Source organism: Solanum dulcamara, chromosome 3 (genome assembly GCF_947179165.1).
Source record: "Solanum dulcamara chromosome 3, daSolDulc1.2, whole genome shotgun sequence".
Taxonomy (NCBI): Eukaryota; Viridiplantae; Streptophyta; class Magnoliopsida; order Solanales; family Solanaceae; genus Solanum; species Solanum dulcamara.
Window position 1 is genome coordinate 82,405,139 of NC_077239.1, and position 143,550 is coordinate 82,548,688.

At 37.8% G+C, this 143,550-nt stretch overlaps 8 protein-coding genes and 1 pseudogene across 16 annotated transcripts; 8 read left to right on the forward strand and 1 right to left on the reverse strand.

The window, feature by feature from the left end:
- Positions 1-4,299: 4,299 nt before the first annotated feature.
- Positions 4,300-15,137, forward strand: LOC129883404 (CMP-sialic acid transporter 3). Of its 2 annotated transcripts, XM_055958079.1 has the most exons (17): positions 4,301-4,643; positions 4,883-4,956; positions 5,516-5,723; positions 6,056-6,172; positions 6,260-6,316; positions 8,415-8,492; positions 9,398-9,442; positions 10,449-10,508; positions 10,645-10,767; positions 10,898-10,975; positions 11,581-11,650; positions 12,383-12,490; positions 12,659-12,792; positions 12,871-12,950; positions 13,866-13,914; positions 14,006-14,072; positions 14,769-15,137. In XM_055958079.1, exons 3-16 carry the CDS (start codon positions 5,556-5,558, stop codon positions 14,054-14,056), a joined length of 1,218 nt encoding a protein of 405 aa, XP_055814054.1. In that variant the 5' UTR covers positions 4,301-4,643; positions 4,883-4,956; positions 5,516-5,555; the 3' UTR covers positions 14,057-14,072; positions 14,769-15,137. The 2 variants fall into 2 exon arrangements, with proteins under 2 accessions (XP_055814055.1, XP_055814054.1); XM_055958080.1 differs by lacking the exon at positions 4,883-4,956 and having other exon boundaries at positions 4,300-4,643.
- Positions 15,138-15,452: 315 nt separating this feature from the next.
- Positions 15,453-25,723, forward strand: LOC129883403 (uncharacterized). Of its 2 annotated transcripts, XM_055958076.1 has the most exons (7): positions 15,456-16,376; positions 16,599-16,654; positions 19,810-19,919; positions 20,012-20,171; positions 23,190-23,282; positions 23,612-23,743; positions 25,470-25,723. In XM_055958076.1, the coding sequence occupies exons 1-7, from the start codon at positions 15,605-15,607 to the stop codon at positions 25,485-25,487; spliced, it is 1,341 nt and encodes a 446-aa protein (XP_055814051.1). In that variant the 5' UTR covers positions 15,456-15,604; the 3' UTR covers positions 25,488-25,723. The 2 variants fall into 2 exon arrangements, with proteins under 2 accessions (XP_055814053.1, XP_055814051.1); XM_055958078.1 differs by lacking the exon at positions 23,190-23,282 and having other exon boundaries at positions 15,453-16,376.
- Positions 25,724-26,010: 287 nt separating this feature from the next.
- LOC129883405 (chitinase-like protein 1) lies at positions 26,011-27,765 on the reverse strand. Its single transcript, XM_055958081.1, has 4 exons — positions 27,661-27,765; positions 27,147-27,562; positions 26,910-27,069; positions 26,011-26,767 (listed from the first exon to the last, which is right to left on the reverse strand). The coding sequence occupies exons 2-4, from the start codon at positions 27,550-27,552 to the stop codon at positions 26,353-26,355; spliced, it is 981 nt and encodes a 326-aa protein (XP_055814056.1). The 5' UTR covers positions 27,553-27,562; positions 27,661-27,765; the 3' UTR covers positions 26,011-26,352.
- Positions 27,766-31,366: 3,601 nt separating this feature from the next.
- Positions 31,367-44,602, forward strand: LOC129883406 (plant UBX domain-containing protein 11). Of its 2 annotated transcripts, none has more exons than XM_055958082.1 (10): positions 31,367-31,474; positions 33,800-33,899; positions 35,050-35,102; positions 35,201-35,282; positions 37,544-37,609; positions 37,727-37,794; positions 40,385-40,591; positions 40,668-41,163; positions 42,825-43,085; positions 44,046-44,602. In XM_055958082.1, the coding sequence occupies exons 2-10, from the start codon at positions 33,800-33,802 to the stop codon at positions 44,270-44,272; spliced, it is 1,560 nt and encodes a 519-aa protein (XP_055814057.1). In that variant the 5' UTR covers positions 31,367-31,474; the 3' UTR covers positions 44,273-44,602. The 2 variants fall into 2 exon arrangements, with proteins under 2 accessions (XP_055814057.1, XP_055814058.1); XM_055958083.1 differs by lacking the exon at positions 31,367-31,474 and adding an exon at positions 33,562-33,658.
- Positions 44,603-46,195: 1,593 nt separating this feature from the next.
- Positions 46,196-55,431, forward strand: LOC129883407 (uncharacterized). Of its 2 annotated transcripts, XM_055958084.1 has the most exons (5): positions 46,198-47,112; positions 49,526-49,588; positions 50,081-50,327; positions 54,360-54,537; positions 54,790-55,431. In XM_055958084.1, the coding sequence occupies exons 1-5, from the start codon at positions 46,389-46,391 to the stop codon at positions 55,300-55,302; spliced, it is 1,725 nt and encodes a 574-aa protein (XP_055814059.1). In that variant the 5' UTR covers positions 46,198-46,388; the 3' UTR covers positions 55,303-55,431. The 2 variants fall into 2 exon arrangements, with proteins under 2 accessions (XP_055814060.1, XP_055814059.1); XM_055958085.1 differs by lacking the exon at positions 49,526-49,588 and having other exon boundaries at positions 46,196-47,112.
- Positions 55,432-57,749: 2,318 nt separating this feature from the next.
- LOC129883409 (PTI1-like tyrosine-protein kinase 1) lies at positions 57,750-69,505 on the forward strand. 3 transcript variants are annotated; one of them, XM_055958087.1, is made up of 8 exons: positions 57,750-57,909; positions 58,745-58,919; positions 62,481-62,734; positions 62,829-62,955; positions 63,055-63,328; positions 68,546-68,678; positions 68,807-68,890; positions 69,094-69,505. In XM_055958087.1, the coding sequence occupies exons 2-8, from the start codon at positions 58,826-58,828 to the stop codon at positions 69,211-69,213; spliced, it is 1,086 nt and encodes a 361-aa protein (XP_055814062.1). In that variant the 5' UTR covers positions 57,750-57,909; positions 58,745-58,825; the 3' UTR covers positions 69,214-69,505. The 3 variants fall into 3 exon arrangements, with proteins under 3 accessions (XP_055814062.1, XP_055814061.1, XP_055814063.1); XM_055958086.1 differs by lacking the exon at positions 57,750-57,909 and adding an exon at positions 58,013-58,133; XM_055958088.1 differs by lacking the exon at positions 57,750-57,909 and having other exon boundaries at positions 58,780-58,919; positions 62,442-62,734.
- Positions 69,506-79,086: 9,581 nt separating this feature from the next.
- On the forward strand, positions 79,087-83,234 carry LOC129883411 (uncharacterized). The gene is made up of 5 exons (XM_055958090.1): positions 79,087-79,232; positions 79,338-79,486; positions 79,565-79,613; positions 80,165-80,307; positions 83,012-83,234. Exons 1-5 carry the CDS (start codon positions 79,184-79,186, stop codon positions 83,096-83,098), a joined length of 477 nt encoding a protein of 158 aa, XP_055814065.1. The 5' UTR covers positions 79,087-79,183; the 3' UTR covers positions 83,099-83,234.
- A 202-nt stretch (positions 83,235-83,436) lies between these two features.
- LOC129883410 (inositol 3-kinase-like) lies at positions 83,437-91,543 on the forward strand (annotated as a pseudogene). The gene is made up of 8 exons (XR_008765916.1): positions 83,437-84,784; positions 86,447-86,604; positions 86,718-86,817; positions 86,969-87,080; positions 87,172-87,311; positions 87,427-87,612; positions 91,088-91,181; positions 91,501-91,543. The product of XR_008765916.1 is annotated as an inositol 3-kinase-like (transcript).
- Positions 91,544-91,924: 381 nt separating this feature from the next.
- Positions 91,925-107,904, forward strand: LOC129883412 (ultraviolet-B receptor UVR8-like). 2 transcript variants are annotated; one of them, XM_055958091.1, is made up of 5 exons: positions 91,925-92,027; positions 102,826-102,892; positions 103,504-103,540; positions 106,733-106,812; positions 107,365-107,904. In XM_055958091.1, the coding sequence occupies exons 1-5, from the start codon at positions 91,996-91,998 to the stop codon at positions 107,482-107,484; spliced, it is 336 nt and encodes a 111-aa protein (XP_055814066.1). In that variant the 5' UTR covers positions 91,925-91,995; the 3' UTR covers positions 107,485-107,904. The 2 variants fall into 2 exon arrangements, with proteins under 2 accessions (XP_055814066.1, XP_055814067.1); XM_055958092.1 differs by lacking the exon at positions 102,826-102,892 and having other exon boundaries at positions 91,939-92,027.
- Positions 107,905-143,550: the final 35,646 nt, after the last annotated feature.

Genomic DNA, 143,550 nt, shown 5'->3' on the forward strand with positions numbered 1-143,550 from the left:
TCGACATCTAAAATTGTAGCATTTTCAGATTAGACCAAATTAAATCAATAACGGATCTTCATCTATCATTGTGAAATTAAGGAATGAACAGTTGCAGCCAGGAAACTCCCTCTTTACGAGCTACTTATTTTATTTGAATCCTCTACTATCAGATGCGCGAATTGCACTGGTTGTTCTGATTGAATTTCAAAGATCTCGCTCGCTGTCAAAGCGCATTTTGTGAAGTGTTCTCCTGCCCCTGTCACCTGAGATAAAGGGTGCGGAATGCCCTCTAATATTTGCATCTTCAAAAAAATAATTAATTTAAATTTTTTGGTCAACGTACATTGTCCAATTATTGAAAAGGAAATATACATATATATTATATTCCATCTGGTTTTTGAAGAATAATGAAGGTAATATTTTTAAAAGAACCTATTATTCATACAACTAACATTAACCTACTAATTGATATCTCAATTAAAAAAAAAGTTTGTCTAGAATTGTCGTTGAATTAATTTTATTTTTCCCGTTCCATCATGACTCCATTCTTTTGTCACATCTATAGAGCATGCTGCTTCAAACAACAAGAAAGGGGAAAGAAAAGAAAGAATATTCACTGTAATAAAATTTCTGAAAATTGAGTGCACCTAATCCATGTGGAAAATATATTAATAATTATGGATTTGAAAACTATACACTAGTACAAAATCACATGCTGTTGTACTTTCTTTCCGCCATTTATAACAACTCATAATACTAGATAGGCTTTAAAAATGACTTAATTCCAAAAGATGATAATCTTAGTCTAAAAAAGTATTTAAGAATTTTAGTTAATAGAGGTGTCTCTTAACACGGAATTGACTAATTTTGTGGGGGTGGAGTGGATTCTTTTTCAATGCCAATAATGATATAGAACGAAATAATAATGTAATTTGCAATATCTGTCAATACTGTTAGTTAAAACAATAGGAGTACTACCTTTTTAAAATGTGAGATCCAGACATGTAAAATAATATAAAATAAGGCATATATATCAAGTACTCTACAAGTTGTTATAGCGGATTATATGTATATGGATATGATTCATATTTCTTATTTTAAATCGTTAATTGTCCAACTCGTTTTTGATTGAGTAAATTGAACGAATTATTCATTTTCTAGCTGTGATGAAACTGATATTGTGCATTGAACATTTGATATGGGTTGAATATTAATGTAGTAATTCATTTCTGGCAAAAAGAAGAAAACAAAAGGGATATATAGTCACGCAAAGCCTATTAATTAGATGATTAATTAATGTGAGAAGATGATAACTAGAATACCAATTGCCAAAAAAGAAAAAGGCAAAGAAAGAGTAAAAGAGATACATATATAGATGGAAGTCCAAATAAAACCAATCGATGAGCTTTCAGTTTTCACCTAACACTCTTCCAACTGGCTTTAATTAACTAATTATTAATCATATATGTATTAGTCAAAGATAAAATAAATGATCTTCCTTTTTTCTTTTCTTACACTTTGATTTTACCTTTTGATTGGACCATAGATGGCCTGGGAAACGTTTTAACGGACGTCAATACTATAATTACTTATAATTATACATTGATGATTAGACTGCTAGCTAATTGATTGTATGAGGCAATTAATTCCATCTCCCATAAGTAACTTTTTGTTGAAAATTGACATGCATGTATGTTTCTGTTTCACCAACCTAAAAAAATATAATTATCAAATGACCTAGAAATTAAGCAGGATCAATGTATCCTACGTACCATGGGGCAAATTAACTAACCTTATAATAATATAATATATTTAACTAGCATCGAGGAATTTTAGTTGATCAGTTGATTGACTTTAATCTTGCTGGTGCAAGTTCGGTTCCCGTGTAATTCCCCCCCCCCCCCCCCAATTTGCAGATTAATACATTAAATGATTGCTAAAGTAGTATAGTCTTAGGCTAAAAAACTGGCCTATCTTTTCTGTTTTTTAGTACCTATCCTAACCTACACTACAATTATTTTCCTCCTCCTCCTTTGTCATCGTTGTTTATTGCCAATTAATTTCAAAGTTTAAGTAAATCAAAGGAGAGTTACATTGCGTCAAATAAAAAATTCTGATTGACAGGAAAAATTAAGGTAAACATAGCAATAATAATAGATTGAAAGAGAGTCAAAATTAATAATCTTTTCTAAGAATAAACATCAAAGTGACAAAAAAGCTAGCTTGTTAACACGAAGACTAAGATCAACAAGATTATAAAATTTGAACAATTTTTTAGAGGTAAATTTCATAGAATAGTGATTGTACTTGGATCAGACCAACACAACTATATGAAAATGAATATTAGACATGATTATTGTCATAGAATGCAAATATTATGATGGACATGCGGTCATAAAGATTATATTCGATGAGATTGAAAATATTAAATCAGATAAAAATTAAGTCACACGAGTAAATGACAAAATAAGAGCCTCTAATAATGTCCTGCATTTTGCGCTCCTAAATCACAAGTCCATGTGTATGTATAACACTATGGTAATTGAATGTGCTGGCTAGTTAACTAAATTTATAATGCATGCGAATTAAGATGTAATTTGTTATTGATAATTAGTTGGTTGATGACTTTTAGGAGACATAAAATGAACTTAATTGGGTATATAGTAGTAAACTTAACTACTTATTTATAAAATATATAAAAAAATGGATCTAAGTCCAAGTTGTATTGGCATGAAATTTAGTAGTAATGAGAAACTACCTGATGAATTAAGCACCCTCTAATTTGATAAATACTCCTCCTAATTTTAGCATAAAATTGACAAGGACCTCCCACCTAATCATGTTTTATATATATATATATATATATATATATAGCTTCTAGAACAAGGGATAACAATAAGTTTTTCAACAAAACAATCAACGTCATTTGATTTAATTTTGTTGCAAGAAAGTCATGTGTTTGCAATATTAAGATTTCGAAGAACAATTCTGTTTGTTGCAAGAAAATCGTGTGATTTAATGTCCGCATATAACTTAAATAATTTATTTTATTAAATAAATAAAAATCTTTTGACACTCGAAATGATTATAAGTTAAGAAGGGTTATATGGTGCATAATAAACTGAGGAGGAGTAAAACATGCATATATACTACTATACGAGTCACTTTCATATCACTTTGAAATGGGGGCATGCAAGATCTTCTTTTGCATATTTCCTCTTCAATCTCCATTATCCTTGTCTACAAAATAATACTAATAAATCCAAAACCTATATCGTTCTCATCAAAACTATTATAGGCTATTTACACGCATATTCAGATGAATTATTAGTGTATCTTAAACTATACTAATATCTAGTTGATCCATCTCAAAACATTTATACTTAAATTATTTTCTTAAATCATGGAAAAACAAAGCCAATAATATCAATAAAGGCACACTATATACTATATATCATCCATGTGGAGAAACCTTATTTCTTTTGGCAATCTTCTATTAAATATGAATTATTTGCCAATTGAGAAGTTTATTTAAAATAATAGAATCTAGTTAGTTTTGCTTTTTTCAACTTAACTGATTGTTTTATTATTCAATCTTTTTGGGGGGATGGGGTGGGCCTGTGAATAGTGCAGAAAGAAAAGGCCTAAAAGAGGGATTGTGGATCTAAGTTCTATCTTTCCTTTTCTCTTTTACCAGTCCATAAAGCCCAATAATGTTTCTCCAGAAAGGGCCCTATAAAAATCTTAATAGAGATGAGAATGAGCTACTCCATCCTCTATGGGCCTTATTTTACTCATTTTGGCCCAATTCCCCTTCCCTTTCCAAACTAGATAATTGAAGGAACTTGGCTTAAGTTTGATCCATTTCTTCAATAGCATATTAATTTGACATTTAAACACATATCAAAATAATAATAATTCACCATTAATTTTTTCTGTCCTTAAGTATGATTTTACATGTTGATAACCACATTGTAATTTGTACAAAGGTACTTTGATTTAAAGATTTGAAAAATAAATATATCTATTTTATTTAAAAAATTTGCTTTGCGTTTTTTGTGTGTACAAACGAGTAGTCTGTTTTTTGTTCCTCTCCTTTCTTTACTAGAGTCATTTCAAAGCAGTCTGTTTTTTTCTTTTTTAATTACATATTCGATTGAAAAATAAGTAATATTATTAATTATTATTTAATTTAAAGGTCCAAAGAATACTTGATGAATTCCTCTAAAAGGCAAGAATGTTTGTTGGGTTGGAGGGAGTTTGAAAATGAATTTCACCCATGTTAATTTGTCATGAAAGAAGAAAAATGGAAGACCTACTTTAGTATGTGACAAGAACTTCACATCTGTTATGTTTTTCTATTGAAGCAAAGTGATAGAGAAACCAAATGAATGCCTTTATTAAAAATATATATAAAATAAAAAAAATAAAAATCCATTGGCCCTTTCCATCTCCCTCCTCTCCCTGCATATTCCCCGCATCTTAAAACAACCAAACAGAACTCAAATCGATTTTCCTAAATCTCCAATTCCAACTTCCACTGTCTACTAGTTAATCGTCTCAGCTCAACTCTCTCCCTCGGTCGGTGACTCGGACTTATCTGGATCTGCCCGGAATATTTTGTCTTCTCGCCAACATATTGATTCCCACTTCTCTCACAGGTCAGTTCTTTTGTTTTGTTTTGTTTTCTCTATGGCAAATGTTAAAATAAGATTGAGATGTAGATCTACTGGATGTTAAATCAAAATGGATTTGTTACATGCTTGATCCGTGTCGAATTCATTACTCTCTGGATGGAATAGTTGTTGCCATGCGAAAAGATTTGAGTTTTATTGGTTGGATAGTGAGATCTGTGCTATCTAAAATTTTGCATTTCGCTGATCTCTGTTTTTAATACTAGGGAGAGGTGAAGTGAGGATTTTATACTGAAGCTGCAGTAAGAATTGAAAAAGAACAAGAGCATTTGTTTGTTCAGTAAGTTACTTATTCAGCACTGCCTTTTATATACTCAATTTGTATGCAAATGTTGTTGTCAATTAGCTTTTCTATTTAGTTGCAGCCATGTTTAGTTATCTTTGTGTATGTCACATGGATTCATGTTTAGGTACCTATCCATTATAGATGTGTGCATACTATTACTGATACATCAAGTTGAGTGAGCATTAAGTACCCCACACCCATTTGACGTCTAGGGAATGAATGAATGATACATGCAATATAGATCTTTGTTATGCAGCAGATGCGGTTTGGGTTGATGGTAGTTACAGATCAAGGTCGAGAAAACGTAGGATCTGGGTGACCTGTGCATGTGATGTCACTTGACGTGTTAAGCTGTTTGAATTGGCTATTACAGTGTGACATTAAATGGTATATGAGATAGTCTTGAAAAGATGCAAATGAGCTATATAATTCTGATGCTTAAATTATATTTGACAAGTCTACCAGAACTTTTTCTTACTTTGTTTATTTGTTTGCCCTCTCATTTTTTTTTGTTCTGATATATGGTTGTAATCACCATGTTTATTGTATTTAGGTGAGTTTTCTTTAGAGCTGAAACACTAAGCAGTTGACTCATGAAAAACGGTATGGCAGAATGTGCTGTCTGTCATTCCAAGCTGGTTTCTCCAACTGTAAAAACTATTTCACGGGCATATGATCGACACAGAAGCAAGATTTCATCAAAGCAACGTGCTCTCAATGTCCTATTGGTTGTAGGAGATTGTATGCTGGTTGGTTTACAGGTAGCGATCCTTTTCGAATGTTCTAACTGGTTATTTGTATTCTTCTCAGTTATTAGAAAAAGAGTTCTTAATTTTTGCATGCAAATGATAATATCATACCTGTAAAGTGTACACTTACTAAGCTTCTTGATTTCTTGTGGATTGTGCTCTTTCCATAACAATCACCATCTGTTTCTGTTCTTGTTAAAATTTTCTGCTTTTCTATTGAATATAGTTAATTGTAGCTGTCACCACATATCTTTTGCCATTTGCTTCCATCAGCAAAGCAGTTATATTTGCTTCTTAAAAATGAGAAAGACATGTCTCACCCAGTATTTTATTTCCCTTTTCAGCCTGTTTTAGTATTTATGTCGAAAGTGGATGGAAAATTCAAGTTTAGTCCCGTAAGTGTCAACTTCTTGACAGAGGCGACAAAAGTCGTCTTTGCAATAATAATGCTTTTAATCCAGGTACACTATTTTTATGTTTTTGGTTTTACTCCTAAGATATTCTTTCCGATAGCTCGATTTATGTTTATTGTTGGATTGTTTCTGCAGGCCAGGCATCAAAAGGTTGGAGAAAAGCCACTTCTTTCAATATCCACATTTGTACAGGTAAAATGTCATTGGTGTGAGTGTTGTAACTGCTCTTAGTTCTCCTGGGTGGGTTAAAACCTAGTTTGTTGCTCATCATGTCCTTGAAATAGCAACATTCTTGCATATGTTCTTTATGTTAGGTTAAAGTTTGTAAGTGATGTAATATATGAGGAGCCAGTATCTCAATCGAGTCCTCTTCTTACATGATTAACTGATATCCATGTATGGCACTAAGGATAAGAAAGATGCCTGGCCTGGATGACTATCTTGGACAAGGGGACAGGGGATTGTTGCTTTTGGGCCCAGAAAGCTTTAAAAAGCTTTTCCAATCATCAATTCATTTTATGAGTAAGAGCCTGCACAGAAGAAAGATATCATGAGTTAAATCCCACCGGAGACAAAATCACTAGGTGATTTCTTCCCATCTGTCCACCAAAGTTGTTACTGGTGAGGTAGACTTTTTACCACACCTCTTATGGTGTTTGTGAAAGCTCCCAGGTGGGGAGCCACACATGCAAGAAGGTAATTAGAGCTTGATGCAAATGGATGGGTGTCAAGAAAGATAGGGTGTTAATGGTTTTTAGGGAACTGCCATCGTGAAGAGCTGCTAATGATATCATGCAGTAAAGAAAAGGTGCAAGATGGACATAACACTTAACTGGGGCATGCTTTATATATGATATTGGATAAAAGAACTAAATGCTTCTCTTCACTGGGTATAGTCTACTGAAAAGAAAATTCAAGAACTCCTACAATGCCTCTTATATATCAGGACGCCTTCATCTATTCAATCCACAGAAAAGTCAATATGTCGCTTTGAGTTCTTCCTTTCTTCATATCAAAATTCCAGGCTCTAAAGTATGAATATTATCTCCATAAGAAGGAAACAAGAATAATCATAAATGGAGAATAATAGCAATCCTGCCCTCTTTTTTTCGGTTTCTGTTTGTAAAGTGCTTCATCAGCATTATTAGATGCTGATGTTTTTGGAATGAATGCAAGTTACCTTATTAAAAGAAAAACATAAGTCGAGAATATGATACACTGAGTTGATCCAAAATGTGGAGAATAAGGATGAAGACATTGAGTTGATCCAGAGACACAGAAATTCTTCTAGTATTGTCAAATAATAGTTTTATTGGGACAAATGCAAAAGACATGCTGAACATTGATATAATTTGAACCGACCTTGGAAATAGAACCTTCTCATATTTCTACATAGTGTCGAGCTGCAAGTTTTGTCGTACTTGAGTTTCATTTGACTGAGCTTGTAAGTTGGACCCTCTTCATATTTCTACGTAGTGTCAAGCTGCCAAGTTTTGTTGTAGATGTGTTTTGTCTTCTCTGTATAGACTATTCAAATTTGCACTTGGCTGGAAAAGGAAAACTTCAACCTTTTTACCTAGCTTTGCTCCTTTTCTTTCAGTTGTCAGTTTGTCTGATGTGAAATGGAAACATCATTTAAGTGACTAATTGATGCATGCAAATAACTGGTTTTCCTCTTTCTTAAGCTTCTATGCGACCTAAGGTCCATAAACAACAAGACCGCGTCAGTGAGGGGTGTGGAGGAAAAAAAGGGGAAAATGTAGGATATTTATTGAAAGAGCTCCAGTTGTTGCCTTTCACAGTTGTATATGTGGTTAGCAACTTGATAAATGCCAGTAAATAGCTCCGGCTTAGTCATAGAAACAATTTATACATACTTTTGACACGTGTTTGGTGTCTAGTTATGGAAATTCTGGCATATCAAAAAAGATTCCAAGAATTTTGATACCTTCTAGATTGTTGTCTGCAGGAGAGCTTCACTTTCTTTGTTGTGCTGTCAGTTCCATTTGAAAATTGACTAATTCTTATCTGCATCCTGGTTAACTTTTTTGGCCTTCCCCATTCTATTAAACCACTAATTCAGCTTCTTAGAAAATTGATGTTGTCAGTCTTTGTATAGATTTCAGTCTCTATGTTGACTACTTGATAGCTGTTGTGTGTGACTGAAATCTTACAGTCTTGACATGCATTCATTAGTTAGTTTCCATGTATTGTTGTGCAAACATGCTACCAAGTCATTCAGCAGGCTTACTATTAATTTATAATTTACATGACCATTTTTTTTCTCCAGGCTGCACGAAACAATGTGCTTCTTGCTGTACCAGCACTACTCTATGCCATAAATAACTATTTAAAGTTCATCATGCAGGTACTATTTGTTGAGCTTTTCTGTGCTTGTCAGTTCTCTGAGTAACAATTCCCATAGTTTTGCTATTTCTTCCAGCGTCGTACATTTTGGCTCTGCATTTTACTTGTACTGTACATAGCTACAAAGTTAGAACGTTGTCTGGTTTCATCCATGGTATTCATAGAAAATTACAGATCTTCCATTAGAAAAGTTCCTCTCAAACATTACCTTTATGTCTCAAATTTTGGGATATATCCAGTACTAGTTTCTAAGGTTACATATTGACTTCTGAGCTAGGTAGTTGGATTAAGAAATCTGAATGCTGCTTCAGTACATAGAGTGATGATTCCATAAAGATTGGTATTTGTTAATCACTAATAACAAACTTCTATCTCTGGCGTCATTGGACTATGCTGGTTTTGCAAGAATGCTTCTGTGCACAATATTTTCTGCTGGCTGTCACTTTGTCCTTAGCACGACTAAGAATTCTAAATAAGGGAGGCTGCTGAATAACCAATCACCATTGTTAGATGCCTACTGAACGAAGGTCTGGCATGTGTAGACATGCCATGTCATGGTTCTGCAGAAGACAAGTGATGTCTTGACTCTTCCCTCTCATGGCTAAGATGTAAATGAAGAACTAAATTCATCTTCCGTATATTGGTTTATGGGTTCTTTTCTATATGTCCCCATTCGCTTTAACAGTTATCGAGACATCTCTAGAAAACTTGATTCATGTTTGTCTTTGAATCTATTGAGTCATGAATACATATTTGATTGACTGTTCTACTACTATTAAGATCTTTTCACTGTCCAATATAATATTTAAGTCACAGTTTGCGAGCTACCAGACTATACACTCTGTGGATTTTCTTTTATCACAGTTCTCCTTTTTCTCACATTTTCGCTCAAATATTTCTGTACAGTTATATTTCAATCCAGCAACAGTGAAGATGCTAAGCAATCTGAAGGTAACTGCTATATTTGACCACTGCTACAATATCATCTAATTATTTTTGCTGATTTTCTACTGAATTCTTCAATTACTTTATTGATTCTGGTTCCTCTTCTTTCTTGTCATCATCTGCTACATTTTGATTTTTCCACATTAGCAAGTCGCTTCTTTGCAAACATGAAGCTATGTATCAAGAATGATTCTGGTATTAATTTTAGTATCAATAGACAGGTGTTCCGTTGTCATCTTTTTATTTCTGTATTAATAATATTAGCATTAGTTGTGGAAGTTCCCATGCTATTTCACCGACTTAGTGTCGAATCCCAATACGTGTACTAGCAATGCATGTGTTAGAGTACAGAAAACTCAAAGCACCATAACAAGAAGGGGTATTCCTTTGTGTAGTTTTTCTGTGAAATTCTCGGGAATCTGCCGAACACCTTTTTTTGCATAGTAATTATGCAAAGCAGATATGAATTCTGTTCCTAACTCTGAGTGGTGTGCAATGTGTGATGCCAAAGAATGTGAAAGATCTATTGATTTGTTGGCAGAATCAGAAAGTCGGGAAACTCAAAAGCAAATCTGGGAAATGATACCTCTTTGCATCTTTTGGACCATTTGGTTGGAAAGGAATAAGAGATGTTTTCAGAGTCGGAAGAATCATTTAGCTAGTGTTAAGAATAGTTGTCTTCATAATCTTTACTTGTGGTGTAGGGAAAGTATGGCAGAAAACTTAGATCAGTACATGGGTTTTATAGAAGCTTTGAGAATGCAACAGTTGTAGCTGTGCTGTAGTTTGTACGCTTTTAGTACCTTCTCGGTACTTTATTGATGAAATTTTTGTTACTTTTCGAAAATTTGATTATTTTTTTTCGATACCTGAGATATACATATCAGTTGATGAGTTTCTCGGTTTCAATATTATACACCAGCAAAAAGAATATCTTTCAGAATACTTTCTTGGATATTATGCTATGGTAGAGCTTTTCTTTAATGTTTGTTTCTTTGTTGTCAAAGTGCAGGTTTTGGTTATTGCAGTGCTGTTGAAATTTATCATGAAACGGCGATTTTCCGTAATTCAGGTTAGTTATTTCAAAGTAGTAAAATAAGCTGGAGGTGCAATGTTGGTTGTAGGGGCAGGAAAGAGCAAAGCATCCTGTGTAACTTCTTGTAGGATGGAAGTTGTATACCTATATAATAGGAGTTATTATGTTACAGTGGGAGGCTCTTGCTTTGTTGCTAATTGGGATAAGCATTAATCAACTTCGATCCCTTCCTGAAGGCACCACTTCTTTGGCTCTTCCAGTTACCACAATTGCATACATCTATACACTGATTTTTGTGAGTAATTTAAACAACCTTCTACTGATTCTATTTTGTTTGTTATTTGAGAAGGCCTTACTAAATGGCTGGACATTATTTGAGATACTTGTTCATTCATCGCTAAAGGAGGGCTTTTTCTTTTACACAGGTAACTGTGCCTTCTATGGCCTCAGTATTCAATGAGTATGCTTTGAAGAGTCAATATGACACTAGCATTTATCTCCAGGTAAACTCACCATGGCTAATTATCATTTTTCTTATTTTCCACTGCCTTCTTCGTGGGACAATTATTACTTTTGAATGGATGTATAATTTTTGTGATCCTATAATTGAGGTACTTATCAGTGCCAGTTTACTGCAATGTTTGATTCTTTGGAGACTTGGCGCAATTAAGAAATGTCCAATTTTTTTTGTCAAGGGTAAATTCTGACTTCGAATGCGTTGTACAAGGAAATAAGGAAGATGCAGCACAGTAATTTAGTTAAGATTCAATATGAACAGGTCTTTCTTATGATAAACATGCAACATTGTAATTTAGTTATAATTCCATGTGAGAATACTTCTTTGGTATGATGAACATATAAAGTTTTTCTTTCAGTTTCACTGTTTGTTCTAGCTTTTTCCTTGCCTTATTTTCTAATCCGACTTGTACTAGGATCTTTATCCTAGAGCAGCATCTGTTGTCCAGTTGTAGGACTTCAGCTGATGCATGTCAGATCTTGTCTCTGTAGCAACAGAAATTATGCTATTTTCTCCATTCATAGAGGGCGGCGTGACTTCTATCAGCACTCTCTTCCTGAACCATCTGACATGTTACAGTTTAATTTGCAGAACTTATTTCTGTATGGATATGGTGCTATATTCAACTTTCTAGCCATTCTTGGGATTGCTGTATTTAAAGGTAATGGATTGATTCTGAGGGTTTTCCTATAAATCACTATTTGGTACATGACAAGGCAAATAATAAGTGTCTAAATAAAACTGCACTTGACTTTCCTTCTCAAAAAAATAAAACTGCACTTGACTTTACTGATTTGACCATTTTGTCAAGAAAATAATATTGTTACTTTACTATCTTAATATCATTTTATTTCTTAGATCCTTGCTTTCATGATTAATCTTCAGACTTCAAGTAAACTGTTACAGTTATAAATACCACATTATTACACCTGCCTGGATTAGAATGTACCGCCTGGAGAAAACCTGCAAAATTGCAAATGATATCACTCCTCCCCTCATAGTGTAAATTGTGTTACTGTAATGTCATAGTGGTTGAAGATCTTATCACTACACCTTATCACAAATCATACGACTAAATCTCTTAATGGTAAAACACAAATGTTTTATAGTTTGGGAAGCAATCAGGTGTATATATATCTGCTCTGATAGGAGTGGAGTGGTCATAGGGAACCCTCATGATGACATATATGTCTATGCTTGTAACCTGTGCAAAAGTTCTGTCCTTGTTTTAAAAAGCTTCTCCATAGAGGTAATTGAAGTGGCAACATATGAGATCATGGATCAAGATGATCCTACTTCAGACTACCAATCAAAAAAATTGTTTTACTTCAGAGAAGGCCTATGTTGGACAATATTCCTCCAGCCTCTAAAATGTTTCTTCTGAATGTTTCAGGTCCTGGTAGCTTGGATATTTTTCAGGGGCATTCGAAGGCAACCATGCTTCTAATTGTTAACAATGCGGCGCAAGGAATTTTGTCGTCCTTTTTTTTCAAATATGCTGGTGAGATTTTTACTCAATTTGCTTCACCTTTTTATGCTCTTCATATCCTCTGTTAATGGGGGTTCTTATATGTTTCTACTCGGTGCTTCTGCGTAACCCATCTCACTTTTAACTAGAATCTTTTTCCTTTACGGTATTCTGCTGTATAACACAATTTGTTTGTACCAGATACGATTCTGAAGAAGTATTCTTCGACCGTCGCAACAATATTTACAGGCATAGCATCTGCTTTGTTGTTTGGTCATACACTGACCGTAAACTTTCTTCTTGGGATTTCTGTTGTTTTCATCTCAATGCATCAGGTATTAAAATTGAGAGAATTGTCCCACTGATATTTCCCGTTTTCTCTTTGGACTGACCATATAACTTTGGTACTTCAGTTCTTTTCACCTCTTTCAATAGTTAAAGATGACCAACAAAACGGGACATTGGAGCTGATTGATGTCCGGGAGAACCATAGGTATTTACTTGTAAAGTGTAAAGTTAAATTATGTCTCAGCCCCAAGTTATCTTTCCTTGTCATCTACTGGTTCTTAGGATACGGCTTTCTGTATTCTATTTTAGTTTCTTATATATGCTGAGAATGTGATAGAAAGCAGGATTCCAATGTCTTGCTCCCGGTGTGTCCATTCATTGAAATTGTTGTCTGCTGAATGAGTAACACGATAATCCAACTATAGCCATCTTTTCTTGTAGTAGATGTAGTTCTGCATGTAATTCAGCTTCAAAAATTTCTCTTTGCCGTGACTTTTATCATGTCATTTAAGTTTATATCGTATCATTGAATTACTCTTGTCTTTATTTTTTGTATTTCGAAGTGTGAAGGTTCAGATGTAACCAGTGTAGAAAATATGTGAATTTATTGCTCCCTGCATAGCTGAAGGGATGCTTCTGTCTCTTTTGTTTCTATTTCTGCAAATATTACCTCCTTGTTGCTTGATATGATGAATGCATGATCTTTTTATTAAATAATATTTAAAAGATAAGTTACAAGTTATTATTGGCATAAGGTCCTTTGCTGTGCAAGATATGTCTCAGCTTTACTTACTAAGACAACAAGCCATACTTAAATTTATATTAGGTGATGATTGGCATTTCCCATACTATGTACAGAAACATTTAATAACTTCTCTTTTCATGCTGGTAAATACTTTGTGAGATCTCAATTGTGCAAGTCTCTTTTATTCCTTGCTATTTTCCAACTAAAACATCAAATCCATTTATTAAAATATGGATCTGAAACAAATGCTAATTTTTTAGGTGTGTACATCACAGAGATGCATGTTCACTCCCTCCATTCCTCCTTTTGACCCCTACCCACCCAAAAGTTTAAAAAGCTGCATCTGTTAATACTTCCCTCTTGTGTTGTTTTCAGCCCTAAAGATTCATCCTTTGTAAATATGGCAGCAGGAGCAAATGAGGAGGTATGGATCTTTTCATCAGAAATTTATAGATACTGAGTGTTTTCTGTATTTCCTACTTAACTTGGATGGATTTCATGTTAATCTTTTCCAGGCAAGTCATAGGGTAGGACCTGATGAAAGACAGCCACTTCTTCCAAGATGAAGCTACTACTTGAACTGTAAGTCTGCTAACGTTTCTATACTTTCTGATCAACTTGGATACACATAAATTAAGACAATGTTCAAACTTTTTATGGTTTATGGATATGTCTCTTTGTTGCACTTATTCATGGAAAACATGTTGGAGGACTAAAAAGAAGACTAAGAGAGTTTGATTGGCACCTTGGTCATCTAATTGGATTGTTTATCATGTCCTGTTTCTCTTTTTATTCTGATATGTATGAAAAGAAGTAATCAACAACAACATACCCAGTATAATCCCATACAATGGGGTCTGGGGAGGTGGAGTGTTGCAAATGAAATGACCTGTTCAAGAAGAATAATAATTTCACCACCAACAGATGCCATTACTATTGCTTTATTTTATATTTATTAAAGAACAGTTTATATAAAGTAGTTTCCAGTCGGAGGTTGAGTACAGTAAGCTATGCTATTTTCAGTTACCAATGTTATGAGATGTAGATATAGACACCAAGAAGCTATGCTAATGTCGTTGTCAGATTCCATCTATATTGAATAATTTACAACTAAAATGCATCTTGTACCACCAGATTGACGTGAGAACTATAGCCTGCATGTCTTAGTATTTGTTGGTCTGTAAAACTCTGTTCCTGGATATGGTGCTTGTTTTATTGTTATTAGACATTTTTTCTTCTGTAAATACAAGTTTGCTTACCCAAAAATTGTTATTGTAGGTCATTTCTAGCTCATTTTGTGGTGAGCATTTACTGGGAGTGTAGAATACGGGTAATGCATTCAGTGTAATATCCAGAACAAATAAAGAAGAAACAGTCTTGTTGTCTCTCGTTTCTTCTCTCCAAAATTTGGTCAATCCCTCTGCTTCACGGGATTGTTTCGCCTGGAGAGAAAGATATGTTGATGGAAGAGTTTTAGGTAGACAACAGAAGTATAGTTGTCATGAAATACAAATACGAGCTACCTATGTTGTATAAGTTACATACCATTTACAGAAAAGACTTGTAGTTACACACGATTTTATTGTAAACAGTTTACAGTTATCAATTCTTTGATATATTCTTGTAATCAATTGAATTTTGATGATAGACCAGTTGGCATAGAATTTGTTGATGTTTATTTACAAGGATGTTTGTTTATACTGCCTGGTTTAAAAGGTGGATGATGGATGACTCAAATGTTGGTAGTTATCCAATTTGTTAGATTATGCTATCTCCAACTCGTGAAAAATCCCTGAATTTGTATATAATGTACTCAATTCACCATTGAACTAACATCATTTTTGTTTTTCTAATTTCTAGCAAATTGTTGAGTGATACGCTACTTGAATGGCCACCCCTAGGGTTCTTTATTTATGCTAGAGAGAATGAAATTTTTGAGTTGCACATAATTGGGAATCTGAAGATGACTACTTTGTAGTTGTTGAAAAGAAATTTCCAACTTATGTTTGTTTAGTTGTTCCTGAAAGCTAACACAGTCAATTTCTTTTTTGTCTCATTCTACAACTGTGTTAAGTAGAGGTTAGCGTTTGCACTTGTCACACAAATGCTATGCTATGAACCTCTCTTCTCCCTATAACATCTCACTCTCACCCTCCATCCGCTTCATTTCTCCAAAACGATGTCGTCACTACCACGTCATTTCTCGGCGAGTCCCTCCCTCCCCTCCCCGTCGACGTCATCTCCGCCGCCGCCGCCGCCTTAAAAAGTTCTCCACCGAAGACACTCCACCGTCCGATCAAAACCTCCACTTCATCCTTACCGTCGATAATTTGCCTGCCAAATCCTTATACTCAATCAAGGACCTTCTCCACTTGAAGCTAGGAGAATTCGTTCACTCAGGCCGAGCCGCCATTGAAGACATGCAAACTCTCATCCGTATAGATAGCGATGCCGGCAGAGTTTCCTTCTCATGCTCAAGGTCCACCGTTAAATTCCTCGCAACTCTAGTAGTTTCCAGTTTCCTAGTTATTTTCACTCTTAGGGCTATTTTTAAGCTAGTGCGGGGGTTACCACTGAACAGCCGAAACAACAACGTTGAATTAGTGTATAAAAGAGACCGTAGTTTGGGTGGAAGAGAAGTACTTGTTGCTAAAAATGAGGCGATTGATAGGAAGAAACCAAATGTGTTGGATAGTGATGACAGAAACAGTAATTGGGATTGGGATAGGGATAGGGATAGTCCAATTAGGTTTTCCAGAAGCCGAAAGAAGAAGAGTCCGGTGGAGCAATTGCCTAAATGGTGGCCTGTTTCGAGTTCTGGTTCGGATCAAGTTGGGGCAGAGAATCAACAAGAGTATCAGAGAATGGCCAATAGATTGATTCGAGGTAATTTTATTTTCCAGGTTATTGTTAGGTATGCAGCTGTTTCTTCCTTCATAGTTGTGCAACTGTTTTTTTTTCATTCATAGTTATGCAACTGTTTTTTCTTGTCTGAATTGTCATATTGTTTAATCCATTGAAGAATGGAAGACATGAACTCCTAGCATCTACGATGATTGTTAGTTATGCAGTTCCTTTTAAATCACAGTTTATAAATTTGCTTTCCAGCCATCTTGGACAATAGAATGACGGGGAAGGACATTTTGGCGGATGATATTATTCAAGTCAGTATGTTAATGCCTTCTCAGTTTTCACAATCTTTATTTATATACTAATGTGAATTGTTTGCTTAGTTGTTTAGTTCTTTGATTTTGTTTGCAGCCCCCTTTATATTTATGAGTTCCTTACACAGACCATAAACTTCTTTTGCTCCAAGTAGCCCCTTGAGCAGGCAGATTTGCAACTTTATACACATAAACAACTGGGATTGTGAGCTCCATTTCAGGAAATTATAACTACCTTTAGATGCATGAAAAAAGTAGTATGGGGGGGGGGGGGTTGTCGTAGATGGATAGTGATTTGTGTGAGTTAGGAATCACAACAGAAGACCTCCACAGAGAGGTAAGGAGGTCGACGAGTTTTTAATCTTCCTCTTTATGTATGAAATTACAGACATATAGTGAATGGACGAGCCCTTTCAACTTTGAAGCAGCTTTGTTTGTACTTCCCTTTGTGTGTGTGGGGGGGGGGGGGGAGATAGGAAAAAGAAAGAGATTAGAATAACTGTAGAGCAGATGGCACTTAACCAAGCTCTTGATGAGCGGTATCCACCTTCACCTTATTCTGCTCTCCTTGGCTTGGGTAAAGATATATTTGAGTGGTTGTTCTGTTTGCGCTTTATTACAGGAAATAGAAACACACAAACAAAACACTTTGGTTTTAGTTTCTTTATAGTAGAATTGGTTTTATTTCATTTCATTGTTTAAACAACAGGTGATAAGTGTTTGTATTTAAAGGGGCAGCCCGGTGCACTTAAGCTCCCGCTATGCGCAGGGTCCGGGGAAGGGCCCGACCACAAGGGTCTATTGTACGCAGCCTTACCTTGCATTTCTGCCAGAGGCTGTTTCCAAGGCTTGAACCCGTGACCTCCTGGTCACATGGCAGCAACTTTACCAGTTGAAAAAAAAAAAGTAGCTTTCAGTATAAATTATAGTTATGGTGCAATTTAGTAAAAAAGCTGCAACAGTCACTTGCTAGCTTTTTGGCCCTGCCTGTCAGTTGAGTCAAAATATCTCTTTTTTGGTGCAGCAAAAGAGAGGTTCATTTTGACTCAACTGACAGGCAGGGCCAAAAAAAGTTTTGGTTGCAATAAGTTCATAGGAATCAACTCCTGCTGTAAGGCTGCAAAGCACCCAAAGAATAAAGGAACTCCATCGACTCCATGTTTGTCTTTTTTTTTTTTTGATAACTAAAAGATTTCATTGATAATGACAAATGCCATTATGGTTACTCCATGGCTGTCATGATGGCAAGAAATAGCAGAAATAGAATGTTGATCTAAAGTGATAGGCATAAGAAAACAACAACTAGGCCTCTGACAAGTTAGGGTCGGCCTATAGGAATCTCATTTCTCCCTTTCCGATGTATTCGGTATGAAGGAAAATGTTCCTCCATACCAAACACACCCTTAAGCTCAACTCACGTCATTTTCATTCCAAACAAAATTAAAAATGAGAAATATATATATATATATATATAATAGTAATACTAATAATATTAGAAGAACTCTAACAAGGCTAGAACTTGTTCTCGACTAGTAGATATCACCTATATGGACATTTTTCTCCATTGTGCACTATCTTTTGCCAAGTCTGATTAATGCCAAGAACTTGTAGGTTTTTCCAGACAGTTTCCCCCCATATGATTTTAGGTCTATCCGTATCGTTTTAACACCTTCACTCACCATGGTTTCACACCTATGGACCTATATATCGGTTGATCGTTGCAGGACATGACCAAACCATCTTTATCGATTTCTCCTCATTTATCCTCAATGCATGCTACTTGCACATTTTGGCCAATGTGGTCATTTTTAATCATATGTAATCTTGCATGACCGCACATCCATCTTAGCATTTGCAACACTCATCTTGGGGATATGTTGGACTTAGCGGCCCAACATTCACTATCATATACCATTATCAATTGTAAGTCTACTAGTTGTTATGTAAAACTTATCTTTCACTTAGGTAGCCATCCTTCTATCACGTAACACTCTTGTAGGACTTTTCTATTTCAACCATTTGATTTTAATTGTATAGTAACATCTTCATTTATCGTTTGATTTTCTTGAAAAAATGAGCCTAGATATCAAAATTGTTTGCAGTGAATGTATTCTGTCTTATTTCTACTTATCGTAAAACCCTTACTCTATAAAGTGGTTCGCCATAGTTCAAGCTTTTGCTTATTAACACAATATCATCAGTAAATAACATGCGCCATCAGACCTCATCTTCTATTGTGTTGGTAGCTCATCCATATCTAGGGTAAACAAGTAGGGACTCAATCTCGATCCCTAGTGTAAACCCATTGTTGTGGGAAACTCCTCTGTATCCTCTACTACTATTCGCACATTAATGATGGCTTCTTCATACATGTCCATACAACGTCCATAAGGATTTTTATTTTTTTGAGAACTGAGATATCCCCAAGGGCTATTAGGATAGTGGATCTAGTGGTCTATGTTGTTCGGACTCTCCAAAACTGTTGTCGCACCCCTCGTCGGATAGTCCAAAAATGCACTACTTTTGGAGTATTTGGAGTATTTGACACACCTGTTGATATTTTTGATGAGTCTGAACAAGGTGGTAGCAGCCAGTGGATGCATTTTTTTTATTCAGAGTACATAGATCTATAAACTGGTGTCTAAGGTTTCAGTTTAGTCTCTGTCAATTGCAAGACTTAACAAGTCAAGATAGTGATCTTGAAACCATGCTACTTTCCATTGTAGTGTGGTAGGGCAAGCCAGGAATGCATGAGGGGGATGGTCTAATTTACCTGTATAATGTTGTCCTTGCCAATTTCCATGTTCTTCCGGCCTTAAATTTCTAGCGGAATTACATGTTACATAGCCTTTTTTTTATCTGGAAGGCAGTGTGATAGGGCAATCCAGAAAAGACATGAGGGGGATGGTTTACCTGTATGAAGTTGTCTCTGTCGATTTCCTTGATCTTTCAAAATTACAATTTTAGTGGAACTATATGTTAAATAGCAATTTTATTTTGCATGGTACCATCTCAGTTCCACTTTTCCTTTTCAAAAATCTGTTACCTCACTGGAGAAAAGGATTAAAGAATTGTTCAACTTCATTATGATATTTTTATTTTCCAAGAACATAAGCTATACTCTAATTTGTGCTAACATACTGGTCCATTTGTAGTTACGACGCATAGGAAGGACATCAAACGTGAAAGTTTCATTTGATACTGAGAATGCACGTGATAACCTGTATCGCGTGGCCGTCGACTTTATTCTTAATTATTGTGAAAGGTAGCTCGTTTAGCTTGATGACTGATTGCTAAATGCCCTGCTTTTGCATCTTTTTACCCTCTTATAGTTTCTTCTTCTTTGCTCTTCTGCAGCACTGCAAGTCAGTCAGCTTTTGTTCTAATTGATGGTGAAGAAGCACAAAAATTCATTGCTGGGCTTGCTGATAATGTTGGACTTGAGAGTACTCGGGCTGCAAGAATGGTGTCTGCAGCTGTTGCTGCACGCACTAGGTCAAGGTTCTTGCAAGCTTGGGTAAGGTTTCTCTACTACATTGAATTAAATTCATTTTTGCACTTGGGCTTCTTGAAGCAGGCTATGATATTAAAAGCCTTAATCCATCCACAAAGAATATTGCATTAATCTACTTCCAATTTGAAGCTATCACTTCTTCTTTAACAATATGGTTGGGAGAATTTGTAAGCTTAGGAGGAACATGGCAGAGCTATCACTTCTTCTTTAACAATATGAAAGATGTGACGCAATTGGATTATTTAGGCCAAGTGCTTCCTTGTTTCAAGGTGGTGTCAGGACTTAAAATTAATTCGAGTGTGAGATTATGCCCGTTGGGGAGGTCGAAGACATTCGGTCGATGCTCAGCAACTGAGTTGCAGGTTTGGGGCTCTCCCTACTACCTACTTGGACCACCTTTAGGTGCTTCTAGCAAGGATCATTGGGTGTGGATCTGGTTCTTCAGGGATTATCAGGGTGGCAGGTGGCAGAAAAGATGCTTGTCCAAAGGCGGGAAGAAAGTGTTTATCAAGAGCACATTATCGAGTATCCTCACTTATTTATTTTCTTTGGTTCATGCTCTATCTTCAGTCACAGAAAGCTGGAAAGGATCCAAAGAATTTTGCTTTGGGACGCGGCAAACGGGGCAAGGAAGTTTCACTTGGTGTGGTGGGAGACTGTCACATCTCCTAAAAAATGGGGAGGGCTTGGTATGAAAGACTTAAAAGGTGTTTAACAAAGCCTTGTGGGGAATTGGTTGTGGAGATTTGTGGTGGAGGTGAATGTTTTTTGGAGAGGGGTAATAGTCGGTCAATATGGAGCTATGGAAGGGAATGGAGATCTAGAGATATGTCTATGCATTTTGGGTGTGGGTTATGGAGGAACATCACGAAGGGATGGGATGATTATAGAGTAAATATCTCGTTCAAGGTTGAAAATGAGAGGAAAGTAAATTTTTGGGTCATGGCCCATAGGTGGTGTGGAAATAATTTATTGAAAGATGATATTTCGAGCCTACACACAATATCTTGCGAAAGAGACTTGGCAATACAATAAATTAGGGGGACATGAGGTGGAGAAACTTTTTGGGACTTGAGATTTAGGGGACTTTCACGATTAGGAGGGAGGTGATTGAGTTTTTAAAGATTGTTGGCTCTACTCCATAAGCGAGTTACAACGGTAGATAATCACGATGCTTTTTGGTAGGGTTTGGGGAAGAATGACATATTCTCTGTCTTTCTAGAAACTTTTGGGTGGGGAAGAGGAAGTGTTTTCCATTGTAACACAATGTAGATACCAAAGGTGCCAGGAAGGTGTGTGTTTTCACTTGGCTAGCTACTAGAGGGGTGATTTTGACGGCGGAAATTCTTAGAAAGCGGAAGGTTGTTTGCGTTACATATGCAAGTGGGCAAGGAAGTGGATCATCTTCTCCCTCATTGTGGTCTTACCATGAGGCTATGGTGGGATATGTTTAAGTGGTTTGGTACTTCTTGGGCTATGCCAGGAACTATGGAAGAGTTGATGTTCAGTTGGAAGAGCGGGAGGAGGAGGAGAAGACACAGGGTTTGGAACATGGTTCCACTCGCATTAATGTGGGTGGTATGGAGAGAGAAATCAGAGAGCCTTTGAGAGGGTAGAGTTGAGCTTTGCTCAATTGAGGAATAGCCTCCAATCCCTTAGTTTCTTTTGGTGCACCCATAAAGTTTCCAATCGTATAGAATATTGGGTGGAGTTTGTAGACAATCATTTCTTTTGTAGATTCTTTACCTTTTGGTATATCCCTTGTATACGGTCAGTTTTTTGGTCATCTTTATGAATGAAAATACGTTTACTTGATAAAAAAAATATCTATTAAAACCGAATTAGTTAGTAAGCCCTCCTAATTAGCAATTTCAGATCTTCTCACACCCTGAAATCTAAGCTATTGGTCTATGTCTTAATTCTTTTCTCCTGATCCACTACTATCTCGTAGGAACTTTCTGACAGAAAATTACTCTAGTCGCATATGCTATCATATGTTAATCATCAGAATCAAAATTCAACAAAAACACATCCTACACCGACTCGTGAAGCATCACAAATACTGTAAAACCTTCTGTACCCGTTAAGATCAGGGTGGGGGTGGTGTGGGAGGGTTTAAAATAATTCTAAACTTTGTCACGTATCTCCTGATGAAGGTTGAATTGGGATCAATTAGGATGAGAATCATGTGAAATCAACTTCTATGATTTGGATTGCACAAATTAAATGGAAGAATGGGTGTATATTGTACAGCCTCTTCAATTTACGTCTTTCTGAAGAAGCTGCTTCCGCAACTCAAACTTCTGAAAAGTCTAATCATAGAAATGAGAGGGAAGACTATTGTGTTATACACTCACTCTCCCCATACTCTTTGCCACTTCTGTGCAGAGGGTAAGCCCCTAACATTATTGAATTAGCAAGTAAAATGGATGGGAGCTAGCAAATAAACAGCTGCTAATCATTGTCATCTTCCTCTTTTACCTTAATAAAGGAAGAACTCATTCATAAAAATAAATCCCTCCAAGATAAAGGGAAGCCTGGAGCACAAAACATGCCGCTTTAGCAGGGTCCAAGGAAGGTCCACACCCAAAGGGGTCTGATATAGACAACCTACCCTAATGCAATTAGTGGCTGCTTCCATGGCTCGAACCTGTGTCAATAGGTCACACGGAGAAAACTTTACCTTTGCTTCAAGATGAGCTAATAAAATAAGAACAGTTCTGAAGCCCCTATAGATTAATATGCAAGAGTAAGGAAACTAAACAACTATTGTAGGTTCTTGTAATTCCAACCAATCTATCAACTGCCTCTGGTAGGCTGAATGAATCAGCCAGTGAACTTATGTATATTTGGCTATGGATTTGGTGATTGAGAGAATTAATATCTTGGAAAAGAAGAAAGCTAGTCTTCCATCTCTGGTTTCCCTCTAAAATAATTAGTTGGCATGATTAAACTAATGGATGGTCAAGAATGCAATATAGTTTGCTTGTACTGATGCTACTAGGATCATTTAATTTCCAGGCCTTGGAAATACAAGGAAAGCATTCTGAAGCTGTGGTGGAACTGTTTAAAATATGTATCATTCACCAGATATTTCCTCCTGAAGAGTTTTCGGTTCGTATTACCTCATTTTGCCTACTTCTGTAAAGTTCATGTGATTTATGCTCTGCTTGTGTATCTCATGGTGTGTATTGTTTTAATTTTTTTAGAAGTGCCTTAGCATTGAGCCATTGATATTTTTTTAAAAAAAAAATCCAGGAAAACTAATTAATAAACTTGTTCTTGATCCCAATTTCTGATGGAGTATAATTTAAACCATCTGAAGAAAACGGAAATCGGCTACCAATCATCCTAGATATGGATTATTTACTCTTTGTAGTAATTTTTCGAGTTGTCTCAGACTATTTCATGCTATTTGTTGCTTTATTGGCATGTCTCTACAGCCTGAGATGGAGATGGTGGCTCGTGGACTGGAGAAACACTTAAAAGTAGACCAAAGGGAGTTCCTGATGAACAGTCTTCTAGATGTGTGTGGTGATGAGACCAGGAGAAGTGTGGCTGAAGCTTTGGGTCTGGTATGCCTAATTTATTACTCCCCTTCCCTATCTAGTAGACCTGGAATTTGTTGTTCATTGTTGTTGTGCTTCTGTTTGAGTGACATTTCCAATTGGAAGTGGCGTCTCCTGTCGATTTCACCTGTTCTTGTGCTTTGCGAGAGATTTTTGCCTGCAACTGTGTAAAATAGATCTTAACAAACAGTGTGGAGAAAACATTGATTCTATCTTCAGTTTTGTACACTGCGCTCTTGTAGGTAACAAGAAAATTCACCTGCTCTGATTTGCGCCTCTTACCAAAACTAATTTTCTACTCTCTTCTGTCCTCTCCTTGAGCAAGAAAATAGGGAAGCTTTTCTTCCCCAGTTGTTTTTGTCTTTTGTTGCACATAACCAATAGTAGTAGGAAAAGAGTTCGATTCTGAATGCGACAGTGTCTTGTGGTGTGGCTGGTGAGCAGTGGTGGAACCACTGTTTAGTTAGGTTAAAATTTTTGTTTTATGTATAAATAATATATGATGACTCCCCTTATCTTTTTACTTGTCTTTTTTTAAATATTTTTACATCGCTCATTAAGATTCCCGACTCCACTACTGCTGGTGGGTATTATTAACTCCGGTCTCCCTTTCAATCATCTACCTTGGTTGATAGAGTTATTAAATCCTAGGATAATCTCCTGGAGGAAGCATTGTAGTTACTGTAATAAGAGATTGATTTATTTAGAAGAATATCCAACTGATCTGTTAATCACTTAGTCTCACGGACTTCCAGAAAATATTTCCTTGGGGCTAAATGAGGATTTTCTGAGATTGCAAATTCAAAGAAAAGACTGAAATGTTTTAGCAAATACTAAGGGGTCGTTTGGTAGAGTGTATAAAAATAATACTAAATAGGATGTATTAGTAATGCTTGCATGTTTGATGTATTAGAAATAACAAGTCTTGCATAATTTTAATTAGAAAATGGTTGTTTACAAAAATATCATTCACACTCTTTTTCTTTGTACACTTTTAAAAAGGCTTTGAGGGTATTTTTGTCATTAGCTAATCTAATGCAAGTGTTAAAATGTCTTGCATTACTAATACCTAGAAATTTATGGTATTAGTAATGCAATCCTTAATACACAATAGTGTATAACTCATGCTTGCATATGCCATGAAATAGTATACCAAACAAGGTACTACTAATACACGGACTTAATGCATGCATTATTTTTGCTAACACACTCTACCAAACGACCCCTAAGAGTTTTTTTGATAAGGGCAAATACTAAGAGTTAAGAAATGGGAAACTATGAAGGGACTGAAGATTTCATTTTGACTCGACTTAGAACTCCAAAGGTCTATGGAACCTTCAAGATTCATACCAGTGACTTGTGACACTCCCGTTTCTATTTATTCTGTTCAAGCTAAACACACACAACAGGAGTTTGTAAAGGTTCCTAAATCCTTCAATTAACACAGATTCCACCTTCACCTCCCCAACCTCTGGGAAGTTACTTTATTCTAATATCCCAACACTAGCAGTGTGGAGAAGTATCTTATTACTATGGATATTAGAGAAGTGTTGGATCTTCTCTTGAGAATTTGTAGAGAGTCTAGGCTACTGATCTTGATTGTGCAATGCTTATTCCCAAGGTTATCTGCTATTGTAATTCCTGTTTCTCCTTTACCTTTTATTTGTTGGTTTTTCACCATGTGCTCTTATCTACTTCTTGTTGATTTGTTTTTACTTGTTCTCTTCTGCAGATATACTTGGAAGGATAACATCGTTCATCAACAAGAAAACAAATACATAGATCATTAAAATTTAATTTTGTACAATTGATGCGTACAGGAATTGATTTTTAAAGATGAATAATGTTTTGTGCTGAATAGGGCATTGGTCTACAACTAGTACTACTGTAGGCAACAACCTTCCAAAATGCTTTGAGTGGATTATTGAATGTATCATGTAAAAGGTAATGTTATCTGCTAGAAGAAAGGTTATTTACTCACTTAAATTTTGCATATGAGCCCCTTGTTCCCCTAGTTTTGTTTGGAGTGGAACTTATATTCCCCTGCTAAGAGAATCTCCTATTTTTGACTCCTTTGTTCTCTTAGTTTCATCAGCATAGATACGAAGTTTACTTTAAAATGGAGGAAAGTTAACATGATTCCTTCTATTCGGATCTTTTGTTTCACTTCTTATTCGCAGAAGTATTTTGATAGTCCTTCCATCAAAAAGTTTTTTTTTTGGGTTAAATAGGAAGGTTGAAAGTGCAGAAAAATAAATAAATAGAACAAGATGAAATGCAACAGAGCAATAGAATTGCAACTTTTAACAGTTTTACAAATTACAGTAACCCGGGGATGAAATGCAACAGAGCAATAGAATTGCAACTTTTAACAGTTTTACAAATTACAATATAGAAGCTTACCAGTACGTATATATATATATAAAATCAAACCATGAACATAAAAAGAAAAAAATGAAGTACAAAAAATTACATGATAGACAACAAGAATAGCAGCATCCTTTTATGATTCCCAATCTGTTCCAGCGTCATACATTTCACAATATCACTTCACTTATTCTATGCTTCTTTCGGGCAAAAGTAGGTAGGCATGCCTTACCAATCTGACATAAGTCTCAAGAAGCAGCAGCAGAGGCAGCGGTTGGGTTAAAAGCTTTTTGCTCCCCGCAGTCAAGTACTTCGTGAGGCCCTGCTTCCTCGCGACCAACACCCATCAAGTCAAGGTAATACTGGTAATGGGAGATGATGTTGTTCATTGCATCAACATCACCTTGGCCACAAACACCATCACCATAGAGAATGTTCATGGTGGTACCAAAACCAGGAAGTCGTTTAGACAAAGTATCATTCTTTGTGGGCTTCCAGTTGCCAACAAAGGCATCATGAGCGGAAGGCTGACCCTTTTTCATTGGGTTCATCCACCTCCAAACTGCAGCCTGGAAAGCCATGGTAGCATTTTGTTCAATGTATTCGGGATGGTCCAACAGATTTAGCTTGAGGGCTTCACCAATAGCTCCATAATTGTAGTTCCTAATTAAAAAAAAACAAATTCTTAGTAGTAGCTGAATGAGATAGTAGCAATCAAAACAGATCGAGTGCCTATGTATGTATGAATCAAGTCTCAAATCAGAAAACCAATAGATATTGAATGAAAGAAGATGTAGTTACCAACCAGTAGATAGGCAAGGCACCACGACCATAATATCGAGCTCCAGGAGTACATGGGTAGGTTAATTTGAAGTATTCATCACAGTAATCTTTGCTGGGACTCATTTCCTTGTTATAGCATAGACCCCAGGCCAATGGTCCGCCAGTGGCGACTCCATAACCACCTGTTAATTGAAACATCATAAGTAGATGGGTAATTTCTAAAAAAAAAAAAAACTAATCAAAATCCAGATCCACTTACAACTCGTTTTGCTACCGACATGTCCAAGGAAAGCAGCGATTTCCTTCATCTGCATTTTCTTACCACCAGTAGTACCAAATCCAATAGGCTGGTAAAGTGCTGCAGCATTGATAAAAGATCCATAATCCCAGAATCCAACAGCATGAGCAATGGGTGAGTTCCTCTTAGTGAAAAGGAGCTCAAATTGGTCAGTGTCGAGATAATCAGTTATTGTCAAATTACAACAAAATTTAGACAATTTGTTACACTCCCAATCCTTCACACACATCTTAGTACCCTTCACCATCTTCACTATAGTCGGTTTCTTCTTGAATGACTCATTCTCATCTCCATTCACACAACCAATTATCGAAATCCCAATTATTACCAACAAACAAAAAATCATCCTCATTTTCAACATCCCCATTCTTCTTCTTCTGCAGCAAAATAGAGGAACAAGATTAGTAGTAAATAAATTGCTCCCACATCTATTTATTTATTTATTTATTTATCTAAAGAGAGAACAACAACTTACTCTTTGAGATGAGAATTGGGTATGAATTTCCTTTGGGTACAAACAATACAAAAGAGTTAGATTAGATGGAGTATCTTTTTCAAGAAAAAGAGACAATAAATGTGAGGTAATACGATATACGGTGGAGATTGTTTCTGATATGGGAATTGACGGTGGAGATTGCTGGGACAGGCTGGATTTGGAATCAAGCAAAGCAATGGAAGGTGAACGCTGACCTACTTGAGCTAATGCCACTCCACCGACACCCTTACCATTTTCATTTTCTATTTTTTCTTTACTTTTGGTGTTTGTGACAGCTAACTACTATTTAGCTCTTCCTATTTTTTTATTTTTATTTATAAATTAGAAACTATCCTACCTATTTATATCATATATTTATTTATATAAAATAATAAATTTTCATATTATATTCGAACTACTTTCATATTTCATTTTTATCTATTCTATTTAATGATATAATGTACACATAATAAATTTGTTACTTTTAGATACATTTATTATTAATTAATGTGATATACAAGTGCAAAATATGTATACTTAACTAGTATAACTTTAACACCTTGTTTGGATGGTTGTTACGTATTGTTTTATAATGTATCGTATCGTATTGTATTGTTTTAATGAATACAATGTTTGGATAAATTGTATCATTCTTTATCGTTACATAATGTCACACATTCATGATTTAAATAATAAAATTACAAGAAAAGTAGGGTATCGGATAGAGTTAGTATGAAAAGATACGGTAAAAGATGAAATACAATTATTAAATAATAAATGAAGACAAAATGAGAATAAAATATTAAGGTAACAACGCGATCAAATCAAATTGGTCATTACATAAAATGGGGTCATTTCGTTATTGTCTAATGATGGATTTAAACGATACGATACAATAGAATTTAAGTAACGATCAAAATAAATATTGTATTTAAAATAACAATACAATACAACTGATAACAACCATCCAAAAAAGTGTAAAAGAATGAAGGTACTTAGAAATATTGAACTTTTTATTATTCATTAAAAGACTATACAATAGATAAAATTGTTATTAGCTATTTTTCTTATATCTAGTAGTTTAAAAAAATAACTAAAGATTAACTTATTAAGAGCATGTTTGGATTGTCTTAAAAGTTAGTCAAACCTACTTATAAGTCATTTTGAGCTTTTGAGAATGTTTGACAAAATTAAAATAACTTAAAATAAGTTTAAATGACTTTTTAAAAGTTGAAAATAAAAAATAGGGCTCTCCCTACTTTTTTATTTTTTGACTTAAAAATCATTTTAATATGACTTTTATTTTTTGACTTAAAAGCTATTTTTTTCAACCAATCCAAACGGGCTCTAAGGCTTTAAAATTAATTCCTTACCTTATACAAATCTTCTTTTATAAAGTTTGGTTCCTTATATTTAATAATTTAAAAATAACTAATATTTAACTTATTAAGACTCTAAAAATTAATTATTTTTGTCGTACAATATTTCTTTATAAAAATTGATATTTTGGAGCAAACAACATATGAGATCATATTTGCTATTTTTCTTATAAGAATTGATACTTTGGGCAAACAACACACGATATCATATTTACTATTTTCCTTCTAAAATTGTTTAATAACTCTTTAGGCATTATGCATATAATTCATTAAGCAATTTATATATATCTTCGAAGATAATTATTATTTTTCAATAGCTTCTTAGGTATGTAGTTTTGTAGGTGATAACTACAATCTATAGAGACATACATGTCTCAATTGCCCCTTAGGTATGTAGTTTCATAGGCGATAACTGTAATCTGTAGAAACATATATATCTCAATAGCCCCTTAGGCAATCTCCACACAGCCCCAAAGACACATGTCAAGTCCATGCAGCTAACTACAATAGCCACGAGGGCAATAATAAACAAGCAAATATCCCGAAGACAAATAATGTGGATTAACGACTTATAAGAATAATTCTTACGCCTTACCTAAATACGATATTGTTAATAATAGAATATAGATTCCAACGATGAATGTGTATATCAATCACACTGCTAACAAAATTAAATAATGCTACAAGTAACTTAACTACAACGAGGCATATCTTCATTAAGTTTTAAGGAAACTTCTTGAAAAAGTTAGGAAATAACCTAAACATACCTTTTCTCATAGAATTTACGCTGTCAATCTACTTCTTCCCATATTCCCACAATACTACATTAAACGGGTACTTAATCAATCAACATGAACAGAAAATACCATGATGATTCAAGAACTATACAGATTTTTTTCATAAAAAAACCGCTCATTAGTGTCTCAATAAACATAAAATTGAAGGAAGGAGAGTCTCACATTGCTTTATAAGCCCCAAATTCTGCTCAGAAACTCTCAGCGAAGCCTAATCACTACTGCCAAAACATCAATGGAGTTATGCTGCCCAAGTCACCGAGATAATTATATCAAAATGATGAGATTGCAACGTAAAATAATTTTCGTTAACCCAAGCTAAGATTATCAACCTATAAGGATGATTTAGGATACTAAGCTCTGATTTTTCTGGGTTTCTCATGAACAAAATATAAAAAAAATGAAGAAGAAGCAACTTTACAAGCTTCCACCGACCTAAAAGACCCACATAGGTCTCGTTGTGCAGTCTTGCAAAAATATGAATATCTCTCTATTTTGAAGTCGTATGAATAAACGATTTAATGCGTTAGAAACTAGACTACCTTTGATTTGATAGATTATAGACCCCTATAATTTTATATATATTGAGAGAAAAAGTTAGAGATATTTGACCCAAATTTCTAAAAATTTATAAAAGTAACTTGCGATAACTTTTAAGGGCTTTTATTTTACAACTTGCTTGAGTTCAAACAGAATCAATCTCTACTTGGATTAAAAAGACAACTTAAATCGGAGGTATAGGTATGTTTCGTGGGCTGATCAAATTCCTTTTCTTCTATGGCAAATTTGGATTAACATGAACAACATTATCTTTAGAAGTAATAGTAACACCCCACAAATCAGTCTAGTCTTTAACAAAGTCCTAGAGTACAAGCTTATGACAAGCAAGAGTATTCTTAACAAGAAAAAAAAACTCATCTATGTGAAATGGGAACCACCATATGGTAACTTTTTAAAGTTTAATATTGATGGTGCATGTACCTCTAATCCAAGTAAAGGAGGAGGGGGGAGGGGGTGTATTGAGAGACAGAAATAAAAAATGGATAACATGCTTCAACATGAATATCTACATGGCTACGAACACATATATGAAAGTATTACCACTATTCCACAGGCTAAAAATTGCAAAACTTAATACATCTAGTCATTGAAACTGATTACAAAGAGCTCATTAACATTCTATCTAACAAATCTTGCTCCTACTAAAATTTGATTGATGATTGTAGCTACGTACTAACTAAGGCAAGAAGAGTATCAATCAAGCATGTTTTCAGGGAAACTAATGAAGTAGTTAATCAATTAGCAAAAAAATAATGCGAATTAGATATTTTTGGAAGCTTGATGATGTACCATTCCCTCTCTTTTATTATTCATGTATTTATGTTGCCTAGACTAATCTCTTTTTATAATGATTCATAAGTATGTTTATTAAATAAATCTTTTAATACCAAAAAAAATAATTATTTTAACATATGATTTGAACTCACCGTGTTTTGAATTTATAAAAGGATAAATAGCTTTTCTTTTTTTTTTCTTTTTTACGGGTATCCAGTAAACAGAGTTTTGATAATTCAATAAACTCGAAATTCCGATTGATTTTGTTTGGACGAAGCGAAAGTCTCTCTCCGGCGCAATCAAGCTGTAAGTTTTCCTTTTTTGTTTCTCTCACCGCTTCCTGGATTATGGATACAGAAACCCTAAATTCCTTTTAGTTTTTCTTTCAGTTATTTTGTAGGAATATTTTCATATTGTGAGGCCAAATGATGGTTATTCAATTTCTCTTAGTTATGTTCTATACTAAGTAGTAGTAAAAGAGAATACTAAAGCATAAGGCAAACGCCACTTGGATGGGACAAAACATTACAATCGAAGTTTATTGGATGTATTGGACTTAGCTTGAGTTTACCCTTTATTTTCAAATGACTTTGTTACTTCTAGTAACTTGATTTAGTGAAAGAAGGTACATCCTTTTCTTTCTTTGTGAAGTGTTATGTGCAGTCGACTTATTGGCCGTTTGGATTGGCTTATAAGCTTTTTTCAGCTTTTTTTTTTTTAGTGTTTGGCTGGCCATAAAATAAACCCCAATAAATAGTTGGGTTTATTTGGAGGAACTTATTTTAAGCAGTTTATAAATTGAAAATATCTTATAAGTCAAAACAAAAAAGTTAGCCTGCACCTGCTTTTTTTTAAAAACTTATAAGTAGTTTTCAACTTATAAGTTGCCAATCCAAACAGGCTATTAATTGTTTTGATTAATCACAAATGCCTTCTTTTCAATTTCATAAGATTTTGGTCAGTTTTTGGCCATGTTATCCAAGTTTTAAGGTCAGTACTATTGTTTTGGGTCCATAGGTAGTCCACTTATACAGTGTTTAACTGATTTATAGATTTCAACTTGTTGTAGAAGTTAAGTTTTGGATCGGCTTAATAATTTTGTCATGATTTCTCAGGAAATAGAAGGAGATTCTTATAAAATATAAATAACCAGTTATTCCTTGATTCAAGAGGGAAAATAATATGATTTAGTCAACTTTTCTTATCCTAAAAGGAATAAGAGGTATGATTTGGTCATTTTTTATTGAGGTGGTCTTTCTTTGTACAAGTAGGAGCATAGGAATCTGGGTGATTACACGCTTCACGTGATATTTTTAGGATTAGGGCTGACCCAAATTACCGCTTATTTCAGACAACCCAACCCAGAGCATTGCTTTTATCCTCAACAGAGAGTGTTTCTCGATAAAAGAAGTCGGCTTTGGAAAAAAAAATCCTTCCTTTGTCAGATGCATGTCTAAGTAGTAAAAAGGACAAGTGCACTATACTGGAATGTAATTTAAACCCAAGATCTCTCTCACATCACCTCCACTGAACTAATAGGACAAGATATTGGCTTAGTATGCAGTGGTGGGAAAACTAGGAGGAAGGAGAGAAGCGTGGGGAGAGGCAAGAAGAGATGAAAAGAAAAAAGTTCTCGGAGAGTTAGATAAGAGGGAGGAACACTTTTTATTGGGTGAGAAGAAATATCTGTGTTCCAGATTAATGGTACAATTTGCCTTTTATGATAGAATATTTCCCAAGGATCATGCCCGTTCATCTATAAGTGAAGCAGAGATTTGAAAGAAAAAGTCCAAGTATAACTTGTCTTTCTATAAATGTCAAAGTGACCCAAATTTGGGATATAGGGAGTTGATTCTTCTCTTTTGGGATTCAATGAAACATTTGAGAGGGAATAAACTTCTAAAACCAACTGAACAATATCAAATCGATACCAAAGGAGAAAAATATCTTGTATGACTCTTGGCTACGTTTCCATACTCAATAGAAGTTCATCAATCGTACTGTTAGGTAGAGTCAAAGGTCAAAATGTGATATTTTAACTCAGAAGTCTTCTTTTGCTCTGATTTTGTTTAAGAGCCCGTTTGGATTGGCTTTTGGCTTATGCCCTGTAAGCCAAAAGTCTAACTTACGACTTTTGACTTATTTTCATTATCCAGAATCAAGAGCTTAAAAGCACTTTTTTATTTTACCCAAACACAATCAAAGTGTTTAAAAGCTATTTTGGCTAAACAACACTTATAATAAGCCAATCCAAACAGGCTCTGAGACTAATCAATGTTGTAGCCAAAACCAGACTGTCAGATTTTTTTTTTTTGGTTTAAATATCTTTGAAGTCAACAATAGAAGGTGAATTGGGTGCAGTCTCTTGCTATTCTTCACTAAGTTAGGATCTCAAAAATTAATATAGTTATGAAGTCATTCATAGATCTATACTTTGTGCACAAGCTTGTGTTTGTTTTGTGTACTTTTGTTTGAACTGTGGATTACTCTGTGAGTATTTCTTTATCTTTGCTTATGTCTTTAGTTTGTATTTTGTTCCTTACTCTCTGTTAGAATCTTTATCTTTGTTCATCACCCTGAAGCTGGATCTATCATCTTAAAGTTGAAGTTTATATTTTCCTCTTATAATAGATGGAGCAAATTTTGTCTTCTCTCGTGTTCAATGGTTCTATTGTAGAAGCCATCACTGAAGCCAAGCAGCAGAAGAAGCTTTTTGTAGTTTTTGTTTCAGGTAAATGGTTTCTAATTCTCTGCAATTTATTTATGCTATAAATTCCATTTATGTTTCCTAAAAAGAACTTGATGTAAGATAGATTTTGGTGATGTTGCACCAAGGTTAATGACATAGAATCACAGTAGGTTCCCAAGTAGCTCGGCTGGACTCAAGGGTAACTGGGGAGTAGTTAGACTCAAGATAAGTGTTCTTGACTAACCTGGGGCAGCATATTCTCTCACTCAACCAAAAAGGGAAGCATTTGATTACAACTTAGTTTGTTCATCTGGAACAATATGTATTGTATATTCCATGTTGGTAGAAGGACAGTAGAAACGCAGATGGGATAGGCTGCTTTAGTTACACCCTTTACAGATACCACTGAAGCCTTTGCTTAATTTTGAAAGAATTTTATTCCGCATGCTAAAAAAAGGGCAGTTCTTAGCACAAAGCATCCCACATTAGTAGGGTTTGGGGAAGGGCCGCACCCCAAATTTTATTCAGTATTCAGCTTTACATAATTCACCTGTTGCTTAAACAATTAATGCAATTAAATACAAATTATTAGAAAAGAACCCATGATGAAATATGAGTCGTAACTTGTTGGAGGTTGTCTATTCCATCAAGCTTAATCCTCTTTGAACAAAATTTCTTACGGTAGGAGAAAATGCTAAACTCATTTTCTGATAATTTACCATTCCATAATTTCCCAAGGAGATTGCATTACCTAGTGACATTTCTGTGATCAAGTAAAAGGTTTCATTGATAATAACAAGGTCAACTTGGCCGTATACAATAGATATACTAAAAAAAGGAGAAACCTACAAAAATATCGTTCTCTCCAAAAGATACCCAATCCTTTATACAAACAGGAACTACACAGGTGCACCAAAAGAAAATAAGTGATCGAGACTACTCTACAATTGAGCAAAGCTCATCATAATAAGAATTTAGTAACTATTTTGTCCTTTCTGTTTTTCTGCTCTATCTTCAGCATATATTTCTGCAAATATTTTTGTATTTCCTACTTTACCCTTTTTCTTTATGCCTTTCTTGGTTCCTTAGGGAGGGGGGTTGGACATACTGAGAGATCACTTTGATGCTTAGGAAATGGATGAGTCTTTAGACTTGTCATTCTAATTGTATTTCTTGCAAATTTGTGTCCTAGGTGGCAATATGGAATCAAACCAATTGGAGACATCAACTTGGCTGGACCCAAGAGTAGGTTTATCCTTATGCTTCCTAGAATCTTACTGGGTTTGATGTTTTCAGCCTTTCGATAGTAAGTTCACTTTCTCATCTTTCTTCTAATTTCTCAGGTTGCTGATTCTATATCAAAGTACTGCATTTTGTTGCACATCCTAGAAGGAAGTACTGATGCAAGAAACTTCTCAGCATTGTGTATCCTTTACCCTGTATCAAGTTTCTTCCCCCCCCCCCTTTCTAAATCCTTGAGATACTCTATTCCTTGTCTAATTTCTTTTGTTTTTCTACACATCCCTCTGTCGGTGCAAGGAGTTCTCTTTTCTCTGTCTATTATTTGCACGTAACCTGAGAGGGTGAGGGATCTTTTTCTTCTAGAATCACCATGGAGCTCACGCTGGATAACATAAACAAGGAATTCTAGGACTTGATTTATGGAGATTTTCTAGCTTGAATTTTGTAAATATAGTTAGTTAAAGAAACTTCGAGCAAAGGTGACCGTTAGATGAGTTGGTACACAAAATTCATCTAAATGGAAGAGAAATAAAACTATCTTTTGGGGCAAGTGTAGAATAATTGTGTAACAATTACAAACAGAGACAGTTGGTGCAAGGGTCTCCCTTCTGTCCAACAGAAGAACATTCATCATCCTGCTGGCGAATTTCCAGGGTAACCGGGTCAACTTCAATACTGACTGGTTTTGTATATCAATCATAGATTTTGATTGGTTACAGGGGCGGAGTACTAGCCAGTTAAGAACTCTCATGTTCAAAAGATAAGAGTTGCGGAAATGAGGATGTTGAGGTGGAAGTGTGGACATAATAGAAGAGATAAGATTAGGAATGAAGATATTCGGGACAAGATGACGGAAGAGAGATTGAGATAGTTCAGGCATGTGAAGAGGAGACGTGTAGATGCCCAGTGAGGAGGTGTGAGCGGTTAGCTTTGGTGGATTTAAGGAGAGGTAGAGGTAGGCGATAGGCCGCAGAAGTGTTTGGGAGATGTGATTAGACAGGTTATTTCGCATCTTTATCTTACCGAGGACATGACCTTAATATTGGGATATGGACGTTGCGGATTAGGGTAGAAGGTTAGTATGTAGTGAGCATTGTCTCGATATCTTGCGGGGTAGGCTTGGTGTTAGTTTGGTAGCATTATTCTTGTAGTTTCTTGTCCTATGATTTCTATTACTACCTGCCGTTTCTCGTGCTTCAGCTGTTGCATTATGTAGCTGTTGTTATTGTTCTTTGTTCTTGGAATGCAGTGTAATGCTTTCCCTATTATTTGCTATGTGTTCTTTACTTTTGTATCTCTTTTTTCATCGCTTGGACACTCTACGTGGTTTGCATACACTCTACTCTTTCCAGACCCCAATTGAGGGGCTACACTAGGTATGTTGTTGTTATTATTTGAAGAATCATATTGAGAGAAAGAAAGAAGAGGAATAGACCAGGATTGGTTTTCGTCTCGATGAAGTGTATTGAGTAGGCAATTGTGTCTTTAGCATTGTGGGGCTTAAATGGTGCATGCCTAGAGATACTAAAGAATTTCTAGAGTGCTGGAACATCAGCGGAGAAACAAGTAGCAGAAATGGTGGTACACTAATCCCTGCTTGTATATGTTGGTTTGTTGGGTGGGAGAGATATGTGAGATGCTTTGAAGACAAAGAAAACTCTAGGAAGAAGATCAAGGAACAGTTTACTTTTTTTTTTTTTTTTGGTGTTAACAGAATTTCATTAGTGAAGCTGAAGAGGTGATCGACTGGATAGGATATCTCTTGGAATAGACAAGACATACTTTTGCTCTTGACCTGTAAATACTTTTGAGCACACCTTCTTAATAATACAATTATCCATTATAGAAAGAGGAACAATTGATGCAAGAACATTGAAAGAGGAAATGATGACTTGTATAGTAAATAATTTTGATAATACTTTCTCCCATATGCTAACTTGGGTGGGCGTTCTGCACGAGGTCTGGTAGATAAAAAATTTCAGGTGCATAAATGTAGAAGTTATTTCCTGTAACTTGGCATAATGTACTTCTCTGTTCACCTTATTTTTGTGTTCATATTCAAATGCATCTTTGTCCAGCGTGGAATGATTTGTAGTTTCCAGGGACTAGTTTATCTTCTTTAATTGAACTTTCAGTATTCGAACTTCGAAGGGACAGACAATGGGAGAAGTAGAAAAAATGTTGAAGCATGGCGAGTTTTCAAAGTGCAAGTACTTCAATATGTATTAGAAATGCTCCTCTCTTAATAAATGTAAAGCCTGCTTTAGTATGAAAACCAAGCTCAGTAGTTACTGTGATTTACAATTGGAATGTTTTCAAAGCCATTCAAAACTTTGTGAATTCTTTCTTGGTTGATGAGTCCTAAAATTGGGAAATCTTGCTGTCAATGTCATGCTGTTGATATGCACTTTTCATGTAAATATACCCTTACATGAGCTACATAGATCCACAGAAGGCTGTTCCTTGTATTACAGCTATTGGATACAATGGTATTCAACTATGGCAACAAGGTATGATCAGCTTAATCTAATGTTTGGTAATAAAAAACATGGTATGATTAGTTGTTTGAGATGTAACTGAGTTGTTGCATCTCTTTCTTGTTTCTCAATTATGTATCTAAATTTCAGGGGGTTTTGTTTCTGCTGATAATCTTGCATCTAGTCTTGAGAAGGCATGGTTAAGTCTTCATGTTCAGGTATTTCTTTTGTCATAGACGTGTTCTCCATGTAATTTTAATTCATTGCTGGAGACATGATTTGATTTTCCTGATTTTGTTCCCAATAGTTGTGACGAATAGTTTTACTAGGAATACTACTAGCTTTATGCTGAGAAAATTGCCGGGATCACTTGTTTTGAGCTGCTCTTTTAGACTTTTTAGACCACTTGACTCTGAATATGATCAATTTCTAGAATTGTGACTTGCATCGGATAACAGCATACCCAATGTAGTCCCACAAGTGAGGTGTGGTAGGGTAAGATGTACGTGGACCTTATCCCTACCTTTGCGAGGTAGAGAGGCTCTTCCCGATAAACCCTTGGCTCAAAAGAGAAGATATTCGAAGCAGGGTTGCGAGAAAATTATGGAAACAAATATCAAGATAGAAAGCAAATGAAGCAATATATACTAGACGACCTTGAAGAATAGAAATTACACGATTACTAAATATTATTACTACTAATAAGGCTGCAAGGAGATGGGGCTAGCTCCCAGCTTCTCCCCTCTAAAGAGCGACAACCCTGGGGCCTGGGCTATCTACTAGAGAAAAAAGCTTCCCTTTAAATGGGATAGGCAAAATTATTTTTGTGTGCCATCCAGAGTGGATTCTATACTCTACTAGCTCTTTGAAAGTTCTTTCACTGCTCTGAATATTCTTTTGTTGTTGCTTCTTTTCATTGTATGTCTAGGGACATTAAAATCTCCATTAAATACTGAGGATTCACCAGATCTCCCCTTCCCCTAACAATAGCCACCTCATCACAGATCGACTCAAAACTGTGGTTTCTTTCTTCATCCTATGATTTACTTATCAATCAAAATCTTTTAGAGTCAACCTACTTGTTTGAGATTTCGAGGATCTTTATTGGAATAGCTGTAAGAGGAGGAAACAATGGTGGGCATGCAGTTAGAGACATTGAGTATTTGAGGAAAATGTGGTGAAGTTGTTTGTAGAATTAAATTTCGGGTGGTCGGAGTTTTAGAGAGAAAGCAGACCTTCTCTCTCTAACCCATCTTATCATACATTACGCATCTCCAAATGTCCAAAAATTTTCAGCGACAATCTAGTTGGACATAGTAATGCGTTGAATCACAAATGAAGTTTTCAGCAACTAGTTGGACAAAGTAATGTGTTGAATACTAATGAGTAATCATGTTCTTATTAACATTGTTTTCTTTTGTAGGCAGAATTATTCCCGCCACATAGATAAATTATTTGTTTCATAATGAAGTAAGGTTGTGGGTTCACATCATCAAGGGAGCAAATTACCATATTAAAAAAAGTTATGTGCACCATATTAAGTAATAATATATAGAATAGGCAGTCTGGCTAGTGGCGACCACAGAATTCAAGAGTCGAGAGTTGATTTATTCTACAACTCTGGTTGTTCTTTGGTCCTTCACTAGGCTTTACCATAGAGAAACATTTTATCTATTTTAGGTGTAATTTTCAATTACCAAAAGCTCTTCACTTCAAGAGCTTCAATTTTGTACAGTTTTTTTCATCCATGACACACTGTATAGCTTTATAACTGTGGCCAAATCAAGTCATTTCCTTGATTCAAAATCTACAAAGCTCTTGTCCATCAATCAAGTATTGCAATTTAACAGAACTGCCGTTAGTGGTAGAATTTTCTTGAAAGATAACTTTCCCTTCTTTGATTACAGCTTTCTGCAATTTAGCTACAAAGATATTTAGAATCATCCTCTAAGTTGCTACTCTTCTCCCTACTAAATTAAAACTATATAAACCCGTTACTCTCTTACCACAATATTCTTGTATCTCTTGTTTATCCTTGTATCCTTTGCTGCTGTAATTGGTTTGACATGTCAGTTCAACCATTGTTGGCAAGATGGATACTCTTGCCTAAGTTTCTCTGTGCCATTTTCCCCACTCTGCCCCTGTAATCTGAAGGATAATGAAGAATGAAAAAGTCCTACATTTGTTGGGGAATGAACTCATGGTTTGCTTATATGGACTTGGGCAATCCTCCCCTCATGAGCTAGTTTTTAGGGTGTGAATTAGGCCCAATATCTAATTTTACGTGGAATCAGAACAGAACCCATCTCACCCAATGTTGGGCCTCCAAATTAAATTTGCCCACACACCAGATATCCAGCCTTGGGCGTAGGTGGGGTGTTAAAGAATGAAAAAGTCCTACATCGGTGGTTAATGAGATTGCAAGTTTCCTTGTAAGGCCTGGGCAATCCTCCCCCTTTGAGCTTGCTTTTGGGGTGTGAGTTAGGCCCAAGACCTAATTTTACAAAGGAAATTACAAGGTTGGATGTCGTTTTGCTAGCCGTTCACTTTTACATCTTATTACTTCATAAACCTTGTTTAGCATAATATATTCAATTTGAGGCTGAAATAATCCATTCAGATTTGGGTTTAAGCTCATGGATTTTCTGGTTTGTATGTTAGGAAGCACTGTATTTCCTTCATACTCGAGGTATACAGTGTTGCGCATTTCATGATTTTGGGTTGCTCCACTTAGTTTATCATGTTGGTCCTTCAATTGTTTCAATCTCACCTTGGTTCTTTGTATCAATTATTTATGGTTAACTGTAGGATACAACAGCTACTTTCTTGACTGCTGCACTTGCTTCAAAGAAAGAGCTTGTATCTGGAGCTTCTTCAGTAACATCTGAAGTAGGGAGTTCTTCAAATGCTCAAGTTTCACCAGCTCAGGAGATGGCACATATACAATCTCCAATGGCTACACCGTCTAAAAATTCTCAGACAGTAGAGGGAGAGGATCGTGGACATGCTGCTACTGTAAATTTCACATACTGACATTCAGACCTCTGTTCATTATTTTCCAGTGTAATAGTTAAATTTAACTACTTTGCAGGAGATAGATTCCTCGGTGATTGACATGGCTTCTCATGGATCAGCAGATGCCTTTGAATCTAGAATTGGTGAATTTAATGAGTCTACCACTGTGATCACAACAGCAGAAAAGCCACTTGATCTTGTAGAGGTAGATTCAACCAACGCTAAAGATGAATGTTCAATGTCAAAAGAGAATCCTGGTTTGTGTGATCAACAGTTGGACCCTTATGATGAAGCTCCTAGAGAGATTGCCAATAAAGCAGGGAAAGGTCCCGAGATAAATATAGTTGAAGATGCAGCTGCTGAGAAAGCTGATTTTTCAGATGATTCGTCAAATACATTTCACGATGTTTATTTAAACATTAGATTGCCTGAAGGTTCAAGTTTACAAGTGAAGTTTCTCGTTATGGATACTTTAAGGATGGTCAAGCACTATGTTGATAAAAACCAAACGAGCAGCATTGGTTATTACGATCTAGCAGTTCCTTATCCTCGCAAGGTTTTTGGTGATGAAGGTAATAGAGTGTTATAGTTAATTTTTTTTTTATCAAGTAAAGTATTTTCATTCATAAATATGACCAAAACGACCATATACAATATACCAAAAGATCAAGTCTTTACAAAATATGATACTTTGCAAATCTACCCAATCCTCTATACAACAAGGAACTTTCTGCTTACATCAAAAGAAAATAAGGGAGTGGAGACTACTACTCAACTGCAAGAAACTCGACCCGACACCTTCAAAAGCTCTCATATTTCTCTCTCCAAACTACCCACAGTAACCAATCGGAACCATGTTCCAGGCCCTTCATCTTCTCTTTCTCCTGCTCTTCCAACTGAGCATCAAATCTTTCACAGTACTTGGCATTACCCAAGGAGTGGGAAACCATCTAAACATAGCCCACCATATTGTCTTTCTTGTTATGATCCTTATCCTTTTTGTCATTGTTTTGGGTGGCAATACATCCTCCATAGCTGCCTCAAGACAAGGGAGTGCAAGTAGGCAACTTGACACTCTGAGTTGCTGGCAGCCTGGTACATCAATGTTCCACTTTTAATATGTGGCAGAGACTTTTTCCTTTGGTTAACATACATTCTTAAGGATTTCTAAATGTTGGTTTAAAGCAGTTAGGAAATGCGTCAGAAGATGTGGGTTTGTCCGAAAAATTTGTTGTTTGGCTACAAATAGTCTCATTTGCCACCTGTAATTGCTTTAGCATGGATCACATATGAGATGATTTTTATCCAATAGTGTGAGTTCAAATTGTTATAGCCAGTCTCAACTAGTCTGGAATGAAGTCTTGATCGAGTTTGAAACATAGAGGAATAATAGATGTTTTAACACTAGGAAGGAAAACATACTATCAATTCTAGAGGTTTGAAAAGTCTATATTTATGGTGTAGGAAGAATATTGTATTGGATATGGAGCCCGTTTGGATTGGCTTTAAGTTGGTCAAAACCAACTTAAAGCCCCTTTTCAGCTTTTGGACGTGTTTGCCTAATGCTAACTTTAAGCCAGAAAGTTCTTAAAGTCAGTCAAAAATGAAAAGTTAGGATTCTTAACTTTTTTTTTTCTAAGTGCTTAAAGTCATTTTCTTTGACCATGGAAATTACTTTTATATCCCTTATATTTTAACTAAATTCCCAAACTACCCTTTTTATTCTTTTAACCCTAAAATTCACATCATTTTCCTCATTTAAGCACTTTTATCCAAACACTCAACTGCTTATTTATAAAAATAACTTTCAGCACTTTAAAGTTCTAAAAGCACTTCATACATAAAAGTTACTTTTTTTAAGCCCATCCAAACGGGCTCATGGACTCTATGTTAGATCTTTTGCATTCCTTCAATATGTAGAAGGAACTTTTCTAGTTTGTACTCTTTCTTGTACCTTCTTGTGGTACTCTTTAATGAAATCTATTACCTTTTTCATCAAAAAAGTATATATCAGTAACAACTAGTTTGAACTGATATATTCCACATGCTTGCTTAGCATCTTCTTTAGAACCTTTGCATGGTTTAGTTTGATTCCAGCATATGATCCATGTACTGCTATCAAACGTATTTTTGCTATTAATGCCATTTACTTCTTATCTCTCATACTTTAGAGAGCAATTAAATTACTATTATACCTAATAAATGTTTTTTTTTCCTTGAAACATGTCAACAGATCTAGATAGAACATTGTCAGATTTGGGTTTACACAATAGGCAAGCACTGATAATCATTCGTCGTAACAAAGTGAATGTTACATCATTACATGGTCAAAACAATCCTGCTGAGAGTAATCATACAGCAATTGGAGGCGATGCAGGATATTTTGCTACGATCAGAAAACTCTTTTCATATGTAAATCCTTTATCTTACTTTGGTGGAAGTTCTAACACATCAAACACTGCTCAGGATTCTCGAGATAGCATATGGCAATATGGTAATTTCCTTTTCTTACTTTGCTTCTTGACCTCTGTGACAGCTTCACTGCTAGAGAATTAGAAATTAAGGATGCGTTCAACAGATTGTATTACTTGCACTTTCAGATCAGCTTTTGTGTTGCTTGAATTTTTTTATAAGTCACTTTACACCATCATTTTTTGCTAATACAACAGCATCAGTTCCAAACATGTGGGGGTTGGCTATATGAATCATTGCTGACTATTTTTCTCCATTTAAATTCATTCAAGGACAAGATTATGCAAAATAAAAATAAAAAGCACTATAAGCTCTTTTCATTTTCTCTAGTATTATTTGAAAACAACTTTTTCCCAATTTTCTGTCTGACTTTTGACTCTGTCAGGTGTAATTGCTTGTCCATGTGCTAATATCATACTTTGCACGAGCTTTTACAGATTAAATAAAATAATGAGTTTATAACTGAGCTTTTCAAGATCCACTATCAGGTGTCTGGAACTGAGTTTTCGCGGGCTCTATTATTATGATGCTATTAAAAATGTTCTATTTATAAATGGATGAGATCAGGGGCAGAACTAGGTAGGAGCAAATCGAACCCGTCATTGAAAAATTATACAGGGTAAATAAGGCGAAAACATTTTTTTTTGGCTATACATGAATTGTTGAATCCCTGTGACATAAGGGAGATTACCCCGTGACCTAAGATTTGAATATGTGACCTAAAGCACTTTTTGGCTATACATGAATTGTTGATTCCCCATGAAGTGGCAAAGAGGTTTAGAAGTGCTTTAGATTGCATGTTCAAATCTTAGTTATATCATTCTAGTTTTTTTTGAACCCCTTGTAAATTTTGGGTTCGTCATTGGATATACGATCTGATTTAATCATGTGTTGACTACCACTCTGTGTCATGTTAATTTGTTTTTGCTTATATCTGGATAATTTGGTATTGTGTTCTCAATTTATTGCCTTTGACATGTAGGTCCAAACCCCACACCTCAAAATAGTCAGACTTTGGTACGTAAGCCATTCCAAACCCCTATAACTTCCACAACTAATAATAGAGGTAGAAAGCCAGCGTCATCTAGCTTTGGGAGCAGCAACATCCACACTTTGAAACATGATGAAGATGAAAATCAGTTTGGTGACAGAAACACATTCTGGAATGGTAATTCTACTCAGTTTGGTGGAGATGACAATAGTAAATAAGATTCCAGTGCACTTTCTTGTATATTGATGTGTCTATAAAAATCACAGTGTGCTACAGTTAGATATATTCTTCCCGTTAATCGTTGCAATATGTTTTGGATTGAAGCCTGTTTCATCTTTACAATGATTGGCTTAGCATAAACTGCGGTTGCAAGTGTCATACTGGAAGGCAAGTTTGGTATTCGTGATGCATTTTATGGTTAGTGAAACTGTTGTAGGAAATCTAGATGATGTTTTGAGCACTAATAATCATTAGCATTCAACTAGTTCTTGTTCTTCTAATAGAACTAAGACGAGAAATTTTGCTTCAAGTTTACCTTGTCCTCCTTATTAGTCCAAAAGGTTGATTTTGCGTGTGCATGTGTATTGGGATGATCTTAATTTTTGGATCCGATAAGAAATGTTTAACAAATAGCCTCAGTCTCCATTCTTCGTTTCTTCAAATTCTATTCATTTTTCTGAAGCGAAAGGATGATTTGTTTGTTATTAGAAGAAAGAGGAAATGTGCACTAGCAAATGATTTTGATGGTCTTAGATTTTCTTTGCTGTCTAGAACACAATCCGATGTTTCTGATTGCGAAAATGATGAATTTTATGCAGCAGAAGAGTTGGAAAAGATATTTGCATATTTTCTTTAACCTACAATCGCCAATAAAAAAGAGAATTTATATTTATATTATTTAGCTAATGTGGAACTTGTGTTTTTTTTTAGCTTATGTTGTAATTCATGAAGGTTATGTCTTGAGTTGCTTCAAGGATTTACCATTGTTTTTGTTGATTAATCCTTGTGTGTGAATGTGGCATGTTTTGGCTATTTGCCAACAAAAGTACAAAACTTTATTTCAATGACTTTGGAACAACTACTTGTGCGCTATGGGAACACTTGCAACTACGCCAATTAACACTAAACACTATAATTTTTGTCTCGTAGGGACAAAACTTAACTCAAGGGCTTTACGATATGGCATTGGGTCTAACTTATGACATAATCTATAATTTCAATCTTACCAGCAAAATTTAGCTCTTGTTGAATTGTCCAACCGATTGGATACTGACCATAATTAATATAAAGTGTCAATATATTACAAGTTTATACATTCATGATTGGTCAAAATAAGCCTTCAAACAAATGATTCGCCCATATTTTTATGGGTTAGATTCAAAATAATTTCAAAATGAATTAAATTTTAATTCATTTTTAAATGATTATCACCTTAACTCAATTTAATCACTAACTTTAACCCGATTTTCTTCTTTGCCAATAATTCTCCTCTTGCTAAAGATGAGATATTTTTTAATTTTTTTTTTATACTTCATAGTTAAGTTAATATGGAGTCACATCCCGAATTGAGAATGTGGTCTAGATTTGAGTATCGAATCAAATAGTGAGTTGAATTTTAATTTGGGATTAGAGTTAGGTATACGATTTTGAATCGAGGTTGAGAGTTGGATTCAGAGTCGGGTCCTAGATTGAGGTCGATAGTTGGCTCTATGATCGAATTTAGATCACATGTCAAGGTTAGAAGTCTAATCTAAATTTATGGTCGGATCTTGCATTAGGGTCGAATCCCAGGTTGGGATCGGGGTTGGGGTTGGGTGATGAGCTTGAAAGAGTGTTTTGAAAAATGTTTCTTACTTAGTTTATATAGGGAAGTTATTTTCCTTAAATTAGAGAAAAATTAATCTATTTAAAAAATATTTTTCAAAACATATAAGTCAATCAAACATGAGAAAATTGAAAAACATTTTACTTCATGCTAAGCATACTCTGTGTGATTATTATAATCTTTTCCTTTTATAAATTACATCAGTGTTGTCTATATTATTTAGATTAAACGATTCAAATTGAGCGAATCATGACCCATTTTAATCTTAAGTAAATTTAGGTAAATTTTAATCCAACCCAATTTTTAGTCCAACCTATTTTAATCTCTCAAATTTCAACTCAATCATCTATTTAATTTAGGCTTGGACCAAAAGTGTTCATTGTTAGCAAACATAAAGGACCAAGAATACAGGGAGCAAAGTTTCTACGCCGCGGATATATTAGCCCTCCAAATGCCATAACCCCAAAACCCCAACTCCAAATTACCGCTTGTGAATGTGAATCATCATCATGGCTAACGGTTTCGATTCTCATGCTGTTTCTTCTTCTGAGTTCTCCAACACCAAAGTTCAAACCGTAAAGATGAAAGATGAGATATGCATCTCTGAAAATTCTAAGAAGCTCAATGTGGGTACCTCTGAAACTCAAGAATTTGAAGTTACAGATTTCGTGACCTCCCAAATTGCTGATGAATCCATCAAGAAAAAAGAAGAAGCCATCAAGGGTAAAAGCTTTAATATGGAAGAGAATTTGGTAGGGTCTAAAGATGATGGGTCTGTGAGGTGTTCACTGAAGATTGAAGTAATTGATGATACAGCAATGATTGATATTTCTCAAGTTGGAAAAAGTTGCTCAATTGATAAAAAGATCAAGGGTTTTGATGGGAAATCAGTAAGAAATAGGAAGAAAAAGACTGCAAATCATCAAGTAGAAAAAGAGAATGGAGAAAAAATGGTTGCAAGAAAAGCAAAAGGTAGGAATATGGAAGAAGCCAAAGAAAAGAATGTGCCCATTTCTGATGGCAGTGAAGAGAAGAGGGTTTATTGTAGAAAGGAGTTGGAAACTTTGAGGTTTGTTAGAATGGAAGAACAGAGGAAAATGTGGGTTGAGGTGTACTGTGGGCTTGGTGATACCGTGCAAAAGGAGTATGATGGCCTCCTTGACTCTAATACTCAAAAGCACATCCGCCTGTCTCGTAGGCACCTTGGAAAAGAAAATACCCCTGTCATTTCTGGTGCGTACTTTCTTCTTCTTGCAGCTTGTGTTATCTGGATTTTCTTTTTCTATGTTGTTGAATAGTGGTGCGGCTAATGCTGCTTGTGTTTTGATACCTGGTGTTTCTTGATAGTGTAATTTACAATATTTCTGAAACAGACAGTAAAGATTACATAGAAATATTATGTTGTGAAATTTAGCTAGTCAATAGTTTTGGAGGTTTGATACTTAAACCTCTCAATCTTTGTGAAATAGTGTTCATTATCTGTCAGCGTGGTGGTGCCTTTTTAAGAGATAGGCATGTTAGGTTATTGCTTTTGGTGCGAAACTCAAGTAGTATCATTTTTTCTCTTTTCATTTTTGATCGGTAAATTAAAAAATTATATAAAAGGAAAGCATCAAAGAGATATAAATATACATATGGTGATCCAGGATTACATGAGAAGAAGACTAGAGAATGCAAAACCCAAATTGTATCAACATACTGTAAGATTATACAATATCATCTTTTGTCCAAGAGAATACAAAAACTTTTTTGGCTACATAAAATATTTTGCTACACTTTGTTGATTTGCTTTTATACAAATTCTGGTCTTTCACTAACTGGACCTGTAGAAAATTGCTTAGAGAAATGCTCTTTGGCCTGTTATGCAGTGAGATCTTTACAGTTTCTAGGTAATACAAAAACAACAACATACCTAGTGAAATCTCATAAGTGGGGTCTGGGGAGGGTAGAGTGTACGCAAACTATATCCCCTACCTGTGGAGGTAAAGAGGCCGTGTTCGGAGGATCCTCAACTCGAGTTCAACGTATCAAAATAGGTATGAAAAAGGGAAAACGACAATGGAGAAACAAAACAACTAATAAAGAAACAATAACAAATACAAAATAATGCGATAACCTAAACACAATCAACAACAAGTGATGGTGGAATTAAAAGCAAGATACTACATGAATATGGCTAAACCCCTCGAAAATCAAGACAACACTCCATACCTACTAACCTTCTACCCTAATACGCAACCTCCCCATCCTCTTATCTAAGGTCATGTTTTTAGTTATCTGGAGCTGCGCCATGTCCTATTTAATCATCTCTCCCCAATACTTTTTTGACCTATCTCTACCTCTCCTCGTACCCACTATATCCAACCTCTCACACCTACTCATTGGGGTATGTGCGCATCTCCTCTTCACATGTCCAAACCAATTCAGTCTTGCTTCCCTCATCTTGTCCACCATAGAGGCCACTTCCACATTATCCCGGATATCCTAATTCCTAATCTTATCTATCCTAGTGTGCCACACATCCATCTCAGCATCCTCATTTTCGCAATTTGTTTTTTTCTAAACATGATAGTTCTTGATTGGCCAACACTCCGCCCATACAACAAAGTCGGTCTAACCCCATACTACAGTTTCTAGGTTTAAAAAAAGAAAAGAAAACCAGCACATCCATGTATGCCATTGTATTTTTGACGGTTCATTGTTTCCCAGTTAGTTGTGTCACTTGTATGAAGAGCACAAGCAATTAACTTAAGTTTTGTTTTGTGAAGGGGAAGGAGTCTTAGAATATTTGAAGGCAAATTTGAAAATGTATAGGTGCATACTTTTGAGTAGCTTTTTGGTGCAATATGGCAATTGTAAATGAAGTTGAAGCCATACTTGATTTCATAAGCAAAGTGCAATTCATGTAAAACCTTGGCTGTATTTTGCACCAGCATTTTCTCAATGCTGGTTTTCATCAACGAAACTTTGCTTATTTATGAAAAATCTATACTTCTGTTTTTATTTTTCACTTTTCCTTTTTCGTGGTTGATGCTTGACTTCTTTATATATATACATACACACATATCCACGCACTTGGTCGCTTATCAGAAACGATATCTCACTTGCTCGGTCTGCTGAACATATAAGCCTGTCTGCAAAGTGAATATTAGATTTAGAAGCCATCCATCTGATTGCCACTTTTTAAAAATTGTAAGTTGCTCCTTAATTAAGGTCATGGTTTTATCTTTTCTTCCATTCCTCGCTTGCACTATTACTTGATATATTTAAGAATGCCAAAGAATAAAATGTAAAATCTCAAATGCCTCTCTTTACATTAATTTCTGTTTAAACTTCGGGTAAAATTTGGATTCAAAGAGCGCTTCACCAACAAGGAAAAAAGGACACAGCTAGTGCCGTGGAGAATTGTGTTCCAACCGCGGATCCCTATCATTAACTTACCCAATTTTCAGGCAAATGCAAGTTTAGATGTAACTTTGGAGATATTGTAGATTATATACTCTTGACATCATGATATGCTACACCGCCTACACCTTTCATGTCAAGTTTTTTACTCTATTTCTTGCCTTCATGCATTTTTTGCTTCTCTACACATTCTGTTGTGGTAGTGTCAATTTGATGGGTTCCTAAATTTCTGTTGGCACAGGTGTTTTGGCAGCAAAAGAACGAGGAAAACATATGAAAGTTTATACTCAAAGAGGCATGACATGTATGAATCTGCAGAACACTTTGTGTTTACCTGGCCATTAGGTCTTTAGTATTGTCCCCAGTTCGAGATAAAGGGTTGAAGGAAAAAGCATTTCTTACCATTGTCCAATACCTCTGCTGTACAGAAAAGTGTTTGGGATTAGCATTGATTTCTTATGTGCTCATATCTTACCACAGTGATGAATCTGATTGTAGATAGCTAGCTCTTGTAAATGGATCACTGTTACAGTGCTAGATAGAGTAATGATGTGTTTACGTGTATCGTTCATGTAAGTAGAATGTAGACACTGGAAAATAGACTGCTGATGTAAATGTATAGTCTACTTGCATTGAAAAGTGACTGAATTGGTGAATTTCATTTACATTTGAATTGAATAAACCTCTCAACATGAAATTTTCTTGAGAATGATATATTAGTTAATTTTGCGGACTTTCTCAGACATCTGTACTAGAAGTAGTTGAGCATATGTGAGTAATCATTTATGCCTTTCAGGTAACGACCATTCAGAGCACTTGGATGATCAAGAAGGGAATATAGACACTAGAAATTCTCCTTCGGCATTTCCTCTCAGTAGGGATGATGGCATCTCTTATGAGGGAGAAAACAATGTTTATGAAGAAAGTGATGATAGCGATGATGATTATAGTAGCATTCAAAGACCCGCCTTTAGAGTTACAGGAGAGCCTGATTTTGATTCTGGTCCTCCTGAAGATGGGCTTGAGTATCTTAGGCGTGTCAGGTACCATTTTTCTATCTGTGTCTAAAAGAGTTGCTCTTAGCTTATGGTCGAATAATATTATGAATGTTGCAAAAATAAAAATGAAGGCTTTATAGTCGATCTAGGATGATAAGTTGTGTCCAAAGACTCTAAACAACACAACAATACCCCGTGTAATCCCACAAGTGGGGTCCAGGGAAGATAGAGCGTAAACAAACCTTACCCCTAGCTTGGGAGGTAGAACCTCAAGCCTCTACCTTCTCATAAAAAATGTAAAGGGATAGCTTGGTATAACATTAAATAACTTGGTAAGCCATCCTATTGAGCATCGCCGTAATATGCTTCGCCTGGTTTAAATCCTTACTCCTTGTCTCTCTCCGTACTTACTTTTTAACCATTTCTTTCTTCCTCCCGTGTTGTTAATTTTTGGTACAAACCATTTAGGGCTTCTTCCAAGCTATTAGTTAGGCCATAAATGACTTCTGTGTTAACTGATACCACTATATATTAGCTCTAGTAACATAAAAAAAAGTTTTTTTGGGTTTGATCTATTTGATAGTCATAGTAAATAAATGAAACAACATTTATTAGTTTGCTTTGGTAATGAAGTAAGTTTTAAAAGAAGAAATAAATTAATGAAAAATGATTTTGAGTTGCATGGGTTGGGTTATGATCTACTATTTAGCTTAAATTTACTCTGAGTTACTCAGACTCGGGTCGACCTTGCCATATAAAGCATCTAGTATGTCGACTACATTCACAGGAATAGGAAAAAGGGACATCATGTAAGTAGGTAGAGCATCTAGAACAATATTAACTAGATTGACCCTCCCACCTAAAGACAAATATTGGCTTCTCCAATTTGCCAACTTCTTTCCAAATTTTCCACCACCCCATTCCAAATATCTTTGGTTCTGCTTTTTGCCCCAAGAGGCATATACCCAAATAAATAAATGGTAACTCTCTTATTTTGCCACCGAGAATATTCACCTGATCTTGGAGATTGATCACTTCATTTACTGGGTACAAGAGGCTTTTTTTCCGGTTAAAGTGCAACCCTGATATGACTTAAAAGAGGATGAAGCCATTTCAGTTTTAGAGAACAAGCCCATAGGAAAACCAAAAAAATTATTTCAATTGTGAACATATCTTCTTCTAGTGACTAGTGAGCTTCCTACATGACTTGGCTCATCTGGTCACACCAACTGTTTGAATGACCGCTTTCTATCCATCTTAATTGCTTACAGGTTAGATACTCTTCAGAGCCTTTACTGCCCAGTTGCCAGTTAGAATTATTTTTGGAAGTAAGCCCATCCTTTTTCAATACTTTTCTGAAATCAATTACACCCTCCCCAGATAGGATCACTTGCATTTGCACTCACATTTTTCTTATTCTTTTTTTTTAGTCAAGTAAATATATTTTCATTATTGACATGAATCCCAAATGTAAGTGGTATACCAAAAAATTTAGAGAACCTACAAAAAGACATGAATCTACAAACGACACCCGGTCTTCTATACAACAAGGAATTATTTCTTCCTATTCTAAATTATATCTATTTGAGATTTTCTAATACGACATTGCATCGTCACTTGAATCCTCTATAGCAACTTGTCGATCGTGAAAGAGAAAAGAAGAAGAAAACTTTTATTGATACTGATGACAAAGGTGAAGCAAATAAAAAATAGAAAGGATTTCCTAATCCCTGGGTAACCAGCTTATCCCACCTGAACTGTGTACAACATCCGGTAGAATGATTACACTTTTTCTCTGCTACCATAAACCACAGCTATGCTTATGTATTTGCCACAGTAGTTGTAATTTTGGGAACAATAATACTGGTAGAGTTGGTCAAGCATCTTCCATCTTCTGTAGATGTTATCACATCCCACTGAAGCTTCATGAAACAACTGGCATAATTACAACAACACTCTCCTACTAACAGTCATACTACAGGTGGAGTTTTTGGTTCTTTCAACCCAATTGTACCATGCTTCACTGTCATAAATGTTCTCCGAAATGTCACTAGACTTGTTGCAGGGTATGGAATAAGTTCTTCTTTCCATCATTGATAGCTTATTTGTAACCAATTATCTTTTAAGTAAATGATTGGAGAAAAACAAAGTAACAGTAATCTGAGAAAACTGTCCTACCTGATTCCACTAACTTTCTGCCAGATTTTAAAAAAAGAAAAAAAAGAAAATGGGCCTCTTGGAATTCTTGAGGGAAGTTGGACATTCTCTCACTAACTTTCTGTTCCACTTTAAGATCCCCTTTTTTCGCATGCTCTTGCAATCTTATGTTAGAGCATAAGTGAAGTCGTCAACGGCCTTCCTATGAACTCCACCTTAATGTTATGTTTGTGTTGCGGCTGAACGCATACGGAAGTATACATAGTTATACGAGTAATATAGGGTTTGAATCCAGATATCGTACCCACATGGATTTGTGATTTAGCTATTTACTAAATTAACTTAATGCTAATTATTTGTTCAAGTGATAAAATCCTGGTCATTATTTTGAATTAGCTAAACTGAAAATAAAAAGAGAATAATCAATGAACAATTAACCAAATGAAGAGCAGATTTTTACGTAATCAATTAGATGAAATCGATATAGGGCTATGGATTCGCTAGTATCATGTTGAGTAATCACTTGAACTGACGCTTATTTTCTATCGAGTTACTAGTTGCAGGTTGATATTACTTATTGAGCATCTTGCCGATAACTCTAAAACTACTCGACTATCCCTAACGCCTATATAGTTTTGGTCATCAGCTAATAGTGAAGTGCATGTATATTTCTTCTGTATCAACTGAGCAAGACTAAAGGGTATATTCATATACACATTAGCGAAATGATTCCCCTTCCCTGTGAGGTTCACGAACAAGCTCTACTTCCTCTTATTACGCTCACAACTTTCTCCTTCCTAGTCCAATTAACAAGCCACAAGCCACAAAGCACGACACTCCGCTCCTGGGTAATTGTCCAGTGAACTAATATTTTACCCATCCTTTTGCTATCTCTTGCCTTTTATTTTCTTTTGGCTTTTGCTTGTGTAATGATTAGACAATCATATGATATCATTTGAATTTCTCCATTTGCACGTGAGCCTTTTCTTCTTTTTCTTGATTCTCGCTTTTTATTCACATTCTGATCCAATTCTCTTTATCTTCACAGTGCTTTATTCCTACACATTAAAAATATAATATTAAGCACAAATAGTATAATCACTTATTCAAAAGACAATTACAAGTACTAAAACGCGAGGCAAATAGTGGCTAAATATATGTATTTTTGGCCTCACATCAGTTTGCTTCAGTTAGGAGCAGGGGAAAGGGGAGTTACTGTGTTTATTCTCTTAGGTGAATATTCTCATTAACTTCCAATTACTTGTTGTGGTTGCAAGAGATGGAAAGGATTTTTTATTTCTGAATAAAAAGGGAAGTAAAGGATTTTTTAATTTTTCCTATGTTTAATTTCTTGGGGTTGAAGAAGCTATAATGTGGAAGCCAATAAATTTTACACTTTAAATTCCATGCCTTCCATTTTCTAACCGTACAAGCAAAATAGACATCAACACTCCTGTGACTGCTCATCTTGCTAGCTCAACCTAAAAAATAATAATTTATGCCCTTGCTTATGGCCAGTTTGGTGCTCTTCTTCAGAGATTTCAGCTCTACCGCCAAATTAGCAATGCATGCTTTCCTCTGCCACAGTAGGAGACTAGGCTACACATCTTTCATGTCCTGCAAAAGGCATAGTACTCTTATTGACACCCTCCAATTTTTTTCGGTCTTAATTTTTTGGTGACCAGTAACATACCTGATGTATCGTACACTTATGTCCATGCATAATGAAGTTCTAATTCGAGTTAGAACTCATGATAGCATTTGTTAGGTAAATTTTAAACACGTCCTGGAACTTGGTGGATGTTTTTTACGACTTAGCTAGACATTGTATTTCAAAATTTCCTCGTTTTCTGTAACCCGTTTGACTGGCCATGACATGAAATTTTCGCTGAAATGATATGGATGCTGAATTTGTCCTAGGTGGGAAGCATTAAGGTTGCCCAAAGTGAAGGTTGCAGCGGTTCAAGGCTGTAAACTAAAGAAAGACCAGACATCTTACATGCCCCAAATTCCTGATATTGCAAGCTGTCTAGAGCACTTGTTGCCCCTCAAGGAGTGGGAGGAAGCATTCCTTGCTGATTTTTCAGAGCTAAGACTGGTATGTTCTGCTTGTTTGCGTTGAAGTGCTTTTAGAATTGGAAATGCAATAGCTTGTGTCATCAAAGTATCCTGTTACGAGCTCTGCTCCTTTCCCCTGAAAATATGATCAGAACTTAAAGTTGCATGATGGATGTGAGTTGGTGTCATTATTGGTTACTCATGACCCGAAATTGATAAGTTTTGGAGTAGGTAGTGCTCCTGACACACTTTACCTATGGTTTTTTTTGAAGGAATTTGTGTTTTGTTTCAGGCTTTGTCACGTTTGGAAGCTAATGTTGGAACTTCTAGCCAGCTGCATTCTGCAACCTCTGTTGATCAACCACACTCTTCAGATCAGCTTCCTGAAAACATTGTTTTGGATAAGTTTGATGGTTTGATGTCTGGAGAAGACGAGTCTTCCCTATCTGATGGTGGTGATGATCCTGCTCTAGAGAATTCCATACGAAAGTCATCTCCTTCCAATGGCCCTACCTTGTCTGTTATTTTACGAATGGATGCTGTAGCTCGAGTTTCAATGTTAAGGAAGCGAATTACAGCTGTGCAAAGCATGAGCGCTCTTACAAGGGATGACTGCTTATGGTTGTTTGCTCTGTGCGCTGCAGTTGATACTCCTGTCGATGCTGATACATGTGCAGCCCTACGGTCATTACTCCGAAAATGTGCAAACTTGAGAGCTGACAAATCCAATCTCGATGATGAAGTTATTATGCTTAATTTGTTGGTCACAATATCTGGCAGATATTTTGGACAGTCCGAACAATGACAATCTTTTTACTTCATCAATGAGCCCTGTTGGGGACTTGAACAAGAAGTACTCTCCAATTTTATTTATTTTATATCACTTTCCAGATTTCTTTGGTCATGGTCTTCCCATGATAATTTATACTCAAAACATAGAGTTTTATGTTGTACTTCATTTTCACACTAGAAGGAATAGGGGGCCGGTCTAGTTATGTAGTATAATGCAGAGATTATTTATGCTATTGATGAAATGCAGTTACTGATGTGCAAATGTAATGTGGTGAATTATAATATGTAATGTAGGGATTGCCTAATTTAAGGTAGTTTTTGCCTTATCCATGTACCGTTTATACACATTCTACCAAGTAGATTATACTGGAATAAGTAATAATGCCGTCTCTTTTTACCTACTTATGCAAGTTTAGCATAGAAAGGAGATTATAATAGTAGTGTAAGATTTTATATTGAAACTAAATTGTTATAAATAATACTATATATTTTATCTAGAACCAAACAATCAGTCAGATAAATGATTATTTATTTCAGTGTAAATTCAAAAATTGTGATCATATGAAAAGATTCATTAAACTTATCTTAGTTAGGCATTTAGTTCATATACAATTAGTCGATATATAACAACTCAATGCCGATTCATGTTTTAATTCGAAAGGGGTTGGTTATGAAGCTTGCCTAAGGCAAATCCCATAAGGAAAAGTTATTTCCATATGAGGACCGTTTAAATATTCAAATATTTTGAGTCACCTTTTGAGAAAGTTCAAAAAGAAAATAAATATTCAAATATTGAGAATTCTTGTTCTTCCAATACTTTTAGAAATGTTTCAAAGTTATTTTTAACTGATGACTTTTTATGCTGAGACATGTATAAATTTGTAAAGCCTAATAAAACAAGTCAACAACTTTTATGTAACGATTTTAATATTTACTCAATTATTTGATATGAAACTACTTATATAAAAGTTTGATATAGTTATGAAAATTCTATGAAATGTCTTTGTGCAAATGAATGAAAGTGTCAAAATTTTATTCCTTCATAATTGCTAGATGTCTATACAAACAAAATCATGATCCAGGAAAGAGGTGCGGCACCTTCTCTTCTCTTGTGTGATTTAAGGGGAATTTCATTTTGATTTTGATTTTTTGGGGATAGAAAGAGTAGAGAATTCAAATTATGTAAAAGAAATAGGGAAAATTACGCGAATTGGCAAACATTACTAATATATTATTTAATATAGTTATAGTTTCAAAAAATTACACTAACTGGCTATAATTTAATGAAATTTGCTATTATACAAATCTGGAAGCGAATATACAAATCTCTAAAGTAAATTTGTATTTTTTTTTTTGGCATTTGTATATTTCGAGGCGCATATACAAATTTGTGGGGGCTATATACAAATCTCTAAAGATTTTTATTTGTATACAAAACAAATTTAGGGCCATATACAAATCTCTAAAACAAATTTATTTTTGTATATACAATCTCTTTTTGAAAGCTTAATATATATAATGCAATAAACAGAAAAACTCAATTTGTATAATGCAGTGAGATATACAAATAAAAATTGACATAACAACTGAAACTATAACTACGGAATGTAATCAAGCAAATTGTAACTAAGGAGCTTAATTATTTTTAAATCTTTGCTATTTTTGAAAGTTCCAAAAAACGAAGGTATAATACAAATGAAATTTGACTCATAAAGCGCAACATATAAATACTACTCTCTTTATTATAAGAGGGAGTTTCAAGTGCTCAAGCATGCAGCAGATCAAGATGCTTGCTTTGAGCACTTTTAAGTGTATTGTTGTAATATTTTGGTGGTTATTTTATTTTAATTAATTTATTTTATTTTTAAATTTTTATATATTTGAAAATTACGTAAAAATATAATAAATCATGATAATTGTTAATTTAAAATATTTTTTAAAAATCATATAAAAAAATTGTATTAGTTCTTGAAATTAATCTATCGGTGTCAAATAAAATGAAACAAAAGAAGTAACATGTATTATTTAATTTGAAAACTATATAAAAAGTATTGTAAATCCCAAGAATTAACATTATTTGATTGACTCTTGAAATTTCTATTTGTACTGCATACATTAGGATAAAGAAAGTAATATATATTATTTGAAAATTACATAAAAATATTATAAATTATAATAATAACTTAAAATATTTAAAAGACATATAAAAAGTTTGATTGATCCTCGAATTAAATAGAGATAGAATTGAGAGACAATTGAAGATTTAAAAAATATAGTGGGATAACAATGTACTTTGAATCAATTTAAAGCGGAAGAAAAACCATTTTTATACTTCTCTTATAAGATAGTATCGAGGACAAAAGGACAAAAAATCTAAATCACTACATTCATTTAGAGATAACCTGTGTAATTTTCTGCAAAAATAAATAAATAATTTATATAGAATGCACTTGTAGGCGTTTCTTTTATTTTAACCAATTCTTTACTCCCTCATTGCTTTGCTTACCTGTTCTTCCCCTTTATTTCCGATTATTATTCGACCAACAAACATAGAATAAATCAAAAACCCACAAACCCCTCGAATCTTGTCATCAGAAACGTAGAGAAGAAAAAGGATCAGGTATATTCAATATATTATATTTAAAGGAAAAACTTTATGAATTTCGGTTGCTTTTATATTATAATAAATAAATATTCTGAATGAGTTATGTTTTTAACCCTTATTCTCATTGCTCTCATTTTTTTGGATCTGAGGTTTTCAAGATTTTTTGTTTTGGTCAATCTTATATTTGTTTATTTATTGGGATGGCTATGGATGACAATTTCCATAGGCAAGGATTAGGGGTAAGAGTTTGAGCGACTTTTTTTTATGGATACGTTCAACTTGAAGCTTTGTTACGAAAAATGATGCTTTTCCGATTTTATTCTTTTTAAAGAGATCTTATTTGGGAGATAATTTTGAATACGAGAGGGCCGGGCATTTGGCAATTTTCTTTTTGTGGGGATTCTATATCTAGTACATTTGCTATCAGTTTCTGTCTCTCTTTCTCTCCTTGTTTCTGCTGAAATGCGGCCATTTTAGGTGCTTCTGTAGGAGGAAATATTATTTGAAATCATTAGCATATATTTCTGCGTCTTCTTTGGCTGAGAAAATATGTTTTCTGGTTCCATTTGTTATTGGCATAAAATGTATATTATTAAGTTCAGTTTAGATGTCTTAGATAAGAATGCTTCATATATATATATATATATATCATTCAACTTCATCGGGTTAGCATTCGATTTCGTCTTTGATTATAATGGGTTTTGGTTTTGGTATGAAGAGTTTCAAAGTAATTTAAAGAGATGGTATGCAGTTTCCCTCTTGGAATCAATTGGTTTATGTGTTAAGGCATGCATGCTATGATTAAATTGTATTAGTAATGAGCTATTCTTATGTTTGACTTACTTCACAGGCACATGCACCTCCTGGTTATTTTGTACGCTTGGAGAACGGAAGGGCTAAAGACGATCTTTATTTGAGTAAAAGAGTAAGGATGAGAAGGTGGTTCTGTTGCACCTGCAAAGTAGAGGAGTCTGATCCATCACATGAAAACGAGCTCCACAAAATCCCTAAGAACAATGCTGATGGTACGTTGATCTTTTCTGTGCTTATGCTACAATAGAAGAAACAGAAGTTTATCTCCATCTCTTGTCTATAATTGGTCTTTTGGCTCATTAGTCCCATTTGATATTGCTAATAGTTGTAATCTTCAGTTAACTATCTACCTTTCGGGGACTGACTAGAGGACAAATTTGTAATACTTTGGAGATTCAATCAGTCCTATGATTATCCCATGTCGTCGTTCTCTGACCAGTGTCTTTAAAAGTACTAAAAGCTCCTATTGACTGAGAGGTGATTTCTGCAGTGGTGATTCCTGCTTGGTGGTCAGCCTCTTTATGCATCCAGTCTTGTGCTATGAGCTCTTTCCGAGCCATGATGTGTTGTAATGGGAGAAGTGGGAGAATAAGTTCTCATTTTTTTAATAAGTAAAGGTATTAATATAAATTCAGTACCAAGCTGGTACCGAGACAAAGTACAACAAAGCTAGATAGGAATCCTTTTAAGCTGGTGTTTCCTTTGGAAGGAAGCGGTTGAGGACGTGGATCATATTCTGCTACATTGCAAATTAGCTCTGAGGTTATGGGGGAATATCTTTGTATGGTTTGGCATTTCTTGGGTAATGCCAAGATTCGGTAAAGGAGTTGATGTACAGTTGGAGGAGCGGAGCTAGAAGAAGAAGGCACAAGGTGTGGAATGTAACTCCTCTTGCCCTAATGTGGGTCATTTGCAAAGAGAGAAATATGAGAGCTTTTCAAGGGATAGAAATGAGCTTACTCAATTGAGAAGTATTCTTCAATCCCTTATTTTCTTTTGGGTGCACCCATGTAGTTCCTGGTTGTATAGATGATTGGGTCTCTTTTGGAGAGAACCATATTTTGTAGGTCTTCTCCTTTTTTGTTATACCTCTTGTATACGGTCAAGTTGGCCTTGTTATTATCATTAAATTCTTTTACTTGATAAAAAAATAATGTTAGACCAATCAAAAATGGGGATGTTATATGTCTACCAATTGAATTCGTAGAGAACATATTGAATGTGGAGGAAAATTCCTTGCATTTTGGTAGTCTGATGAGGATATGAATTGAGCTTAACAAAGTGTTCTCTGTTAAGAGGGTGTTTGGATTGGCTTTTTAAAAATAACTTATAAGCTAAAAACTAAAAGCCATAAGTTGGGATAGACTAACTATGGTTAACAGTGTGCTTGATGCATTACCTGCTTACATGATGTCGTGTTCCCAACACCAGTCAATGTCATAAAGAGGATAGATGCTTTGAGAAGAAACTTCTTATGGCAGGGAAATGAAGATAAAAAGAAGTTCCATTTAGTCAAGTGGGAAGAGGTCATCAAAAACAAGAAAGAGGGGGGACTGGGGATCAGAAACATGAAAAGTCTAAACAAAAGCCTTATGTTAAAATGGTTGTGGAAGTTTATGACAGGAGAGAATATGCTATGGAAAGAGGTGGTCAGGGTAAAATATGAAATGGAGAATAGGTGGATGATAAAGATGGTGACTACACCATATGGATGTGGTATCTGGAGATCAGTAAGAAATCTCTGGCCTTGCTTTTATCTAGAATCAGATTCCAGGTGGGTAATGGCATGAAGGTGTTATTCTGGGAGGACAAATGGATAATCCAAAGACCCATGAAACAATTATTTCCAGACTTGTATGCACTAAACCTCCAACAAAATGCAACAGTGTCTGGAATGTGGACAGGACAGGGGTGGAACTTGCATCTTAGGAGGAACTTAAATGAATTGGGAGATGGGAAATATAGAGGCTTTTCATGACACAATGACACGATTTAGTAATCTGGCTGCTGGGGAAGATAAGGTTGTTTGGAAGATTGGCAGCAAAGGGACCATCAGTGTCAATTCAACTTACAAAGGCCTCAATCATTCAAATGACAGGATGGAGCACTGGCCATGGCAGATGATTTGGAGAACTAAAATCCCATACAAGGTAAATTGCTTCACATGGTTAATAACTAAGGAAGCAGTGCTGACATAAGAAAATATGAGGAAGTGGAAGTTCCAACTATGCTCAAGGTGCTACTTATGTGAGGAACAGGCAGAGACAAGGTAAATTGCTTCACATGGTTACTAGCTAAGGAAGCAGTGCTGACACAAGAAAATATGAGGAAGAGGAAGTTCCAACTATGCTGAAGGTGCTACTTCTATGAGGAACAGGCAGAGACAATCAACCATCTCTTTTTGCATTGCAAATGGGCAAATCAACTATGGAGAATATTCAGCAGTCTTAGGAAGATCACTTGGGTGAAACCAAGAAACATAGCACAACTTCTAAATTGCTGGATCAATGTTGGCAATACTACAGAGTACAGTAAAGGAAGAGAGATGGAAGATTGTCCTAGCTTGCATATGGTGGACAATGTGGAAAGAAAGGAATCAAAGGTGTTTTGAGAGCAAGAAGAACAATTTACAGATTTTTAAGATGAATTGTTTAGCTCTTTATTATTTTTGGTGTAAACAGGTAGTAATAGTACAAGTACAGGCAAAAGACCTTTTTGATGTTTTAGACTATTTGTGACAAAAAGCATAGATAGAGTCTGAGAGGTTGTAATATGTTTTGGAAAGGGGACTACATTGATGTAGTATACCTGTGGATATATAGATGAAAAAGTTACCATTTTCAAAAAAAAGAAGCCAAAAGTTGGGAATACCCAACTTTTGTCTTTTAGCTTATTTTTATACTTTTTTGGTCTAAAAGTAAGTGCTTAAAATATTTTGTCTTCTTTAAACACCACAAAAAATAGAAAAGGAGTTTGAAAGCTAAAAGCACTTGCGATAAGCCAAACCAAATACCCTCTTAGTCCTTTTATGAGAAGCTCTTGGTTAGGGCGGAGGAGATTTTTTGATATGTTTCGGTCTAGATGCCTAAGGTGTCGAGGAAGATGTGTTTCTTCATGTGGTTAGCTACTAGAGGAGTGATTTTGACGGCGTATAATCTTAGAAAATGAATGGTTGTCTGCTTGAGTTGGTGTTTTCTTTGCAAAGAGGTGGGTGAGGACGTGGATCATATTTTGTTACATTGTGATTTAGCCACAAGGTTATGGGGTGATATATTTAGATGGTTTGGCGTTTCTAGGGTAATGCCAAAGTCTGTGAAGGAGTTGATGTTCAACTGGAAGAGTGGAGCTAAAAGAAGAAGGCACCAGGCGTGAAATTTACTCCTCTTGCTCTAATGTGTATCAGTTGGAAGAGAGGAATAAGAGAGCTCTTGAAGGGGTGGAGATGAGCTTTGCTCAATTGAGAAGTCGTCTTTGATCCCTTATTTTCGTGTATAGACGACCGGGTGTCTTTTGGAGAGAACCGAATTTTGTAGGTTTCTCCTTTTTGTTATACCTACTGTATACGACCATGTTGGCCTTGCTATTATCAATGAAATCTGTTGATCAAAAAAGAACAAAATGAAATGAACTTAAATGAAGTAGTGAGTATTCATATAACCCTTCCCTACTTGTTTGCGATTGAAGTGTAGTTGTTGTATACTTGTGTGATGAGTCCTTCTGTTATAATGGGCCAGGTTATAGGTTATAATCGTTTCCCTTGACATGCACATCAGGATATCAGAAAGCGACAAAAGCATCAGTTCCTGCCAAGGCTGAAGTGCAAAAAGCAATACCAACTATAGAGGTCCCTGCATTGTCTTTGGATGAACTGAAAGAGGAAACTGACAATTTTGGATCAAAAGCATTAATTGGTGAAGGATCTTATGGAAGAGTATACTATGCTAATCTAAACAATGGCAAGGCCGTGGCTGTGAAAAAGCTTGATGTTTCATCTGAGCCCGAGACTAATGCTGACTTCCTGAGCCAGGTAACCGTATTCTCTTAATGTAATTTTTCCTTGCTGCTTCCATGTCCTATTATACACAGACCCCACTGATCTTTATTTTCTTTTTCTACTTAAGGTCTCTATGGTTTCAAGATTGAAGCATGAAAATCTGGTGGAGTTGCTTGGTTATTGTGTGGAAGGAAACCTTCGTGTATTAGCGTATGAGTTCGCAACAATGGGTTCCTTGCATGATATTCTGCATGGTATCAGAATATTTCATTTGAGTGAGATAGAAAATTATTAGATTAACGAGAAGGTGAATATATGATATATATGCTTTGTGATTGTATGTACACTTGCAGGCAGAAAAGGAGTACAAGGGGCACAACCTGGACCCACACTTGATTGGATGCAGCGGGTAAAAATTGCTGTTGATGCTGCAAGGGGCCTTGAGTATTTGCATGAGAAGGTCCAGCCTCCAAGAATACACAGGGATATTAGATCAAGCAATGTCCTTCTCTTTGAAGACTACAAAGCAAAAATTGCTGATTTTAATCTGTCAAATCAGTCTCCTGACATGGCTGCTCGTCTTCATTCTACACGAGTTTTGGGAACATTTGGTTATCATGCACCAGAGTAATATTTTGCACCTTACTCTTCTTTGACTAATCTATACTTATCAAAGTGGTCTGTCTTCTTACACGTCAGTACAAATGTAGATTAGTTTCTAATGTTTTTGGTATTTTTCAATAATTCTAATGTCATTGCTTCTTGCAACATGCTACTGATTTTATATTCGTTTTAGGTATCTAGATTAAGTTTCTTTCCATATAGGCATATCCTGGACCAGCAAAATCCAATTTAAATGCGAAAATGGGAAAACAAACTAGTAGAAATGAGTGTGATCTGTAGGAATGGCGAAACACTACGGTAAAGATTATATGTTTTGTATCTTTAGCTAAGCATTTGAAACTGTAGTTCTGTAGGACAAACCATAAGACGTCAGATTGCTTTTGATATACATTTCATTATATATGCGCGCGCGCGCACGCACACACATTATGTGTTAATTATGTGGGAGGTCTTGGCATCATGGTGTATTTGTTAGTAATTATAGATTCAATTTACATCTGCCAAAAGTTTTCATGAATAAGGGTGTCGTGTCTAAGAGTGGTCATGCTACCATCTATATCTCTCATTTAAAATAATTTAGAGACTCATTATGGTGTTGTTCTCCAAGCTGTCTTCTTTCACTCTCAATCTTTGTTCTTGACAATAAATAGAAAACTACTGTATATACTTAGTTATGTAGTGGTATATACTAACATGAGCAAAACACATCCCAATTTCTTGGTATCACCTATATAGATCTTTTTTTTAATTTTTTTTTAGCAAGCCCTAACTTTTGCCAAATCTACATGGATTCCGAGAGACTGTAGGTCTTTTGAGACAACTTCTATACGCCACTACATTTGGAGGTCAATGGGGGACATGAGCAAACCATATGAAGTGACCTTACATTTTATCCTAAATATATGTGCTACTTGCACCTTCTAAATATGATGATTGAAATGGAGAAGAGTTAATGCAATATTATGCGATTGAAGATAACTCTTCTCCATTTCAATCACTTAATTTGAAAGGGCAATTGAGGCACCGATATTCTAGGTTTTGCCAAACTTTTCTAAGACTTTATAGCCCTTAATTTAAGGGTTTCCTTCATCTTCAGATGGTTTAGTGTGTCTTGGACAATGTCGAGATCTATAAATGAGTTGATGTTTAGTTGGAAGAGTGGAACTAGGAGAAGAAAACCGAAAACTTGGAATGTTAGTCCTCTTATTTTAATGTGGGTCATTTGGAAAGAGAGAAATAGGAGAGATTTTGAAGGGGTGGAGATGTACTTTGCTCAATCGAGGAGTAGTTTTCGATCCCTAGTTTTATGGTACAGCTGTGTAGTTTCTGTTTGTATACAGGATTGAGTGACTTTTGGAGAGAGCCATATTTCGAGACTTGCAACTAAGGCTAGCAACGGACCGGACCGGAAGTTACCGGACCGGTTTTATCGGATTCGGAACCGAAATCGGTTTCGTTAATCCGTTCCAATTACCGGAATCGGTCTACTGGAACTGGGTCTACTGGTACATTTCCAAGTTTTCGATCCGGTCCTATATATAACGGGTTGGAACCAGATTGGACCGGTACCGGAACCGGGTAATTACCATTTTTTAAAAAAATAAATAAATAATTAAAATGTTATTTAATTAAATATTAATTATAATTTATAAGTAGTAATTTAGTATAATATTATTACAAAAACTTTGTAACTTTTTATAAAACTTTCAATTTTTAATTTGAAACTTGTAACTTGTAAGAAATGTAATTTAAGTAAAGTTTAAAGTTAAAGTTTAAACAATAAAAAGTAGTAAACAATAGGAACTTTAAATTTAATTTTGTAGTAGTAGATTTTTTCTTGCCGGATATTGGTTGTTTTCCTTTTCCACTATTTTTTTTGAATCCATATTTAAAGTTTAAAATAATTAAAATATAATAAAAACAAGAAATATAAATATAACAAAAAAATATAGTAACTTAATAAATAAACAAATAAAGAGATTAAAGTTGGAACGAATGTACAGAACGTCTGTGTCAAAACAGATGTATAACCAAAAGATGGAATTGAGAGATGCCAATTGAAGCTTGCAAATTACTTCAAAAAAATCTCCGAACTCCAATTAACAAATAACACAAATATAAAATTTATAATCAAGTAATCAACAAGAAAGTTTGAGAACTGAGAGAATTTGTAAGATGTTAATGAAATATTTTGTGAATTTATGAGAAAAATGGAATAAAAGTCGTTGAAAACTTTAAAAAAAGAAGTTACATATTACCGTTAAAACCGGTCCGAAACCAGACTGGAACCGGGTCTACTGGGTAAAAACCCAAGATCCATATCGGTACCCATTCCGGTACCATATAGTACCGGTACTTACCGGGTCAACCGGTACCGATTTAACCGGAGTGTGAACCGGAACTGGAATCTATTCGTACTGGAGAAAACCCGGTCCACTGCCAACCTTACTTGCAACAGAGTTAACGTTAGGTAGGAGGTATGGAGACAAACTTTGGAGCTTAAAGGTTTCCAGTTAAGTAGGACTAAAACAAAATATTTGGAGTGCAATTCAGTGATGCTACGCCTGAGGTAGGCGTTAGAGAGAGTTTTAAGTATCTTGGGTCTTTTATTCAAGGAAATGAGGAGGTTGATGATGATGTCACAGTCACACATACACATCATATTGGTGCGATGTGGCTGAAATGGATACTTGCCTCCAGAATCTTGTGTGATAAAAAGGTACCACCAACACTTAAAGTACGTTTTGCAGAGTGGTGGTTAGACCCACATCGTTGTATGGGGTGGAGTATTGGCCAGTCAATAACTTTTATGTGTAGAATATGCAAGTTGCTGAAATGAGGATGCTAAGATGGATGATGGATACATTAGGGGCGGGCTCAATGTTGCTGGACTCTACTCCTCTCCCCGAGCTTGCTCCGCTCAATGCCCAAGATAAGATTAGGAATAAAGATATTCGGGACAAGGCAGAAGTGACTTTCGTGATGAACAATATAAGAGAAGCGAGGTTGAGATAGTTTGGGCATGTGAAGAGGAGATGTGCAAATACCCCATTGAGGAGGTGTGAAAGATTGGATATCTCCAATTATTTTGAAATAGTACCTATGGACAAACAGGTCATTATGGTTCAGAGAACTTGTTACGTCACCTAAACAAAGAAAAATAGTGTTTAGGTTACACCCTATTTAAGGAAGGTCTAACACAAATTCTTTGTAGTGATTGAACTTCAACTCCCAAAATGATTATTTTTGTTGTCCCCAAGGGTGGATTTAGTAGATTGTGTAATCCACGAGCCCAATAATAGCCCTTGGGGCATCTCCAACCCATAACACCAAATTTACACTAAAATGGTGTCAGCACTATTTTAGTGATTCTCTTTTATTCTTCTCTTTTCAATATTATATTATTATTTTTGAAGTACTATTTTGGTTATTTTAAAGTACGTTGTATTATTTTTCTAATAATTTATTATGTTTACATTTTTTATTTTTGTTAAGGTTAATTGTAGTTATATCTAATTATAAGTTATAGTAGAATTAACATAAATTTTATTTAAAAAAGTTATATATAGGAAATTAATTTATAAAAAGTTACCTTTTAGATCTAAAATTAATACGAAAAAGGGCCTAAAATGCCCTCGAACTATTGAAAATGGTACAAAATGCCTCTTATCCATCTATTTAGCTTAAAATGCCCTTGACATCCACCTTTAGGTCCAAAAATGACCTTTTCTTTAACGAAAAATGGCATTTTAGGCCCAATAGATGGATGAGGGGCATTTTTGTACCATTTTCAATAGTTCGAGAGCATTTTAGGCCCTTTTTCGTAATTAAAATTTTGGTAAATAATTTTTGATTTATAATTAATTTTAAATAATTAAATTATAACCAATAGATCAACACCACGTGTTTAAAAAAATTATTCCAATTATTTAATTAAAATTCTGTTAAATAAATTTTTGATTTATAATTAAATTGTAACCAATAGATGGCCGCCACGTATTTAAAAAAATTATTTAATTAAAATTTTGATTTATAATTAATTTTAAATAATTAAATTGTAACCAATAGATGACGTCAGGTTTTTAAGAATATTATTCAAATTATTTAATTAAAATTCTGTTAAATAAATTTTGATTTATAATTAATTTTAAATAATTAAATTTTAACCAATAGATGGTCGCCACGTGTTTAAAAAAATTATTCAAATTATTTAATTAAAATTTTGTTAAAAGGGCCTAAAATGCCCTCGAACTATTGAAAATAGTACAAAAATGCCCCTCATCCATCTATTGGGCTTAAAATGCCCTTTTCCGTTAAAGAAAAAGTCAGTTTTGGACCTAAAGGTGGATGTCAAGGGCATTTTAGGCCAATAGATGGATGAGGAGCATTTTTGTACCATTTCCAATAGTTCAAGGGCATTTTAGGCCCTTTTTCGAAATTAATATTATAAAAATATTACATAAAAAATAATTAAGTATACAAGAGATTTAATTAAAACATACAATTTATATAATGTTATATTAAAAATTTTGTATAATGAAATAGTATTAAAATATTCAAAAAGTGACACTGTTCACACACTAAAATAGTGCAAAATTTGGTGTTAGGTTGGAGCTCTAAAACACCGAATTTTACACCAAAATAAGATTTGGTGTTGGATTGGAGATGGTCTTAGGCGATAGGATTATGTGAAATTTGTTATGCTCTTACCAAAGTGCTACTAAACTTTGCCCCTAGCTCTTTGATCTAGTGGTAAGAGCACAACACATGATGTGTGCGTTAGATGCATCACCGGTTCGATCAGTGGGCCATTAACCATTGGAGATTTCTCGTTATAAAAAAAAGCTACTAACCTTACTGAGACTTGTGGTGGGATGTTCGGATATGCTTTTTGTGCAAATACACATAAGCATAAAGATATATTTTTCCCTCTTTCTATAGAAATACCATTTGTTAGGTTCTGTTCTATGAATTTGCCTGAATTTTGAAGTTTTTAGGAGGTTTGCTTCATAACAGTAGTTGTCTACTAAGGTACCTAAAGTTTTGGTACAAAGCCTAATGACTGATATGAGATTTTAATTGGTTGTGCATTGTGTCATATCCTATTTTAATCAAGTCTATGTTACATTGTTTCTGCTGTTTATTAATGGCAAAATTCTTCAGACATTTATTGATTTAAGGATCTTTATCTCAACCCAACTCTCTAAAAAATGTTTACAGATATGCAATGACAGGACAATTGACACAAAAGAGTGATGTGTACAGCTTTGGGGTGGTTCTTCTTGAACTTTTGACAGGAAGAAAACCTGTAGATCATACAATGCCTCGTGGACAACAGAGCTTGGTTACTTGGGTGAGCATTGCATTTTGCGTGAAATGACTTGTTTATTTCTTGTGTTTCTTCTCATTTTGTGCCCCTTCCCCTCATTTGTTTTGGTAACAATTATTTTCTATGCTTAATTATGTCATTGTAAAGCGTAGGCTACTCCGAGATTAAGTGAAGATAAGGTTAAGCAATGCATCGATCCAAAGCTGAAAGAAGTTCCTGGAAAAGGAGTTGCTAAGGTTTCTTCCCTTCCCCTGTTTGACATCATTTCTTTTCTTTTCTTTTCTTTATTGGTAAAAGCTTTCCCCCTACCTTCAGTAAATAAAATATTTAACAGCTCCACCCACCCACCCACCAAAAAAAAGAACAAAAAAAAAAGCCCGAAAGATTATACGTCTCAACGAGTCTATTGGTAATTTTGTTTCCTGTTTGCTTAATTCAGTTGGCAGCTGTTGCAGCACTGTGCGTACAATATGAGGCTGAGTTCCGTCCTAATATGAGTATTGTTGTCAAAGCTCTTCAACCACTGTTGAAGGCACCTGCTCCTGTTCCTGAGTCATAGGGGATCTAGTTTCATTTGCTCATTTCATATCAAGTTTAGTTTGATCACGCAAAGATTTCTTCACCTGGATAAAGATCATTTCTTCATTTCTCCCCCTCTTTGTGTCTGGTTGTTCAGTCTATTGCGTGTCATGTTAAAGTTACGGTAAACTGGGTTCGGTTATTCTGGCTGCTTCTTTTCCTTTTGTGGTCTATCCTCGTATCAATTTGTGTATCATAATTTATTTTTATGGTTTGAATGATGAATATGTGGTATGCTATGTCAACGTATAGACTTGGTGTCTGTTTTCATAGATCTTGAAAAAATATAGCGTGTAATAAATCCGTGGCCAAAGTTATGAACGTTTGAAGTTTCGCCATTTTAAAAGCTTGTGCGACTTCTAAATGCTACCACTGTACCGTGGATCGTGTCGAGGCCGCAAATACTGATTCGTCTGGTACCAATAGAGGGTCCCATAGCGGTTTTTGAGAAAAAATCATCGGAAGTCAGTTCATCAAAAATATCGATAAGCTAACACACACGAAAAATGACGAAATCGCTTAATTATGCTTATGCGGCCCCTAAATGCTATGAACGCACTGTGGATCATGCTGATTCCGCACGTACTGATTCCTCGGGTACCTACGGAGGGTCCCATAGCGGTTTCGGAGGAAAATTCATCGGAAGTCAGATCACCAAAAATGTCCATGGGCCAATACACGAAAAAATAGTGAAATCGCCTAATTATGCTTGTGTGGGCGGTTTCTAAATGCTATGAATGTATCGTAAATCATGCCGAGACTGCATGTACCGATCCCCTCAGTACCTACGGAGGGTCCCACAACGATTTCCGAGAAAAATCTAATGAAAGTCAGTTCACCAAAAATATCCAGTAGCTAACACACACAAAAGGCTATGAACGCGCCCTGGATCGTGCTGAATTTGCATGTATTGATCCCTCGAGTACCTACGGAGGGCCCCACAACAATTTCGGAGAAAAATCCACTGGAAGTCAATTTATCAAAAGAGCTGCAAGTAAAATAATACTATGTTGATTGTCTAAAAAACATAATACAGCTGTTGTAAACGTGAATTTTTGGAAAAGGATCCATCACTGCATCTAGGGCTGAACACGAAAAATCGAAAAACCGAACCAAACCGATAACCAAACCAAATCGGAAAAAACCCCCGACATTTATTTGGTTTGATTTGGTTTGGTTTTTAAATTTAAAAACCGACTGTATTTGGTTTGGTTTTGGTTTCAAGTCTAAAAAAACCGAAAAAACCGAACCAAACCGACTTTATATATACATATTTTAAAAATTAAATTTGTATATATATGTGTGTGTATTTTAATTTTTTTATGAAAAAAATACAATTTATATTGAATTTTTATATTCTTGATCTTGGCCATGCTTTTGAATTATACTAGATTGGGTCAAAATATTTTGATGGACTTCTAATGAAATGAGTCCATCTTGCATGGTTGGACCCAAAGTAAAAGTAAACAAAATGTGGACTTCATATCATCATTGCTAAGAATAATTATGCTCCTGAGTTTAGTTTTAGGAGTGACTATTTTTGGCAATACTATTTTAAATAAGTTTAAATTCAAATAGTGACTAGTGTCTACAAGGTGATTTAAAAACCGACAAAAACCGAAAAAACTGATAAAAACCGACAAAAACCGAATAGTAAAAACTGATATAGTTTGGTTTGGTTTGGTTTGACAATTTGAATAACCGACTCAATTGGTTTGGTTATTTTTTAAATAAAAATCGATCCAAACCGAACCGTGAGCACCCCTAACTGCATCCAAAGTCCAACCATTGTGGATGTGTAGAAGACTAGCAACAAATTAATTTATTATTCTTCTATATGATCCACTACGTCTTATACGAATTTATACCAGATTATATTCCAAAAAAAGAACAAAAAAGAATCCATAGACGCTCGAATGATCAATATAGAAACCGTCTCCGTACTGAATCAGCTGTCTTTCAAATATTCCACTCTATCAAGCGACAGATGATTACGATCTAAAAGCATAGTGAAGATTCATACAAATAGATCGAAAAAAATTGCTTAGTCGTAACATGAATAACACGTCAATTAATCAGTTACTTACAAATCAATCCCTAAACTATGCGAAACAGTGATTTCTAATCTTTCAATTTGTACATACGATGAGGATCACAAAAGGAAAACTAAATCATAAAGTGCGTAAAGCCGGAGATTAAGATTATCAACAGGAAATGGTTAACAAAATTGAGTACCTGAGCAAGAGCTAGGGTTCCGATCACGGCCAAACTGTAGAGGATAAAAACAGACGGATGAAATCTCGTCGCCACCATACTTGCTCGTATCTTCGTTGAGAGAATCGTAGTGGAAGTTGTGAGTGAGAGTTGAAGACTGGATTGAATGTTCAGTGTAGACAGTAACATTAATATATCACACATAATATTTAAATCACCTGATGACAGTAACATTATTTCAAGGTACCTAATTCAGGGGAACATCCAAATTCTTTTTAGATTTCATGAGAAGATAAACATGGAAAAATAACATTGTATGAAGATGATACCAAAATGGATTGTTAGCCATATCTGCTATCACTAGAAGAATATTACAATACCGTATGAGCTGGAATTTGGAGACTTAGCCTTTTTGCTTCAAAATCATAAACATATATTGAACTGTCGCTGCTGCCAGCAACAAGTTCTCGCCCATTAGTAGAAAACTTCACAGAGAATATTCCAAATGTATAACTGACATAATATTAATAGAAATAATCAAAGCTGGTTGCTGCTATCAATGTTGGCTCACTGGAGTTTGGCTTAACGAAACGTTGCGAGTAGAGGAGGACGAAACGAGAAGAGGTGGAGACGGCGTCGTGGTCTTGCTTGTCTCCACGGTGAAATTTCGCCGGAGACAGTAGATGAGAGAATGAGAGATTGAGAGAATGGGAGATGAGACAGAGACAGAAGCGAATATAGTGACCTGACTGTCTAAACTCTAATGTCTTGGGCTTGGCCTATTTAACTAAATGGGCTTGGCCTATTTAGTTAAATGGGCTTGACCTATTAAGGTTTATTTCTAGGTTTATAAATTATAATAAAATATAATAAATTCTTAACGGGTTAACTCTTCACTCAGTAACAAAATTGAGTAATTCTTCCTCCGCACTAATAAGCCGTTAATTATAAAATTTAAATTCATTCTCCATCCGCTAATCTGATAATCCAATACCAATAAACCAATAAGCCAATTTTGCGGTTGGATTATCGATAGCGGACGATTTTGAGCAGCCCTAGTTTCTGGTAGACATTCGACTTAAATAAAACATTCCAAATAGTTTGAAGCAAGTTCCCCGTATATAAAGATAAGTAGATTATTTTAAAGCTCAATCCTCATTCATATATAGCATATGGTAAAAACTAGCACCTTTCAATCGCTAATGAAACTAGCCTAACTAATCATATACCTACTTGAACTTTCCAATAGAAAAACATTGATTCATCAAACTATTTTGAAAATTATAGATTCAATTTTTCTATTAGTTCTAGGTTTTAGAATTATAAATAAACAAATCTAATATATTTTGCAGCAAAACATCTCACAGAACGTGTACGAAAGCATCATAAATAGATAGTATATGGTATAATTGAAAATAAATGAATGAGGAAATGGAGCTTAACTTCTTAAATCCAAAGTAGAAAGCTTCACTGAACACAAGCCGCCAGAAGATGGAGACACAAATCGAAATAAGTTTAAGAGTAGGGATTGTGATTGTTTTTACCTAAATACCCTTATATTTTCTCTGATTTTCAAGGATAGCTTTTATTTATGTGTAAAAATTATTTAGACCCCCTAACTTTACTTTAAAATCAAAATCCCCCGTAATTTTGAAAAATAATCATTCTCTCTCCCTTTTTTTAAATTGTCTTTTTGAATGTCTATTCTATTCTTAGATTATCAATTTTTCTCTTCTTTTTTTTCTATATGCTTCTTTAAAATTAGAATATTTTTTTTATTTAATTTAAATATAAAAGTGGAAATATTGATTAAGTATATAAACTAATGTCGTTCTATAATGATGAAATAGATGAACACAATAAAAAGATATTTTTATTAATTTTAAAAAAAAACTATAATGTGATAATCATAACAACATACTTTGATACAAGGAATACAAAAATAATTAATAAAAATTAATATAGTTCATAATTATTTTTTTATAAAATTACATATTTATATTTTGAATAAATTTAAATTTAAATGTAAAAAATATTTCATTAATGATAATGAAAATTCATTTATCCAAATAAAGAATAAGAGAATAGACATAATATATAAATATGCTTTTTAACTTAGGTTCAGAAAACATCTATTTCCTCAAACTTAGGGTGTGTACAAGTAAAAAAATTAAACTTGTACCTTAACAAGAGCTAGGGTTCCGATCACGACCAAACTGCAGAGGATAAAAACGGACGGTTGAAATCTCGTCACCGCCATACTTTCTCATATCTCCGTTGAGAGAATCGTAGTGGAAGTTGTGAGTGAGAGTTGAAGACTGGATTGAATGTTCAGTGTCGAAGAGATTTATTTATTGTAAGTACGGAGTTAACAGGAGATCTATGGTAGTAGTTGTTACACCCCGCACTCTTAAGCTCGGAACGTCTTCTTAAGTTCCTTAGACACTATCATGTGAGCCGGATAAGCTACGACACTATCAAACAACTCTAAGGAAAGAAGATTGTGATACCTCGCGAGAAGGGAGGTTGGAGATAGAGTCATAAGAATCCGGAAAGAGTTGGAGGCTAAGAAATGAGTCGTAGGACTCGATTTACCTACGTAAGACACTAAGTTAAGAGTCTTATACACTTAAGTTGCTTAAAGATATATCAAGCTTACGTAGTACGGATTACATAGGCTCTTAAAGTGAGACGAAATTACGAACCCGCGAGGAAGGGAAAAAGACGACGCGTGGCAGCCAATGGAGGAGCGACACGTGGCAGCACCTCAAGCAAGCAGGTGATGCACCTACTTAGGGTCAAGTAGGTGATGCAGCTGCTTGGGGGAGGTGGACCCCGCTGCCACGTGGCAGCCCCTAATTGGCAGCATGACACGGTGGCCAATCATGGCTTGACACGTGTCATCCCGAGGGGATGACACGTGTCACCACCTAGGGCCACCTAAATATATGTATATATGATTAATGTATTCAGTTCTGATCCAAAAAATGAGCAGCAACAAGAGAAAAATAAACCCTAAGCTAAGAGAGAAAAGGGTGACGACTTTGGGAGAAAAATAAGGTAAGTCCCGATTTCGTTCCGTAAATTAATTATATAGCGTATACCACGATGATATGGAAGTATTAGTAGTATAAAATTAGGATTTGGTGCAGCAAAAATCGGACAGCAAGCTGCCACAACGATTCAGCACGTGAAAAAAAGTTCCGAGTCACGATTTCGGCGAGTTCTAGCCAATTTCGGGAAAGGTAAGTTCTTCCCCTCTAATTTGAAGTTTATGATGTTAAATTATGGTGTATTACACACCTTAGGAGCTGCTGGAAGTTGGGGAAAAGGTTTGAAAAGTTCGGCGTTCGAAATAAACGAATTTAGAATCGCTATAGTTAAGTTGTTGTCGAAATAAGGTGTTGTGCGCGTGGGGGCAGCTGCTGGTTGTGTTGTGGCGTGTTGCAGGGTCTAAAAGTTATCTAAATGAGGTGTGGGAGCTGCTGTTTGCAGCCACATGACCCTCCGCTTTGCAATTAAAGAATTCGCGAAAGAAAGATTAAAAAATCTAGTTTTGGTATCTTAGTTTCGAGTGAATTGTTGGGGGTTTATATTGTGTAATTTTGGTCATAATATGTATATGTATGGGCTGCTAGTTGCATTGTTGGTTGGATGCAGGTGCTAAGGAAATGGTTGGGATTTCGTATAGGGCACATTATAGGGGAGGTGCTGCCCGATTTTCGTTAACATCCTAACTAGTTAAGGAACTAGTCGAGAAGGCGAGCGAAGGGATGAATGTTATGAATACTCGTGGGTAGTCAAAGTTGCTGAAAAGTCTAAGGTTGTTAATACTTGCATTACTTCTATGTTAAATAGGTTTCAAGGACAACGACGATGTGGACGTGATTAAGAGAAGTCCATACAAGGTATGTGAAGCTTTCCTTTGGCGTGTTTTTGGAATAGATATGTAGAGCTATTCTTCTTTTCTTTTGGCATGTCTTAGATATACGCTATAAATGATATGTATATGATATTTGGGATTCAATCTATTCGTAAAGCCCTGAGTATGAGTCGATACTCTCATTTACTTCTGGATATTAGAACTTCTGCAATAGCTGAGTCATTGCCTTTTTGTCTTCTATGTGATGAAAACTAGTACATGTAAAGCCTATTTCTTCTTTCCTTTGGAATGGCTTAACTTTAAGTGAAATGGTATATGATATAGGTTTAGAGGTAATTCCATTTATGAGCTCTGATTGTAACTCGTGACTTGTAGTCACTCCTGAACATCAAGAGTCTGAAAGTAGTCAAACTACTATTCTCGAGCCTGCTATATAATGAATAGTAAGTATAGGTACTAGCTCCTCTTTTTCGAGGCTCTGAAATGATAAATGCCGTCGATTGCATGAGTTGAGTCTTTGACTAGATAAATTGTGTTTCTGATTGCATAGACTATATTTCTGATTGCATAAATTATGTGGCATTATTTTGATGCATGTTTGTGATCCCTGAAGCCCCAACTGATATAAGCCCTAAGGACATCTAAAGGGATACCTCGGATAATTACTCCCCCAGTCTTCAGGTGACGGTTCACTTGACTGTTTCATCGAGTCTTAGATAATGACTTAGTTGCATATGGTTTCTCACTACTCTACTCGTGCATACTGTAACCCATCCTTCCTCGAGTCCCATGATGGGCCGGGATATGTTATCGTGCACAGTGTTACTACTTCTTTCACCGCGTCCCGGGCCGGATGTGTATAGTTCCATGCACGAGGAGACGATGCCGTACGTGAGGTGTGATATATGTTATATGTTATAACGATACGATTATTCACCGAGTCCCGGGCCGACAGTAATATGATAGTATATGTGGTGAAATAAGGAAGGAACACCGAGTCCCTCCTTAGAGGGCCGGGTACATATGTATATTATGATGGTACGCTATAGACGTACACCACTCCATTCACCGAGTCCCTCACTAAAGGGCCGGATACTTTATGTAGGCATGCATATGTGATTAAAGCAATACATTGTGACCCTGAGCCCCGTAGTGAACCGGGTATAATACGATGATATACATGATAAGATGATACCGTATACGATGGTATGATACCGTATACGATGATATGATGAAATGAAATGCATTATGACATGATGATTTGTGATTATGAAGTAATGATAATGACACTGAGTTTACTAGAGGGCCGGACACAGTATATGATGGTGTATAGGATCACGTGTCCTAAGGTGCAGGTACAGTAAATTGTTAATTGTTATACTTATCCCCTGCATCCCTATTTCAGTTATGATCTCAGTTATGATGTGTTATGCTTTACATACTCAGTACATATATCGTACTGACCCCCCTTTTCTCGGGGGGCTGCGTTTCATGCCCGCAGGTACAAATGTTTATTCTGGAGATCCATCAGCATAGGAGTTCCTCTCAGCTGTGTCGGAAGTGCTTCACTGTTCTGGAGCCTAAATTTTGATGCTGGTCACTTAATGTATATATTTGTACATTCAGGGGTACGGCGGGGGTCTTGTCCCGCCATATGTTGCTGTTACTATTCTTAGAGGTCTGTAGACATATGTATATGTGGGTTGTTTGTGAGTTAGTTTCGATGTTGCCTATTCGATATGTTGGGAATGTTTTTGTTATAGCAGCCTTGTCGGCTCGCGTGCCCTTTCATGATATGATACAAATGAAAGAGGCTACACGTACATGAAAAAGTTTTAATCTATTGGGGTTTTTATATATAGTATCACATCACACACGGTTCAATTTAAGTGTAGTTGATAAATACGCATGAGAGGGTCCAGGTCGGAACCCAGTTGCGGCCTACGGGGTTGGGTCGTGACAGTAGCGAATTGGGGTTCGGGGTTTAAGAAGTACGTAATATTCTCTTTTTTAAAACTGTTGTAAAAGAATGGAAATAGAAAACTTCAGCTCAACTATTAATACAGTAATTATCAAAGGAGGAAAGAACTTGTAACCAAGTTTTGTCTGTCAAGTGAACTGTGGCTTATTGTAGAGGCGGATGCGACCTTTTTTGTATGGGTTCAACTTAAAATAGTAACCACTAAAATTTCGAAAAATATTAAGTTTTGACCTTATAATTTCAGAAGCACAATGATTTCAGTGCTAAAATATTAGTTTGACTCATTAAGTTTAAAATCTGGACCTGCCTATGGCTTATTGCGTAAGAGCATGTTTTTCGGATTCTGCAAATGTATTGAGTGTAGATTGCACCTTTTGTTAAAGCCAACTCATGATTTCCTCCAAAGCTAGTAGGATAAACAATCAATATTTGGATCCTTTTATGATAATTTGCATTGTTTTCTTTATCTTATGCAATGTAGAGTATCCCTGGATGGTGGCTATGGTTCTACTATTAGCTCTCAACTTGGCGATGTAGAAGAAGTGATGACAGGACCTGGATTTGAAGGCACTGTGAAAGAGTATCTGGACGTCAGTCTAGGTTTTGGACCGGGTGGATTGGGTGGTCAACTCTCATATTTGTTGGATTTTGCTTGCTCTTCTTCACTGTCTTTGCATTATCAGTCAAAGCTCTCGACTTTCAAAGAAGATGATGAGATTGTAATTTCTTTTTGGCATGAGTGGATTGCTGATCTTGAAAGGCCAAACATGATGAAACATTCAAAAAATTCACTTTGTATTCAAACTATGAAATCTAGATTAGAGGTTTTGCTTTGTATTAGAGAATTTTTACTTTACTTGCCTTGGTGCAGAATATTTCTTACACATGATTAAAATCTTTAGTGCGGGATATTTCTTAGACAGGATTAAACACATGCAATGCTTAATTTCTTTTCATTGTCACTCGAATTTTTGCAGGGGATAGGATACACTACTTTGCCTTAACCTTTTCTAAGTGAGATGTTTCTTGATACATTAATCAACCTTACACTACATTCATATTCATTGTCACAAATAAAGTAATACGAATGCAATGTTACATTATTCAATATTCACTGATTTAAAATGTCGGTTGACATCCAGACGTATAGCTATTGCTTCGTCTATGGGTTTCGCAACTTTCTGTATTTATATTTGGAAAACTTACTCAATATGTAGCTACTCCTCTCTGTTGATATATTTTTTAGAATCATAAATTTAAAATTTTAGCTCCACCTCTATTGACACTTCTCTTGAACTTAGGTCATCACTCGCATTGATCGACCTACTCTATACAAATTATTATAGATTGATTACGAGAATACAACCCAAAGGATTAGTCTACTATGTGGGAGAGTCCGTCAGTCTATAAATACATTAATATTTTTCTTTTTAATCAATGAGGAATAATTGACCCAATAAATGAAGCATAAAAAATGTGGGATATTTCAAAGGTTTCTTTGGGCCAAAGTAAGACCAATACATTAATATTTCTCTTTTTAATCAATGAGGAATAATTGACAGAATAAATGAAGCATCCAAAATGTGGGATATTTCAAAGGTTTTTTTGGGTCAAAGTAAGATTATTTTACGCATGTGTCTTACTTATTTAATTTTATACAAGTTGAAAGATTTACTTATACACAATCAAAGTAACAAGATAAAATGTTAGTTGAAGTTAAAGTTAAATGACATGTTTATATAATATATATATATATATATATATATATATATATACATGGCCCTATTTAAAATACTACTTGAAGAACAATCTTTTCCAGAAGTTAACCAAACATACCAAATTACCCAAATCAGAAGCTGAACCCTAAAATCAATGGCTGAAAAATTGGCCCCTGAGAAACGTCACAGTTTCGTCCATAATGGTACTTCTAACTCCTTTTCCTTTTCGTTTTCCTCATCTACTACTAACTATTTTGTGCTTATGGAAAATGATAACGTTGATTGTGGAATTGACAATTGAATTTCAGGCCAGAAGGTGTTCGAATGGGACCAAACGCTTGAGGAATTGAACATTTACATAACGCTTCCAGAAAATGTTCCGAAGAAGCTATTTTATTGCAAGATTGAGTCTAAGCATTTGGAAGTTGGGATCAAAGGCAATCCACCTTACCTTAATGTAAGTTCTTCAACTTCATAGTTTTATGTAAGCTAATAATTTAGTATTTTTCCTTTGTTTATTTTTTTTCCCTTGCAGCACGATCTGATGAGCCCAGTGAAGACGGATTGTTCCTTCTGGACTCTAGGTAATTTATTATTTTCCTTAATAGGGGGGTACATTTTCTTTAATTATGGTAACAAATTTTCGATGGAACTGGTCAAAATGGAATGGAATGGATATACAGGATTTATATAGCTTACCCTGGTAGTTTGCGATTGTTGCACGGTAGTTGTTGTTGGTAATAGAACTCAATTGCTTGCAAGTTGCAAGCTGCTTTTGATGATTGTCTCTTGGTACAGTGGTATTGGGTCTCTCTTTTAGGGAACAGTGTGAAGAAACTCATGTAGTTTCGAGCATATAAAATATTAGTGGTCAAATGTCTCTAAAATTCTTAGGAAAGTTGAAGGGTGTGAACTTTTTTAGTTCGGAACACGGAATCTAGTTGGGTCAGCTCAATTATTAGCTATAAGAGAGTCAGCTGTTGTTAATTGCAGTTGGGTATATTTGTGTGAAGTGTTACTCGGTTCTATGGAACTTATGAGGTTCAGATATGCTTAGTTTGATTGATCATTGATAAATTGCTACTAATTGCTAGTATACCGATTAATTCGTTCTAACTTTGATGGTAAATGACAGAGGATGATATACTGCATGTAACCTTACAGAAGAGGGATAAAGGTCAGACATGGTCTTCTCCTATATTGGGCCAAGGGCAGTTGGATCCTTATGCCAGTGATCTTGAACAGAAAAGGCTCATGCTTCAAAGGTTCCAAGAAGAGGTAACATGATTAAGCTTCTACTGAAATGTATGTTTCTTTTTTGGCACTCTCCTATCATTTAGGAATACCTGTGATTGGTTCTGTTGAAGTGTTCACCTATTTCTACTCCCTAGCTGATCATTCATGTTGATTCATGAAACTGTATATTGCTACTTGCTTTTTTACTGTTCTTTCGTTGGTTGGCTCGTTGGCTTGCCCCTTCTTGGTGTGCTAGTCATACTCATGAATTGGTTGACCCTTTCTACATATTGATTTTTCATTTGTAGATTTTTTTTTATTGACTATTCTCTTGGACTTAAACATATCATGATTTTCCCTGAAGTGGCTTCCACGTGGATTGGGCTCATAACTTCCTGAAAGCAATGAAATTACCTTTAATAACAGGGAAGACCTCCTACAAAACAGTATTTTACCTTTAACTACAGGGAAGACCTCAATAGATTATTGGATACTGCTGAATTAAAATAAAAGAAAAAGGAAAGGAAGAGGATACTGCAGAAAATTCTACAAGGGAAATTTGTAGCTTTCGGTACCAGTAAGGCCGAAGTTAATCTGATGTATGTTGCAGGCTATTTGCTGGAGAACTCTTTTTCTCATCATCAACTGCCTTTAACGAAGACTGCTTCAGTTGTCAATAATTTGTCATGCATGTCTGTCGTTTTCTGCAGCAATCCATTATTTCACTTTGTTCCTTTCTTCTTATAAAAAGAAGCAAATTATAGTTCATTGAACTTTTATTCCGAAGTAAAAGTAGGATTACATTACTGTTCTCTCTTTACCTTAGTTCTGCTTAAATAAGCAAAATATTACTGTTCCCTGTGTAGAGCAGCAACATTTTTGGGAGCATCAGAGAAGCTTGTGTCCAAAATCCCAAAGTTTCTTTTTTACAGAAATTGAGACGGGCTGCCCCAAAGAAAACACTATTATCTTTCATGTATAATTAATGATGTGATTATTCTAGGCAGAGTGTTATGTGCAAGAAAAGGTTAGTGGAAAGGACACATAATCAGGATAGAGTTAGATGATTGTTATTTTGTAAGCGAGATTCATATACATCTCAAATTTTATAGAGGCTAAGCTTTTAGGAAATCTATACTGATGCTGGTGATGGTTTGAGGTTGCTAAATGAATTAGATGATTACAGGACTGGAAAAATAAAGAGCTCTAATGTTGAATGTCTTGTCACTTGAGAGTCAATAACTACTTGGGCTACTAATCAGAAATGTTGTGCTCGTCTATGTACTGGGTGAACTTGTTTTTTATAGCTTCACTGAGCTTAAGCAGTACCTTAGATGATAATGTGAATGAAACGGAATGGCTTGCTTCTTTTTATACTGTGTAAAATAAGTCTCACTCACTAGACATCTGAGTCCGGGAGTCCTGGCGTGTTTGTTGTATGCTGTACTGCTGTCGCAGTTCTTATTGGAATTTCAAAGCAGATACAGCTCAATGATTGCAGGCTATCGACAGATTGTTTGTTCAATCACTACTTACATTTTCCTTAGGAGTTAACCTCCTAGTCTTCACCAGTCAAACAACAGGGTTCGACAAAAGATGTTGAATATTGGAAGGCTTTATATGAAACTCCACCCATTAGATTTCTTAAATACATGAATACACTCATAAAGCTTCAGAAATATCATCATTACTCACCGTCTAAGTTTTTTTTACCAGTAGTTGAAACTTTTTAGTTTAGCACTCAATCCAATGTCAGTTGGCTTCATTTTAATTTGTTGGGATTTGAGAACTTGCTGGAGCCTTTGTAAGTTTTGAACTGGAAAACTTGGTGTCTTAAATCGCTTGATTAGGATTTAGCAATGATTAAATATTTTTTAAAATTAAATATTAAAATTTAACAGCTGGATTCTAGTCATATACATATTAAATATTTAGCAATAATTAAATATTAAAATTTAAGAGTTGGATTCTAGTCATATACATATTGCCCCCTACTTTAAATTGAGAAATTAGACCTTCCTTTTCATTTTCTGTTTTGCTAAGTTGTTAAATGTCGTCTTGTCTCTTATTTCGCATTTTCAGGTGGAGTTACTTTTTGTAATTTTGGGAAAATAATACTCCATAGTCTCATTGTCATGTTTTTGAGTGTTCGGATTGTATGTAGGATTATTGATAAGCCAGACTCATGATTAAATTTTTGTAATTCCGTATAAAATTTGGCTGTTAAAAGAGATTTTAATGTCAAAAAGACATAGCCCACATAATGTTCAATGGCTTTGAGGTTTTCTCAGTCTCACTGACAGTCTGGTTTTGTTTCCATTACATATTTAAGACATGTTGTCTCACTCGTGCACCTTGTGTGTATGTGTATATCCGTGTATTTATGTTGCTTCAAGCCTTATGAGCAGTCTATCTGATTAATGATTTTCTTGGTCAATTTCTGGAATATTATCTATTGGATTAAATTAGGTACCTCCAGCTTAGCTTCCTTTAGGTTCTCTATGCATTTGTAATTTATAGATGCAGATGAATGTTACAAATCCAAGCATTTAGCTTGAACTCTGGTAGACAGCCCCTATAGAAAATACTTTTCTTGTCCGTATCTTGGAGTTCTGTTATATACTTTCGTATCTGTCTTGTGCTGTTTTACATCTTCTACATACTGTTTATAAATTGGAAGCAGAAATGATTTAAAAATTACTATTTGACAACTTCTGTTTGATAACAAAGGGTTTCGTCTCTGCAGAATCCAGGTTTTGACTTCTCACAGGCACAATTCTCCGGGAATTGTCCTGATCCAAAGACCTTCATGGGGGGAATTGGCTCAACTTGATACTCCTCTACTATCTTGAAAGTTTCATTGCAACTTTGGACCTAACTAGATATGTATTGTTATGATGAGAAGCAGGGTGATAAGTTTTCCACTGGAATTGGTAAATGTATTATGAAATATTAATTCTTGGCAACCATCTTGTTTACTGGTAAGGTTTGTTGATCACTTTGTTGTTGATTAAATATGATTGCATATGCGACATCTCTATACTACGGATGATGTGTCGTTCTTATAGTTATATAATCATATTCTTTAAGATGAAGTAAAATAGATTTGAAAATAACGGATGTAATAAGAGGAAAAAGTTTACATTCACAAACTATACTAATTTATGTTTGTTAAGTGATAGATTAAAGTGATAATGTTTACTTCATTAATTAATTGAGATTTGAGTAGAACAATGTGTATATTATGAATTTATTGGATTGGTTTAAATAGTTCGTAATATGATGAGACAGAATGAATATTTAATTAGTAACTTGTTTTTTTTTCTAAAAGAGAGGGAACTTTTATCTTTATATCCGTGGGTCGATAAACAATGGCATGCCCTCCCATATCCCTTTTATATATATTTTGCCAAACAACAAAAACACACGTAAAACATACACAGAATTGCTTATGCACGTAGCTGTTTCAGCCATTTTTCTTTGCGGCGTATTTGCCAAATTGTTTTTCTTCAATACCTTTTTCACTCTTTTGGTGAGAACTGAGAAACCATGCAAGTAGCTCTGTATTCAAATTATTAGATTGAGTTGAAACTTGAAGCCCTACCTTTTTTGATTTTATCGGAGCCCATACAAAGTGGGGCTAGAAGATTTTGAGAAGAAAAAACTTAAATTATGGTGAAGGAAGCGAAAGATTTATCAATACCCACAACCCATCGGTGCTTAATTGTGGGGAATTACTGTCATGATGTTCTGATCAAAGACGACGTCGTAATAGCGGAGTCACTCGGCGGAGCAGCGTCGTTTCGTGCTTGACGGTTTGTCGGTTTCTTCCGACTACATTTCTAAAGTGGGTAATGATTTTATGTACTCTGTTAATCATCAGCCGATCACTTCGTCCTCTTCCAAAACCACCGTTTTCCACGCCCATTTCTCAACCGAGAGCAAACGGCAAGATTGGATCCTAAAAAGGGTCGTTGCATGTGACTTGGTAACTCCCTCGGATCTCCCGAACTCAAAATTTGATTTTGGATTGGCTGTAGGTGTTGGTGGGGAGATTTTGCCCGAAACCCTTGAGCGGATGATTGAGATGTGTGAGGTGGTGTTTGTTGATATCCAAGCTTTAATTCGGGTATTCGACCCGGTTGATGGAACAGTGAATCTTGTGCATTTGAATCAAACCGGGTTTTGGCTTTTGTTGGAAAGAATTGTTTTTTTGAAGGCGTCGGCGGAGGAGGCACCATATGTGGATGTGGAGGAAGCAAGGAAATGGTGTTGTGTGGTGGTGACAAAAGGGAAAGAAGGGTGTACCGTGTATTCTAAAGATGAAGAATTGTCCGTTGCGCCTTTTCCAGCTTATCAAGTTGATCCAACAGGAGCTGGTGATAGCTTTCTTGGAGGTTTAGTTGCAGGGCTTGTTCATGGATTGGCAATACCAGATGCTGCATTGCTGGGGAACTTTTTCGGATCACTGACTGTAGGGCATATTGGGCTTCCCAAGTTCGACTCGCGGATGGTACAGGTTGTTTAGATACTGCCATTGATTATGCATGTCATTTGTTGTTTGCCAGTGTTTTAAGTGTGTTGAACTGTTAATTTTGTAATGCTTGAATGCTTTTGTGAGCTTGTTGATAATTGTGAAATTGGCACATTCTTACGACAGATCAATTGAACTAGTTGATCTATGTGAAACGTAAGTTGGAAGATTAAATGCAAGCATAGTTTAGTTTCCTTTCTAAATTTTAATTCTAGGTATCGGAAGAAAATGCATATGAAGAGATGAGATACTTTTTTTTTTTCGAAATAACAACAAAAGATTTTCATAACAACACAAAGATTACTACAATATATTAAAGTGCTGCTATAACTTCAAATACAAATGAAAAGTATACAGATTTGACAGTGTCACTAAAATCTCAAAAAGTTTATTATGGAATATCATGATCTAAGTTTATAGTTGTTTGTGCTAAAGATGTTTGCCTAATTATTTTTTTAGTCGAGTGAGGAAGAATGAGAAAGTGATGTTATTCTATCTCTGTACTGCTGCCTGAATATACAGTTTGAACTTTGCAGATAGCTGAAGTGATGTTTTTAATTGAATGACTGTAAACAAATAGAAGTCTACTGCTGTGTTATGGCTCTGTAACACTTAAAAGCAAACTACATAGGCTACCTTCCATTTGGATACACCTTCCATTTCTCTTCTTTTGTTGTTCATAAAAAATGAGGAAGAGTCCAAACACATATATAAGACTTCTTGATCTCTTTGGGAAGAAAGTTATTAGGAAGATAATGATTTTCTTCTGACCTATCACTCAATGCTATAATTGATGCGTTTTTCCATCTTATACTTTTCTTCCTTAGACTGTTAGTATATAAGTGGAACTACATTCAGTTTTTTGCCTTTTGTTTTAAAAAGAGAAGGGGTTTCAATTATTAGTTGATATCGATTTCCTTTGCCTTCTGTTGCTTTTAAAGAGAAGCTTAAGATATTTCTATACCTTGATAATATGTATAATGTTTGCCCAGTAGAACAAACCTGAAAGAAACATGAGTATTGTCGTTTGACCTTTAGCTGTTACCAAAATGTTGATTAAAACAAGAGGTGTTGAATTATCTAAAGGAAGTTTGTTGATTATGTCAGTTCCATCAAGTGAGTAGGGAGGTATTTTGAATCGTTTCCACAAATTACACTAGTCATGAACCGGCTGCATCTCTGCCAATATTCTATGCTCCGGCAGAGCTGGATACACTGTACTCTCCATTTTCAGTTCAAGAGGAAGGGAATATATCATTTTTATCTTCTATGCATCATGTCTGTTAGGTTTCTTTGAAATGACTTGATTCTTGTGTTGTGTGTCCTTTTATTAATATTCTAGCTTTGTTCTTCTAGTATAAATCCTCAAACTTCTTTTCTCCAACATTAGTGGAAGTTTATGCAAAACAAAAAAATGGATTTTGCTTAGCAAATTAGTCAAGATTTTTAGTTTCAGCTTAAAGTTGATTACGCAAATTCTAGAAAGATTGGATAGATGTAACTTTATTCTCGGATCATCTGTCTCCACCATAGGCGTATTTGGCTAAGATTTTCAGTTTCAGCCTAACGACGATAAGCAAATTGTGAGTATCACTTGTCCAATGATTTTCCCTGTAATGTCAATGCTTTCCTTTTTTGTCGTTGCAGTATAGGGAGTCCGGAGTTCTATTATGGAGAGGGTTTACCATTCAAGAATTTGCCAATCAGTTGTTTGGAAACAAAAACGATTATGGAAAAGGCAGGCAGATGCCTGTCCATTATGGATCTAATAAGCACAATTATATTACTGTTGCATCAACAGTAGCGTAAGATACTCATGCTTTTGTACTGATACTTCTATTTTGATATTTTCAAACATCTTTCCAAGTCAATATATGATGCAAATAATTGATGAACCGAAGTGGTTATTTTGCTTCAGTACTCAGCTTCCACATGCTGTTGGTGCTGCATATGCTCTAAAGATGGACGCGAAAAATGCATGTACAATTGTATATTTTGGAGATGGAGGCTCTAGTACGGTATATGTTTCAACTAACTTGTGGATAATGAACTTTTTAACAAATTCAATGAACTAGGTTCCTCAAACCTCAATCATACTCAGATTTTTACAGATGGCGTGTTGTGATTTTGTTGCTTTTTTTCCTGTTAAATTCATTGATTTCATTTCAGGGAGATTTTCATGCTGCTCTGAACTTTGCCGCCGTGTTAGATGCACCAGTTATCTTTTTCTGCCGGAACAATGGTTTTGCAATAAGCACACCTGTTAATGAGCAGTTTCAAAGTAGGTGCCTCTCTTAGCTGCTCAATTATTTGCTGCTACTGTTATGTAGTTGGCTACTGATGAAGACTCTCTTCTATTTATGGTTACTTAGGTGATGGTGTGGTTACCAAAGGACAGGGCTATGGAATTCGTAGTATTCGTGTGGATGGTAACGATGCTCTTGCTGTTTTCACCGCTGTCCATGAGGCACGAAAAATGGCTGTTAATGAACATAAACCTGTTCTAGTTGAGGTAAATTGCACACTTGTTTGGGACTGAGGCTTAGTAGACAGCGAGAATCACCTGTCTTTTTTTTGTTGTTGCTAGTTTTGGAAGTGTTGTTAAGTGCTTCTTTTATGTTCAACAGGCTCTTACTTATAGAGCAGGACATCATTCAACCTCAGATGACTCAACCAAATATCGTCCAGCTAACGAAATCGAATGGTGGAGAACAGCAAGAGACCCTGTAAGCAGATTTAGGAAATGGATTGAAAGGGAAGGCTGGTTGAACTCTCAGGTTGAATCCGAACTTTGCAGTAATATCAGGAAGCAGGTAAATTCTTCTCGTCGTTGCATGTATAGCTTTCTAGAGCAGAAATCTAACGAAGTATTTCTAGAGTAGACAAGTTACAGTGCTAGGAAAACTTAGTTGTCATAGTAGACTGAGATGGACTTAACTCGAGCAACATGGACCAGTAAGAGAGAAGAGTTGCTTGAGAAAGCTTGATGAATAAAATGAGGAAATAAGGTGAGTATTTATAGGTGTGGAGGAGAGACCTAACAATAAATAAAAATAATTACAAAGGCTGATCTTGAAAATTCAATGGAGGATTGTGATGTCATGGGTGATGTTAAATGGAGAACTATTGATGTCATGGGTGATGTCAAATGGATCTAGATCTTTCCATGGTTGGTGAGATGAACCTTATTTTAACGGAATACCCTTTTTCGGAGCTATGTTTGAACAAGATAACTTCCTAATTAGGATTTGGTGTCTCATATGAATTGTAGCTCTAGAAATCTACTTTCATGTCGTTCAAGAATCAACCGATTTGGAGCATCCTACCGTGAGATATGATTTTTCTTCTACAAACACTCCATTTCATCACAGCCCCATGTCTTGCAAAAATTAATTTATTTGACCTACTTATTCTCCGAATCTTAAGATATGGTCTTCACGAAAGGCGTAGGTAATGACGTTGGGGTTATTCAAAAATTTGAATCACCTAGTTTGGACTATCCTATGAAAAGTTATGCCCAAAAAACAGAAGCAGTATCATTTTCGTCGAGAATTGAAACACCACATACAACGTTTTAGGGGGTGTTGCAATATCTTTCAACATCAGGGTTTGGACCGTTTTGGCATCAGCTGAAAATAGATCTTGAGTCAGCACAAAGAGTAAATGGTAGCGGCCGAAGAAATGACTCCAGAAGAGGAAGAGGGAAGATACTTACAATGAGCTACCTGTCAAGCAAACTAGGCTTTAACCCTCCTCGAGTTCACAAACTCATCAACCCACCGGATGGTATACCTACGAGGAAAACATAGGGTAAGGAGAGTCGAGATGAAGCAAGGCAAGGGCGAATGGAGTATTTACCTTTGTTAGGTGAGCAGAAAGGTCCACCACATGTCTTTATGGAGCATGTTTATCATCCACAAGAGAAGAAAGAGAAGTCGGAGTTAGGTTTCCAGCTGAACATCACAAGCAGCGGAGAGAAATAGAGGGACTTGAAGAAGAGAGAGTAGAACAAAATAGGAAACTCTATTTTCTAGGGTCGTGTTTGATTTCACCTGAAGCTGGACTTTTAAGCCAGTCTTCAGGGCCTTTTTTATATAATTTTTGTTTGTTTTAGACTCTGATCTATTGGGCCTGTTTTGGGTCCAATAGATTTAAATGAATAAAACGGTCCTATGGTCCAAAATTGATTAAAAAAAAAGATTTTGTGGTGATAGAGTGATTCGAGTTACTTAAAACTATAGTTTTAGCACAAAATATTTGATATGAAAGACATGAAGATGGTTTTAAAAGGAAAATTCAACCAAATATCAAATATATGATGTACATGTTACCAAAGTGCTAGCAACTATAAAAAAATAGAGAAAAATTTCTGGCGGAGTTGAAAAACCCAGAAACAATTGTCGTAATTTGGAAAATGTTATTAGAACGTGGTGGAATTTTGATGGATAGGCTTGGGCTGAGAGGCGAGTTCCTGAGATGAAAAGTTCTTGCTGGAGAACTGCCTGGAAGGTCACTCACGCGTTGGCGCATGACTGGATCTCGTCGGATAATTCTTCCCTCTTGACGATTTGTAGGAGGATAGATGGGGCGAGATTAACTGGGGTTTGATCGCACGAAGGTTCTGACCCTATTGGTGGTGCTGGTATATACAGTATCCGGGGGAAGCAATGAAGTCTTGGAACAGTGGTGTAGTTGCTGGAAAGTTGCTCGGCAATAGAATTTCTCTTTTACAATGATTATTTTCTCACAAAAATGCTCTGATAACATGTGAGAAAGACGAGAAGGAAGAGAAAATGTTGCATGATTATTCCTCAAATTATTGGGGTTTAAATGACTATGTTTATATGTCCTATGAAAGGAAACAAAATTAACTACATAATTACAGGAGCAAATCAGGCTATCTACTATATTTACAATAATTCTAAAACATTCACAGGATTCTAACAGAAGTGCAAAGCAACAAATATAAAAAATGCGAGTAAATTAGACGAAAGAAAGGAGAATATATGATGTAGATGTTACCAGAGTGCTAGCAGTGTCAAAAAATAGAGTAAAAATTGTCTGAGTAAAAAAACTGGGATACGATCGCTGGAATCTGGTAAAAATTATCAGAATGTGGTGGAATTTTGATGGGTAGTCTCGGACTGAGAAGGCGAGTTCCTGTGAAGAAAACTTCTCACTGGAAACTGCTTGGAAGGTCACTCACGTGTCGGCACGTAACTGAATCTCGCCGGATAATTCTTCCCTCTTGAAGGCACGTGGGAGGTCAGACGCGAGCGAGACTAACTGGGGTTTGATCGCACGAGGGTTTCTGATCCTATTGGTGGTGCTGGTATATACTGTACCAGGGGGAAGCAATGAAGTCTTGGAACAGTGGTGTAGTTGCTGGAAAGTTGCTCGGCAATAGAATTTCTCTTTTACAATGATTATTTTCTCACAAAATACTCTGATAACATGTGAGGAAGACTAGAAGGAAGAGAAAGTTCTGCTTGATTATTTTCTCAAACTATTGAGGCTTAAACAACTATGTTTATATGTTCTAATATAATTACAAGGAGAAAATCATATCTAATATATTTACACTAATTCTAGAATATTCACTGGATTCTAATAGAAGAGCAAAACAAAAATAAAAAAAATGCAAAAATGCGAATAAGCTAGACAAAAGAAAGGAGAATATATTACTGACTTAAATTAGAAGTAATGAGTTACACTAATTCTAGAATATTCACTGGATTCTAATAGAAGTGCAAAACAAAAATAAAAAAATGCAAAAATGTGAATAAGCTAGACGAAAGAAAGGAGAATATATTACTGACTTAAATTAGAAGTAATGAGTTATATAATTGACCAAAAATAACATAAAAGATCAAATAGCGCATCAAAATCAGATAAAGCAAAAAAGATATTCCACTATAGTGTCTTTTAGTTGACTTGGGCTTAAGGATACCATTAACTACCATAAATTCTTATAGAACTCAATTTTGTACAATAATCTGCAGAAGCTGCTACGGTACTGTCTATACCCAATAAAGTCGAATGCTTGAATGGAGTCACAATCAAAATCATTTCCCTAGGTTTCAAACACTCAATTGCTGTAACAGGTATGAGATATAATTTGTCATATGAGATCTAATTTGTTAAATGCTTCTTTTCATGATAAAAAAAACCAGGATCAAACATGTTATTCCACTGTTATGCTTGTTAAGGAAAAAAGAGCTATGATTTGCTCGCAGCCTGAGTGACCATGTCTTCATGTCATCACTATGTTATCTTTTTTCTGGCCAGATAAAGGTGAGACTTTGAGTTGGGGTGGGGGACAATCAGGAAGACTTGGTCATGGACATCAATCAGGCATTTTTGGACTCTTAAAAAGTGACAGGTTAAGTATGTGGTTGATGATCCTCTGTATTTTGCATGAATTGATTTTTTGTTTCCAGTATTATTAAGTATTATCAACAGTATTCTTACTCTTGTCCAAAATAAATTACAAATTGAGTTATTTTGATGAATAAATGGGTCTTCTCGTATTACTGGATGACAGAGGATGCTATCAGTGGCAGCCAACTCTTCTACTTTATTATGTACTTTGCATCTATTCAAGTGTTTCTAGTGAATAATCAATTGGTTATTGTTGGTAATACTAGCTGTTATTTCTTCTTTCCTTTAAACAATTGATCCTTTCTTGTCTTTGAAAACAGTGAATACGCACCACGACTTATTAAGGAACTTGAGGGGTTGAAGGTACTGTTATCTGCGATGTCTTCAAGTTTCAATTATAGACTTCTCTCTTCAGGATGTCTAGAGTTTTTAATACATGCTTCATAGCTGCTGGTTCATTTTGACAATTCTTGTTATGTGTAAATAGGTTAAGAATGTGGTTGCTGGAATGTTGCATTCTGTCTGCATCAGCGGTAACTCATTGAAATTAGCAGAAAACACTTTGATGTTAAAGAAAGGCCACAAATTTTATATTTTATCCTTTTTTGTAAGCCACAGAGAATGGATCTGTACATATTTTTGGAGAAAGAGCAAATAAGAAATTGGTAAATATCTATATACTAGCATCATGCAATTTTTTTTTATTTACATTGAATGACGTTCCACTTCTATTTAAAATTTTAGGGCTATAGTGAAGCATCAAATAATTCGGTACCATCTATGGTAGATGGACTTCCATATTCTGAAAAGGCTGCATGTGGAGGCTATCATACCTGTGTTATTACAGGTAATTTATCGGGTTCAATATTCTCCACTCGATTTCTATCTCTGAGCAGCAACAAACTGAGTATTTGTCCTAAACTCTGAAGATATGATCTATATTTGTGAAAAAAATGTTGGTGTAGGATTTGTCATATTTAAACTAAGTTGGCATAATTGATAGGTTTATCTAGTCTCACACACAATTTTTACGCAAACATTCCCACTTCTTGTCATGCCCCAAAACCTTGGTGGGATGGACCGGCATCCAGTGCCTTAACTTTGACTGAGCGAACCAACCTTTCTAGACTAATGAATGTAATTCATGCATGAGCGGAAATATAAATCTTTTCATTAAATCTTTTCTATTCATAAAACACTTTTCTTTCATAAACGCCTTCTTTTCAAAGACTTGCGGAATTAGATATACAAAATAGTAAATTATGTATGTCATATGAGACCTCAAATAAGAATGTCAACAACATATCCATACCCACTATGTCTATGAGCGTCTATGGCTATTGAATAAAAGAAATGTCTCCGACAATATCCAAAAAAGAATACCAATATTTATATCTAACAAAAGAACGCCCTGAACATGAAGTGGGGCTCACCAAGAGCTATAGGATGAGGGAGGCGCCTAGTGAAGATCCGTGCCGTCCTGAGTATTAAAACCTGCATTCACGAAGACATGCAGCACCCCCGACAAAAGAGATGTGAGTACATAACGAAGAGTGCTTGTATGCGTTGTAAGCTCCCTCACATAAAATGGGAGAAGAACATAAAGCAAAACGTGAAAGGATAAAATGTAATTTATAATTATTTGATCTTTAAATAAACTATACTTATTATCTTTGGCGGGAGTCCCTAATCATTGACATAAATATTAGCCACCATGTGTACCTCATGGTGCTCCAACCTTTAGCCTGGGACAGATTTAGCATCTCACCATATTGTCGTATGAATGTCGAGAAATTTTCTAGTAAGAACATAATCCCAACCAAGGGCACCAATCAAGGGTGAGCATCTAATCTTCCAAACGAATTGGTATGACCATAGTCCTATATCGATACATGTAGCTTTGAGTATTTGATCCTCTTTTGCATATACCTTCCAGTTGACTAAGAATACTAACATTTCCTTTCATTTGGCACCTTTGGCCATAAGTCATTAACTTTAAGTTAGGCTTTGTAGGTACAATTCATTCTTAAACATTTCATAATCATCAACGATTGTCATTTGACAAACTATAGTCATATTCAATTTCCTTTGGAAAACGTAACACTAAAGTCAATTCTCGTTTAAACCTTTGAAAAGTTTAAAGTCATATGAAGTATAAATAATTTGAATCATAATATTTGAGGAAAAACATGGATAACATATCATTCCTGGTCGCCCTCAAATTATACACTAATAATTTAGAAGACATTTGTCATACAATCATGTTTTAGAAGGCATGTAAGTTTTGAGAAATAATTCTTTGGAAGGGTCCATCTCAACATCCCTGGGACGTTCTTCCAGCTAACAAGTGTTTCTGTATCTCAACCAACTCGACAAGAATTAATCTACTAGTCACAATGGATACTAGTCGTCAATAACCCATTGGGTTCTTGATAAGTTCAATTCAAATCATAAAGAGAAGTGTAGGCTTGCCTCTCCCTCCCTACGTAGCTACGCAGGAATGCTACGTATGAAGCCTCCTTTCTTGGGGAGCTGTTGGAATGTGCTATGCCATTGTTTGTAGTTACACACATTGTTGCGCAGAAATTGAGGTTTTTTTACATAGAAATTGAGTTGTGTGCATAGTTGAGGCTTTATACGCGTAGGAACTTCTCTCCATGCATAGATTTGGCTTTGGGTGCATAGATACGCATGCCTCGCGTAGCTGCTCTGCTGCCTTCAGTAAAAATGCCATAACTCGTTATAGAAATTTTCGAATTATGAATGATTTAAAGCATTGGAAACTAGACTCAAAGACCCTTAAGTTGATAGGTAATTCAACCACTGCTCCCTCTAGTCCAATATAAATGAATTGTTGGCACTTTTTTTATGGTCCAAAATGAATTAACTTTTCAAAGTTCAAGAATGTATTGTTTTTTTTCCAGAATTACCCTTTTTTAAATGGGGGTTTCAACTACTTTTTAATCTCAAATAATGACTATCTCTACTTTTGAGAAGAGTTTGGGAAGAATCGAAAGGGTAACATTGACAAATTACCCTTTGATTAATGTGCTTAAATATATTTCTTAAAGGGTGTGCCGCACCCAGCAATTCTTTTATATTTGACTAGAGGGAGTAATATCTTAGGAGTGCTCGTTTGAAGTTGGTATTTGTATAAAGCTCATTTGGAACTTTAGTTTGTTGCGTAGTTTTACACATGGCTTGGTTATAGGGCTCTTCTTAGACCCTAAATCATTTCCAATATACCTTCTACACTTAATATCATGTTCAAGTTAAATTATACTTGTTTGTAGTATCCTTTTTTTGTTCTCAGTTTATCACTTTGTAGTTCATATCATTTTAGTGGCTTTGGTAACTGATGGTGGACTAGGGTCATGTCCTCAATTAGGGTTGAAGGCGAGGGGAAATAGTGGTAAGAGGGAGATGAGTTTTCGTAAGTTGAGAATAGGATCGTGGAACATAGGGTCGCTTACAGGGAAGTCCATAGAGCTAGTGAAGAGTCTTAAGAGGAGAAAGATTAATATAGCCTGTGTTTAGGAGACTAGATGGGTAGGTTCCAAAGCTCGGGATGTGGACGATTTTAAATTATGGTACTCGGGAGGCTCAAGAGATAGGAATGGAGTAGGTATTCTAGTTGACGCACATCTTAGGGAGCGTGTGGTGGAGGTAAAGAGGATCAGTGATAGGATGATGTTTATTAAGCTAGTTATAGGCAGGTTTATTGTGAACGTTGTTAGTGCGTATGCACCCCATGTGGGCCTGGATGAAGAAGTCAAAAGGCTCTATTGGAAGGGTTTAGATGAGGTAGTGAGAGGTATACCGAGTACCGAAAAGATTTTCATTGGTGGAGATTTCAATGGGCATATCGGTACAACTCCTGATGGTTTTGATGATGTCCATAGAGGCTTTGGTTTTGGGGAAAGGAATGGCAGCGGGGTACCCCTTCTGGAGTTTGCTAAAGCTTTTGAGTTGGTTATTGCTAACTCGTGCTTTATGAAGATGGATAATCACTTGGTCACCTTTAGTAGCACGGTAGCTAGGACTCAGATTGACTACTTTCTTCTCCGGAAGGGTGATAAAGGCCTTTGTAAGGATTGAAAGGTTATTCCGAGTGAAAATATTACTACCCAACATAACCTTTTGGTGATGGACTTGGAGATTAAGAAGGATAGGAGAAAGAAGATCCTTTATGACCGACCAAAGATTAGGTGGGGGACCTAACTCCCGCCCTTTCTCGAGAGATGGGGGAGAAGTTGAATGGTTTAGGGGCCCGGAGTAGTAGCGGGGATGTGAACAATATGTGGGACATGACAACTGGTTGCATTAGAAAAGCAGCTACCGAGGTTCTAAGGGTATCGAGAGGAATCTTTGGTAGTCGTCAAGGAGATTGATGGTGGAATGGAGAAGTACAAGGTAAAGTGAAAGCCAAGAAGATTGCCTATTCGGAGTGGTTGGAGTGCGTGGATGAGGAGGAGAAGAGTAGGCTTAAAGATATCTATAAGAAGGTGAAGACGGATTCGAAGTTGGCGGTTACCAGTGCTAAGACGACAACTTTTGAACGCTTATATGTCGAGCTAGGGGAAAAAGGTGGGGATAAGAGATTGTATAGGCTCGCCAAAGCGAGAGAGAGAAAAGCCCGCGTCCTGGATCTAGTAAAGTGCATCAAGGACGAGGAAGGTGAAGTGTTAGTGGATGAGACCTCTATCAAGCAAAGGTGGCAAACTTACTTACACAGACTTTTAAATGAAAAAGGAGACAGAGACATTGTACTGGGGTGATTTGGCATTCTCTCATAGTCTTCGGGACTTTGGGTGCTGCAGGTGTTTTAGGGTTGAGGAGGTTAGACGTGCTATTAGCAGGATGACGAGGGGAGAGCGACCGGGCCCGATGAGATTCCGGTGGACTTTTGGAAGAGCACTGACAAGGCAGGTTTGGAGTGGTTGACTAAGTTGTTTAATGTTATTTTGAAGACTGCTAAGATACCCGATGAATGGAGGTGGAGTACTATGGTTCCATCGTACAAGAACAAGGTGATATCCAAAACTGTAATAACTACAGGGGAATCAAATTGCTAAGCTACACTATGGGAGATCCAAGTAATGAAGCACCAGATTCAAATGAATTGCGTGATATGATGCAGCAACTGCTCACAGAAGTAGGTACTTTGGCTGGGAAGGTTTCTTCTCTGGAAAGATTAGATCAAGCTGTGGTGGACTTGAGGCATCAAGTTACAGCTGGGGAAATTAGGAGGGAAAAATCACCACTGGAAAGGGAGGGTGATCCTGTGCAAAGGGAGCAATCAGAGGAAAGGTTACACAAAGAAAGGGAAAACAGCTTCCACTCTCACCATTCAAATTTCAATCGATGGTCAAGAATGGAGTTCTTGAGGTTTAATGGGGAAGATCTCAGGTCATGGTTGTACAATTGATCAATTGTTTTCTATGGAAGGAGTTCCAGCAGAGGAGAAGGTGGGAGTAGCTGCTCTACAGTTAGAGGGTGAAGCTATTCAATGGCACTTGGCTTTTATGAGGTACAGACAATTCCTACAACCTGCTACTTGGAGTGAATATGTTATGGCTATGGTGGAAAGGTTTGGGAATGACTTTGATGACCCATGGAAGAGATCAAGAAGGTTAAACAGACTGGGAGTGTGAAGGAATACCAAACTGTGTTTGAAAGGAACTTGACAAGAGTGAATTTGTCACAAGAAAATGCCATCAGTTGTTTCATTGGAGGGCTGAGGCATGAGCTGAATATTGCTTTGAAGGTGACCAATCCCACCACTTTGGCTCAAGTTTACAGAAGTGCAATATTACAATAAGCTTACCTAGCTGCAGTTAGACAGCCTGTGCAGACACATTCTCAGGTGAATTCAAGAAGGTTCACAGATCAAAGAAATTACAGTAGCAAGCCTCTTTTACCTACACCTGGAGCTAGTAGTTCAATTGGTTCTAGAGGAGTGAACAGGAAGACACTGAGTATAGAGGAGATGAATGACAAAAGATCAAAAGGATTGTGCTACTTTTGCATGAGAAGTACATTCCTGGGCACAAATGCAAGACTTCCAAACAGTTGTATCTAGAAGAGACAGAAGATATAGTAGAGATGGAAGTTGTAAGGGAGGAACCAGACATACAGTTTCATGAAGAGGACAGTAATCAATTGAAATTGGTCCAACCTGTAGAACATATGGAGATCTCTATGCATGCACTAAATGGATCATTAGGTTACCGAACCTTGAAAGTGACTGGTTATCACTCCAAGAAGGGGTTAAACATATTGATAGACACTGGGAGCTCTCACAACTTCATTGATCCTGGGTTGGTTAGTCAACTAGGATGTGAGATCAAGTCTACTCCACCTCAATTGGTTGCTGCAGCAAATGGCAACATGAAAGTGGACAAAATGACTACTATTACTTGGTTACTGCAGGGAGCTGAATTTTCAGCTGATTTCTTACTGTTACCACTTGGGAGTTTTGGAGTAGTGCTGGGGGTTCAATGGTTACTAACTCTGGGGGATATCAAGATGAATTTCAGGAAGCTCACCATGGAATTTTGGTACAAGGGAAGGAAGCATTTACTCAGGGGAGCTGGCAACCAGGTACTAACTGCTGGTCCTGGAAAGTTAGCAAGACATTCAGGTAATCAATCTCAACTCTGCATGATTCAAGTAATGCCAGTAGAAAGTGAGGAAGTTAAGGCAGCACACGACCCAATTAAGGAGAAGGATAGTGAAAGTAATCCTAGTCTTTTGGCATTGTTGTCTGAGTTTAACAAACTATTTGAAGAACCTGTTAGTTTACCACCTTCAAGAGGTGTATTTGATCACAGAATTGTGTTGCAAGCTAGGACTGAACCTATGAACAAGAGACCTTATAGATATCCTTCAGTTAAAAAGGATGTCATTGAAGGGTTAGTTCAACAAATGCTAGATCAAGGGATCATTCAGCCTAGTTGCAGTCCTTTTGCATCTCCAGTTGTATTGGTAGGGAAAAAGGATGGTTCATGGAGACTGTGCGTAGACTACAGAGATTTGAATAAGTTTAGTGTGAAAAACAAGTTTCCCATTCCTATTGTTGAGGATCTATTAGATAAATTGGGAGGAATTTTCCAAGATAGACCTGAGGTCTGGATATCACCAATTGAGAATGGCATCAGAGGATGTGCCCAAGACTGCTTTCAGAACTCATTCAGGGCATTTTGAATACTTGGTGATGCCTTTTGGCCTTTCAAATGCCCCAGCTACCTTCCAGGGTCTGATGAATTTTGTATTTCATAAATATCTCAGGAAACATGTACTTGTTTTCTTTGATGATAGTCTGATTTACAGTGGAACTATGGAAGATCATGTTATACACTTGAGGTCTGTTTTTGTAGTGATGGTTAAGCATCAACTCTTGGCCAAGAGGAGCAAGTGTTTCTTTGGGGTTCATAGAATTGAGTACCTTGGGCACTTTATTACAGCAGAAGGGGTATCTACTAACCCACAGAAGGTAGAAGCTGCAAGGAAATGGCCTACACCAACCACTCTTAAGCAACTAAGAGGATTCTTGGGATTAGCTGGATATTACAGAAGATTCATCCAGGGTTTTGGCATGATATGCAAGCCTTTGACTGACGTAACTAAGAAAAATAGTTTCAAATGGTCAAGTACAGCTCAATCAGCTTTTGAGGAGTTAAAAATTGCCTTGACACAGGCCCCTGTCTTGACATTACCTGATGTCAACAAGACTTTTGTAGTGGAGACTGATGCCAATGGGTATGGAATAGGAGCTGTTTTTATGCAGGAAGGACATCCTATAGCTTTCATCAGTAAAGCTTTATCTCCTAGACATGCTTCCCTATCTGTATATGATAGAGAACTCTTAGCTATTGTCCAGGCTGTGAATAAGTGGTCTCAATACTTGCTAGGGCAGAAGTTCATCATCAGAACTGATCAGAAGGCTCTGAAGTTTCTTATGGAGCAAAAGTTGCATACTAACTCTCAGCTGTTATGGCTAACCAAGTTGATGCCTTTTGATTATGCCATAAGAGTACAAAAGGGGAGTTGACAATAAGGTGGCTGATGCTCTCTCTAGAGTTTCTGGTGCTGAACTATTGACTTTGGTGGTGTCCCCCACTGGTACTGAATTATACCAAGCTATTGTGGATGGTTGGTCTTCAGATACTGAACTTCAACAACTCATTTCAGACTTGCAGGCAGATCCGACTACTCATAAACAGTTTACTTGGTCCCAAGGTCAACTGAGGAAAAAGGGCAAGCTAGTTATTGGCAAGGATCAAAATCTTAGGACTGAGATTATGAAGCTTTGGCATGCAGGTTCTCAAGGAGGTCATTCAGGTGTTGAAGCCACATTGAAGAGGCTTCTCACTTTGTTCTATTGGAAACATATGAGGACTGAAGTAAAGCAGTTTATTCAGAGGTGTGATGTTTGTCAAAAGGTTAAATCTGATCTTGCTGCATATCCTGGCTTATTACAACCTCTTCCTATTCCAGATGTGGTTTGGTCCCATATTAGCATGGATTTTATAGATGGCTTGCCTAAATCCAAAGGGTATGAAGTGATCTTAGTGGTGGTTGACAGGCTCAGCAAGTATGGGCATTTCATTCCTCTTAAAGATCCTTATACTGCTCATTCAGTTGCTAAGGAGTTCTTTGATACTGTTGTTAAACTCCATGGGTTACCTGATACCATTACTAGTGATAGGGATGCTGTTTTCTTGAGTTCCTTCTGGCAAGAACTTTTCACAATTCAAGGTGTACAACTTAATACTTCTACTTCCTATCACCCTCAATCAGATGGTCAGACTGAGGTGTTGAACAGGTGTTTGGAGACATATTTGAGATGCTACTGTCATGAGGATGCCTCAGCTTGGATTTCTTGTTTGTCTATGGCTGAGTATTGGTACAATACTTCCTACCATTCAGCCATTCACATCGCCCCTTATGAGGCCTTATATGGCAGGCCTCCTCCTCTCCACTTGCCCTACCTTCCAGGAGAATCATCTTCAGCTCAGGTTGATTGTACACTGATTAGTAGAGAATTGAAGTTGCAACTTCTTAAATACCATCTTGGTAGAGCTCAACTGAGGATGAAACAACAGGCTGACTCTCATAGGAGTGACAGAAATTTTGATGTAGGGGATTGGGTTTATTTCAAAATTCAACCATATAAGCAGGCCACTATCTCTAATCATACTTCCCATAAGTTGGCTGCAAAGTACTATGGCCCATTTCAGATTTTAAGGAGGGTTGGTCCAGTTGCTTACACTCTCCTACTACCTAGTTCTGTCAAAATACATCCTACTGTGCATGTGTCCCTCTTAAAGAAATGTTATGAAGTGCCCTCACAGATCTCTTATCCTCCTACTATTGATTTAGCTAGTCCTCATTGCCCTGAACCTGAGTTAGTGTTGCAGCCGAGGATGGTCAAACATGGCAACAAGGCTGTTGCTCAACTGCTAGACAAGTGGTCTGGTTTTCCTGCTGATGTTGCTACCTGGGAATTTGCTAATGTATTGAAGACTAGATTTCCTTTGTTTAATCCTTGAGGACAAGGATCTTCTGTTGGGGGAAGTACTGATACACGAAATGTTCAGTTATTAGTTAGCTTCCAGAAGTTAGTTACAGGGAGTTAGTTAGTTAGAACAGAGCACAGTACCCGATGTAACAGAATTAGTTAGAAGCAGTTATCAATTTAGATTCTTTCTCAACTCTATTAAAGAGCATTGTATCATTACAGATTTGATATGAATTGAATATACAACTACATTCCCTATTGAATTCTATTTCATCTTCAATCTTTCCATTCACCATAGCTGAATAACTCGAGCTTCTCCGTCAAGCTCCTGTCCAGCTGCTAAGACCTCGGATTCCTTTGAGAATCCCTGCATTTTAGCTAACATCTTGACTGCTTCCAGGAGCTGAGACGCTAAAGACTTAATGGCTAAAAGCCCATTTATGTCTTTAATTTGGTCCTCCCGTGCATTCTCAATTAAACCCAAATGGGTTTCAGAATATCCTTTGTATCTCTGGCCCAAAAAAGTTGTTAGATGAGAATGATATCATTTCCTTTCATCTCAGATGCCTCTTTCAAGACCTGCACTATCCATTCCAGACTCATGAGCTATTACAGGTCTTAAAGTCAGGCAGTACAATCTACTAGAGAGGCATCTAAGACGAAAGGAAATGATATCATCTCCAGACTCATGAGCTATTGCACGTGTTTATATGAGAATGCACGGGAGGCTCAACAACATTTCCTTTCATCTTAGATGCCTTTCTCTAGTAGATTGTACTGCCTGACTTTAAGTCCCTGCAAGGCACAAGGATAGTTAACTTAAGTGCAGATGTTTTGTGCAATGACTTCATTTAGTTTAACCGAGCAATAGAAGCAATTGAATAGGTTCTCATCTGAATAGAAGTAGGGAGCAATTAGATGGTACGTTAAATGGTAAAACCTAAAGTTGGATATTTCAAAAGTATGTTCTGCTTTTTTCAGGGATTCAACCTTAATTTACTTGGTTTAGATGGTTCAAGGCTTTCGTTTTTCCAATGTACAATTGCATGGAGCTAATCCTTGTATATTTCTTTTTACGATGATGTACGAGCAGACTTGTGTGCACCTTTATTAATCCACCGGGTACAATTATCGGCCAACTCTACCCACCAAGACTTAGAAAACTAGAATGGCTTGTATCTTCCTTTGCTTCTATGGGAAATAGCCAAGAAGAGCGTTGCAGTTAATTCGTTTTGCCTTGTTGTATACTCTATCCTTTACCTTGCAAGGATGGTATTTTGAGTAAATTATCAGGAGAGAGTTGAATGCTCTACCTTCTTGCTAGAGAAGAAAGGACACAAAGCTGGAGTCAAATTATGACGATTTGAAAGGGACCCAAATGTAGCTTTGTTTTTTCTTTTTTAATTTTGAGCTTTCTTGTTCTTATACTGAATTATAAGACCTTTCATGTTTTAAAGGAGAAGTTGTTCACCTTTGTTTTGTTTAAGTATCCTATGGTGGTTGAGGGAAGGAGTCGTTTGTTCCCTTAGATGGTGCTGTGAATTCTCATCTCATGAGCTAGTGTTTGGGATTTAGGCCCAAGATTCATTTTCTTACAATAGTATCAAAGCAAGATCCATCCTTATTCTTGGTTACCTAATGTTGGGCCTTCATGTTATGGTTCAAGCACCAAATGTCCAGTCATGTGCATGGGCATGCAGTCTCACATTGATGGAGGGAATAGGTTGTTTCCTTACGTGGTATTCGGTAATCCTCACTTCATGAGCTTAACTTTTGTGGTTGAGTTAGGCCCAAGATGAAGTTTATTTACCAATTTTCTTAATGTGTGTCCTCAAATGAGGTGATTTGGATATATGTTGTTTCATGAGATCAAGTGCATTGTTTGGAACTAAAGGCTAATTTCTTTGTAAGCTTTAGCTTTTGTATTTACTCAGTTTTTGTTCATAGGTGGTGGAGAACTGTACGTGTGGGGCACCAATGAAAATGGGTGTCTTGGTATTGGGTACTCTTTTTTGCATTGCTTCATAGTTGAATTTGTTGGATGATCAAGTCATCCTTATAGATTCTCGTTTTCATTTTTTATAAAATTTTATGATGTACTTTTTGTGTTTGCTTATGTCAGATCTACAGATGTCGCTCATTTACCTGAAAAAGTTGAAGGACCATTTTTGAGGCATTCAGTTTCTGAGGTTTGTTTCTCCATGTAGAATCTCTTTCTAATTTTTTAGTCAACACATTGCTTTGGCTTCCTATTCCAATCAAGTGTAATAGAGGTGCATAAAGTAGGTAAAGAAAAGGATACATGTGCAATTGAGAAGACCATTTATTGAGAAAATGCATACTAGTATGTGTTATTAACTAGCTTACACCAAGGTTATGCATATGAGTTTTGATGTGAAGAAATGCCTGGACAGAATTCTGTTGTGAATGGGTGTCATGTATCTTGGGCCAGAAAGACTTTCAGGATATATTGGTGTTATGCATGTTTCAACAGGATACAACTACTAATACTAATAGTATTGCGTGCAAACAAAGGTGTACACTACCTGATACTCTTGAAAGCAAGGGGTTTGCCTTCTGGGTCGAGTTCGTCGCACTGGACTTGCCTAGTGCGGGTTACCTCTCCTTTGTGGTTTGCGAGCTATTGCATAGGAGTGGGGGTGTTACCCTATCCGCACCCAAAGGGTAGCGGCTGCGGGTTTCCCTTGTCATAAAAAAACAAACTAATACTCTATTGGAGGGGTTTGATTGGTTTGAAAAGATTATGAAAGTCATAAATCCTACTTTGTTGTCTTGACAGGTATCCTGTGGTTGGAAGCATACAGCAGCAATTTCTGGTACAACAATCATAGTAAATTTAAATTGCATGTGTTGTTTTATATAGTTGCTAATAAACGTGTTTGTGCTTGTTCCCCGTCTTGAAACCTATTGATTTTAATGTTGCATTCTCCCTGCTCTTCTACTCAACCAACAATTCTTTTCTGCTGCTTATAATATGAATTTTCTGAATTGTGTTACAAATAGATATAAAGATTCCTCTTTTTAGTCTAGCAACCTCAATCCCCAAGAAATACTGCAACTTCCCTAGATCTTTGATCTCAAATTCTTGCTCTAACAACTTCTTAATCGGATCATCTTTTCTTTATCATCTCCTGTCATTACTATGTCGTCAACGTAAACGATGAGAAAAGTGAATTTGCCTCCTTTGATGTCTTATGAAGAGGGTGTGATCGGCAATGCTTTGTTGGTAACCGAAAGAGATCATGGCTTCAGAAAATCTGTCAAACTAAGCTCTAGGGATTGCTTCAGTACAAGGTTCTCCAATTGCACATCTTTCCCTAACTTTGTTCAAGGAACAGGTCTACTAATTCTTTGATTCCAGTTAGTAAGAGGGATCTTGAATTAAGAAATAGACCCTAGAAGCTAAAAATGGCTTATCAAATTCACTCCATATAATACACCTCTTCTTCTAAGTCTCCACAAAAAAATGCATTCTTCACATCCAACTGTTGTAAGTCCCAATCAAAATTAGCTGCACATGAGAAAAGAATTTTGATATTGTTCATCTTTGCCACAGGGGAAAAAGTCTCATGATAATCAACTCCATAAGTTTGTGTGAATCCCTTAAACACCAATATTGCTTTGAATATTTCAACCGACCCATCAACTTTATATTTCACAATGAAGACTCTTTTGCATCCAATTAACTTTTTTGTCTTGTGGTGAAGTGACAAGTTCCCAAGTCTCATTTCTTCAGTCATAGCTTGCTTCCGTTTAGGATCTGCAAAAGCTTTCCTCTAATTCTGGTGAATAGACAAGGCAAAGACTCTATAGGAAGGAGACAAGGAATGATAGGGAGACAAATTTAGATTAAAGATGTTTGGTACAAGATCGATAGGAGAAAAATTTAGATAAAAGATGTTTGGTACAAGATCTGACTCCTTTTCTATGAGTAATATAAAAATCTTAACTCATTAGGAAAAGTAGATAACTCAACAGTAGAGGAGGATTCAGCTTCGGCAGACACCATAATTGCTTATTCTGCTGTATTTTTCCTTGTTAGCTTATCTAATCATGTCTATTCAAACGCCCAACAGTCTCTCCTGATTATTTTCTCCAACTACACTTTCAATTACAATAAAAAAAATATATTATTCCTATAATTACACTATGAAAAGGAAAAATAAGGTCTCCTAAAACCATGTTGATTAATTAACACCATCAACTTGTCTATCTCAAGCATATTCTTTGGTAATACTTGTTCTTGAAGATGATAGAAGGGAGAGCAATGGATGTTTATTGGTAGAAACTATTAATAAGATGTAAAATGATGAACAATATAACATCTGAAATTCTCTGCCTTCTTTGTTTTTAATCAAACTCTACTGAAACTCACTGACGCAATTTCTGAGCTTTTACATGAATCATGGTTATGCAAGACTTACAAACGGTACAAGTAGCACACATGGAAGATAGAACCTCGTCTGTTAGGAAACTCTTAACTTCTTATGGAAAACAAATTATTGAACATTGGAATGGAAGAGACTCAAATGAAGGGGAACGAATGTCGAAGAGTCGAACCCAACTAGCTTGGAATAGAGTGTTGAGACCATGATTGTACTATCTTCATCAAACAAAATTTTAATTTGAACTTAATATCTGGTTGACCTGTGAAAGGTTGAACTTTGAGAGCTGACCTCTTTGATTCCTTAATCTTCATGCCGTGCTAATGAAACAATACAACAAATTTGGAAGCTGGCTTTTTATAGGTATCTAGAACACTTCTGTGAACCATTGTTGTTCTCGAGATTGTTACCATAAAAACCTAGTTAAAATCCTAGGTCCATCATCTCCAAATGATAAAGTGGGCTGGAAATGCTCATGTTATCTTCTTTTATGTTGGCAGTATTATTAACCAAAGAGATGGCCTCAGAAGATATGACAACGACAAGCACTTGTTCCTGAAAGCAAAAAGGACTGTTTAATCATTTCTCCATCATTCTAATCCAAAAAGAAATTGAACTTCTAAGAGAAGGAGATTTCGTCCTACGCACATGTTGCAAACCTAAAGATTTTCCATGCTACAGTTGCATGTAAGAATCCCAATGTCCCATTGATATGGAATCGCTGATTTCGTCGGTTTTCTGTTGTTTCTATGTTCCTCTATCCTGATTGTGGGCTGGAATTTTTTTTACGCTTCTGGGTAGTTGTAGAAGTGCCATTTTACTGTTTTATCTCTCTAGTTTTCAGTATTTTGTAATTCATTCGTTGTCAACAACTGCTTGGTTCTATTTGTTTTGGCATTTGAATGATAACATTTTGAGTTAAGGGTTAAAGACACGCTTAAACTATCACAATGTTTTGAGTTTTATAGTTGAACTATTGGGAACGTGAGTTTCCTACCTGAACTATCACCCAATGGTTAGCGAAACACTTAGACGTTGACTAGACCTAATGATTGTCTACAAACGCCTTTAGGCACGCGTGGTCATATAATTGTCCACCTGGCATATATAACGACTCTATTAGCTGACACATTATTATTTTTTTATTTTATATATTTTTCAATTGATTCCTTTAAAACCATAAACTCTTGCCCTTGGTCGGAGATATCGACGCCACGGCTGAGACGAGACCATGGCTAAGAAGGTGGAGAAGAAGATGTCGGATGTTGCAGTGGAGAATAAATTAATTTATACGGTGATAATTTTAACCTTTAACCTTAACTTTTAAACTAATATTAATTTATTTAGCTTTTCCACGAAGAAATTGTTTTTCCACGTGGCAAAAATTTTAAACAAAAGAGAGTAGTACACACACCATCAGAAATTAGTCAAGGTGTGTTTCGCTAACCATTGAGTGATAGTTCAGGTAGGAAGCTCACACTCACAATAGTTCAGGTATGGAATTCAAAAAAGTGTGATAGTTTAGATGTGTTTTTGACCCTTAACTCTTGACATTTTCACATAAGATGATTGAGTTATTTGGTTTACTTACGCTTAGCAAAAACCTCAACATTTGTCCATCAGGAGGAAATGTTTACACTTGGGGATGGGGAGGCTCCCATGGGACATTTTCTGTAGACGGACATTCTTCTGGCGGACAGCTGGTTTGTTCCCTTAGACTTCAAATGCAACTGTTATGTTTTTATGGATTTTAAAATGATGTTTTTTTAAATAAATATTAGAACTTAAAGGTTCAATAGACTTCTCCTGTTAATAGTAAGTTTAAACTAGTCAAGACATGAAGAAGAACTGTGAGTGCAACACGGTAAAAACTAAAAAGTCACTTTAGTTCTAAGTCGGTTGCTCAATGTCACATCTTTATAAATGGTTCAAAAACCTTGCTGAATTTTTTCTTCTTTTTTCATTTGTATCTAGCTTTCTTTTCTTGTTTTGTGGCTGTGTTTTTAATCACTCTCTTTCATCTTATGGACCTGCAGAGTCTTGTTTGATAAGTTGGGGCATTTTCATGAGAGTGTATACTTTTACTCAGTTTATGTCTTTGTCCATTTTCCCTTGTGTGAATTTCCCTCCCCCCCCTCATTTTACTATTTTGTTTTTCCTATTTAACTGTAGCAATATCTAGTATAGAACTTTTAAGTGATCTTTTCTGTTGCTTTACACTGGGTAATTGCCTAATACAAGGTGGGTTTGTGCAGGGTCAAGGAAATGATGTTGATTACATTGAGCCTACAAAAATCAACTTTCATAGACACGTAAAAGCATTGCAAGTATCATGTGGGTTTAATCATACAGGTGCTATATTTGAATACAGCTAGATGGAAAATCAGTCGTTATTTCTTGCCGAGAAGGCAATATAATCTGATTCTTACGGAACGTTTGCAAATCCTCTAAATCTCACGTAAGTTCAACTTCAGGTTCACATATATAAGCAGTCTGTTATTACAGCTTTACACTCCGCCGTTGCTTTCTACCATATAGTTTCAAACGAAGTTTTACCATAACATTCCTCTAAGAACCGGTATGTAATTGATTCAATTATGGAATCATGGATAGTCATTGGTTGGGCTGATGTATAGTCTCTTACCTATTTAAATGTAACCTTTATTCTAGACCTATTTATACCTAGTTTGGTTGGGCTGATGTATAGTCTCCTCTTACCTCTTACAAGCTTGTATCAAATAAAATACGGAAAAAGGTTAAAAATGTCATTAGTGTATTATAAAATAATTCAAAAATATCATTCTTCCATCTATTAAATCAAAATGCCCCAGTTTTTTTAAAGTCTAAAAATGCCCTTTATTAAACAGCAAACTGATATGACAATGGTGACATGGATTTTGTTTTTACCCATTTCAAAGATCTCACCCAGCTATTTTAAAAAATGCAAGACCCATAAATGAAATGAAAAAAAAAGAAGAAAAATTGAGATAATTCTAAATTTATGTATTTTAATGCGTAAAGTTCTAAAAAGTCACGTAGCCTTTTGAGAAAAAATGAGTATCATTTAATGCTCCGTTACAAAAGGACTCATAAAATTTGTCCACAAGTAGAGTTGGTCACATATTTCGTAAAATTCATTGACTAATGCACTTGATAAATTGAGATGATTCTGAATTCCTGTTTTGTGATTTTTAAACATTAAAAAAAGTGGTGTGGATCTTATAGAAGTTATGAGTATCATTCACTAAGTAATTAAAGGTGGTTCTATGAATTTTGACGTCAAAAAGTTTCGAACGATCATATTTAAAAAATATTTAGAGAATAATACTCTAAAAATTGAGAAAAATTCTAAAGACTTGTTTTGTGACCCCTGAACACTAAAAAATATGTCCTGGATCCTATAGAAGTTATAAAAATCATTCACTAGGTAGTTATGAATGACCGTACAAAATTTACAGTGTAAGGGGTCGTTTGGTTTGGATATAAGTTATGATGAGATTAGTTATGTTGAGATAAATTATGTTGAAATTAGTTATATTGAGAGTAGTTTTTATTGCTTGTTTGTTTTGTTATATTCAAAATTAAATTCATTAAGTAAATCTAAGAATAAGTTGTTTGTTTATAAAAATACCTTCTACCTTGTTTAATTTATTTTTTTACATTTACTTAGCCAACTTTAGTTAGTCATTTTTAAAAAATAAAATTTCCATCTTATTTAACTAAAATATTTTTGTGCATGCATTTTTATGACTCTGCCGCGTTTGTTTTTAAAATTAAACTTTCATCTTATTTAGTTTAAAAATAAACTTCCATCTTATTTAACATTAAATAAAATTTCCATCTTATTTAGCTTAAAAATAAAACTTTCATCTTATTTAGCTTAAAAATTAAACTTTCATTTTATTTCGCTTAAAAATTAAACTTTCATCTTATTTAACATAAAAATAAAACTTCAATTTTAAGTTTATAAACGTAAAATAAATTTTATTATTAAAAAATTTATCTACATTTTAAAGTTATTTACGTTTTAGTTGATCTATAAAATATAATTTTTAAGTGAGTAATAATCTATTTACTTAAAATATGTATTTAGTAGTGAAGTGAACATTTTAAGAGAAATCAAAATATAAATAAACATAAGAATTAGACAAATAATTCAACTTATAATATATTCATAAATAGAAATTCTATTTATAAAATGTAATATTTTAATAGAAAAATATATTATCATAAAAACAACGATTAATTAAGGTTATGAATGTTATTAGAAATGTTGTTAAAAATTATGTTAATATACATGAATGTAAAAAGTGGTGTATAAAAAGAGAGTTTAAGGGGGCATTTTTGTTATTTAACGTACTTTATTCCAGGATAAGTTATGCCGGAATTACTATTCAATCCTCAAGAAGAGACAATTTATCCTAGTACTAATTGTTAATCCTGAATAAGTTATTCCATCCTTTGCAACCAAACGAGGGATTAAATGACACTTAAAAATTATCTTGGGATTAACTTCTTTTATCAATCATACCAAACGACCTCTAAAAGTTTTGGTCGACTATATTTACAAAATATTCATAAGCTAATACACACGAAAAACTAAGAATTTTTTTAAATTCTTGTTTCACAACTCCTAAATGCTAACAAAAAAGTAGTGTGGATCCTATAGAAGCTATCAATATCATTTTCTAGGTAATTATGGATAATACTACAAAATTTAGAGTAAAAAAGATTTCGAAGAGACATATTTACTAAATATTCATAGGCTAATTCTTACGAAAAATTGAGAATAATACTAAATTTTTATTTCATAACCCCTAAACACTAAAATAGTGGCGTGGATCCTATAGAAGCTATGAATACCATTCACTAGGTAATTATAGATGGTCTTACAAAATTTGGAGTCAAAAAGTTTTAGACAGACATATTTATAAAAATATCATTCACTAAATAATTACGGATGGTGCTACAAAATTTGGAGTCAAAAAGTTTCAGACAAACATGTTTATAAAATATTTATAGGTTAATAATACTCACGAAAAAACAAAAAAAAAATACTAAATTTCTATTTCGTGATCTCTAAATGCTAAAAAAAGTCATGTGAATTTTATAGAAGCGAGAATATTATTTACTAGATAATTATAGATGGTCCAACAAAATTTGTAGTCAAGAAGTATCAGATATGCATATCTACAAAATATTCATAGGCTATGATCACGAATATTTTCTTCTTCTTCGTATTTCGTGACTCTTAAATGCTAAAAAAGTAGCATGAATTTCTATAAAAGCTATGAATATCATTAATTAGGTAATTACGGATGATTCTACAAAATTTGGAGTCAAAAAGTTTCTGATAGGTATATTTAACAAATATTTATAAGCTAATGCTTATGAAAAATTAAGAAAATCTCTAAATTTCTATTTTGTGACCCTTAAATGCGAAAAAAGTGGTGTGGATTTCTTTAAAAGCTATGAATATCATTCACTAGGTAATTACGGATGGTCGTACAAAATTTGGAGTCAAAATTTTTCAGACAGACGTATTTATAAAATATTCATAGGCTAATACTCACAAATATTTTTTGAGAAAAATACAAAATTCATGTTTCGTGACTCCTATATGCTAAAAAAGTGGCTTGAATTTCTATAAAGGCTATGAATGCCATTGACTGGGTAATTACCAATGGTCATAGAAAATTTGGAGTAAAAAAATTTCAAACAAAAATGTCAACAAAATATTAATAGGCGTTATACACGAAAACTTGAGAAAATTGCTTAATTTCTGTTGAGTGATCCATAAATACTAAAGTAAGTCGCGTGGAACATGACGAGCCTATAAAAATTCTTCCCTAGGTCATGTGGATGGTTCTGTAAAGGTTTTACAAAACAATTGACCGAAAGTCATATCACCAAAAATTCAAGGGCTAACTAACACACATGAAAAATAATAATCAAAAAATTACCTAATTCCGCTTGTGCAGCCCCTAAATGCTATGAATGCGCCGTGGATCGTGCTGACGTAGCACGTACTGATCCTCGTATACCTACAGAGGGTCCCATGACGGTCTCAAAGAAAAATTGATCGAAACCCAGTTCAATAAAATATTCATGGGCAATGAGAAGATCGCCTAATTGCGCTTGTACGACCCCTAAATGCTATGAATGCGTCATGGATCATGCTGACGACGTACGTACTGATCCCTCGGGTACCTACGGAGGGTCCCATAACGTATTCGAAGAAAAAAGTCAATCGAAAATCAGTTCACCGAAATAGTCATGGGCTAACACAAACGAAAAATGAGTAAATCGCCTAATTTCGCTAGTGGGACCCCTAAATGCTATGAATGCGCCGTAGATTGTGCCGACGCTGCACGTAGTGATCTGCTAGTACCTACAGAGGGTCCCATAAAGGTTTTGAAGAAAAATCGACCATAAGCCAATTCATCAAAACATTAATGGGCTAACACACGTGAAAAAAATGAGAAAATCGCCTAATTACACTTTTGTGGAACTTAAATGCTATGAATGTGTCATGGATCGAGCTGACGCTGCAGTACTGATCTCCTGGATACCTCCTTGGAATGGTTTCAAAGAAAATTGATGGAAATCTAGTTCACCAAAATATTTATAGGTTAACACACAAAAAAGATGAGGAAATTACCTAATTTCGCTTGCGCGGCCCCTAAATGCTACGAATGCGCCGTGGATTATGTTGACGCCGCACGTACTGATCCCCAGAGTACCTACGTAGGGTCCCATAACGATTTTAAAGAAAAATCAATCTGATGTCAGTTCACCAAAATAAGATGTCAGTTCACAAAAATATTCATTGCTAATACACACCAAAAAAGAGAAAATCGTCCAATTCCGCTTATGTGACCCCTAAATGCTATGGATGCATCGTGGATCGTGGTGACGCCATGCGTACTAATCCTCTAGGTACCTACGGAGGTTACTATAATGGTTTTCGAAAAGAATCCACCAGAAGTCAGTTCACCAAAAAAATCAATGGTCTATCCTCTACGTAGTTTTTCATTTCACCAGGCCTATGAAATGAATTGACTTCCAAAATTCAAAATTCAATGAAAAATAAATAGAAAACCTTCCCGTCGATGTGAACGGGTCCCATAACAATTTTTGAATTTTTTTTATCGGAAGCTAGTTCACCAAAAATATCTATGGGCTAACACACACAAAAATGGCAAAATCACCTAATTCTGCTTGTGCGGCCCCAAAATGTTATGAACACACCGTGGATCATGCCGAGGCCGCACATACTTATCCCTAGGGTATCTAAAGAGGGTCCCATAATAGTTTTCGAGAAAAATCCATCGGAAGCCAGTTCACAAAACATATCGATAGGCTAACCCACACAAAAAGATTTCAAATTCGCCTAATTTCATTTGTGCGGCCCTTAGATGCTATAAGCACGCCGTAGATCGTGCTAAGACTGCACGTACTGATTCCTCGAGTACCTATAGAGGGTCCTATAATGGTTTTCGAGAAAAATCCACCGGAGGCCACTTCACCAAAAATATCCATACACTAACACACACGAAAAACTAGCAAAATCGCCTAATTTCTGTTGCGTCGCCAATAAAATACTTCTAAACCCCTCTAAAGAGCCGCGACGCTACTGGAGTCATTTTCCAGGTCATTACGGACGCTACTATGGAAGAATCCAAGAAAATTTGACCCGAACCCTCGGCATCTAAAACATCCGTGGGCTAGCACACGAAAAACTGGCAAAATTCGCCTAATTCCTGTTGCGTCGATAATAAAATGCTCCTAAACCCTTCTAAAGCGTTGCCGGGGCTACTGTAGTCGTTCCCCAGCTCGTTACGGACGCTACTATAGAAGAATCCAAGAATATTTGATACGTACCCCCAGCACCTAAAAAATCCGTGGGCTAACACACACGAACCATTGGCATAATCGCCTAATTCCTATTGCGTCGCCAATAAAATGCTCCTAAACCCCTCTAAAGTACTGTCGGGGCTATTGGATTCGTTTCCCAAGTCGTTACGGACGCTACTATGGAAGAATCCAAAAAAAGTCGACCCAGACCCCCGACACCTAAAACATCAATGGGCTAACACACGAAAAACTGAAAAAATTGCCTAATTTCTATTGTGTCTCTAATAAAATGCTCCTAATCCCTTCTAAAGCATCACCGGGGCTACTGGAGTCCTTTCCAAGGTCGTTACAGATGCTACTATGGAAGAATCCAAGAAAATTCAACCCGGACCCCCGGCACCTAAAAAATCCATGGGCTAACACACACGAAAAACTGGCAAAATTGCCTAATTCCTATTGCGTTGCAAATAAAATGCTCCTAAACCCCTCTAAAGCACTTCCGGGGCTACTAGAGTCGTTTCCCAGGTCATTACAAATGCTACTATGGAAGAATTCAAGAAAATTCGACCCGGAACCTCGGCATCTAAAAAATCTATGGGCTAACATACACAAAAAATTGGCAAAATCGGCTAATTCCTATTGCGTCGCCAATAAAATATTCTAAACCCTTCTAAAGCGCTGCAGGGGATACTAGAGTCGTTCCCTAGGTCATTATGAATGCTACTATGAAAGATTCCAAGAAAATTCAACTCGGACCCCTGGCACCTAAAAAATTTGTAGGCTAACACACACGAAAAACTGGCAAAATTGTCTAATTCCTATTGCGTTGCCAATAAAATGCTCCTAAACCCTCTAAAGCTCCATCGGGACTACTAAAGTCGTTCCCTAGGTCGTTACGGATGCTACTATGGAAGATTCCAAGAAAATTTTGACTTGAACCCCCGACACCTAAAAAATCCGTAGGTTAACACACACGAAAAATTGGCAAAATCACCTAATTTCTATTGCATCGCCAATAAAATGCTCTTTAACCCCTTTAAAGCGCCGCCGGGGCTACTAGAGTCATTCTCTAGGTCATTACGGATGCTACGATGGAAAACTCCAAGAAAATTCAACCCAGACCCACGTCACCTAAAAAGTCTGTGGTCTAACACACACGAAAAACTGGTAAAATTGCCTAATTCTGATTGCGTTGCCAATAAAATGCTCCTAAACTCTTCTAAAGCACTGTCGGGGCTACTGGAGTCATTCCCTAGGTCGTTACGGATGCTACTATGGAAGAATCCAAGAAAATTCGACTCGGACCCCCGGTACCTAAAAAATCTGTGGGCTAACACATACAAAAAACTGGCAAAATTGCCTAATTCCTATTGTGTAGCCAATAAAATACTCCTAAACCCTTCTAAAGCGCCACCGGGGCTACTAATGTCGTTCCCTAGGTCGTTACGGATGTTACTATGGAAGAATCCAAGAAAATTCAACCTGAACCCCCAACACCTAAAAAATTTATGGGCTAACACACACGAAAAATTGTCAAAATCGCCAAATTCCTTTTGCGTTGCTAATAAAATGCTCCTAAATCCTTATAAAATGCAGCCGGGGCTACTGAAGTCATTCCCTAGGTTGTTGCGGACGCTACTATAGAATAATCCAATAAAATTTCAACCCGGACCCCCGACAACTAAAAACATCCGTGGGCTAACACACACGAAAAACTGACAAAATTGCCTAATTCCTATTGTGTCAGTAATAAAATGCTCCTAAACCCCTCTAAAGCACCGCCGTGGCTACTGAAGTCGTTCCCTAAGTCGTTACGGATGTTACTATGGAATAATCTAAAAAAATTCGACCCGGACCCCCGCCACCTAAAAAATCTGTGGGTAACACACATGAAAAACTGGAAAAATTGCCTAATTTCTATTGCGTCGCTATTAAAATGCTCTTAATCCCCTCTAAATCGCCGTCGGGGCTACTAAAGTCATTCCCTAGATCGTTACGGATGATACTATTGAAGAATCCAAGAACATTTCGACCCTTACCCCAGGAACATAAAAGATTTGTGGGTTAACACACACGTAAAACTGGCAAAATCGCCTAATTTCTATTGCATCGCCAATAAAATGCTCCTAAACCCCTCTAAAGCGTCGTCGGGGCTACTGGAGTCGTTCCCTAGGTCATTACAGATGCTACTATGGAAGAATCGAAGAAAATTCAACCCGGACCCCAGGCATCTAAAAATCTACGGGCTAACACACACGAAAAACTGGTAAAATCGCCTAATTCTTATTCCGTCGCCAATAAAATGCTCCTAAACCCTTCTAAAGCGCCATCGAGGCTACTGGAGTCATTTCCTAGGTCGTTATGGATGCTACTATGGAAGAATCTAAAAAAATTCGACCCGAAACCCCGACACCTAAAAAATCTATGGGCTAACACACACTAAAAACTGGCAAAATCGCCTAATTCCTATTGCGTCGCTAATAAAATGCTCCTAAACCCTTCTAAAGAGCTGCTGGGGCTACTAGAGTCATTTCCTAGGTCGTTACGGACGATACTATGGAAGAATCCAAGAAAATTCGACCCGAACCCCCGTTACCTAAAAATCCATGGACTAACACACAAAAAAAACTAGCAAAATTGCCTAATTGCTATTGTGTCGCAAATAAAATTCTCCTAAACCCCTCTAAAGCGCCGCCGGGGCTACTGGAGTCGCTCCCTAGGTCGTTACAGATGCTACAATTGAAGAATCCAAGAAAATTCAACTTTAACCCCCGGCACCTAAAAAATTTGTGGGCTAACATACACGAAAAACTAGCAAAATCGCCTAATTCCTATTGCGTCGCTAATAAAATGCTCCTAAACCCTTCTAAAGAGCCGCTGGGGCTACTGGAGTCATTTCCTAGGTAGTTACGGACGATACTATGGAAGAATCCAAGAAAATTCGACTCGGACCCCCAGCACCTAAAAAATCTGTGGGCTAACACACACGAAAAATTGGCAAAATCACTTAATTAATATTTTATTGCCAATAAAATGCTCCTTGACCCCTCTAAAGTGCCTCCGGGGCTACTAGAGTCGTTCCCCAACTCGTTACGAACGCTTCTATGGAAGAATTGAAGAAACTTCGACCTAGTCCCCCGGCACCTAAAAAATAGCTTAATTCCTATTGCGTCGCTAATAAAATGTTCCTAAACCCTTCTGAAGCGCTGCCGGGGCTACTGGAGTCATTCCCTAGGTTGTTACGGATGCTACTATGGAAGATTCCAAGAAGATTCGACTAGGACCCATGGCACCTAAAACATCCGTGGGATAACGCACACGAAAAACTAGCAAAATTGCCTAATTCTTATTTCGTCGCCAATAAAATGCTCCTAAACCCCTCTAAAGCGCCATCGGGGCTACTGAAGTCGTTCCCTAGGTCGTTACGGATGCTACTATGAAAGAATCCAAGAAAATTTGACCCAGACCCCCGTCACCTAAAACATTTGTGGACTAACACACGTGAAAAACTGGAAAAATTGCCTAATTCCTATTGCGTCGCCAATAAAATTCTCTTAAACCCCTCAAAAGCGCCACCGGGGCTACTAGAGTCGCTCCCTAGGTCGTTACTGATGCTACAATTGAAGAATCCAAGAAAATTTCAACCCAGACCCCCGGCATCTAAAAAATCAGTGGGTTAACACACACGAAAAACTGGCAAAATCGCCTAATTTCAATTGCATCGCTAATACAATACTCCTTAACCCCTATAAAGCGCCGTAGGGGCTACTGTAGTCTTTTCCTAGGTCGTTACGGATGCTACTATGGAAGAATACAAGAAAATTCGGCCTGGACCCCTGGTACCTAAAAAATCCGTGGGCTAACACACACGAAAAATTGGCAAAATTGTCTAATTCCTATTGCGTTGCAAATAAAATGCTACCAAACCCCTCTAAAGCGCCACAGGGGCTACTGAAGTCGTTGCCTAGGTCGTTACAGACGTTACTATGGAAGAATCCAAGAAAATTCGACCCGGACCCCCGGTACCTAAAAAATCCGTAGGCTAACACACACGAAAAACTGGTAAAATTGCCTAATTCCGATTGCGTCGCCAATAAAATGCTCCTAAACCCTTCTAAAGAGTTGTCGGGGCTACTGGAGTCGTCACTAGGTCCTTACGGATGCTACTATGGAAGATTCTAAGAAAATTCGACTCAGACCCCGGGCAAGTAAAACATCTGTGGGCTAACCCACGAAAAATTGGCAAATATTTCTAATTCTTATTGCGTCGCCAATAAAATGCTCCTAAACCCATCTAAAGCGCTATTGGGGCTACTGAAGTCATTCCCTAGGTCGTTACAGATGCTACTATGAAAGAATCCAAGAAAATTCGACCCGGACCCTCGGCATCTAAAAAATTCGTGGGCTAACACAAACAAAAAACTGGCAAAATTGCCTAATTCCTATTGCATCACCAATAAAATGCTCCTACACCCCTGTAAAGCACTGCCGGGGCTACTAAAGTCATTCCCAAGGTGTTACGGACGTTACTATGGAAGAATCCAAGAAAATTCGACCCAAACCCCCAGCACCTAAAAAATTCATGGGTTAACACACACGAAAAACTGGCAAAATCGGGTAATTCCTATTACGTCGCCAATAAAATGCTCCTAAATCCCTCTATAGCACCGCCGGGGCTACTAGAGTCGTACCCCAGGTCGTTACGGACGCTAGTATGGAAGAATCCAACAAAATTCGACCCGGTACATAAATATTCTGTGGGCTAACACACATGAAAAACTGGCAAAATCGCCTATTTCCTATTGCGTCGCCAATAAAATGCTCCAGAACCCCTCTAAAGAGCCGCCAGGGCTACTGGAGTCGTTCCCCAGGTCGTTACGGACACTACTATGGAAGAATCTAAGAAAATTCAACCCGCACTCTCAACAGCTAAAAAATCCGTGGATTAACTCACGCGAAAAACTTGAAAAATCGCTGAATTCCTATTGCGTCGCCAATAAAATGCTCCTAAACCCCTCTAAAGAGCCGCCAGGGCTACTGGAGTCGTTCCCAGGTCGTTACGGACGCTACTATGGAAGAATCCAAGAAAATTCGACCCGTACCCCCAACACCTAAAAAATTTGTGGGCTAACACACACGAAAAACTAGGAAAATCGCCTAATTCCTATTGCGTCGCCAATAAAATGCTCCAGAACCCTCTAAAGAGACGCCAGGGCTACTGGAGTCGTTCCCCAGGTCGTTACGGACGCTACTATAGAAGAATCCAAGAAAATTTGACCTGCACCCCCGGCACCTAAAAATTCCGTGGGTTAACACACACGAAAAACTGGCAAAATCGCCTAATTCCTATTGAGTCGTCAATAAAATACTCCAGAACCCCTCTAAAGAGCCGCCAGGGCTACTGAAGTCGTTCCCCAGGTCGTTACCGTCGCTACTATGGAAGAATCCAAGAAAATTCGACCCGCACCCCCAACACCTAAAAAATATGTGGACTAACACACACGAAAAACTGGAAAATCGCCTAATTCCTATTGTGTCGCCAATAAAATGCTCCTAAACCCCTCTACAGAGCCGCCAGGGCTACTAGAGTTGTTCCCCAGGTCGTTACGGACGCTACTATAGAAGAATCCAAGAAAATTTGACCTGGACCCCCGACACCTAAAAAATCCGTGGGCTAACACACACGAAAAACTGACAAAATCGCCTAATTCCTATTGTGTCGCCAATAAAATGCTCCTAAACCCCTCTATAGCGCCACTGGGGCTATCGAAGTCGTTCCCCAGGTCGTTACGGACGCTATTATGGAAGAATCCAACAAAATTCGACCCGGACCCCCAGCACCTAAAAAATCCGTGGGTTAACACACACGAAAAACTGGCAAAATCGCCTAATTTCTATTGCGTCGCCAATAAAATGCTCCAGAACCCCTCTAAAGAGACGCCAAGGCTACTGGAGTCGTTTCCCAGTTCGTTACGGATGCTACTATGGAAGAAACCAAGAAAATTCGACCCGCACCCCCAACACCTAAAAAATCCGTGGACTAACACACACGAAAAACTGGCAAAATCGCCTAATTCCTATTGCATCGCTAATAAAATGCTCCTAAACCCCTCTATAGCACCTCCGGGGCTACTTGAGTCATTCCCCAGGTCTACGGACGCTACTATAGAATAAACCAAAAAAATTTGACCCGGACCCCCGGCACCTAAAATATCCATGGGCTAACACACACGAAAAAGTGGCAAAATTGCTTAATTCCTATTGCGCCGCTAATAAAATGCTCCTAAACCCCTCTAAAGCACCGCCGGGACTATTGGAGTCATTTTCTAGGTCGTTACGGACGCTACTATGGAAGAATCCAAGAAAATTTGACCCGAACCCCCGACACGTAAAAAATCCCTGGGCTAACACACACGAAAAACTTGCAAAATCGCCTAATTTCTATTGCGTCTCAAATAAAATATTCCTAAACCCCTCTAAAGCGCCGCCGGGGCTACTAGAGTCAATCCCCAGGTCGTTACCGTCGCTACTATGGAAGAATCCAAGAAAATTCGACCCGCACCCCCAACACCTAAAAAATATGTGGACTAACACACACGAAAAACTGGAAAATCGCCTAATTCCTATTGCGTTGCCAATAAAATGCTCTTGAACCCCTCTAAAGCGCCGCCAGGGCTACTGGAGTCATTCCCCATGTCGTACGGATGCTACTATGGAATAATCCAAGAAAATTTGACCCGAACCCCCGGCATCTAAAATATCTGTGGGCTAACACACACGAAAAACTGGCAAAATTGGGTAATTCCTATTGCGTCGCCAATAAAATGTACCTAAACCCCTCTATAGCGCCGCTGGGGCTACTGGAGTCGTTCCCCAGGTCGTTACGGACGCTAATATGGAAGAATCCAAGAAAATTCGACCCGGACCCCCGACACCTAAAAAATCTGTGGGCTAACACACACGAAAAACTAGCAAAATCGCCTAATTCCTATTGCGTCGCCAATAAAATGCTTCAGAACCCCTCTAAAGAGCCGCCAGGGCTACCAGAGTCGTTTCCCAGGTCATTAAGGACACTACTACGGAAGAATCTAAGAAAATTCGACCCGCACCCCCAACACCTAAAAAATCTGTGGGCTAACACACACGAAAAACTAGGAAAATCGCCTAATTCCTATTGCGTCGCCAATAAAATGCTCCAGAACCCTCTAAAGAGACGCCAGGGCTACTGGAGTCGTTCCCCAGGTCGTTACGGACGCTACTATGGAAGAATCCAAGAAAATTTGACCTGCACCCCCGGCACCTAAAAATTCCGTGGGCTAACACATACGAAAAACTGGCAAAATCGCCTAATTCCTATTGAGTCGCCAATAAAATACTCCAGAACCCCTCTAAAGAGCCGCCAGGGCTACTGGAGTCGTTCCTCAGGTCGTTACCGTCGCTACTATGGAAGAATCCAAGAAAATTCGACCCGCACCCCCAACACCTAAAAAATATGTGGACTAACACACACGAAAAACTGGAAAATCGCCTAATTCCTATTGTATCGCCAATAAAATGCTCCTAAACCCCTCTGAAGAGCCGCCAGGGCTACTGGAGTTGTTCCCCAGGTCGTTACGGACGCTATTATGGAAGAATTCAAAAAAATTCGACCCGGACCCCCAGCACCTAAAAAATCCGTGGGTTAACACACACGAAAAACTGGCAAAATCGCCTAATTTCTATTGTGTCGCCAATAAAATGCTCCAGAACCCCTCTAAAGAGCCGCCAAGGCTACTGGAGTCGTTTCCCAGTTCGTTACGGACGCTACTATGGAAGAAACCAAGAAAATTCGACCCGGACCCCCAGCACCTAAAAAATCCGTGGGTTAACACACACGAAAAACTGGCAAAATCGCCTAATTTCTATTGCGTCGCCAATAAAATGCTCCAGAACCCCTCTAAAGAGCCGCCAAGGCTACTGGAGTCGTTTCCCAGTTCGTTACGGATGCTACTATGGAAGAAACCAAGAAAATTCGACCCGGACCCCCAGCACCTAAAAAATCCGTGGGTTAACACACACGAAAAACTGGCAAAATCGCCTAATTGCTATTGCGTCGCCAATAAAATGCTCCAGAACCCCTCTAAAGAGCCGCCAAGGCTACTGGAGTCGTTTCCCAGGTCTACGGACGCTACTATAGAATAAACCAAAAAAATTTGACCCGGACCCCCGGCACCTAAAATATCCATGGGCTAACACACACGAAAAAGTGGCAAAATTGCTTAATTCCTATTGCGCCGCCAATAAAATGCTCCTAAACCCCTCTAAAGCACCGCCGGGACTATTGGAGTCATTTTCCAGGTCGTTACGGACGCTACTATGGAAGAATCCAAGAAAATTTGACCCGAACCCCCGACACGTAAAAATTCCCTGGGCTAACACACACGAAAAACTTGCAAAATCGCCTAATTTCTATTGTGTCTCAAATAAAATGCTCCTAAACCCCTCTAAAGCGCCGCCGGGGCTACTGGAGTCAATCCCTAGGTCGTTACGGATGCTACTATGGAAGAAATCAAGAAAATTCAATCCGCACCCCTGACACTTAAAAAATCCGTTGGCTAACACACAAAAAAAACTTGCAAAATCGCCTAATTCCTATTGTGTCTCCAATATAATGCTCTAGAACCCCTCTAAAGAGCCGCCAGGGCTACTGGAGTCGTTCCCCATGTCGTTACGGATGCTACTATGGAATAATCCAAGAACATTTGACCCGAACCCCCGGCATCTAAAATATCTGTGGACTAACACACACGAAAAACTGGCAAAATTGGGTAATTCCTATTGCGTCGCCAATAAAATGTACCTAAACCCCTCTATAGCGCCGCTGGGGCTACTGGAGTCGTTCCCCAGGTCGTTACGGATGCTATTATGGAAGAATCCAAGAAAATTCGACCCGGACCCTCGTCACCTAAAAAATCTGTGGGCTAACACACACGAAAAACTAGGAAAATCGCCTAATTCCTATTGCGTCGCCAATAAAATGCTTCAGAACCCCTCTAAAGAGCCGCCAGGGATACCAGAGTCATTTCCCAGGTCATTAAGGACACTACTATGGAAGAATCCAAGAAAATATGACCCGGAACCCCGGCACCTAAAAAATCTGTGGGCTAACACACACGAAAAACTAGGAAAATCGCCTAATTCCTATTGCGTCGCCAATAAAATGCTCCAGAACCCTCTAAAGAGACGCCAGGGCTACTGGAGTCGTTCCCCAGGTCGTTACGGACGCTACTATGGAAGAATCCAAGAAAATTTGACCTGCACCCCCGGCACCTAAAAATTCCGTGGGCTAACACACACAAAAAACTGGCAAAATCACCTAATTCCTATTGAGTCGCCAATAAAATACTCCAGAACCCCTCTAAAGAGCCGCCAGGGCTACTGGAGTCGTTCCTCAGGTCGTTACCGTCGCTACTATGGAAGAATCCAAGAAAATTCGACCCGCACCCCCAACACCTAAAAAATATGTGGACTAACACACACGAAAAACTGACAAAATCGCCTAATTCCTATTGTGTCGCCAATAAAATGCTCCTAAACCCCTCTATAGCGCCACTGGGGCTACTGAAGTCGTTCCCCAGGTCGTTACGGACGCTATTATGGAAGAATCCAAAAAAATTCGACCCGGACCCCCAGCACCTAAAAAATCCGTGGGTTAACACACACGAAAAACTGGCAAAATCGCCTAATTTCTATTGCGTCGCCAATAAAATGCTCCAGAACCCCTCTAAAGAGCCGCCAAGGCTACTGGAGTCGTTTCCCAGTTTGTTACGGACGCTACTATGGAAGAAACCAAGAAAATTCGACCCGCACCCCCAACACCTAAAAAATCCGTGGACTAACACACACGAAAAACTGGCAAAATCGCCTAATTCCTTTTGCATCGCTAATAAAATGCTCCTAAACCCCTCTATAGCACCTCCGGGGCTACTTGAGTCATTCCCCAGGTCTACGGACGCTACTATAGAATAAACCAAAAAAATTTGACCCGGACCCCCGGCACCTAAAATATCCATGGGCTAACACACACGAAAAAGTGGCAAAATTGCTTAATTCCTATTGCACCGCCAATAAAATGCTCCTAAACCCCTCTAAAGCACCGCCGGGACTATTGGAGTCATTTTCTAGGTCGTTACGGACGCTACTATGGAAGAATCCAAGAAAATTTGACTCGAACCCCCGACACGTAAAAACTCCCTGGGCTAACACACACGAAAAACTTGCAAAATCGCCTAATTCCTATTGCGTCTCAAATAAAATGCTCCTAAACCCCTCTAAAGCGCCGCCGGGGCTACTGGAGTCAATCCCTAGGTCATTACGGATGCTACTATGGAAGAATCCAAGAAAATTCAACACGGACCCCTGGCACGTAAAAAATCTGTGGGCTAACACACACGAAAAACTGGCAAAATCGCCTAATTTCTATTGCGTCGCCAATAAAATGCTCCTAAACCCCTCTATAGCACCGCCGGGGCCACTGGATTCGTTCCCCAGGTCGTTACGGATGCTACTATAGAAGAATCCAAGAAAATTCGACCTGCACCCCCGACACTTAAAATATCTGTGGGCTAACACACACGAAAAACTGGCAAAATCGCCTAATTCCTATTGCGTCGCCAATAAAATGCTCCTAAACCCCTCTATAGCACCGCCGGGGCCACTGCAGTCGTTCCCCAGGTCATTACGGATGCTACTATAGAAGAATCCAAGAAAATTCGACCCGCACCCCCGGCACCTAAAAAATCTGTGGGCTAACACATACGAAAATTAGGCGAAATCGCCTAATTCCTGTTGCATCGCCAATAAAATGCTCCTAAACCCCTCTAAAGCGCCACCGGGGCTACTGGAGTCTTTCCCCAGATTGTTACGGACGCTACTATGTAAGAATCCAAGAAAATTCGACCCGGACCCCCGACACCTAAAATATCCGTGGACTAACACACATGAAAAACTGGCAAAATCGCCTAATTCCTATTGCGTCGCCAATAAAATGCTCATAAACCCCTCTATAGCACCGCCGGGGCTACTGGAGTCTTTCCCTAGGTCGTTACGGACGCTAATATTTAAGAATCCAAGAAAATTTGACCCGAACCCCCGGCACATAAAAAATCCGTGGGTTAACACACACAAAAAACTAGCAAAATCGCCTAATTCCTATAGCGTCGCCAATAAAATGCTCCTAAATCCCTCTATAGCACCGTTGGGGCTACTGGAGTCGTTCTCCAGGTCGTTACGGACGCTACTATGGATGAATCCAAGAAAATTGGACCCGGACCCCCGGCACATAAAAAATCCGTGGGCTAACACACACGAAAAACTGGCAAAATCGCCTAATTCCTATTGCGTCTTCAATAAAATGCTCCTAAACCCCTCTGTAGCGCCGCCGGGGCTACTGGAGTCGGTCCCCAGGTCGTTATGGACGCTACTATTGAAGAATCCAAGAAAATTCGACCCGGACCCCTGGCACCTAAAAAATCTATGGGCTAACACACACGAATAACTGACAAAATCGCCTAAATCCTATTGCATCGCAAATAAAATATTCCTAAACCCCCTAAAGAGCCACCAGGGCTACTGGAGTCATTCCCCAGGTCGTTACGGACGCTACTCTAGAAGAATCCAAGAAAATTTGACCCGAACCCCCGGCACCTAAAAAATCCATGGGCTAACACACACGAAAAACTGGCAAAATTGCCTAATTCCTATTGCGTCGCCAATAAAATGCTCCTAAACTCCTCTATAGCACCGCCGGGGCTACTGGAGTCGTTCCCCAAGTCGTTACGGACGCTATTATGGAAGAATCCAAGAAAATGCAACACGGACCCCCGGCACCTAAAAAATCCGTGGGCTAACACACAAAAAAAACTGGCAAAATCGCCTAATTCCTATTGCGTCGCCAATAAAATGCTCCAGAACCCCTCTAAAGAGCCGCCAGGGCTACTGGATTCGTTCCCCAGGTCGTTACGGACGCTACTATGGAAGAATCCAAGAAAATTAGACCTGAACTCCCGGCACCTAAAAATTCCGTAGGCTAACACACATGAAAAACGGACAAAATTGCCTAATTCCTATTGCGTCGCCAATAAAATGCACCTAAACCCCTCTATATCGCCACCGGGGCTACTTGAGTCATTCGCCAAGTCGTTATGGACGCTACTATGTAAGAATCCAAGAAAATTTGACCCGAACCCCCGGCACCTAAAAAATCTTTACGCTAATACACACGAAAAACTGACAAAATTCCCTAATTTCTATTGCGTCTCCAATAAAATGCTCCTAAACCCCTCTAAAGCACCGCCGGGGCTACTGGAGTCATTCCCCAGGTCGTTACGGACACTACTATTGAAGAGTTCAAGAAAATTTGACCCGGACCCCCGGCACCTAAAAAATCGGTGGGCTAACACACACGAAAAACTGGCCAAATCGCCTAATTTCTATTGTGTCGCCAATAAAATGCTCTTAAACCTCTCTATAGTGCCGCCGGGGCTACTACAGTCGGTCCCCAGGTCGTTATGGACGCAACTATGGAAGAATCCAAGAAAATTCGACCTGGACCCCCGGCACTTAAAAAATCTGTGGGCTAACACACAAAAAACTAGCAAAATCGCCTAATTCTTACTGCATCGCCAATAAAATGCTCCTAAGCCCCTCTAAAGCGCCGTCAGGGCTACTGGAGTCGTTCTGCAGGTCGTTACGGATGCTACTATGGAAGAATCCAAGAAAATTCGACCCGAACCCCTGGCACCTAAAAAATCCGTGGGCTAACAGACACGAAAAACTGGCAAAATCTCTTAATTCCTATTGCGTCGCCAATAAAATGCTCCTAAACCCCTCTATAGCACTGTCGGGGCTACTGGAGTCGTTTTCCAGGTTGTTATGGGCGCTACTATGGAAGAAATCAAGAAAATGCGACCCGCACCCTATGCACCTAAAATATCCGTGGGCTAACACACACGAAGAACTTGAAAAATCGCCTAATTCCTATTGCGTCGCCAATAAAATGCTCTTGAACCCATCTAAAGCGCCGCTGGGGCTACTGGAGTCGTTCCCTAGGTCGTTACGGACTCTATTATGGAAGAATCCAAGAAAATTTGACTCGAACCCCTGGCACTTAAAAAATCCGAGAGTTAACACACACGAAAAACTAGCAAAATCGCCTAATTCTCATTGCGTCGACAATAAAATGCTTCTAAACCCCTCTATAACGCCGCCGGGGCTACTGGAGTCAGTCCCCAGGTCATTGTGGATGCCACTATAGAAGAATCCAAGAAAATTTGACCCAGACCCCCGGCACCTAAAAAATCCGTGGGCTAACACACACGATAAATTGACAAAATCATCTAATTCCTACTGCGTCGCCAATAAAATGCTCCTAAGCCCCTCTAAAGCGCCGCCAGGGCTACTGTAGTCGTTCCCCAGGTCGTTACGGACGCTACTATGGAAAGTCCAAGAAAATTTGACCCGGACCCCCGGCACTTAAAAAATCTGTGGGCTAACACACACGAAAAACTGGCAAAATCCCCTAATTCCTATTGCGTCGCCAATAAAATGCTCCTAAACCCCTCTATAGCACCTCCGGGGCTACTCAAGTCGTTCCCCAGGTCGTTACAGACGCTACTATGGAAGAAATCAAGAAAATTCGACCCGGACCCCCGGCACCTAAAATATCAGTGGGCTAACACACAAGAAAAAGTGGAAAAATTGCTTAATTCCTATTGCACCGCCAATAAAATGCTCCTAAACCCCTCTATAGCACCGCCGGGGCTACTGGTGTCATTCCCCAGGTCGTTACGGACGCTACTATTGAAAAATCCAAGAAAATTCGACTCGGACCCCTGGCACGTAAAAAATCTGTGGGCTAACACACACGGAAAACTGGCAAAATTGCTTAATTCCTATTGCGTCTCTAATAAAATGATCATAAACCCCTCTAAAGCATCGCCGGGGCTACTGGAGTCGTTCCTTAGGTCGTTACGGACACTACAATGGAAGAATCCTAGAAAATTCGACCCGGACCCCCGGCACCGAAAATATCTGTGGGCTAACACACACGAAAAAGTGGCAAAATTGCCTAATTCCTATTGCGCCGCCAATAAAATGCTCCTAAACACCTCTATAGCGCCACCGGGGCTACTGGAGTCGTTCTCCAGGTCGTTACGGATTCTACTATGGAAGAAATCAAGAAAATTCGACCCGCACCTCAGGCACCTAAAAAATCCGTGGGCTAACACACACGAAAAACTTGCAAAATTGCCTAATTCCTATTGCGTCGCTAATAAAATGCTCCTAAACCCCTCTATAGCGTCGCCGGGGCTACTACAGTCGGTCCCCAGGTCGTTATGGACGCAACTATGGAAGAATCCAAGAAAATTCGACTTGGACCCCCGGCACTTAAAAAATCTGTGGGCTAACACACAAAAAACTGGCAAAATCGCCTAATTCTTACTGCATCGCCAATAAAATACTCCTAAGCCCCTCTAAAGCGTCGTCAGGGCTACTGGAGTCGTTCTGCAGGTCGTTACAGACGCTACTATGGAAGAATCCAAGAAAATTTGACCCGAACCCCCGGCACCTAAAAAATCCGTGAGTTAACACATACGAAAAACTGGCAAAATCGCCTAATTTGTATTGCCTCGCCAATAAAATGCTCCTAAACCGCTCTATAGCGCCGTCGGAGCTACTAGAGTCGTTCCCCAAGTCGTTACGAATGCTACTACAGAAGAATCCAAGAAAATTCGACCTGAACCCCCGGCACCTAAAAATCCGTGGGTTAACACACATGAAAAACTGACAAAATAGCTTATTTCGTATTGCGTCGCTAATAAAATGCTCCTAAACCCCTCTACTGGAGTCGTTCCTAGGTCGTTACGGATGCTACTATGGAAGAATCCAAGAAAATGTGACCCGAACCCCCGGCACCTAAAAAATCTGTGATCTAACACACACGAAAAACTGGCAAAACTGCCTAATTCCTATTGCGTCGCCAATAAAATTCCCCTAAACCCCTCTATAGCACCACCGGGGCTACTGGAGTCGTTCCCCAGGTCCTTACAGACATTACTATAAAAGAATCAAAGAAAATTTGACCCAGACCCCTGGCACCTAAAATATCTGTGGGCTAACACACACGAAAAAGTGGCAAAATCGCTTAATTCCTATTGCGTCTCTAATAAAATGCTCCTAAATCCCTCTATTGCACCACCGGGGCTATTAGAGTCGTTCCCCAGGTCGTTACGGATACTATTATGGAAGAAATCAAGAAAATTCGACCCGTACCCCCGGCACCTAAAAATTCTATGGGCTAACACACACAAAAAACTGGCAAAATCACCTAATTTCTATTGCGTCGCCAATAAAATGCTCCTAAACCCCTCTATAGCGCCACCGGGGCTACTAGAGTCTTTCACCAGGTCGTTACGGACGCTACTATAGATGAATCAATGAAAATCCAACACGGACCCCGGCACCTAAATTATCCGTGGGCTAACACACACAAAAAAGTGGCAAAATCGCCTAATTCCTATTGCGCCGCCAATAAAATGCTCCTAAACCCCTCTATAGAGCCGCCGGGGATACTGGAGTCGTTCCCCAGGTCTTTACGGATGCTACAATGGAAGAATCCAAGAAATTTCGACATGGCCCCGCGGCACCTAAAAAATCTGTGGGCTAACACACACGAAAAACTTGCAAAATCGCCTAATTCCTATTGCGTCGCCAATAAAATGCTCCTGAACCCCTCTAGAGCGCCTTCGGAGCTACTGGAGTCATTCCCTAGGTCATTACGGACGCTACTATTGAAGAATCCAAGAAAATTTGACCCGAACCCCCGATACCTAAATAATCCGTGGGCTAACACACACGAAAAACTGGCAAAATCGCCTAATTCCTATTGCGTCGCCAATAAAATGCTCTAGAACCCCTCTATAGCGCCGCCGGGGCCACTGGAGTCGTTCCCCAGGTCGTTATGGACGCTACTATGGACGAATCTAAGAAAACTCAACCCGCACCCCCAACAGCTTAAAAATCTGTGGACTAACACACGCGAAAAACTTGCAAAATCGCTGAATTCCTATTGCGTCGCCAATAAAATGCTCCTAAACCCCTCTAAAGAGCCGCCAGGGCTACTAGAGTTGTTCCCCAGGTCGTTACGGATGCTACTATTGAAGAATCCAAGAAAACTTTGACCCGGAACCCCAGCACCTAAAATATCTGTGGGCTAACACACACGAAAAACTTGCAAAATCGCTGAATTCCTATTGCATCGCCAATAAAATTCTCCTAAACCCCTCTAAAGTGTCACCGGGGCTACTGGAGTCGTTCCCCAGGTCGTTACGAACGCTACTATGTAAGAATCCAAGAAAATTTGACCCAAACCCCCGGCACCTAAAAAATCTGTGGGCTAACACACACGAAAAACTGGCAAAATCGCCTAATTTTTATTGAGTCGTCAATAAAATGCTCCTAAACCACTCTAAATAGCCGCCGGGGCTACTGGAGTCATTCCCCAGGTTGTTACGGACGCTACTATAGAATAAACCAAAAAGATTTGACCCGGACCCCCGGCACCTAAAATATCCGTGGGCTAACACACACGAAAAAGTGGTAAAATTGCTTAATTCCTATTGCGCCGCCAATAAAATGCTCCTAAACCCCTCTAAAGCACCGCCGGGACTATTGAAGTCATTTTCTAGGTCGTTAAGGACGCTACTATGGAAGAATCCAAGAAAATTTGACCCGAACCCCCGACACGTAAAAAATTCCTGGGCTAACACACACGAAAAACTTGCAAAATCGCCTAATTCCTATTGCGTCTCAAATAAAATGCTCCTAAACCCCTCTAAAGCGCCGCCGGGGCTACTGGAGTCAATCCCTAGGTCGTTACGGATGCTACTATGGATGAATCCATGAAAATTCAACACGGACCCCGGCACCTAAAATATCCGTGGGCTAACACACACAAAAAAGTGGCAAAATCGCCTAATTCCTATTGCGCCGCCAATAAAATGCTCCTAAACCCCTCTATAGCGCCGCTGGGGATACTGGAGTCGTTCCCCAGGTCGTTACGGACGCTACAATGGAAGAATCCAAGGAATTTCGACACGGCCCCCCGGCGCCTAAAAAATCTATGGGCTAACACACACGAAAAACTTGCAAAATCGCCTAATTACTATTGCGTCGCCAATAAAATGCTTCTGAACCCCTCTAGAGCGCCTTCGGAGCTACTGGAGTCGTTCCCTAGGTCATTACGGACGCTACTATTGAAGAATCCAAGAAAATTTGACCCGAACCCCCGATACCTAAATAATCTGTGGGTTAACATACACGAAAAACTGGCAAAATTGCCTAATTTGTATTGCATCGTAAATAAAATGCTCCTAAACCCCTCTATAGCGCCGCCGGGGCCACTGGAGTCGTTCCCCAGGTCGTTACGGACGCTACTCTTGAAGAATCTAAGAAAATTCGACCCGAACCCCAGGCACCTAAAAAATTCATGGGCTAACACACACGAAAAACTTGCAAAATCGCCTAATTCCTATTGCGTCGCTAATAAAATGCTTCTAAACCCCTCTAAATCGCCACCGGGGCTACTGGAGTCATTCCCCATGTCGTAGCGGATGCTATTATGGAAGAAATCAAGAAAATTCAACCTGCACACCCAGCACCTAAAAAATCCGTTGGCTAACACACACAAAAAACTTGCAAAATTGCCTAATACGTATTGCGTTGCCAATAAAATGCTCCTGAACCACTTTAAAGCGCCGCTGAGGCTACTGGAGTCGTTTTCTAGGTCGTTACGGATGCTACTATGGAAGAATCCAAGAAAATTTGACCCGAACCCCCGGCATCTAAAAACTCCATGGGTTAACACACACGAAAAATAGGCAAAATCGCCTATTTCCTATTGCGTCGCCAATAAAATGCTCCTAAACCCCTCTATAGCGCTGCCGGGGCTACTGGAGTTGTTCCCTAGGTCGTTACGGACGCTACTATGAAAGAATCTAAGAAATTTTGACCCGTACCCCCGGCACCTAAAAATTCCGTGGGCTAACACACACAAAAAACTGGAAAAATCGCCTAATTCCTATTGCGTCGCAAATAAAATGCTCCAGAACCATTCTAAAGAGCCACCAGGGCTACTAGAGTCGTTCCCCAGGTCGTTACGGACGCTACTATCGACGAATCTAAGAAAATTCAACCCGCACCTCCAATAGCTTAAAAATCTGTGGACTAACACACATGAAAAACTTGCAAAATCGCTGAATTCCTATTGCGTCGCCAATAAAATGCTCCTAAACCCCTCTAAAGAGCCGCCAGGGCTACTAGAGTTGTTCCCAGGTTGTTACGGATGCTACTATTGAAGAATCCAAAAAATATTTGACCCAAAACCTCGGCACCTAAAATATCTGTGGGCTAACACACACGAAAAACTTGCAAAATCGCTGAATTCCTATTGCATCGCCAATAAAATGCTCCTAAACCCCTCTAAAGTGTCGCCGGGGCTACTAGAGTCGTTCCCCAGGTCGTTACGGACGCTACTATGTAAGAATCCAAGAATATTTGACCCGGACCCCCGGCACCTAAAAAATCTGTGGGCTAACACACACGAAAAACTGGCAAAATCGCCTAATTTTTATTGCGTCGTCAATAAAATGCTCCTAAACCCCTCTAAAGAGCCGCCGGGGCTACTGGAGTCGTTCCCCAGGTTGTTACGGACGCTACTATGGAAGAATACAAGAAAGTTTGACCCGGACCCCCGGCACCTAAAATATTCGTGGGCTAACTCACACGAAAAAGTGGCAAAATTGCCTAATTCCTATTACGCCGCCAATAAAATGCTCCTAAACTCCTCTATAGCGCCGTCGGGGTTACTGGAGTCGTTCCCCCGGTTGTTACGGACGCTAAAAATGGAAGAATCCAAGAAATTTAGACACGGCCCCCCGGCACTTAAAAACTCCCTGGGCTAACACACACAAAAAACTGGCAAAATCGCCTAATTCCTATTGCGTATCAAATAAAATGCTCCTAAATCCCTCTAAAGCGCCGTCGGGGCTACTGGAGTCATTCCCAGGTCGTTACGGATGCTACTATGGAAGAAATCAAGAAATATTCGACCCGGACCCCCAGTACCTAAAATATCCGTGGGCTAACACACACAAAAAACTGGTAAAATCGCCTAATTCCTATTTCGTTGCCAATAAAATGCTCCAAAACCCCTCTAAGGAGCCGCTAGGGCTACTAGAGTCATTCCCGAATTTGTTATGGACGCTACTATGGAAAAATCCAAGAATATTAGACCCGAACCTCCAGCACGTAAAAAATCCCTGGGCTAGAACACACGAAAAACTTGCAAAATCTTTAATTTCTATTGCGTCTCAAATAAAATGCTCCTAAACCCCTCTAAAGCGCCGCCGGGGCTACTGGAGTCAATCCCCAGGTCGTTACGTTTGCTACTATGGAAGAAATCAAGAAAATTCAATCCGCACCCCTGGCACTTACAAAATCCGTTGGCTAACACAAACAAAAAACTTGCAAAATCGCCTAATTCCTATTGCGTTGCCAATAAAATGCTCCTGAACCCCTCTAAATCACCGTCGGGGCTACTGGAGTCGTTACTCAGGTTGTTACGGACGCTACTATGGAAGAATCCAAGAAAATTTGACCCGAACCCCCGGCACCTAAAAAATCTGTGGGCTAACATACCAGGAAAACTAGCAAAATTGCCTAATTCCTATTGCGTCGCCTATAAAATGCTCCTAAACCCCTCTATAGTGCCGCCGGGGCTACTAGAGTCATTCCCCAGGTCATTACGGACGCTACTATGCAGGAATCCAAGAAAATTCGAACCGGACCCCCGACACCTAAAACATTTGTGGGCTAACACACACGAAAAACTGGCAAAATCGCCTAATTCATATTGCGTCTCAAATAAAATGCTCATAAATACCTCTAAAGCACCGTCGAGGCTACTGGAGTCGTTCCCCAGATCGTTACGGATGCTACTATGGAAAAAATCAAGAAAATTCAACCCGCATCCCCGGCACCTAAAAAATCCGTTGGCTAACACACACAAAAAACTTGCAAAATCGCGTAATTCCTATTGCGTCGCCAATAAAATGCTCCTGAACCCCTGTAAAGCGCCGCTGGGGCTACTGGAGTCGTTCCCCAGGTCGTTACGGATGCTACTATGGAAGAATCCAAGAAAATTTAACCCGAACCCCCGGCACCTAAAAAATCTGTGGGTTAACACACACGAAAAACTGACAAAATCGCCTAATTCCTATTGCGTCGCCAATAAAATGCTCCTAAACCCCTCTATAGCGCCGCCGGGGCTACTATAGTCGTTCCCCAGGTCGTTACAGACGCTACTATGGAAGAATCCAAGAAAATTCGACCCGGACACCCAGCACCTAAAAAATCCGTGTGCTAACACACACGAAAAACTGGCAAAATCGCCTAATTCCTATTGCGTTGCCAATAAAATGCTCCAGAACCCCTCTAAAGAGTCGCCAGGGCTACTGGAGTCGTTCCCTAATTTGTTACAGACGCTACTATGGAAGAATCCAAGAAAATTCGTCCCGCACCCCCAACACCTAAAAAATCCGTGGACTAACACACACAAAAAACTGGCAAAATCGCCTAATTCCTATTGCTTCGCCAATAAAATGCTCCAGAACCCCTCTAAAGAGCCGCCAGGGCTACTGGAGTCGTTCCCCAGGTCGATATGGACGCTACTATGGAAGAATCCAAGAAAATTCGACCCGCACCCCCAACACCTAAAAAATCTGTGGACTAACACACATGAAAAATTGGAAAATCAGCTAATTCCTGGGCTACTGGAGTCGTTCCCCAGGTCGTTACGGATGCTACTATTGAAGAATCCAAGAAAATTCTACCGGACCCCCATCACCTAAAATATCCGTGGGCTAACACACACGAAAAAGTGGCAAAATTACTTAATTAATATTGCGCTGCCAATAAAATTCTCCTTATCCCCTCTAAAGCACCGCCGGGGCTACTGGAGTCCTTCCTCAGGTTGTTACGGATGCTACTATTTAAGAATCCAAGAAAATTTGACCCGGACCCCTAGCACCTAAAAAGTCTGTGGGCTAACACACACAAAAAATTTGCAAAATCTCCTAATTCCTATTGCGTCGCAAATAAAATGCTCCATAACCCCTCTAAAGCGCCGCCGGGGCTACTAGAGTCATTCCCTAGGTCGTTATGGACGCTACTATGGAAGAAATCAAGAAAATTTGACCCGGACCGCCGGCATCTAAAAAATCCGTGGGCCAACACACACAAAAAACTTGCAAAATCGCGTAATTCCTATTGCGTCGCCAATAAAATGCTCCTAACTCCCTCTATAGCACCGCCGGGGCTACTGGAGTCATTCCTGGGGTCATTACGGACGCTACTATGGAAGAATCCAAGAAATTTCGACCCGAATCCCCGGCACATAAAAAATCCGTGGGCTAACACACACGAAAAACTTGCAAAATCCCTAATTTCTATGGCGTCGCCAATAAAATGCTCCTAAACCCCTCTTTTGCACCACCGGGGCTACTGGAGTCGTTCCCCAGGTCGTTACGGACGCTACTATGGAAGAATCCAAGAAAATTTGACCCGGACCCCCGGCACTTAAAATATCTGTGGTCAAACACACACGAAAAACTGGCAAAATGGCCTAATTCCTATTGCGTCGCCAATAAAATGCTCCAGAACCCCTCTAAAGAGTAGCCAGGGCTACTGGAGTCGTTCCCCAATTTGTTACGGACGCTACTATGGAAGAATCCAAGAAAATTCGTCCCGCACCCCCAACACCTAAAAAATCTGTGGACTAACACTCACGAAAAACTGGCAAAATTGCCTAATTCCTATTGCTTCGCCAATAAAATGCTCCTAAATCTCTCTAAAAATACGCCAGGGCTACTGGAGTCGTTCCCCAGGTCGTTATGGACGCTACTATGGAAGAATCCAAGAAAATTCGACCCGCACCCCAACACCTAAAAAATCCGTGGACTAACACACATGAAAAACTGGAAAATCAGCTAATTCCTATTGTGTCGCCAATAAAATACTCCTAAACCCCTCTAAAGAGCCGTCGGGGCTACTGGAGTCGTACTCCAGGTCGTTACGGATGCTACTATAGAAGAAATCAAGAAAATTCAACCCGCACCCCCGGCACCTAAAAAATCTGTTGGCTAACACACACAAAAAACTTGCAAAATCGCCTAATTCCTATTGCGTCGCCAATAAAATGCTCCTGAACCCCTTTAAAGCGCTGCCGGGGCTACTTGAGTCGTTCCCCAGGTCGTTACGGACGCTACTATGGAAGAATCCAAGAAAATTTAGAAAATTCGACCCGCACCCCCAACACCTAACAAAACCGTGGACGAACACACACGAAAAACTGCAAAATCGCCTAATTCCTATTGCGTTGACAATAAAATGCTCCGGAACCCCCCTAAAGAGACGCCAGGGCTACTGGAGTCATTCCCCAGGTCGTTATGGACGCTACTAAGGAAGAATCCAAGAAAATTCGACCCGCACCCCCAACACTTAAAAAATTCGTGGACTAACACACATGAAAAACTGGAAAATCGCCTAATTCTTATTGTGTCGCCAATAAAATGCTCCTAAACCCCTCTAAAGAGCCGCCAGGGCTACTGTAGTCGTTCCCCAAGTCGTTATGGACGCTACTATAGAAGAATCCAAGAAAATTTGACTTGGACCCCCGGCACCTAAAAAATATGTGGGCTAACACACACGAAAAACTGGCAAAATCGCCTAATTCCTATTGCGTCGCCAATAAAATACTCTAGAACCAGTTGAAAGAGCTGCCAGGGCTACTGGAGTCGTTCCCCAGTTCGTTACGGATGCTACTATGGAAGAAACCAAGAAAATTCGACCCGCACCCCCAACATCTAAAAAATCCTAGGACTAACACACACGAAAAACTAGCAAAACCTCCTAATTCCTATTGCGCCGCCAATTAAATGCTCCTAAACCCCTCTAAAGCGCTGCCGGGACTACTGGAGTCGTTTCCCAGGTCGTTACGGACGCTATTATGGAAGAATCCAAGAAAATTTGACCCGAACCCCGACACGTAAAAAATCCCTGGGCTAACACACACGAAAAACTTGCAAAATCGCCTAATTCCTATTGCGTCGCCAATAAAATGCTCCAGAACCCTTCTAAAGAGCCGCCAGGGCTACTGGAGTCGTTCCCCAGGTTGTTACGGACGCTACTATGGAAGAATCTAAGAAAATTCGACCCGCACCCCCAACAGCTAAAACATCCGTGGACTAACACACGCGAAAAACTTGCAAAATTGCTGAATTCCTATTGCGTCGCTAATAAAATGCTCCTAAACCCCTCTAAAGAGCCGCCAGGGCTACTGGAGTCGTTCCCCAGGTCGTTACGGACGCTACTATGGAAGAATCCAAGAAAATTTGACCCGAACCCCCGGCACGGAAAAAATCCCTGGGCTAGAACACAAGAAAAACTTGCAAAATCGCTTAATTTCTATTGCGTCTCAAATAAAATGCTCCTAAACCCCTCTAAAGCGCCGTCGGGGCTACTGGAGTCAATCCCCAGGTCGTTACGGATTCTACAATGGAAGAAATCAAGAAAATTCAATCCGCACCCCTGGCACTTAAAAAATCCGTTGGCTAACACAAACAAAAAACTTGCAAAATCGCCTAATTCCTATTGCGTTGCCAATAAAATGCTCCTCAACCCCTCTAAAGCACCGCCGTGGCTACTGGAGTCGTTACCCAGGTTGTTACGGACGCTACTATGGAAGAATCCAAGAAAATTTGACCTGAACCCCCAGCACCTAAAAAATATGTGGGCTAACTCCCCAGAAATACTGGCAAAACTGCCTAATTCCTATTGCGTCGCCTATAAAATGCTCTTAAACCCCTCTATAGTGCCACCGGGGCTACTGGAGTCATTCCCCAGGTCGTTATGGACGCTACTACGTAGGAATCGAAGAAAATTCGAACCGGACCCCCGACACCTAAAAAATTCGTGGGCTAACACACACGAAAAATTGGCAAAATCGCCTAATTCCTATTGCGTCGCCAATAAAATGCTCCTGAACTCCTCTATAGCACCGCCGGGGCTACTAGAGTCATTCCCCAGGTCGTTACGGACGCTATTATGGAAGAATCAAAGAAAATTCGACCCGGACCCCCGGCACCTAAAAAATCCGTGGGCTAACAAACACGAAAAACTAGCAAAATCGCCTAATTCCTATTGCATCGCCAATAAAATGCTCCAAAACCCCTCTAAAGAGCCGCCAGGGCTACCGGAGTCGTTCCCCAGGTCGTTACGGACGCTACTATGGAAGAATCCAAGAAAATTTGACCCGAACCCCCGGCACCTAAAAAATCAGTGGGCTAACACACACGAAAAACTGGAAAAATCGCCTAGTTCCTATTGCGTCTCTAATAAAATGCTTCTAAACCCCTCTAAAGCACCGTCGGGGCTACTGGAGTCATTCCCCAGGTCGTTACGGACGCTACTTTGGAAGAATCCAAGAAAATTGGACCCGTACCCCGGCACCTAAAAAATCCGTGGGCTAACACACACGAAAAACTGGCAAAATCGCCTAATTCCTATTGCATCGCCAATAAAATGCTCCAGAACCCCTCTAAAGAGCCACCAGGGCTACTGGAGTCGTTCCCCAGGTCGTTACGGACGCTATTATGGAAGAATCCAAGAAAATTCGACCCTTACCCCCTAGGGTTGTTCACAGTTTTGGTTAAAACCAAAACCAAACCGAAAATTTAACCAAACCGAATAAAAAAACCGACATTCAGTTTGGTTTGGTTTGGTTTGGTTTTAAATTTGAATAACCGATAATATTTGGTTTGGTTATGGTTATAGAAAAAAATAACCGAATAAATAACTGAACCAAACCGATAATTATATACTTAAAATTTATAATTATTTATATGTATAATATTAGTTTTTCATAAATAATTAAAGATATTATACGTTTTAATTATTAATTTAATATTAATATACTTATTTTTAAGGCCCAACAATCCAAACCCAACTCTCAAGCCCAATTATAAATTCTAATAAACACTAAACAGCGGTCCAAGTCCAACAATCCAAGCCCATTAGCCCAACTTTCAAGCCCAATTCTAAATCCTAAATTTCTAATAAGCACTAAGCACTTGATCAGCAGGCAGCAACATAAAGTAAAAGTTAAAACTTTAAAACCCTAGTATCTGTTTTCCTTTTACATTTTTGTTCCTCTCACGTTGGTTTCTCACAAAGTCACAGACTCACAGTCATAGACTAACAGTTAAGGCTTAAGAGCAACCTCAACTCCTCAACCCCAAGTATAAGATTGTCAAATTTTGAGAAGGTTTGTAAGTAGTTTTTCAAATTTTAAATTGATTTTAAGTTGTTTTCTTTTTTTTCCGAATGTTTAAGTTGTTTCATTTTCTGTTTTGAACCTTTGTCGGTCGTGAGGAAAAAAAAGCTTCATAAGAATTTGAAGAATGTAGAGAGAGAATATTTGAATTATCTCGGCTAGTCATAAATCAAATAACCGAATCAAACCGAACCAAACCGACAATAACCAAACCCGTGGTTATTATTTTACTTGGTTTGGTTATGGTTTTAGACATTTAATAACCGATTAAATTGGTTTGGTTATGGTTTTAATCAATAACCGACCCAAACCGAACCATGAACACCCCTAGCACCCCCAACACCTAAAAAATCTGTGGGCTAACACACATTAAAAACTGCAAAATCGCCTAATTCCTATTGCGTCGCCAATTAAATGCTCCAGAACCCCTCTAAAGAGCCGCCAGGGCTACTGGAGTCGTTACCCGGGTCATTACGGACGCTACTATGGAAGAATCCAAGAAAATTCAACCCGCACCCCCGGTACCTAAAAATGCTCCTAAACCCCTCTATAGCACCGCCGAGGCTACTAGAGTCGTTCCTCAGGTCATTACGGACGCTATTATGGAAGAATCCAAGAAAATTCGACCCGGACCCCCGGCACCTAAAAAATCCGTGGGCTAACACACAAAAAAAACTGGCAAAATCGCCTAATTCCTATTGCGTCGCTAATAAAATGCTCCAGAACCCCTCTAAAGAGCCGCAAGGGCTACTAGAGTCGTTCCCCAGGTCGTTACGGACGCTACTATGGAAGAATCCAAGAATATTTGACCCGCACCCCTAACACCTGAAAAATTCGTGGCTAACACACACGAAAAACTAGAAAATCGCCTAATTCCTATAGTGTCGCCAATAAAATGCTCCTAAATCCCTCTAAAGAGCCGCCAGGGCTACTGGAGTCGTTCCCCAGGTCGTTACGGACGCTGCTTCTGAACCCCTCTAAAGCACTGCCGGGGCTACTGGAGTCGTTACCCAGGTCGTTACGGACGCTACTATGGAAGAATCCAAGAAAATATGAACCGAACCCCCGGCACCTAAAAAATCTGTGGGCTAACACATACGAAAACTGGCAAAATCGCGTAATTCCTATTGCGTCGCCAATAAAATGCTCTAGAACCCCTCTATAGTGCCGCTAGGGCTACTGCAGTCATTCTACAGGTCGTTATGGACGTTATTATGGAAGAATCCAAGGAAATTTGACCCGGACCCCAACACCTAAAAAATCTGTGTGCTAACACAGACGAAAAACTGGCAAAATCGCCTAATTCCTATTGCATCGCCAATAAAATGCTCCTAAACCCCTCTATAGCACCTCCGGGGCTACTGTAGTCATTCCCCAGGTCGTTACGGACGCTACTATGGAAAAATCTAAGAAAATTCGACCCGCACCCCCAACAGCTAAAAAATCCGTGGACTAACACACACGAAAAACTTGCAAAATCGCTGAATTCCTATTGCATCGCCAATAAAATGCTCCTAAACTTCACTAAAGCGCCGCTGGGGCTACTGGAATCGTTCCCTAGGTCGTTACGGACGCTACTATGTAAGAATCCAAGAAAATTTGACCTGAACCCCCGGCACCGAAAAAATCTGTGGGTTAACACACACGAAAAACTGACAAAATCACCTAATTCCTATTGCGTCGCTAATAAAATGCTCCTAAACCCATCTATAGCGCCATCGGGGCTACTAGAGTCATTCCCCAGGTCCTTACGGACGCTATTATGGAAGAATCCAAGAAAATTCGACCCGCACCCCCAACACCTAAAAAATCCGTGGACTAACACACACGAAAAACTGGCAAAATCGCCTAATTCCTATTGCATCGCCAATAAAATGTCCTAACCCCTCTATAGCACCTCCGGGGCTACTGGAGTCGTTTCCAGGTCGTTACAGACGCTACTATATAATAATCTAAAAAAATTTGACCCGGACCCCCGGCACCTAAAATATCTTTGGGCTAACACACACGAAAATGTGGCAAAGTTGCTTAATTCCTATTGCGCCGCCAATAAAATTTTCCTAAACCTCTCTAAAGCGCCGTCGGGACTACTGGAGTCGTTTCCCAGGTCGTTACGGACGCTACTATGGAAGAATCCAAGAAAATTTGACCCGAACCCCTGGCACATAAAAAATCCCTAGGCTAACACACACGAAAAACTTGCAAAATCGCCTAATTCCTATTGTATCTCAAATAAAATGCTCGTAAACCCCTCTAAAGCGTCGCCGGGGCTACTGGAGTCATTCCCCAGGTCGTTAAGGACGCTACAATAGAAGAATCCAAGAAAATTTGACCCGAACCCCCGGCACCTAAAAAATCCATGGGCTAACACACACGAAAAACTGGCAAAATTGCCTAATTCCTATTGCGTTGCCAATAAAATGCTCCTAAACTCCTCTATAGCACCGCCGGGGCTACTGGAGTCGTTTCCCAAGTCGTTACGGACGCTATTATGGAAAAATCCAAGAAAATGCGACACGGACCCCCGGCACCTAAAAAATCCGTGGGCTAACACACAAAAAAAACTGGCAAAATCGCCTAATTCCTATTGCGTCGCCAATAAAATGCTCCAGAACCCCTCTAAAGAGACGCCAGGGCTTTTGGAGTCGTTCCCCAGGTTGTTACGGACGCTACTATGGAAGAATCCAAGAAAATTTGACCCGGACCCCCGGCACTTAAAATATCTGTGGGCTAACACACACGAAAAACTGGCAAAATCGCCTAATTCCTATTGCGTCGCCAATAAAATGCTCCTAAATCCCTCTAAAGAGCCGCCAGGGCTACTGGAGTCGTTTCCCAATTCGTTACGGACGCTATTATGGAAGAATCCAAGAAAATTTGACCCGCACCCCCAACACCTAAAACATTCGTGGACTAACACACACGAAAAACTGGCAAAATCGCCTAATTCCTATTGCATCGCCAATAAAATGCTCCTAAACCCCTCTATAGCACCTCCTGGTCTACTGGAGTCATTCCCCAGGTCGTTACGGACGCTACTATGGAAACATCTAAGAAAATTCGACCCGCACCCCCAACCAGCTTAAAAATCTGTGGACTAACACACACGAAAAACTTGCAAAATCGCTGAATTCCTATTGCGTTGCCAATAAAATGCTCCTAAACCTCACTAAAGCGCCGTTGGGGCTACTGGAATCGTTCCCCAGGTCGTTACGGACGCTACAATGTAAGAATTGAAGAAAATTTGACCTGAACCCCCGGCACCGAAAAAATCTGTGGGTTAACACACACGAAAAACTGACAAAATCACCTAATTCCTATTGCGTCGCTAATAAAATGCTCCTAAACCCCTCTATAGCGCCGTCGGGGCTACTAGAGTCATTCCCAGGTCGTTACGGATGCTATTATGGAAGAATCCAAGAAAATTCGATCCGGACCCCCAACACCTAAAAAATCCGTGGACCAACACACACGAAAAACTGGCAAAATTACCTAATTCCTATTGTGTCACCAATAAAATATTCCAGAACCCCTCTAAAGAGCCGCCAGGGCTACTGGAGTCATTCCCCAGGTCGTTACGGACGCTATTATGGAAGAATCCAAGAAAATTCGACCCGGACCCCCGGCACCTAAAAAATCCGTGGGCTAACACACACAAAAAACTGGCAAAATCGCCTAATTCCTATTGCGTCGCCAATAAAATGCTCCAGAACCCCTCTAAAGAGTCGCTAGGGCTACTGGAGTCGTTCCCCAGTTAGATACGGACGCTACTATGGAAGAATCCAAGAAAATTTGACCCGGACCCCCGGCACTTAAAATATCTGTGGGCTAAAACACACAAAAAACTGGCAAAATCGCCTAATTCCTATTGCGTCGCCAATAAAATGCTCCAGAACCCCTCTAAAGAGTCGCTAGGGCTACTGGAGTCGTTCCCCAGTTCGTTACGGACGCTATTATGGAAGAATCCAAGAAAATTTGACCCGCACCCCCAACACCTAAAAAATTCGTGGACTAACACACACGAAAAACTGGCAAAATCGCCTAATATCTATTGCATCGCCAACAAAATGCTCCTAAACCCCTCTATAGCACCTCCGGGGCTACTGGAGTCATTCCCCAGGTCGTTACGGACGCTACTATGGAAAAATCTAAGAAAATTCGACCCGCACCCCAACAGCTAAAAAATCTGTGGACTAACACACACGAAAAACTTGCAAAATCGCTGAATTCCTATTGCGTCGCCAATAAAATGCTCCTAAACCTCACTAAAGCGCCGCTGGGGCTACTGGAGTCGTTCCCCCGGTCGTTACGAATGCTATTATAGAAGAATCCAAGAAAATTCGACCCAAACCCCCGGCACCTAAAAAATCCGTGGGCTAACACACACAAAAAACTGACAAAATCATCTAATTCCTATTGCGTCGCTAATAAAATGCTCCTAAACCCCTCTATAGCGCCGTCGGGGCTACTAGAGTCATTCCTCAGGTCGTTACGGACGCTATTATGGAAGAATCTAAGAAAATTCGATCCGGACCCCCAACACCTAAAAAATCTGTGGGCTAACACACATGAAAAACTGGCAAAATCACCTAATTCCTATTGTGTCACCAATAAAATGCTCCAGAACCCCTCTAAAGAGCCGCCAGGGCTACTGGAGTCGTTCTCCAATTCGTTACGGACGCTACTATTGAAGAATCCAAGTAAATTTGACCCGAACCCCTGGCACGTAAAAAATCCCTAGGCTAACACACACGAAAAACTTGCAAAATCGCCTAATTCCTATTGCGTCTCAAATAAAATGCTCGTAAACCCCTCTAAAGCACCGCCGGGGTTGCTGGAGTCATTACCCAGGCCGTTACGGACGCTACAATAGAAGAATCCAAGAAAATTCGACCCAAACCCCCGGCACCTAAAAAATCCGTGGGCTAACACACACAAAAAACTGACAAAATCATCTAATTCCTATTGCGTCGCTAATAAAATGCTCCTAAACCCCTCTATAGCGCCGTCGGGGCTACTAGAGTCATTCCTCAGGTCGTTACGGACGCTATTATGGAAGAATCTAAGAAAATTCGATCCGGACCCCCAACACCTAAAATATCCGTGGGCTAACACACATGAAAAACTGGCAAAATCACCTAATTCCTATTGTGTC

Bases quoted from the DNA above. Each gene is read 5' to 3' on its own strand.
- LOC129883404 (XM_055958080.1), top strand. From the start codon at position 5,556: ATGAAAAACGGTATGGCAGAATGTGCTGTCTGTCATTCCAAGCTGGTT. The intron at 6,173-6,259 runs GTACACTATTTT...TTGTTTCTGCAG, and splicing joins TAATAATGCTTTTAATCCAG to GCCAGGCATCAAAAGGTTGG. The intron at 9,443-10,448 runs GTAACTGCTATA...GTCAAAGTGCAG, and splicing joins AGATGCTAAGCAATCTGAAG to GTTTTGGTTATTGCAGTGCT.
- LOC129883403 (XM_055958076.1), top strand. From the start codon at position 15,605: ATGAACCTCTCTTCTCCCTATAACATCTCACTCTCACCCTCCATCCGC. The intron at 16,377-16,598 runs GTAATTTTATTT...TTTGCTTTCCAG, and splicing joins GGCCAATAGATTGATTCGAG to CCATCTTGGACAATAGAATG. The intron at 16,655-19,809 runs GTCAGTATGTTA...GTCCATTTGTAG, and splicing joins TGGCGGATGATATTATTCAA to TTACGACGCATAGGAAGGAC.
- LOC129883405 (XM_055958081.1), bottom strand. From the start codon at position 27,552: ATGGGGATGTTGAAAATGAGGATGATTTTTTGTTTGTTGGTAATAATT. The intron at 27,070-27,146 runs GTAAGTGGATCT...TTCAATTAACAG, and splicing joins TGTCGGTAGCAAAACGAGTT to GTGGTTATGGAGTCGCCACT. The intron at 26,768-26,909 runs GTTGGTAACTAC...TTTTTTAATTAG, and splicing joins GGTGCCTTGCCTATCTACTG to GAACTACAATTATGGAGCTA.
- LOC129883406 (XM_055958082.1), top strand. From the start codon at position 33,800: ATGGAGCAAATTTTGTCTTCTCTCGTGTTCAATGGTTCTATTGTAGAA. The intron at 37,610-37,726 runs GTATGATCAGCT...TCTAAATTTCAG, and splicing joins TATTCAACTATGGCAACAAG to GGGGTTTTGTTTCTGCTGAT. The intron at 43,086-44,045 runs GTAATTTCCTTT...TTTGACATGTAG, and splicing joins AGATAGCATATGGCAATATG to GTCCAAACCCCACACCTCAA.
- LOC129883407 (XM_055958084.1), top strand. From the start codon at position 46,389: ATGGCTAACGGTTTCGATTCTCATGCTGTTTCTTCTTCTGAGTTCTCC. The intron at 47,113-49,525 runs GTGCGTACTTTC...CTGTTGGCACAG, and splicing joins AAATACCCCTGTCATTTCTG to GTGTTTTGGCAGCAAAAGAA. The intron at 49,589-50,080 runs GTATGAATCTGC...TATGCCTTTCAG, and splicing joins TACTCAAAGAGGCATGACAT to GTAACGACCATTCAGAGCAC.
- LOC129883409 (XM_055958086.1), top strand. From the start codon at position 58,095: ATGGCTATGGATGACAATTTCCATAGGCAAGGATTAGGG. The intron at 63,329-68,545 runs GTAATATTTTGC...AAATGTTTACAG, and splicing joins TTTGGTTATCATGCACCAGA to ATATGCAATGACAGGACAAT. The intron at 68,679-68,806 runs GTGAGCATTGCA...TGTAAAGCGTAG, and splicing joins AACAGAGCTTGGTTACTTGG to GCTACTCCGAGATTAAGTGA.
- LOC129883411 (XM_055958090.1), top strand. From the start codon at position 79,184: ATGGCTGAAAAATTGGCCCCTGAGAAACGTCACAGTTTCGTCCATAAT. The intron at 79,614-80,164 runs GTAATTTATTAT...GGTAAATGACAG, and splicing joins TTGTTCCTTCTGGACTCTAG to AGGATGATATACTGCATGTA. The intron at 80,308-83,011 runs GTAACATGATTA...TCGTCTCTGCAG, and splicing joins TTCAAAGGTTCCAAGAAGAG to AATCCAGGTTTTGACTTCTC.
- LOC129883412 (XM_055958091.1), top strand. From the start codon at position 91,996: ATGTGGAGGCTATCATACCTGTGTTATTACAG. The intron at 92,028-102,825 runs GTAATTTATCGG...TGCTTATGTCAG, and splicing joins TCATACCTGTGTTATTACAG to ATCTACAGATGTCGCTCATT. The intron at 103,541-106,732 runs GTACAACAATCA...TTTGTCCATCAG, and splicing joins GCATACAGCAGCAATTTCTG to GAGGAAATGTTTACACTTGG.